Below are 144179 nucleotides of genomic sequence, written 5' to 3' on the forward strand. Positions count from 1 at the left end.
ATTGCCACGCGCGTTGCGGAGCGGGCGCGTGCGTGGCCGAGTGGTTAGCGTGCTTGACTCTTGTGCGAAGGATCTGGGTTCGATTCCAGGGAGCGGAATCTTCTTTTACTAATTCTTTCTACGTGGCGTTCTCATAAGTTTGAGAACCTTCCGTCCGATCGAGTTACGAATGTTATACGAGCAGAACGTTTTAGGCCAAATGTTCCAGAAGCCCACACTTGAACAAAAGGAGCTCCCCTTGCAATGCCGGAGCCAGTCTCGCCCCCCAGCCCTCGATCCTGCGGTTTCGCCGGGTTCGACGCCCGCGACGCTCTGTTATTATAGTTTGTACCCTTTGATTCTTGGCACAAGTTCCATATTAAACATTTATTTCTTCCTGCTTTTTTATTGTTTTTTTTGTCACCACCTCTGACAATATTTGTTATACATATAATATATGGAACAAAAAACATTATTCAGCAGATAGCTAAACAATTTGCACTTCTTTCTTTTTTTGTCTACTGTTGAATTATTTATATAGTCTCCAAAGTTGGTTCAATTATAAGTTTCAAAATTGTAAGTAATTCAATAATGACACAAGCACACAAGCAATGCACTAATCTTGTTCGCGACTTCCATGCACTATTGGACTAGGTAATATTTTATATTCAATAAATAAATAATGAACAAGAAAATAACAAAAGCTTATGTTGTTGATTACTTTCGTTTAAAGTTGACATTGTAGCATTATGCTCCTTACAAAATATGAACATTTTAATTCTATTACTACAGCCGTTTTTGAGTGAACGATACACTTTGTCTTGTAAATATACCGTAATAGACCTAGCTCCACAATCTCAGAATAGTTTGCTTAAATTTAGATATAAAACAAGTTGTGTACCGCACATTTTTAGATACATTAAAGTAAGTTAGAACACCTCGATTGAGGCATCAATTTAATAAATCATTCTAGCACTCGAAGGTAAAACATATCAAAAGAATTGCGAATATACAGAATGTTTTCTTTTAAGGTTGACAGACATGTTTAGAAAAGTAAAAGCTACAATAATGCGGTTTGTTCATGTGAGTTTTACGGTCAGAGGGACATAATACGCAGGGCTAATCGTCAAGATAATTTTTATATTAAACTAAAGTTTATTAATTGACTTTTTAATTTTTCAAAATCAATCATAGTCTGCAAATTATAAATGTCCTGAGCGTCATCGAGAATCACCAAATGAGTATATTCAGATAGACTGAGCACGCGAGAAGCGCAGTAGTGTGATAAAGTTACCATTCGTGCAAGGGCACATGGCTGGAGTTATGATAAGAGAAGGAAAAACCGCGAGGGCGTGTTATCGTACCAGTAGCCTTGCTCCTGCTCCAAGAATGGTAACAGAAGTACTCCATCGTGCTTTCCACGTGCTCCAAGTCTTTTGATTATCGATTGATTTATTGGTTTTAGATGATACTGAGCAAGGTTCTGAATAAGCGATGTGTTTCCTTTTTATAATAAAGTGTAAATTACAATATTTTAGTTAATTAGCTGACTGTTTGTTACAATTAAACCCTATACTGTCCCCCGGCGGTATAACTCACTTGCACTAAAAGAATAAATAATAAAATAATAAGGAATCTATAAGAATGATTTCTTTTAAAGCTTAACAAACTTGTGCAAAAAGTGAAAGCTACAATAATGCGGTTTCGCAGCTGAGTTTTACAATCAGTGGGACGCAATATAGAGGGCTAACTGTCACAATATTTCGAGAGCGAAAACCGTTTGTTTTTAAATTAATATTTTAGTTAGTGAAAATCAACCATATACTGCGAATTATGTATTTCCTGCGCGTCATATAGAATCACTAATTGAGTATATTTAAATAGACTTGTGCGCGTGAGAATCTTAGTAGTGTGATAAAGTTACCATTCCTGCAAGGGGAACAAGGTTGGGGCAATGATAAGACGGAAAAAGCGCGCGGGAGTATTATCGCTCTGGTAAACTTGCTCCTGCTCCAGGATTGGTATCATTAGCGCTCCACCGTGCTTTCCACGTGTTCTAAGTCTTTCTAATACCAATTGATTTAGTGGTTGGCGACGACGCTGAGCACTTTTTTAATGAGAACCATGGGCTTGTTTTTAAAAAGTATGCATTAAAAACAATAGTTTAGTTAATTTCCCGACTGACTTTTACAGTTAGCCCCAATACTGTCCCGTTTCCGTATAACTCACCTGCACAACCCTCACTAGTGTAGCTTTCACTGCTTGTTTAAATATAATTAAGTTGCGCTTTATCCTGAGACAATTGTGCATGTATCACGACCTTGTTACGAAAGCATTCGACCGTTTACGCACCTTCTTCAGTTACACGGTTTGTGTCGCGATCTTCAACTTTTTCGTAAATCATTTTTCCAGAAAAAAAGTTTTTTGTGACTTAATTGAACTCTATTGATTCCTCTTACCTGCGAGCTATACTCACACCAGCAGTTTACAAATAAAGAAAACTCAACAACTGTATATCTATACATAAACAATTAACCAAATAAAAACCGAGCACTTCTTGCAGCCTTTTCTGAGCTCGAGATACTTGCAATAGACCCCCCAGCCCAATACAACGTTTATACTCGCATTTCAAGCAGATATGAAAACTCTGCTCAGTGACCTACGCAAAAGACACCACTAAAGTGGCAAGGCGTGGCACGTAGTCAGGATTTTGTTTCGGGCGGGGGGGGGGGGGGGGGGGGGGGGGGGAGGAAGGGCCCGCTCATGACAAAATGCTGTATTAGAGGAAGGGGGGAGAGGAGGTCCAAGTAAAATGAAAGATTTCGGGGGGGGGGGGGGGCGGAGCTCGGTACTTGTCCCCCCTTCCTCCAGGCTGTCGCTGCACTCAAGCGGAAGGTCACGTAGTGCGCTCTCGGTGCTCGATTGGCTAAATGGCTCCTCGACTGCAACTGCGGTCCATCCTGAGGTTAAACATTCGCGGTCGCAATCCGCTCCGACACTTGGACATTTCTTAGCCAAGCGGCCAAGCGGTGCTTTGAAATCGCCGCCGCTGCTACCACGCCTCCAGGGTCGATCCAAGAAACAAAGGAAAGTTGGAGCTCTCCCGACGATGATGTATTTTTTTATTACGTATGCAATAAAAACAAAATGTAAAAATATCTCACAGTATGTAGGATTAGTCTTGGCAACATAAGAAAAAATATACGCCTGCAACTTTTACCATTTAGACCAATTATTGACACAATTGGCCCTGAACCGTTTTCGTTGAACCGGTAACCGCCACATCAAATTATGGTTTCGTTCCGGTTCGGGTTCAATATGAAGCGTTCGATTTCGGTTTCGGGTTTGTTCCGGTACGGTCAAAAATAACGATTTTGATCCCATTTTCGGTTTGGATTCGGATTCGGGTTCGGTTTCGGGTTCGGTTCGACACCCTGATAAAAAGTATCTCACATCAGACCATCTCTGATATAGGTTACGCTAAAAATGTAGTTTAGAATTAAGGAATTGTTCAAAATATGCGCCTTGCTGCTTTGTAACGGTGAGGTGCAAAAATGTTTTGTTGAAATAACACTGCATCAAGTTAATATCACAACAAAAAGTGATTCAAACTTAGTTACTCATTTATTTTGTTGCAAAAATACATGCCCGAAGGCGCACTAGTCTACAGTGTCATTTGTAACTAGCCGAGTCCACCGGGAACAATGCCGGCGACCTTGTTGATTATAACAGCCTTGGCGACCTTCTTCACTGCACCGGTAATCTTGTTCCTCCACTTTGCCCAGCCGTAAGCAGCTGCTTCGTCGTCGTATTCATCAACACTTCCTGTTTCTCGGGCAACTTCGTCGGCCACGCCGACCGCCAGTTCTTTCAGCTCAGCATTCAGCAATGCAAACTCCTTCTCTTCTTCCTCAGTGACAGCCGAGTATTTGCCTTGTAGCCATCTTCCTACTTTCTCAAGCGTTTTTCCCACTTTTACTCTCCACGCATATTCATCATCTAAAAACAAGGGTTAAAATCAAATATTACTTCTAATAAGTACCTTAAAAACATATTCCACATAAGCAGCTCTAAACGGAATACATATTTCTCCTAAAATTTTTTCAGCTAGTAGGTAGACCACTAAAATCAAGCTAAATTAAATTCAACAATTCAGAAAACTGGGCGAGCTTGTTTAACATCATTTAAGGTGGGAATATCACAATTTGGAGAAGGACAAGATACAAGAAGTGAACAAACACTGCGCTGTGACTGTACGCTTCTTTTTGTCCTTTGTCGAAATAGGTTGTTCCCATGCTGCTAGCTATAAATGAACGAGAATAATAATTGACTTTCTTTGCGTGCAAGTCCATATCCATTCCTTCTACCTACGTTATGAAACCTAAGGTAGGGGAATTCACTAGGCAAGAAGATGCGGTCTCGCTATGTTTTGGTAGGCGTACAGTAAATACATTAATTTGCTCGGCATTTTATTCCGGCTCCGCAACAGTGCGAAGCAGTCTTCAAGGCTGTACAAATAAGAATGTATAAACATGTGGATCCGAACACGGTTATTTTTTCTGTATATATGCCAGTCTTTTTAATAAAATTGTTAACGACAATGTGCGTATCGTTCAAGAAGTGAGACGGATCATTTTGCTCTTAAAACTGATAGAAAGGAAGTTGCCGAAACTAGCATTAGATCGCTCCTGTCCAAGTTATAACGCCGAATTATTTTGCTCATATGTACGAGATGTTTTATATATCAATTAAACAGATGAGGGATTAGGAAAATGTAAATGTGTGTCTTGTTGAAAAAAAAAGAAGAAAGAAGTGTTGATTAAAGTAATTGCGCGTTACCAAGCAACTTCCGTTCGGCAATTATCCCGAATGTTTACATTCACAGATAGCCTTGCCTAACTCAGTTTTTTGATAAATGACTCGTTAGGTGCTCCTTACTTATACCGACTAGTATACGTGCCGCTCAGTAACGTATTCACATAGGTAAAGCATATGTGCGTTAATCTTCGCTACAATGGTATAATAGTTATAAATACCTGGTGATTCCTTCATGACACATATGTCAGATTATTTACACCTAAATACTGTAAAATAACTACCACCACTTTCAATGTTATCTTAATCTACAATTGATTAAAACGCAATGTACAAATAAAGAACTCTGCCCCGTGCTTCATTTCGCACATGCAGAGGTGGGTTCTTACCTTCTTCAGTGACAGAGTTCTTGTCGGTTTCTTTCACCTTTTCGCTGAAAAAGGAATATAATCACATGGAATTCCCCGTTTTGCCAAATTTAATTTAGTTGCACTTCCGAATTGTGCGTAAGACGTTCTGATATATAATTTCGCCATACTTACACACAGGCAGCATCTGCAACAACAAAAAGAAGAAACAAATTGTAATAATCTTAATGATTGTTATGTTGGAACTTCGACGGTATTATTTTATTTCAAATCAAAGGAGTTAGCAAGGTTTTCCAAACAATGCGCCTGTTAGTTTTAAATGAAACGGTAAGCATGTAAATTAAAATTAAGAGAGGAAGCAAAAACGTGAAATATTGTACTAAGTAAAAAGTTCACCTGCGTTGAGCGTACAGCTGTTTTCAAGAGCCTTAATATTATATCACTATACAAACTAAAGATTCACACTTATGTCGATATTCGGAGTTCTTGAGACGTTGTTGGTTAGTATAGTGACCGGAGTCGGAAGCATATTAAGTTAAATGGAGGAAGGAAAAGAAACGAATAAGTTTAGATTATTTCAATAATGTATTTGGTATTTCTTCTGGTAACGAATATTCACTGATAAGAGGTCTACCGCAAAGAATTTTATTAAACATAAATATTTAAACTACAAGATAGTAGTTTACAGAAGAAAGTGAGTGTAGGTAGATCGATATGTTGTTATTTAAGAAACAGGTGTTGATAATAGCACAAATCTCTTAGAGTAGCAAAATCTGATTCCATGAGAGAGAGAGCTGTAGTTCCCGTATCTGCGCAGATGATTTAAATAATGTTTGTAAATCCTAGGGCGCGCTAAAGCAAATACTTTATTTGATTTTGTTAGAAACCATTGTTAAGAAGCGTTCTGTGAGGTGTGCTTTGTGATCATTGTGAAAAAGGGTTAAAAAGTTGAGTGTTAGCATTATTACTCACATGCCAAAGTTGAAAAAGCAAGTAACAGGAGTGGGGTAGAGTACCTTATTTTGATGCCGCTGCCAAAAAAAAGTGGGTTCTTATGAGCAAAAGGTGGTGATTCTTAAGATAAACGCGGTGTTTACGCAAAGGCAGATATTAGTAGAAATGCGCGCTTCGGTCTCACCTGTGGGGGGAGAAGCCCATCAATCTATTATCTTTACAAAATACAGTGTTCCAGGTATATCAGATAAAAAGGGAGGTTGAGCTCAACACTGAAGAAGGTAATTTAAAATATGACATCTCGCTCTGTCTATTCGACTCCATCTTAACAAAAATAGATATATATATTTACTGCTGTTAGTTTGAGCGTTGGAGGAGAAAAATGTGAGCATTCATTTACATATTTCAAAACATAGTTGGAAAGTTTTTGATTCTTAAGTCAATAAAATCCTATGCTGCACTTTTAAATCAACAGTTGCAGGTTCAACCGTTTAAAGAGAAAATAGTCTTGCATGTGAAACGACTTTCCTCGGGATTGTTGGAGATGGCACTGATCTTGTACAACTTTTCTTTCCCCATATATACATGCGGTCGCACCGCTTAAGGACCAGTAGAAACAATCCGTCGGATATCTCTATAGATCATGGGTACGTTATCTTTAGAATGAAGACCTTTCGGAGGATGCGGCATTCGCCAACTTCCTATCACAACAACTCCGATACACGTATCAATTCGGTTACTTCTTGGGACAATACCCGGTCTAGTAAAGTTGGAAAAACCGCGCACATGCTCACTACTTCTATCAGTTCGATAAGTAATAGGGAAGTGAGTGCATAAATAATAAGGTGAATAAACTACGTGATACTGTCTAAACAGCATTGAGATTATATATATACACATATATATATATATATATATATATATATCTGAACTGGCCTTCTTATCTAAAATTTTGTTGATTGTTCCGCTATACCAAAATACAAAGGATCGAATCTGGAATTTGGAAAATGTTATTTTAATTATGTCCTGCCTCTAACTAAAATGAAGTGCCTAGATTATGCCGGCAACAAGAGGCTCGCAATACTCATGCCTGTGCTTCACAGACAGGAAATAATCGTTAGACCCGAAGGTTAAGCGCCTTGTTTATTGAATATTTATTAGTCACATTGCCCTTTATCAACGGTACATTTGAAGATTACTCACAATTATTAACGTTTTAACTGAATTTTCTATTTTTATTATAATAAGTGTATAAGAAATAAGCGGTCTAATAAAACAAGAAAAAAGAACAAGCAACTCTACACAGGGTCGTGCTCGCTCGTCTCCTCACTGAACATGAACTTGAAATATTCATGTTTTAGGGAGGATAGACATTATGACCCACCCATGCTTCCGACTGGTATCTTCACTACTGGCAACGCTTAGCGGGACAACACTATATACTCTGTCCCTTCGCCGCCCCCCCCCCCCCCCCCGGCCCTTCCGGCAAGAAAAAAACAAACTCTACAAGATTTTTAGTTATTTTGTTTTCAAATTTAAGCAACTCATTTATAGTCGCAATAACCAATTTTTTATTTATTAGCACTAAGTGATTTTCTGAAAATTATTTTGAGAACATATCGGCAAATAGAATTCTCGATTACATGGAGCCCTATTTCGTGCCGGCAACCGAAAACAGAAAACAATGAACCCTATTTCACGTTGAAATTTTCGCAAAATGACTTGTATCTTTGGATGAAGACATATGTGCTCATGCCGAAAATTTTGCGTCTGGTTCGGACTGCCAGCGCTACATTTCGGCTGCGAATGAGCGTTCGGCCATGCATAGTTTCACTTCACGGTTAAAGAGAAAACTTCATTTTTTTTTTTTTTTTTTGGGGGGGGGGAGGTAGAGACACACCTTACATTAAAGCCGACCGAGGTTGATGCTACAATCCGATTGTTCCAATCAATCCGGCCCAAAAGTGCAACCTCATGGCGCTTGGTGTCTTTGTGGTGTTGCCATCACGGGCTAGACCAATCACGAACAAGGAAGCGCAGGATGACAGCGCATTCATTACGCTTCACCGGATTATTCCACGATGTCAAACGCACAAAGACGAGGAGCGCGGTGACTTCAAACATTTGGCGTTGCTCAGTTGGCTGCGCCAGCTTGTAGCGTCAGCTGCGATTGGAAACGAAATATGGTATGGAGCAAGCTTTGAGGTATACAGATTCACGTCTGTAGTAACGTTTGTACTAAAGAAAAAAACAATAAAACATAGATACATCATGGACGGCGTTGCGGACCTCCGCGCATTTTCGTAACTGACTTCTCGTTTATTCGTTTGGTTTACTACTCTATTCAGTACGCTATGCAGATAACGCGTTCCAAGGGGTGAAGTAACATCTAAACGAAAGGAACAACGGCAGCATATATTCTCGTTCAAAATTTTACATTTTGGACGAGAATTCTGTTGTATTAATTCTGTAGTATTATAAAAACGTTGAAACGTACATAAGGTATTGCTATACATTCCTATACCGAATGCATTACTAGTAATATTATTACACCTAGTATATGGCTAGCGTCTAGTACAAAATTTTGATGTATTGTTATTGATGCCTAATAAAAATACGAACCAACCAATTGAACATGCCTTTAATATTAGTTGTATCATTGGGACTATAAACAACACTTTTCTTAGATTGAGACAAATTGCCTAATTTCTTTAATTATGTGTTTTCCCTGCATTGCCCAGTAGGCCCTTGTTTTCATAGACCCATATCCAACGCAGGTTTGCTACATTTAAAGAGCCTGAAATGAGCACAGCGCACGAATAAAAATAATCTGCTTATTCGCAGTCATACAATATTGAAACATCTTGTTCCATAGATAGTGTATTCTTGAGTGGTAGAACAATATAAAGTGAATATTAGGAAAACAATTGCGAACACTTGTTATAAGAAAGGAAAGCTAACAACATTGGCTTAAGTTTGTTTTATGAAAGCCAATAAAGTATCCATTTCACTGCTGATAACGATCTAGTACATCTATAGGTACGCGAAGGACGTGTACACAAGCAATTTGAACATGGCGCATCTAAGAATATTTCAATGTTAATTCAGTGTTATTATATAACGTACATTTCAAACGTTTCAGTTTTATGTAAATTTTGTTGATTTCAGTTGTTAGTAAACTACTTACATTTTAGTTATATCTATGTCTTAAACATTTCAGTATTAAACCAATTCGAAAATACCTCTGTAATATATGCATTTATAAATATCTTCTGCGTGTATATATGCCAATGTAAAGGCAATTTAGTATTTAACCAGCGATATGGGCGGTTGACAGAAGCATTGATGCAACAGTTTTATCGTGCTCCGTCGTGTAAGCAATCTGGCATCAGACAAGAATTTCCATTACAGAATGATTTTATCGGTCTCGCCTGCAACTCCTGGGTACTCACGTGCATTTGTATGTCTGTAGTTCTATAGTTCATGCCCGGCCTTGGGTTTTCACAACAATTTGTCTCAGTTGCTGGTATTTCCGATACAAAAAGTGGAGAGACATACATGTCAAAGATAAGCAGAGTCATCTCCTGATATGCGGGCAGACGGAAAAACAAAACAAAAAAACTTTCAAGTAGCATTTGGTATCTGCCGAGTGATAACTTTGATAACTTATCTAGATGTTGGATTTTCCATTTACTTTTTTACTCGGATTTAAGGGTATAAAGGAAACTCACCAAGCGGAACGTAGATACAACAGGATCTAAGTTCTTATTTCAGGTGAGTCGAACTCTCGATTCCAATATACCGTTTTGAAACAACATTTCAAAGAAGCTGCATTATTTTCGTGCGTTCTCTTCAATTCTTTTCAATATACATAACAGTGAATTTAAGAATATTTTGGTGCGTTGCAGCCCCTTTTTTAAAATAAGAACATTCATGAAACTCTTCAGGGGTGACTTTATTGCGCAAAGAAGTTTGATAGAATTCTACATAATTTTGGTTATTGTTCGCCTGCGAAAAAAAGTTTTTTTAAATATTATTATCTACGCAATAAAACTTTTACCGGAGTCTGATAATAATATGTACGGTGTTTAAATATTGACTGTCTCGGTATAGATTTAAATATGTAGGTTCAAGAATAACTTTTGAGGACGAGTGTAATCTTTTATCTATTAAGTAAAAAGAGTACACGACAACAAATATCCCAGCTGCCAAAATATATTGAATCCAAAATTCTACTGAAGAGGGTCAACAAAAGAAGTCGGCAGAAATATCCTACATAGGCTCAACTACAACATCGCGTCGCCTAAGCAGCCGGTTAGAGTTAACTTGTTCATTATATAATGCGAGGTAATGCGCACTAGCACACCGTTATTTTCTAGACCTGAGCATTTCTATTTATCAAAACATTCATCTCCAGTCAAGAACGTTGCTCTCAATACACATTTTAGTCTCTGTGAATACGCCATCCTACAAACATCGACAGATGCATATGGCAAGTTTAGTTAGTACTCACCATTTGAGGATATCTTACCAATGACACGTAGCAGACGACATGTGCTGTTGAAGGTAATCATTTTAAAACGATTACATAGTTACATAACTCGGATGTAAAAGGTAATACTTGTGATGTTTCATTTGATGTTGAATTCATCGAGGACTTCCCAATACAGCCACCATGCAAATCTTCGTGCCCGTGCTTCTTCTGGCCATTGCGGCCGTCATCTGTGAGTAACACAGCAAGTCTCTCTAGTGCTAAAAGTTATTTATGCTTTTACATTACTTACGGATACTTTTTTGTGTTACTTTCGCAGATGGCCGGGTGGCGTGAGTAGACTTGCATTTCTTTTAATATTTGAATTGCTTAATATTTGTATATTTTACTGAGCCACGTAGTTTTCTTCCGCAAAAACTAATGAGCATTTTATAATTTCAGTGAGCCTGTGAACGCGCAGGAGGAAGGTGAGTTAACATTACACTTTAATACGCGTGAGATAGTTAAAGATAGGCTGTGGTTCTACAGCAAAGTAATTAGCAGATGCAAAATAGCCCTAGAATACCCCAGAATGTGAAATTGCGTGCGGTAAATGATTGTGCATGCACAAAGCATAATGTCTAAGGAGAAAATCAAATACCATATTTGGTATTTTCTAGTCGTAATACAAACTACTGAAGTATAAGAAAACAGATGTAATACATATTAGGTTGCCGTACATAAAAAATGAAATAAAGATATATGGTTGTATTATCTTATTTGTACCTAAAATATTGGTTTATATGCTTCGATTTTTAAGTTACGGGCTTGAATAGCTTCTATTTCATATTGAAAATTTACCAGATATATTAATAATTTGCGCAAAATGCAATCAATGCTTTTGGACTTACCTTTAAAATTCATGACGAACAGATTTCAGCAACCAAATTTAGAGAGAAAGCTACAAGAAAAGCAAGCGCTTTTACAACTAAGTTTTGCAAAAATTGTTCGTCACTTATATTATCAAATGTTAAAGTGTCATATTTAATATTTGTTAACGTTGACAAAAACGTTTTTATTCAACTATATTAAATGAAGTTCAAGAACGCTAGCTATTGGCGTGTATATCAAGTTGGCCTATATTTCCTAATGACATTGAAAAATTAATTTCATCACCGAAATGCCTTTCGAATGCCTTTAACTGAAACATGACTATTTCATTGATAAATAAAGTTTCTACTAAATTAAATGGGAGATCTATTATTAATAGTGATGTCGTGAACTGCATTCGATAGACAGCTGCCAATTCAATTACTGTGTAATTTCATCTCAAATTGTGCAAAAAAACTATGGGTCCTAAAAGAAAAACAAAAAAAATGTTGATGTAAAATGTAGGGCTAGAATCGAACTGCGAATTATAACTAAGATTCTTTTAGAAAAAATATTTTTGCAGTCTTGTGATCTTTGCAGTTTCAACGAGCGACACCACTTGGAGTGTCGAAATATTTCCACTTTTTTAACTTTATAACTTTTTTACTTCCTTAAGTCTTCCTATGGAAGGGTTAAAGTACTCTGGAATTCTGTTTTTCCTATTTTATTGTATAAAATAAAAAGTAGTGAATCTTGGATTTTTCATCATAATAGGCAACGTTTGAATCGATCTAGCTTTCCATCTACTATTAGTTAAATCATATAAATACATATGAAATGAAACCTTGGATCTAAGCCAATTCACGAATCTCTTGATTTAGGTGCAGTTTAAATGGGATAAACAACACTGTAAACATCAATTCAATGCTAAAAATACAAAATTTAATGTAATATTATTGTCATTTTTATATATAAAAAGCTTTTTATGTGTTTTATAGATGCATCAACATTTCTTTGACATATATGGTTTCGGCATATTAAGCAATGCGTTTAAAAAGTATATTTTACTTCCATTCAAAGATAAAACGATATGGGCCATGGCCAAGCCTGTTAAGTAATTTTATATATATATATATATATATATATATATATATATATATATATATATATATATACATATGTATATATATATATATATATATGCGTTTAACAATGACCACAGTATTAGTGATATACATTAAGTAACATTTAGTAAAACTGGGGCATATTGGTATGACATAATTAAAAAAAAAGAAATGCATACCCATGTCCAGTTTACATAAAATCTTAAGATTTTCAACTTTTATTTAAATAAACTTATTGAACGTCTTTTTTCTATTTAACTACATAAAAAATTAAGTTTCACAAAACTTTGTCATGCAATGAAGGGGCGAGGTAAATTATGTTCAGAAGCCTAGCGGGCCGAGTGCGAAATTCTGCGTCTTTCATCTGACCGCATTTCTACGTATGCTGGCGAGGCTTGAAAAAACTTCTTGAATTTTTGTTATTTGAGGCTGTCAGAGATTATAGAGATAAACGTGGGAAACGCATAACAATACATCGAAGTTTTAGTATGATAAGCTCACTGTAACATATATAGTGTTAAAAGAAAAAGTCATTTTAAATGTGGTTAACATTACTCTTGAGAATTCACTCTTTTATTTCTTATCACAACCCCGAAGGACCCGTCTCTATTTTGAGCCTCCATCCAGAAGCAGCCAAACTGAATGTTTCTCGCAAGACTTAAAAAAAAATCCCATTCTTTCTTAATGTGTCGCTGTATTAAGCGATGCCTGCTGCTTCGCTTTTGAGGAGTACAATTCTAGGCGCTTTCGGGGCCACTACACGAGAAAAATCATCGCCACTTCCAAATTTTTTCAGTTTTGATGACGTGAGGTTCTGGAAGGGGATTGGCACTTGAGGAGTGTCCCCACGCCATTACACGTACTTTTGCTGTGTCCCGTAGCTTAAGAAATTAATTGTGTCACCTCTTGTATTTTCGCCATTTAGTACATTAAAAACCTAGTTTTGAAATGACTAGCCTCTACGTAGGAGATGTGGATAATTTCTGTAAATATCAAAATGTTTTCTTCCAGCCACTCGTCAACTTTGCGCAGAGCGAACAATGCGTGTGCCGTATTCTGCGCGATGTCCTCTCTCATAACTTCTAAGCTGTGGATTTTGCGCTCGTTGTAGCGACGCAGGTGAAAATATACACGATAAAGTCCTCCTAATGAAAGCATTGCCCCGCTCGCGGAAGAGCTGCGCTACAGTTTTCCCCAAAATCAAAATAGCATGAGTCTTGGAATGTATTTTTTTGAGCTTAGAGCAAACCGCTGAGTATGTCGAATGAATTAATGGGGAAAGTGCTTTGTTTCACACTTTCTGAGCTCATTGCGAAATGCGTTACTACCAATCTGTTTCTTTATCAGTTCGCTAGATTCCCAAAAAGCTACTTCGATTTGTTCGTCTGCGTTTATTGGCAACAATTCTAGTATTAAACCATCTGTTTTGGACACACCTTACAGGTCAGCAGAACGCAGTCTTTAGTTATGTTAGCACACAGGCAAAATCTTTCAATGTGTTCAAGACTTAATTCTTGGTTGCAAACGTTTCAACTTGCTGTCAGGCAAAAAGTACTTGCTCCCTCTCTCAACTTTGATTAACTGTGTCTAACAAAGTGAGATTAAATGCCCGATATGCGGGCAGCATAGTACCTTCCAGCGAAGGAAAACGGTTAAGAAAGTCTGCCACTCTCGAAGGTTGCGAAGCATGAGGTTCTGCTGTGGTAGCACCTCCTGATGATAACAGGTTTTTTATAGCTTCGTCTTTTCTATCACGTGCACGACCCGTCACATGATAGTCGTTTCTAATGCTTCTAGTAAACAATCACAACAGCTATCTAAGAAGGGGATGAAGCACTCCAATAGGTAAAAAAGATGGCGGAATGTCTATGTGCCGCTCGGCTTGCTAATTTTCCTTCTGTTCCTACTTTCCGTCGAAGACAAATAGCCAAAACAAAAACTTTGAAGGTACTTCTATCTAAAAAAAATAAAAACAAAAAGGCTAAATTACGAAACACACACACATTGAAGAAACAAGAAAGCAAGCGCCGAAGTGGCGCGTTGCTCTCAGAACTAATGATTTAAGCTCATATCATTCTACAAGAGCTCTAACGGATATTTCGTTTCGCAAACATAAAAGTGGCAATAGTAACGACGGAGATCGGGAGGTTTCAACAACCCTAGGTTAGTTATGGTGTAAAGAAAGTTGTTTGAATAAAGAAAAAAAATGCAGGCACGCTTATTGACGTGCTCCGCGGGCCGTCGCTTTTAGATATTGTTTTTCTTCCCACGAGTGCTCTATTAACTCACGGAAACGCTTTAGAACGTCCTATATGTGTTTGTTAATCTTGTATGACAACGCTTAAACATTATTAAAAATTTCGACTTATGCAGTTTCTAAGCAACTTAACGTGCGGAGGAACCTCTTACCATATTATGCTATGAATGCTATTGATGTATAAGTTTCGTCGAACTGTGTGTGGACTGAAGAACCATTAAAGACTACGATCATGTTACAGAAATAATAAATATTTAAGTCAAAAACAAAAATAACAAAGATATGCGTCGCAGAAAAGAGGTCCAAATATCTTCTTCAAATGTCTTCTTTCCAAACGCACATCCTAATATGGCGATATCTTATATACAAAATACATGTTATAAGATTTATAAGAGCACATAGAATCATTTTCATATAAAAAAACTAAAAAAATAAAAATTACGTTTTTTCTTATATTGAAGTTGTATTTTGTACTTTTAGTTCTTCTTATCATGTTTAAAGTGGTATATTGATACAAACTATACTTAAGTTATCAATATTCTGATTTTTAAATCGGCTTAGATAAAACTTTCGTTTGATGTGTCTCTTAGCACTTAAATAAATGTGTATCGAAAGCAAGCTCGATTCAAAGTGGCTCATTATTGTCAAAAGTGCGAGATTCAATAATGTTTGCGTATAAGATAAAATAAAAATACACTGAGTATTAAAGCAGTAAAAAAGTTATAATTTCTGTTTAAAAGATAGTGTAAACGCTGTGAGACTCCAGAACGTGTACCTAGTGGAAACTGCAAAATTCAGAAGACCCAACTTCTGCCTTTTCGAAGCCCAAAACTCATCAACAAAATAATTTCTGCAGTTCTACTTTGACGTTTTGTTCTAGTCGCACATTTTCCACCAACATATATTTGTTCAAGAATTCTGGAGGACCTATCCAAATTTTTTGCACGATTTAAGATGAAATAACTTTGCTACGGTCTAATATGTGGGAGTTAATTTCGACTGCGTCATTCAGTTTCGCTGCATCAGTAAAACACCGTACAAATCGAGTCCACTTGGTAAGTCTTCTGTGTGGGGCGTAGCTGGAGTTTTGACTAATTATTCATAAACCTTTGGTCTGTACTTAACTGGCGGCCTGCCTAACAATATTACTTTCAGATGGCATTGATAGCTACCGCTGGAAAAAACCCGTTGGTATCGCACTCGAGAAGATCGGCAAGTGGCTACAGCGAAGGGGGCGCTTTTACACTGCCGAGGACGGTGACGGAGACGATGCTGAAGATTTAAGCCCCAAGGACCTGAAGGAGATTGGCGCTGTACTGGGGAAACTGGCCGTCGCACTCGAGGAGGGCAAGACACTAGACGTTGCACTCGACGGCGACGACGCTTCGGAGTATGGCATCGGAAGATGGGCCAAAAGGATTCGTGGGTGGGCCAAGCAAGTTCCGCCCGCCATCGGTGGATAAATTGAAATCATATTATGCACATTCAAGGACACCCGAACCATTGCATTCTCATGTCTTGAAATAAAGAGGAATCACTGTGTTTGTATGAACGGGCGTTTGTATTTTTGTTTCTATGTATTTCAGAAGATTACATGTTCTTGCTAATGAACTCACTCATAGTTAAAACTTCAATGTTAGTACTATGTTACGATGCAATTGGATAGAATAAAAATATAATAAGATATAGCAGTTTTATTTGCAATATAATTCTTAATATACAATAGAATAACGAGCTTGCGGAAGCCTTAAGGGCGTTTGTGCCTTCTTCCTCAGGTGGCGAAAATTCGGTAGATTGAAAATTATCACAAAAAGACAATGCAAAACTATAAAGAAAAACACAATACATTCGACCCAAATCAGTTAGTGAGGAGAATAAAAATAATGTACATAAAAAATACATCTTGCTGCTTTCAATTTTTTAACGATTTCCTGGGCTTCTGTCTAGATAGAAACAAAGTTTTCTGGGGAGGCATTGCAAACACATGGAACATAATATATGCGAGTACGTTCACCTTATTTGTTCTGATTTTCGGAACATCATATCGAATAGAAGGTTTAAGTGGCCGCTAACGATGTGCGGCGTTCTAAAATGAGAGTTCCAGAAAAGTTTACTTATGACCTTTCCTCTAAAAAGTACAAAACGTTATGGCATATTAAGTGCGTAAATATACATTACTTGACATTTCACGTCTACAAAACGCCATGCTTTTCAAAGTAACTTTTTAAGAGACAGAGTTGACTCTGGCACACAGAAACGAAGAACAACCAAAAAGATTGTTATATCGTAACGCAGGTAACTACACGCAAGAGCTTGTATCTTTAGTTTTTCAAATGACGAATGGCATAAGCAGATTTATATTGTAGAGAGGGCATGAAAGGTCCTTAATTCTTTTCATGAGGAGCTTTTCATATGTCATTCAGGCGTCCAGGTTAGAAGAAGAAGGTAAGGGCAGGAGGGAGAAACCAGACGTTAACCAAGGTGGCCTGCCTCGGTTGGCTGCACTGAGGTGGGGAAGGGGATGAGGGGATAAAAGGAGGAAAGAATCCAGGTTGGAGTGTATGAAGAGACGGCTTGTGAGAATTGTCTACGATCAGCAGACTGGACTGTCCTTTCTATAATTATAAGCTTCTTTTGGACACCCTTGGTCGATCGCCTCTTTCAGCCAGATGACTAGGTCGCGACACGGTGTTTTTATATAAGTCGCTCAATGCTGTCATTGATTCTCAGATGCTAGTGAGTTGCTGTGAGACAATTCATGTCCCACAGCAAAAAAAAAATATTATGAACGCCTTTTTTTTATTCTTCTTACTTGTAATTGACTCCTCTGCTGACACGGATCATGCTCATGCACGATGAGTTTTCTATCCCTGATGTTGACCTTTTTACTTCCTTTGAAAAGTTCAAGAACACTTTTAAGCTAAAAATTGCTGTGTAGAATGTAAATTTTAGTGCCGTCTCAGTTTGTGCAAGTGTAACCCTCATAAGGCCCTAAAGCTGTTTGAGACACAATAAAGTTCGGATTGGTTGATTCACTGATAAATTTGACATGTGGGTGCACCAAGAGAAATCCCCGTCGAAGTGCATACCTAGATATTTTACCGAATTGACATAGTCAATAAGGCTGCATTCATACTCTCAACAGCTCTAAGCGTGCGACACTATTGCATGGGGAAGTTCTACGTGTTTGATGATATCTACATCTTGCCTGCCATGAAATACCCCAACGGAACATAGCGGAGCAACAGAAATTAAGCATGAGAGGCTTTGTGCGATGCGACACGTTGGTTGGTGCGCTATGGATCATTCCAATAATCGCCATCTCCAGGCTACCATCTTTGGATGCTCGGCGGCGGAGCGCGTTCAGAGCAAGCGCAGCAGGGGGTAAGTATCAGACGCTGCGCATGCGTGAACGGCCCGGTACTCGACATTACTTGCCCGGGTGAGAAGCGCTACAAAACTGAATTCGAATTAGAGGGGAGAAGAAAACTCGAGATGATGTAAATTATTAATTCTTGATTTAAATAATGATTTACATAAATCTGGACACTCTGATTATAATAATTTAAATAAAAACTTCCCCAAAAAACGAGCACCAAATATATTTATTACCGTGAGTATATCATTTTATTTTCTTTTCAGCGCATTTGTTTTTTATTTAAATCAAAGATGAGCAAACAAGGCTTATATAAGACTGAACATGAACATGAAAAAGCATAGGTGCTTTTTCAACCAAATCGGAGCGTTGACCTTCATTTCACTTCATTCGGGAGTTAGGTAAACCTTTACCGAATGACGTTTTTGCGTCGAATAGAAAAATATACTTGTTAGTTAGCGCATTGGTAATGAAGTAAGTTTAGAAAAAGTTATATACATAAAGACAGGGGATGTGCTGTGTTGTGTTGTCCCATCCCCTGGTATTACGTATATAACCCTTTCTAAGAAATATACGTTTTATACAGTTGTTGAAAATAAAAATATAACTTAAAATATTAAACAAAAAAAATACAAACATGCGAGATTTTTTTAAAAATTAGGTTTGTTATATCTATGACACAGTGTAGCAGTATATGTAATTTTTATTGATACCACGAGAACATTTTATTCAACCTATTTTGACCATACTAATTGTGGCAATATATTAAATAATATTTATTGCTTACAAAAAACATTTATTAAATGATTTGTGTCAAAACAGAGATACAAATTTAAGACGTGTGAAACTTCAAGAAACAGTTCATCTATTTGTTCAAGCAGAGAAGAACATTACATTATTGGCACGACACGAAGGAGTTTGACTGGCAACTTGGAAACTTGCATCTTGCCCGTGTCTGCATCCAGAGGGGGAAAGTGGTCCGCCTTGTCGAGGCGATCGTCCTGCGAAGGTACTGCAGCTGCGGGGCAACGTCTCCTTTTCTTGATGAGTTGAGCCTTGACTTCCTTGCTCGATCGGCCTCGTTTCCTCTCGGCAGGCTTTCCAGCTTTGCAGAGACTTTCAGCTACAGACTTGAAGTCAGCGAGCGGCATTCCTTTTCCATTCCTTCGCCTTCGTTTGGGCCAAGAGTTTACTACTGCCAAATCAAGCACATAGGAAATTTCTTGAGACACCATTTCTTTTATCTCAATTGATTTCTGTAAAGCCCTTGCGTTAAGTTCAGAAGATCCTTACCCCACACGTTGCTGATGTATACTTTCACCGACTGCGGTCACGGGACCATCGGGTGTTTTCCTTTCTTCTGTCATACCTCTCAGCTTGAACCACTGGGTCACTTCCAACATAGGTAGAAAACGTGGTCATCGCCTTTTTGTCACACCACGCCACGACACACACATTGGAACTGTCGACTGTTGAAGCTCCTATATTCATGCTGCCACGTTCGTTGGCTTTCAGCTCTGCTTCTTTCGGTAGGTTGCACCCAGGTAATCTGTTTGCTCTCACTTCCTCAAGAAGGAAGCAAGGCCTTCTTGGTGATTTGGACAAAGTGGCACCCTGCTGAAGCAGTTGTCAAAAATAATTTGTGGTTTGTTTGTAGAGGAACTGTCTTGCACAATCTCAAGACTACGTTGCTGCTAGCGCCGAGGTCTGAACATCCAACCATTACGGTGTTGTTCTGAGTGCCAGAAAACACCTTAGTGTCATGGCTGAATCCGGGTATTCCACTCAGTACAAATGATTTACATCCCCACTTGTGCGGATTTTGGCGTTATACGGTTTAATTGATGATCTTGATTTCGTCGGCATTGTTTGCTAATATACCGTAAGATATCCCTCTTTTGGAATTAAGTACAGCCGCGCGTTCAGCATGACCAGAAGCGGTCTGATTTTTTGCAGCTTGTAGTGAGATGGGTCACCAATGGGGAAACATGTGGTATTGTCGTTGACATAGAGGAAACGCATGAGCTTCTCCCAACGGTTGCACGATAAAATATCCGAGATAGCGTGCTGTCCGACATTGACTGCTTCAATAAAGTCTCGTCCCTGAGAGCTTAACAATGGACATTCAGAGAATTATTCCAAGGAACTGTTCGAGTTCTGCTCCAGTTACACTGTCTTGTTTGACTCGCACTACACTGAGTACAGGTTTGTCTGACCGACCATGTGCTCCACAATCTCAGGTCTAATCAAACATCGGAAGTATTGAAGAGATGTCTCGGTTTCTGTAACTTCTCGTGGAGCGCCTCGTGGAAGTTTGGTATCACCAGAAAATTTCACGGCGTCAGGATCATAGAAGACGATTTTTTAGATGCGGAGCATCTCTTGCTCGGGTCTATGTCCCGCGGCGTCGTAGTCCGCACTCACACAACGCATGCGCAACTCTCCTCCTTCCCTCTCTCCAACAGCTGCGCGTTACTCTCTCCGCTCTCTCTCTCTACCAGCTGCGTGCACTTCGCGTGCTAACGGCGTTCGCGTGCTAACACGTTAATAACGATCCGCGATTGTCCGGATCACCCCATGGTTCCCTCGGGAAGATGGTGTAATTTTTTTTCCCAAGTTGGGGTGTTAGACTTCTGCTTTTTAATGCTTGAGGCTGGCAGGAGCTCAGGATCATCGACCGACGCTGCCTCAGATGATGAGAGGTCATGCAAGGGTACAGTCTATTTACCTGGTGGCACGTCGTCATCATCAGAGAGCTCACTTTCCTCGTTTTCACATCCATTTATAGGTGGTCCCTTGCCATACGATTTTCGATAATCCGTTGGTCTAAGAAGCGTAAACCACGTACATACTTCAATTACAATATTGACCGTCACTACAGCAGACTGCTTGTTGTGTCACATCTGGCACAAACCTAAAAGAATGTCTTCCCAACAAAATATGAGGTCCGTGAGTCTAGGGTATGCTAAACAGATTAGAAACAACTTCTGATTTACTCAATGAAGTCACATGTCAAGAACGTGCCGTATGTGCGATGACTTCGAAAGAAAAAACCAACCTGCATGGAAGGTTGAAAAGCCGAAACTATGCGGCTGTCAGTGCAAAACACCACCGATAGATGGCACTACTAGCTTAGCATACAAGGCGGAGGTATGTGCCGTATCTGGATCCACATGCACTTTGAGCACAAGCCATAGCTGCAATATATCATACAGGGTAAAAGAATAAGAAAATAGATGGTGCTATGGAGAATAGCGCAGCCTTGAAATAAAATGCCGTGAAGTTTGCGAAGACTTTCCAACATCTTAAGAATTGGGGCGTTGGAAAGAGAAAAAAAAACACTTCGGGAACAAACTACCAGCCACGTCGGACGTCAGGAATTTTCGAAAATATAATAATAAGCCAGCTAATTAATAAAAAAAAATTAATTAAATTTTTAATTACTGGAAATAGACATATGGTTCCAGTTAGAAAGTTGCTGAGTGTTATCGAAAATCACTAAATGTCTCATTTTCAGTAATACTTGGACCGCATGAGAAGAGTAGTAGCACACTAAAGTTACCACTCGTTTAGCAGGTACAAGGCTAGCGGTTGCGGTAAGGCGGCCGCGCGATTTTTCCGACTCTTATCTAGCCCCAGCCTTGTACCTGCTCCACGAGTGGTGACTTTAGAGTGCTACTACTCTTATAACGGGCTCAAACTGTTTCTGAAATTGGCTGATTTAGTGGTTTTCGATAACGCTCACCAAATTTCTAATTGAAACCTTATGTCTATTTCCACCAATTCAAAAGTTAATTAACACATGTTAAATAATTAGCTGGCTAATTAGTATGCTTTTGGCAATTTCTGACGTCTGCCGTGGCTGGTAGTTTGTTTCCGAAGACAGTTTCATTTTTTACCACCCTAATTTTTAGGATTTTAGAAAAATCTTCGCAAAAACACCCGGTATATTCTTAAACCTGTGTTCAAGACTCATGATGTGGTAAAGGGTTAAAGTCACATTGCCGCAAATACACAACGCAACAGAAAGAAAGAAGAAATAGAAAAGTAATATGTTGGCATGAATCAAAACTCGCAAAACGAATTAAATAAAAAATCTTATGTAAGGAGAAAAATAACGCTGCTCTGGTACTATTCTGGAAAAGGTTAAATTAATAAGAAATTGTGAATTAAAATGTACTTTAAAGTTACAGAAATTTTTTCTTCCGCATTGCTATCAGTGATCGGACAGATTTATCAACCTGCTATGATAAAAAAAAATATTTAGTGGTAAACAATTACTATATTGTAGCTACTGTAATTTAAATAGAATAAAAATATTCTCTTAATTTTTTCATAATCATAGTCTATTTATATTTTTTTAACGGACCAATTTCAATATTGCACCCTTGCCCACAGGGAAACAGAACGTATTCTATACTTTCAAAACATTGATACGCAGGATCACCAGTCAAAACCGCGTTTCTTGGGCTTTGGTTTAAAGGGTGGCTTGACTTATTACCGCCGTTTAAAACTAAAGATCCGCTGGCACGTGCCGCGCCCAGCTCCATTTCAGCGCCGTTAGACAGCGTTGTTATTACACCTGACCTCGCCATGAGACAGCGCTGACTTTGCGCTAGATCATTGAACACTGCCGATAAAACGCTAAGTTACCTTCAAGTAAGTGCTGCTCCATAGGAACGCTCGTAGTGTTGATTTGGCGGGGAGATATATACAGAGTGTTTCACGAAAGATTTACAAATTCTAGATTGCGAAAACTACGCGTCGCAACAAAAAAGGGATTGTGTCGTTTTGGTCCTGGGCCAGAGGCCTTTTTAAGAAAATGATTAAAGTCCGAGTTAATTAAGTCGTGAATTATTTTTGTGAAATTGCCCTCTTTAATATTGTGTTTTAGTGCATGGTTTAAATTAGAAAATCGCTCAGCATCATCGGAAAATACTAAACCAACAAATTGCAGAACGATAGAAGGCACGCGAAACATTTTAGGGCTTTCTGAAAAACAGCACAAATTCAACAGTTTTCAGGTTTTGGTTTGCTATCGGAGCGCATCTCGGCCCGACGGCACCGAGCCCCGTGGAGGAATAGTGCAACCTGCCGCTGCTCCGTCGAGCGAGGATAGCTCAGAAGAGGTTGGGTGCACTATATCTCCATCCCGTAGCACGCTTCGGCCGCCGAGTTTTGTGGAATCCAGATTTCGGTTCAGCATCTCTTTAAGTCATTAATATAATTGCGGCCTCGACTTCAGCCCCAACAAAACCTTTCCATGTTATTTTTTGTGAGACATGTATAAGATAAAGTTTTACTTGAATAGTAGCAAGTAAAATAAATGTTTCAGAATGTACTAATTACTTTGATATAAATAATATGATTTGATCTTGCTCAAACAAATTGGACATTTCGTTCAAACGTTGGTTCAAACTAAGACATTAAAAAAAAGCAATATCCTGAGAAATATTGAGTGCAAAATCTTCAGCAGTTTAAAGCGCTCATAATGCAGTTTTTTTTTTCCTTTAATATACCCTCGCAAAAATTCACAGTAAACCACTTTGAAACACTTTGAGAACCAAATAACCCTAGGCGACTGAGGTTATTTGAGCTAGAAAAAGAGGACCGACTACGTACTCAAAATACAACACATCTCAAGATAACATCCTTTTTGCCTACAACAGAACCCGCTATCATACAACAGGTATGTAGATGCTCACATGTTCACTTGAGCAAGCCGCGTTCAGGACATGAACTGCTAATTGCGATAATTACTACAAATGAAGCAATATGACTGCAATTATGTAAAAATCTATTACTCACATGCATTCAGTGCCAAAGCCAGGCACAGCGGGAGATCCCATACAAAAATGGTCTATGGTCGGCTATAGAAAATCCTTTGTATGGCCGGCTATAGAAAATTGGCCCAATTAGCTATAGCCGCTTCTATGGCTGTCTATAGCTTTTCCTATGGTCTACCCTATGGTTGTCTATAGCTTTTTCAATAGAAATTTGGATTCATAATGGAACAGCGCGAATTATTGCAAGGACAGGAGAAGGAACTGGACAGGACGAGCGCAGCGCTCGTCCTGTCCAGTTCCTTCTCCTGTCCTTGCAATAATTCGCGCTGTTCCATTATGAATCCATACCAACTCGCCCAGTTATCCTGTTTACTAGAAATTTGGCTATCGAATTTTGTATGGTTTAATCTATGGGTCTCTTTAGAAAAGATGCTATAGCCGCCTATGGCTTTTCTTTTGGTTCCTTTGGCCGTCTATAGCTTCTTGTAAGGTCTTCTATAGAGATCTCTATGGCTTACTTTATGGTTCGCTTTAGACACCGTGCTATAGCTGCCTATGGCTTTTCTTTTGGTTCCTTTGGCCGTCTATACCTTCTTGTAAGGTCTTCTATAGAGATCTCTATGGCTTACTTTATGGTTCGCTTTAGACACCGTGCTATAGCTGCCTATGGCTTTTCTTTTGGTTCCTTTGGCCGTCTATAGCTTCTTGTAAGGTCTTCTATAGAGACCTCTATGGCTTACTTTATGGTTCGCTTTAGACACCGTGCTATAGCTGCCTATGGCTTTTCTTTTGGTTCCTTTGGCCGTCTATAGCTTCTTGTAAGGTCTTCTATAGAGATCTCTATGGCTTACTTTATGGTTCGCTTTAGACACCGTGCTATAGCTGCGTATGGCTTTTCTTTTGGTTCCTTTGGCCGTCTATAGCTTCTTGTAAGGTCTTTTATAGAGATCTCTATGGCTTACTTTATGGTTCGCTTTAGACACCGTGCTATAGCTGCCTATGGCTTTTCTTTTGGTTCCTTTGGCCGTCTATAGCTTCTTGTAAGGTCTTCTATAGAGATCTCTATGGCTTACTTTATGGTTCGCTTTAGACACCGTGCTATAGCTGCCTATGGCTTTTCTTTTGGTTCTTTGGCCGTCTATAGCTTCTTGTAAGGTCTTCTATAGAGATCTCTATGGCTTACTTTATGGTTCGCTTTAGACACCGTGCTATAGCTGCCTATGGCTTTTCTTTTGGTTCCTTTGGCCGTCTATAGCTTCTTGTAAGGTCTCCTATAGAGATCTCTATGGCTTACTTTATGGTTCGCTTTAGACACCGTGCTATAGCTGCCTATGGCTTTTCTTTTGGTTCCTTTGGCCGTCTATAGCTTCTTGTAAGGTCTTCTATAGAGATCTCTATGGCTTACTTTATGGTTCGCCTTAGACACCGTGCTATAGCTGCCGATGGCTTTTCCTGTGCTTTCTTTAGCCGCCTATTGCTCTTTGTATGGTTCGCTATAGCTCATTCTATAGTTCGTCCTATGGTTCCTTCTACCCATCATGCTACGGCCGCCTATAGCTTCTTGTATGGTCTGCTATAGAGATCTCTATGGCTTACCTTATGGATCTTTTTAGACACCGTGCTATAGCTGCTTATGGCTTTTCCTATAGTTTTTTAGCCGCCTATGGCTCTTTGCATGGTCCGCTATAGCTCATTCTATAGCTCGTCTTATGAGTCTCTTTGCCATCGTGCCAAAGCTGCCTGTAGTTTTTCTTTTTACCGCAATCGTATCAAATGTGAAACAAATCATTTGTTGTCACTGGACATCTTTAAAAAAAAACCTTGTGAGGCGTGCCGAACTTCATAGCCCCATTTAAAACAAATAGCTAACATTTCAACAAAACAACAACAAAAAACAAATGCACTCACTTAGGTGTTTGCAAAAGCACAGGTAAACAGACACAAGGTATTGTTTTCAAATCTCCTAGAAGTTTATTACACACAGCCCATTCTGTAGACAAGCACACATTAAGCAATCTCTACTATGTGAAGAGGTACTACTGAGCTGTTATACAACTGAGAATATTGCAAAGCAAACAAGAACCAAAGGCAATTCCTGGGTAGTGTCTAGTCCCCCGGCAGCCGGCCGAATTCTCCCCCCCCCCCCCTTCCCCCCGAAATTCTAATGCCAGTCGCCACTCATTGGCGCTGCAATCAGTTTATCAAAAGACGTTTCATCGAGATCGTTTCATCAACACGTGACGTTTACAAACAAATCAAAATATGTTTTTTTTTTATAATTTGCCAAGAAGTGGCGTGAACAGGTGGGCTGAGTCGGTGAGCACGCGCTTCAGGAATACAGGCGCGACGAAATGTCCCTGCAGCGCGCAATTCGCGTAACGAGTGCCGACTAAACGTGTGTCCATGAAACGTCTTTCCACGCAAAGGTGTCCATGAAACGTCTTTTCACAAAACGCTGGGAGAATAAGAATGTCAGTATTCTAACTACAATTTTCACATGATTTCAGAGAGCTAATGGCAGGCGACTGCGTTAGAATTACGGGGAAATTATTCTCCCAGCTGTCAGAAGATAGGCACTGCCAGGAGATAGACACTACAGAACGGTCAATTGTCGCCGAGTAGGTTGCAGCGCACTTACGTTCAAAATACCGGACTTGAAAGATGTAATCCGAAATATACGTCGACACGGGCACTGCAGACCAACCACTCAAACACAAAACCGAGAAGGAAGGGATCCGTGAAGATTCACCACGATGTAGCACAAGCTGTCATTTGCCGAACCGAACACTGAAAGCATCACAAGAATGTCTTGGGCTTCTTTGAAGAAATCGCTTGTTGCCGACATACGGGTAGGACTTTTCGATCGGGATACCTTTTACCATAGAAGCGAAATCCACAGCAGCCCCGCGGGCCGCACGACACGCGAAACTAGGTCCGCAAGCAGCCTCATTCCGGGATTGGCAGTGGCTAATGCGTCATCCGTCAAACCACGTGATCACGCTCCTTCCGTTACATGCGCACAGAGAGCGGAGTGAAGCGATAAAAAGTCTACGGTTGATTGGTCCGCCGAGTCCGCACCTTCTACAATGCTTTTAGCTTAGGGAAAAAGAGAAAACAGAAAAATTGAAAAGCGGAGCTTCTTCAAGGCCAGAACGGGGGTGCGATCACAAAGACTAATCTTCAGGGGCATACCAACAATGAACACAGCGAGAGAATGTGTCACTTATATCCTGTTGACAGTTCGAGCCAAGGTTGATAGTGCAGTGGATGCTATAAGTGGCCTTGGGCTTAAGGCAGGTGCCGTGTCCATCGTTATCACCAGCTTCGAGACAGTTGTCACGGGACCCTAACCGGAGACGTGATTGGCCTCAAACACGCATAGCGCCTACTCTGCTGTCACTACCGAGTGAACAGGACAGCTCCATGAAGGCCCCCCAGCTTTTGGACTTTTTTCTAAAGCTGCACTTCCCAGAAGTGACCCAAAACGAGGGAGGTTTGAAGATATCATATTTTACGCCTTGTAGCCCACATTATAATTTAAAATGAATAATTAATGGCGAAAACTTTTTTTTTGCGCAGGATGTCCACAAGCAAACAAATAAATAAATAAATATATATATATATATATATATATATATATATATATATATATATATATATATATATATATATATATATATATATATATATATATATATATATATACATATGTCTTATTTTTTTACCAAGCACTTTTGAATTATGTGTACACTGTTAGGTTCGCATTTTTAAACTTAAATTTTGGGAATCTTTGCATCGTTGTGGCATCTATGATTGCGTGGTTTAAGAAATTTGTGTAATACGTTTTTCATCCGTGAGTTCAGTCTATATCACTGCCATCAATTACAATCCCTGAGCACCATGATGACACGTGGTGGGGATGTGTGGTCCAAGAAGCTCTAATGACTTTAATGTCTCATAATTTAAAGAAAAAGAAGAGAAATTAGCCACAGCGCTTGCTGATTTGTTGAATTCGCAGAACAGAGAGATAATAGGACGCACTTAGGGTAGCGCGTACATAATGATATTAATTTTTTTTCGGCTGTTATTTGTGTATATTTCGCCGTTCTCGACATGGGCGTTGACGGAGATTGCACCGCTGCTCACGCCCCTGCCGGGGTAAGCTTTTTTGTTGTCACGACACTCTATCGCGCTATAGACGCGTCGATTTAACGCTCATGAAGTCTCGAGAGAACTGTCAATTGTTTAGTCAGAGCAACGACGCAGCAATCGCGAAGTGAGAGACGACTGCGCCTCACTCTGATAAAATGTGAGCGTGGGACTCTCGAGCAGCGTTAACTTGCTGATGATGCAGGGCGCTGCTTTGTCGTTGAGAATCTTTGTCCTGCGAACGCCGGCGAAAACGTTCCGGTGCTCGGCGTACCCTAGGCAGCAGCGCCTGTCAGCGACCGCCCGGAGCCTACTGGCAGTCTGGGAGCGCCGACGATTTATCGTCGCGACTTCAATGGGAGCATTTTATGAACTCCTGCGCGGCGAACATGAAACACCGCGAACATGAACTTCCGCGAACATAATCCCCGCGACGGCGAACCGCCGGGGCTCGCAGACGGAGGGTTCCGCTGCTGTGCGAACGGTTGTTGGAGGACACTGCGTAGGGTATACGCCGGGCGCTGGAACGGCTTCGAAGCCATTCGATGGGCAAAGGATTCGCGACGACCAAGTAGTGTCTTGCATCTTCAGTAAGCTAACGGGGCTCGAGAGTCCCAAGCTTACATTTCCACAGAGCGAGCGCGGCCGGCCAGATCGAGGCGCAGTCAGCACTCGCGTCGCGATTGCTACGTCGTTGCTCTACCTACACCGATGACATGTGCACCGGCATTCGAAACCGCCCTCTCGAGACTTTATACGAGTCCAATGGACGGCTTTATAGCGCGATAAACCGTCGTGACAAGAGTAAAGCTCACCTCTGTAGTGGCGTAAGCAGCGTTCTTGACGCCGCGTCGAGAACGACGAAATATACACAAAAAACATTAAATATATTTAACACAGCAGGCAGAAAGAAATAAAAACATGGCAGGGACATGGACAAAGTAGAAGGCGCGCTATGAAATACATATACTTACAAAATACACTGGAAACGACAGATAATTAGAGCTAAAAAACGGAAGATTGAGATGACGTCAACGCCGAAATAAGGCAATGCGCAGGGAAAGCAGCCGGCAAAACTGCAATAGTCTTATAGGCAGCTAAGGAAGGTTTTCTGATCGCGGGCGTATAGCCGCGGCGACGTACGCCCCGTTAATTTGGCTGAAGAAAATTCTCGCCCCGATCGAGCGCATGAATGACTCTCTTCCACTTTCGTACATCTGCAGTAAAAAAAAAAAAAAAAAAAAAAAAAAAAAAAAAAAAGGTCGCGGACTTATAGTTTAAGCAAACCATTGAGCCGACTAAAAAAATTGGATGGTCGCGAGTCTATAGCTCGGGAAACATACACCCCTCTATAGCCGGCTAAAGCACATTGTAAGGTCGGAGGCTATAGCTTTGGTGACATAGAACACTATTGAGACGGCTAAAGAAAATTCAATGGTCGCGATTCTATAGATCTAGGGACATACACCACTCTATAGTCGGCTAAAGCACGTTGAATGGTCGGAGGCCTATAGCTTAGGTGACATAAAACACTATAGAGACGGCTAAGGAAAGTTCGATGGTCGCGAGTCTATAGGTTTAGGGACATACACCACTCTATAGCCGGCTAAAGAACATTGAAAGGTCAGAGGCCTATAGCTTCGGTGACATAAAATGCTATAGAGTCCGCTAAAGAAAATTCAATGGTCGCGATTTTATAGATTTAGGGACATACACCACTCTATAGCCGGCTAAAGCACATTCAATAGTCGCGAATCTATAGCATCAAGGACATACATATGTCTATAGCTTGCTAAAGAATATTGAATAGTCGCGAGTCTATAGCTGCGTAGTCATAAATTATTCTATAGCCAGGTATAGAAATCGGAATGGTCGAGATTCTAAAGCTTTGAAGACATACATTTTTCTATAGGTGGCTATAGCGTGTTTTATGGTTTCTTATGGCTGACCATAGAGGGCCATAGAAGGTGATAGCTCACCATAGGATTTTCCATAGACGTCCATAGACCATTTTTGTATGGGATATAGCTTCATTTCCATAATGCTGCGCTGTTGAGAAAATTTGCGCATTAAATCGAGTTTAAGAGAGTAAAATAAGATCGAAATATTCAGTTGTGGTTCCTTACTTCTTCATCATAGCAAACATCATTATATTTTCTCGTATTTCTTTCAAATCAATTATTGAAGGTTCATAAATAATAAAAACGTGCTATTACCTTTTTTTTCTTTTTATAGCTCAACATGTCTCCTTCGAGGAAATCACGACTGTATAGAAAACTCGAAATCATTCTTGATATATCATCCAAAGTACATATTTTTAAAGAATACCTTTGCAGCAGGCTTTTTATGCAGTATTGTTATGGCGGTTTTACTTACTTACACTTTAAGCTAAAAGAAGTGTTAATAATAATATTGAAACAGACACCATAAGATTAATATAGTGACAAATATGGCGGTTCTAAGAGACTTACCTAGAGTGAACCTCAGAAAAAGTGCTCATTGCCCGCATTGCCTTTCATTTTCTACATAATTGTTAGTCCGGAAAATAACAGCTTGATAAGTTTCTACGAAATTGATTTGTTATCTTTGATATAATATCCCGTGTCTAGCAGCGTATGCCTATATTACCTCGGGTACACGTGATAAGTATAACTCTTCTGCATGATGTAGGGAAAATCCTGCGGTGCCTAAGCTGAAAAAACACAGGCCTTTCAGATGCCTAGTTTTTGCATCTTTACATCTACACAAAATGTGTTTAATGTACTCTCGTAAGTCGATAAGGTTTTATATCCAATTCCTTCGGTGCTCATATAAGAGTAAAAACTCCCGAAGGTAATTTTAAAATTTCTTTTTAAATTATGCTGGTTACGTGCTTAATAAATGCCCCTCTAGAATTCTGTAAAAAAAAAAAAAGGAAAATGTCTACACTTGCGAATTTTCATTGCTGAGACTCGTTTTCAGTTTATGGTATGAGTACAGCTTTAAGACGATCGCAAGAAGAGACCTCGTTTCTACAATTCTAACGCAATTTATAATCTTTCAAGTCACTTAACTATTTCTATTTCCGAAACTTTACTTAAAATGCAATCACCAAAGTCGGGAAGTTTATTTTGTTTTGTTCTTTTTTTTATAGTCACTGATATTTTAAGAAACTCAAGGCATGGCGTTTTTCAAAACATCTTGCTATCACACTGTAGCTAATGGTGCAGCCGAATTTGCAAATAAGAACGCTGAGGAGGGAATCACAAGGCTAAACGCGGAAGCAGATTAAGCCACTTCCTGTATTTCTGAAGTTATTAGCAACAGTAGCCTTGTTATTCACTGAAGAAATAATTAAAATGCCGCCCCACTACCCGCAAAATACCCATGAGTCAGTGTTTGCATCGAATCAATTTATTTTTGACGCCGTCAAATCTTTTAGGGAAGCAAAAATGCCTGCCGTCCCACCATCTCAAACTTAGCCGATGGCACCGCCGACGGCACCGGCTACTTTGTTGATCACGACGGCCTGAGCGACCTTCTTGAAAGCTCCGGTGATCCTCCTCCTCCATTTGCCCCATCCATAAGCGGCAGCTTCTCCGTCGCCTTCGTGCCTGTCCTTTCCGTAGACTTCTTCGGCAACGTCTGCCGCCAGTTCCTTCAGACGAGCATTCAGCGTTTCGAGCTCTTCGCGCTCTTCTTCGGTCTTTGCTGCGTATCTTCCCTGTAGCCACTGACCGACTTTCTCGAGGTCTCTGCCCACGTCCTGCTTCCAGAGGTCTTCCTCACCTGCACGTCAAGGAGAAGCACGATCGCAAATAGTACGTTTTATATTCGCTTCTTGATAAAGCATGATTGTGCACGATAATTACCAACAGCTTAAGAAGAAGAGTTTTATTATTATTACGTATTAGTATTATTATGTTTACGCTACTTGTTTCGAATTTGTCCTACGGCACTCTTACCGGCTGTTCCGGAAATCTCTAGCAGCTGAACAAAAATTCAAATGTTCTGAACTCGCTATGCTCTGCATTTTTATAAGCTGTCAATGGCTACAACACAACACTTGTCACTGTTTAATATTCCGCCGCAAAACCTTTATTTAAATTCAGGGCAATGAGCGAGTCTAAAAACCATTGCTGCAACACACGAAAATTTTGTATTGAACAAATCTCAACGTAAAGCAGAAAAGTGTCATTTCGGTCGCAGCACAGATCTCGACTTGCAAAGGACACGTAAGCATCTAAGGACGTAGAATGTGGATTCTCAAATGAGACTTGCTGTTTTCGAATAAATTATATATGAATTTATATCTCAAACCCCTGCCTTAAACATAACCACTTTAGGTTTATGTTTATTACAGATTATAAAATCGTATGCATCGTTAGCCGTTCACAACTAAGCCAGCAATCACGCTATTTACCGTGATATAGTTCCTGTAATATTAATAGTAATACCTATATTATTGCCACGCGCGCTGCGGAGCGAGCGCGTGCGTGGCCGAGTGGTTAGCGTGCTTGACTCTTGCGCGAAGGATCTGGGTTCGATTCCAGGGAGCGGAATCTTCTTTTACTAATTCTTTCTACGTGGCGTTCTCATAAGTTTGAGAACCTTCCGTCCGATCTAGTTACTTATGTTCTGCGAGCAGAATGTTCTAGGCCAAATGTTCCAGAAGCCCACACGTGAACAAAAGGAGCTCCCCGTGGCATGCCGGAGCCAGTCTCGCCCCCCAGCCCTCGATCCTGCGGTTTCGCCGGGTTCGACGCCCGCGACGCTCTGTTATTATAGTTTGTACCCTTTGATTTTTGGCACAAGTTCCATATTAAACATTTATTTCTTCCTGCTTTTTTATTGTTTTTTTTTTGTCACCACCTCTGACAATATTTATTATACATATAATATATGGAACAAAAAACATTATTCAGCAGATAGCTAAACAATTTGCACTTCTTTCTTTTTTTGTCTACTGTTGAATTATTTATAAAGTCTCCAAAGTTGGTTCGATTGTAAGTTTCAAAACTGTAAGAAATTCAATAATGACGCAAGCACACAAGCAATGCACTAATCTTGTTCGCCACTTCCATACACGATTGGACTAGATAATATTTTATATTCAATAAATAAATAATGAACAAGAAAATAACAAAAGCGTATGTTGTTGATTACTTTCGTTTAAAGTTAACATTGTAGCATTATGCTCCTTACAAAATATGAACATTTTAATTCTATTACTACAGCCGTTTTTGAGTGAACGATACACTTTGCTTTGTAAATATACCGTAATAGACCTAGCTCCACAATCTCAGAATATTTTGTTTAAATTTAGATATAAAACAAGTTGTGTACCGCACATTTTTAGATACATTGAAGTAAGTTAGAACACCTCGATCGAGGCATAAATTTAATAAATCATTCTAGCACTCGAAGGTAAAACAAATCAAAAGAATTGCGAATATACGGAATGTTTTCTTTTAAGCTTGACAGACATGTTTAGAAAAGTAAAAGCTACAATAATGCGGTTTGTTCAGGTGAGTTTTACGGTCAGAGTGGCATAACACGCAGGGCTAATGTCAAGATAATTGTTATATTAAACTAAAGTTTATTAATTAACTTCTTAGTTTTTCAAGATCAATCATAGTCTGCAAATTATAAATGTCCTGAGCGTCATCAAGAATCACCAAATGAGTATATTTGAATAGACTGAGCACGCGAGAAGCGCAGTAGTGTGATAAAGTTACCATTCGGGCAAGGGCACATGGCTGGAGTTATGATAAGAGAAGGAAAAAGCGCGAGGGCGTGTTATCGTACCAGTAGCTTTGCTCCTGCTCCAAGAATGATAACAGAAGTACTCCACTGTGCTTTCCACGTGCTCCAAGTCTCTCCAATATCGATTGATTTATTGGTTTTAGATGATACTGAGCAAGGTTCTGAATAAGCCATGTGTTTCCTTTTTATAATAAAGTGTAAATTACAATATTTTAGTTAATTAGCCGACTGATTGTTACAATTAAACCCTATACTGTCTCCCGGCGGTATAACTCACTTGCACTAGAAGAATAAATAATAAAATAATAACGAATCTATCAGAATGATTTTTTTTAAAGCTTAACAAACTTGTGCAAAAAGTGAAAGCTACAATAATGCGGTTTCACAGCTGAGTTTCACAATCAGTGGGACGCAATATATAGGGGCTAACTGTCACAATAATTCGAGAGCGAAAACCGTTTGTTTTTAAATTAATATTTTAGTTAGTGAAAATCAACCATATACTGCGAATTATGTATTTCCTGCGCGTCATAGAGAATCACTAATTGAGTATATTTAAATAGACTTGTGCGCGTGAGAATCTTAGTAATGTGATAAAGTTACCATTCCTGCAAGGGAAAAGAGGTTGGTGCACTGATAAGACGGAAAAACCGCGCGGGCGTGTTATCGCTCTGGTAAACTTGCTCCTGCTCCAGGATTGGTATCATTAGCGCTCCACCGGGCTTTCCACGTGTTCCAAGTCTTTCTAATACCAATTGATTTAGTGGTTGGCGACGACGCTCAGCACGTTTTTAATGAGAACCCTGGGCTTGTTTTTAAAAAAAGTATGCATTAGTAACAATAGTTTAGTTAATTTCCCGACTGACTTTTACAGTTAGCCCCAATACTGTCCCGCTTCCGTATAACTGACCTGCACAAACCTCACTAGTGTAGCTTTCACTGCTTGTTTAAATATAATTCAGTTGCGCTTTATCCTGAGACAATTGTGCATGTATCACGACCTTGTTACGAAAGCATTCGACCGTTTACGCACCTTCTTCAGTTACACGGTTTGTGTCACGATCTTCAACTTTTTCGCTGTAACATAAATATAAAATGTATGTCAGAACAGCAAGGTTAATTTTGATATCAAAACAGCATTAAGTGATCAATACAGAAAACGCTTGGACTTACATTATGGCACCAACTGTTCGGCATAAAAGAGGAAGAAAAACATTGTAAGCGACACATACTCTCCATATGTATCTCGCATATGTAAACGGAAGTGTTACTTTGTGGGAGTTGAAAATAAAATATATGTCATGCATTAAAAATAAGAAATATAAATTTTGAAAACCGGAGGACGTAAACTTAGTTTAATTTTTAATTTTAAGCAAGTCTTTAGTGTTTCCAAATGTAATAGCTCTCAAGAATTTAAGGAGATTTAGTGTTGAATATACAATTAGTTTCTAACGCTTTAAGTTTGATTAGCATTTGTCAAAAACTAAGAACGGAATTTCGCGCTGAGGTCATGCGTATTTTATCAAATTAATATATCTGTGAAAATAACCTACAAGCCCTTGATCTGCCACATAGTGTACACGGTTGCCTTCTAGAAATTATAAAGTACATTTTAACACTATATTACATCGTACTTTATTTTTCAAAGCACACACTTCATACCGTCGCGTCTTTTACGTTCATGTGTGCTGTGAACGAGCAGAGGGATTAATAAATTAGAGGCCTTCAAAGTACCACTGAAATCATATTTCGGGGACCCTGTGATTAACCTAGTCTAGCGTTCTCCAATAATATTAGTATGATACCCTTTCACGAAGAGACGAATAAAAGACAAAATTAAAATGTGTATTTAAAGTTGCCTTAAAACAAAACACTCACATGCCAGTACCGAAAAAGCTAGCAGCAACAGTGGGAGAGACAGCTTCATCTTGGCGTGTCTGAATCAGTAAAGAATAAAATATGAGTGAACGTAAGATACTTCTACTAACAACTAATAGGAATGAAGTTAAACGTCCAAAGTTTTAAGGCTGTCAATATTTTGATTTTTTTTTAGTATATTTTGAGGCTTTCTATTAAAGCATGAGGGACAGGTTCAAAACAATATAAAGAACCAATAAAAGCATAAAAGCAACTGTATTTACTTCTGAAATTGAAAAATCCTATCATCGAGCTCTGAGTTTCTTCAGTCGTCATGTTTTGCTTCTCCTCCATGTTGCGTTTCTATAAGGATGTAACATTTTTTAAGATTTTAAAGCATTTCCTTTACTGTATAACGAAACAGCATAACTGCGCCAATATTATGAGCTTGTTTAGGTGAAGGCATACAAATTTTAATATATCAATAAAGCGCCGAAACATATTACAGTCTGTTCTGGCCACTAAGTCAATAATAATACTTTTAATAAAACTGTTGGTTTAGGTTAGATATTTAGCACAACCGCTCAATGCAGCACTCACCTGGAATATTTCCTGCACAAAAGTGGTTTGCTTGAAACAGGACGTCTCAAATTTATGCACAGTCGTTTATGCTGGAGAAAAGAAACAGGCGTCCGGACTTCCCCCGATAAAGTTTCATTATCTGCGTCACGAACGCTTGGTGTTGCCATACATTAAAGCGTTATCTTTATGCACATATATGACCAGCGAACAAAAGACTCGCGATATCTTAATGGAGAAAACCTTTTTTTTAGCTTGTCACAAAATACCCAACCGTCACCTTCTCAGTACTTCTGTTGAATAAACCATGGATTTTCCTATCATGCACAAAGGACTGTTTGATGGAAGGAGATACTTCTATTTTCCAATGTACATCCCGGCAGTACAAGCTTTTATTTAATTTTTACCCCTTTCAACCCCCTGTTTTTACAATATTTTTCGCTCAATGTGGTACCAGGACCTGAGAAGCAGCATACCACCATTCTTCCCTTCTTTTGCTCGCATGCGGAATATTTGTAAGACAACAACGGGTTTCTTTTAATTAACATTTTGGGAGTTTGGGGTATTACCGTAATCTCACAAAGAGGGGGGGGGGGGGGCATTTCTGTTGTCCCGATGTTTACGTCGTGATTCAAGCTGCATATACAAAATTAGCATAGAGATTGAACCTTTTAAAAAAGAGTTCATCGAAAGTGTCTGAAAGGTCCCATATTAACGACAAAAAGCTAGCGGAAAACATATACTGAATTGTTTAATATTAAACAAACTGCAACTTCATAAATGCAAAAGTAACATAGCCAACTCGTGCGACTCTGCGCGCATCGTGTGTTCAAACATTTACCCAATATTTCACAGCAGGGGTTCCTGCGAGACTTTTTGTGGCCAAAAATGAATTTTATTAAGTTGACTTTTTTATTATTTTCCACGAAATATTTACAAATGTGTGACAGGTCGCGACTAGCTTGTCCCTCTTCCGCTAAGAATAAGCCTTGCAAAAAAAATGTTGGGAGAACTTTTTTATTTTTACTAAATCATTTTTCCAAAAAAAAAGTTTTTTGTGACTTAATTGAACTCTATCGATTCCTCTTATCTGCGAGCTATACTCACACCAGCAGTTTACAAATAAAGAAAACTCAACAACTGTATATCTATACATAAACAATTAACCAAATAAAAACTTACAGATTTTATATTTTATAGTTCAGCATAATATAAAATAAATAAAAAGCAGGGTGTCGAACCGGTCATTATTTCGGTTCGGTTCGGGTTCGGGTTCAGTAGCATTGTATTTTGTTACGGTTCGGTTCCGGTTTAGGGTAGCGCACATAATATCACTCCGGTTACCGGTTTTGATAAGCGCGAACCGGTCGAACCGGTTCCTAACTCGGCCTTTGACCATTGACCGAGCACTTCCTGCAGCCTTTTCTGAGCTCGAGATGCTTGCAATAGACCCCCCAGCCCAATACAACGTTGATACTCGCTCTTCAAGCAGATATGAAAACTCTGCTCAGTGACCTGCGCAAAAGACACCACTAATGTGGCAAGGCCAGGCACGTAGTCAGGATTTTGTTTCGGGGGGGGGGGGGGGGGGGGAGAGGAGGTCCAAGTAAAATGAAAGATTTCGGGGGGGGGGGGGGGGGGCGAGCTCGGTACTTGTCCCCCCTTCCTCCAGGCTGTCGCTGCACTCAAGCGGAAGGTCACGTGGTGCGCTCTCGGTGCTCGATTGGCTAAATGGCTCCTCGACTGCAACTGCGGTCCATCCTGAGGTTAAACATTCGCGGTCGCATTCCGCTCCGACACTTGGACATTTCTTAGCCAAGCGGCCAAGCGGTGCTTTGAAATCGCCGCCGCTGCTACCACGCCTCCAGGGCCGATCCAAGAAACAAAGGAAAGTTGAAGCTCTCCCGACGATGATGTATTTTTTTATTACGTATGCAATAAAAACGAAATGTAGAAATATCTCACAGTATGTAGGGTTAGTCTTGGCAACATAAGAAAAATATACGCCTGCAACTCTTATTATTTAGACCAATTATTGACACAATTGGCCCTGAACCGTTTTCGTTGAACCGGTAACCGCCACATCAAATTATGGTTTCGTTCCGGTTCGGGTTCAATATGAAGCGTTCGATTTCGGTTTCGGGTTTGTTCCAGTTCGGTCAAAAATAAAGATTTTGATCCCGTTTTCGGTTTGGATTCGGATTCGGGTTCGGGTTCGGGTTCGGTTCGACACCCTGATAAAAAGTATCTCACAACAGACCATCTCTGATATAGGTTACGCTAAAAATGTAGTTTAGAATTCAGGAATTGTTCAAAATATGCGCCTAGCTGCTTTGTGAAGGTGACGTTAAAAAATGTTTTGTTGAAATAACACTGCATCAAGTTAATATCACAACAAAAAGTGATTCAAACTTTTTTACTAATTTATTTTGTTGCAAAAATACATGCCCGAAGGCGCACTAGTATACAGTGTCATGTGTAACTAGCCGAGTCCACCGGCGACAATGCCGCCGACCTTGTTGATTATAACAGCCTTGGCGACCTTCTTGGCTGCACCGGTAATCTTGTTCCTCCACTTCGCCCAGCCGTAAGCAGCTGCTTCGTCGTCGTATTCATCAACACTTCCTGTTTCTTGGGCAACTTCCTCGGCCACGCCGGCCGCCAGTTCTTTCAGCTCAGCATTCAGCAATGCGAACTCCTTCTCTTCTTCCTCAGTCACAGCCGAGTCTTTGCCTTGTAGCCATCTCCCTACTTTCTCAAGCGTTTTTCCCACTCTTACTCTCCACGCATATTCATCATCTAAAAACAAGGGTTAAAATCAAATATTATTTCAAATAAGTAGCTTAAAAACATATTCCACATAAGCAGCTCTAAACGGAATAATATTTGCCCTAATATTTTTTCAGCTAGTAGTTAGACTACTAAAATCAAGCTAAATTAAATTCAACAATGCAGAAAACTGGGCGAGCTTGTTTAACATCATTTAAGGTGGGAATATCACAACTTGGCGAAGGACAAGATACAATAAGTGAACAAACACTGCGCTGTGACTGTGCGCTTCTTTTTGTCCTTTGTCGAAATAGGGTTTTCCCATGCTGCTAGCTACAAATGAACGAGGATAATAATGGACTTTCATTGCGTGCAAGTCGATATCCATTCCTTCTACCTACGTTATGAAACCTAAGGTAGGGGAATTCACTAGGCAAGAAGATGCGGTCTCGCTATGTTTTGGTAGGCGTACAGTAAATACATTAATTTGCTCGGCATTTTATTCCGGCTCCGCAACAGTGCGAAGCAGTTTTCAAGACTGTACAAATAAGAATGAATAAACATGTGGATCCGAACACGGTTATTTTTTCTGTATATATGCCAGTCTTTTTAATAACATTGTTAACGACAATGTGCGTATCGTTTAAGAAATGAGACGGATCATTTTACTCTTAAACTGATAGAAAGGACGTTGCCGAAACTAGCATTAGATCGCTTCTGTCCAAGTTATAACGCCGAAGTTATTTTGCTCATATGTACGAGATGTTTCATATATCAATTAAACATATGAGGGATTAGGAAAATGTAAATGTGTGTCTTGTTGAAAAAAAAAGAAGAAAGAACTGTTGATTAAAGTAATTGCGCGTTACCAAACAACTTACGTTCGGCAATTATCCCGAATGTTTACATTCACAGATAGCCTTGCCTAACTCAGTTTTTTGATAAATGACTCGTTTAGTGTTCCTTACTTATACCGACTAGTATATGTGCCGCTCAGTAACGTATTCACATAGGTAAAGCATATGTGCGTTAATCTTCGCTACAATAGTATAATAGTTATAAATACCTGGTGATTCCTTCATGGCACATATATCAGATTATTTACACCATAATACTGTAAAATAACTACCACCACTTTCAATGTTATCTTAATCTACAATTGATTAAAACGCAATGTACAAATAAAGAACTCTGCCCGTGCTTCATTTCGGACAAGCAGAGATGGGTTCTTACCTTCTTCAGTGACAGAGTTCTTGTCGGTTTCTTTCACCTTTTCGCTGAAAAAGGAATATAATCACATAGAATTCCCCGTTTTGCCAAATTTAATTTAGTTGCACTTCCGAATTGTGCGTAAGACGTTCTGATATATAATTTCGCTATACTTACACAGAGGCAGCATCTGCAACAACAAAAAGAAGAAAGAAAATGCAATAATCTTAATGATTGTTATGTTGGCACTTCGACGGTATTATTTTATTTCAAATCAAAGGAGTTAGCAAGGTTTTCCAAACAATGCGCCTGTTAGTTTTAAATAAAACGGTAAGCATGTAAATTAAAATTAAGAAAGGAAGCAAAAACGTGAAATATTGTACTAAGTAAAAAGTTCACCTGCATTGAGCGTACAGCTGTTTTCAACAGCCTTAATATTATATATCACAATACAAACTAAAGATGCACACTTATGTTGATATACGGAGTTCTTGAGACGTTGTTGGTTAGTATAGTAACCGGAGTCGGAAGCATATTAAGTTAAATGAAGGAAGGAAAAGAAACGAATAAGTTTAGATTATTTCAATAATGTATTTGGTATTTCTTCTGGTAACGAATATTCACTGATAAGAGGTCTACCGCAAAGAATTTCATTAAACATAAATATTTAAGCTACAACATAGTAGTTTACAGAAAAAAGTGAGTGTAGGTAGATCGATATGTTGTTATTTAAGAAACAGGTGTTGATAATAGCGCAAATCTCTTAGAGTAGCAAAATCTGATTCCATGAGAGAGAGAGCTGTAGTTCCCGTATCTGCGCAGATGATTTAAATAATGTTTGTAAATCCTAGGGCGCGCTAAAGCAAATACTTTATTTGATTTTGTTAGAAACCATTCTTAAGAAGCGTTTTGTGAGGTGTGCTTTGTGATCATTGTGAAAAAGGGTTAAAAAGTTGAGTGTTAGCATTATTACTCACATGCCAAAGCTGAAAAAGCAAGTAACAGGAGTGGGGTAGAGTACCTCATTTTGATGCCGCTGCCAAAAAAGTGGGTTCTTATGAGCAAAAGGTGGTGATTCTTAAGTTAAACGCGGTGTTTACGCAAAGGCAGATATCAGTAGAAATGCGCGCTTCGGTCTCACCTGTGGTGGGAGAAGCCCATCAATCTATTATCTTTACAAAATACAGTGTTCCAGGTATATCAAATAAAAAGGGAGGTTGAGCTCAACATTGAAGAAGGTAATTTAAAATATGACATCTCGCTCTGTCTACTCGACTCCATCTTAACAAATATATATATATATATTTACAGCTGTTAGTTAGACCGTTGGAGGAGAAAAATTTGTGCATTCATTTACATATTTCAAAAGATAGTTGGAAAGTTTTTGATTCTTAAGTCAATAAAATCATATGCTGCACTTTTAAATCAACAGTTGCAGGTTCAACCTTTTAAAGAGAAAATAGTCTTGCATGTGAAACGACTTACCTCGGGATTGTTGGAGATGGCACTGATCATGTACAACTTTTCTTTCCTTATATATACATGCAGTCGCACCGCTTAAGGACCAGCAGAAACAATCCGTCGGATATCTCTATAGATCATGGGTACATTATCTTTAGAATGAAGACCTTTCGGAGGATGCAGCATTCGCCTACTTCCTATCACAAAAACTCCGATACACGTATCAATTCGGTTACTTCTTGGGACAATACCCGGTCTAATAAAGTCGGAAAAACCGCGCACATGCTCACTACTTCTATCAGTTCGATAAGTAATAGGGAAGTGAGTGCATAAATAATAAGGTGAATAAACTACGTGATACTGTCTATGCAGCATTGAGATTTTATATATACATATATATATATATATACTCAACAAAATATTAGCCCTTAATGTTTCTAACTAAAATGAAGTGCCTAGATTATGCCGGCAACAAGAGGCTCGCAATACTCATGCCTGTGCTTCACAGACAGCAAATAATCGTTAGACCCGAAGGTTAAGCGCCTTGTTTATTGAATATTTATTAGTCACATTGCCCTTTATCAACGGTACATTTGAGGATTACTCATAATTATTAAGGTTTTAACTGAATTTTCTATTTTTATTATAATACGTGTATAAGAAATAAGCGGTCTAATAAAACAAGAGAAAAGAGCAAGCAACTCTACATAGGTCGCGTGCTCGCTCGCCTCCTCACTGAACATGAGCTTGAAATATTCATGTTTTAGGGAGGATAGACATTAAGATACACCCCTGCTTCCGACTGGTATCTTCACTACAGGCAACGCTTAGCGGGACAACACTCTATACACTGTCCCTTCGCCGCCCCCCCCCCCCCGGCCCTTCCGGCAAGAAAAAAAATAAACTCTACAAGATTTTTAGTTATTTTGTTTGCAAATTTAAGCAACTCATTTATGATCGCAATAACCAATTCTTTATTTATTAGCACTAAGTGATTTTCTTAGAATTATTTTGAGAACATATCGGCAAATAGAATTCTCGATTACATGGAGCCCTATTTCGAGCCGGCAACCGAAAACAGAAAAAAATGGGCCCTATTTCACGTTGAAATTTTCGGAAAATGACTTGTATCCTTGGATGAAGATATATGTGCTCATGCTGAAAATTTGGCGTCTGGTTCGGACTGCCAGCGCTACATTTCGGCGGCGAATGAGCGTTCGGCCATGCATAGTTTCACTTCGCGGATAAAGAGAAAACTTCATTTTTTTTTTTTTGGGGGGGGGGGGGGGGAGGTAGAGACACACCTTACATTAAAGCCGACCGAGGTTGATGCTACAATCCGATTGTTCCAATCAATCCGGCCCAAAAGTGCAACGTCACGGCGCTTGGTGTCTTTGTGGTGTTGCCATCACGGGCTAGACCAATCACAAACAAGAAAGCGCAGGATGACAGCGCATTCATTACGCTTCACCGGATTATTCCACGATGTCAAACGCACAAAGACGAGGAGCGTGGTGACTGCAAACATTTGGCGTTGCTCAGTTGGCTGCGCCAGCTTGTAGCGTCAGCTGCGATTGGAAACGAAATATGGTATGGAGCCAGCTTTGAGGTATACAGATTCACGTCTGTAGTAACGTTTGTACTAAAGAAAAAACAATAAAACATAGATACATCATGGACGGCGTTGCAGACCTCCGCGCATTTTCGTAACTGAGTTCTCGTTTTTCGTTTGGTTTACTACTCTATTCAGTACGCTATGCAGATAACGCGTTCCAAGGGGTGAAGTAACATCTAAACGAAAGGAAGAACGGCAGCATATACTCTCGTTCAAAAGTTTACATTTTGGACGAGAATTCTGTTGTATTAATTCTGTAGTATTATAAAAACGTTGAAACGTACATAAGGTACTGCTATACATTCCTATACCGGATGCATTACTAGTATTATTACTACACCTAGTATATGGCTAGCGTCTAGTACAAAATTTTGATGTATTGTTATTGATGCCTAATAAAAATACGAACCAACCAATTGAACCTGCCTTTAATATTAGTTGTATCATTAGGAGTATAAAAACACTTTGCTTATATTGAGACAAATTGCCCAATTTGTTTAATTATGTTTTTGCCCTGCATTGCCTAGTAGGCCCTTGTTTTAATAGACCCATATCCAACGCAGGTTTGCTACATCTAAAGAGCCTGAAATGAGCACAGCGCACGAATAAAAATATTCTGCTTATTCGCAGTCATACAATATTGAAACATCTTGTTCCATAGATAGTGTATTCTTGAGTGGTAGAACAATATAGAGTGAATATTAGGAAAACAATTGCGAACACTTGTTATAAGAAAGGAAAGCTAGCAACATTGGCTTAAGTTAGAGTTTTATGAAAGCCAATAAAGTATCCAGTTCACTGCTGATAACGATCTAGTACATCTATAGCTACGCGAAGAACGTGTACACAAGCAATTTCAACATGGCGCATCTAAGAATATTTGAATGTTAATTCAGTGTTACTATATAACGTACATTTCAAACGTTTCAGTTTTATGTAAATTTTGTTGATTTCAGTTATTAGTAAACTACTTACATTTTAGTTATATCTATGTCTTAAACATTTCAGTATTAAACCAATTCGAAAATACCTCTGTAATATATGCATTTATAAATATCTTCTGCGTGTATATATGCCAATGTGAAGGCAATTTAGTATTTAACCAGCGATATGGGCGGTTGACAGAAGCATTGATACAACAGTTTATCGTGCTCCGTCGTGTAAGCAATCTGGCATCAGACAAGAATTTCCATTACAGAATGATTTTATCGGTCTCGCCTGCAACTCCTGGGTACTCACGTGCATTTGTACGTCTGTAGTTCTATAGTTCATGCCCGGCTTTGGGTTTTCACAACAAATTGTCTCAGTTGCTGGTATTTCCAATACAAAAAGTGGAGAGACATACATGTTAAAGATAAGAAGAGTCATCTCCTGATATGCGGGCAGACGGAAAAACAAACAAAAAAACTTTTAGGTAGCTATGGTATCTGCCGAGTGATAACTTATCTAGATGTTGGATTTTCCATTTACTATTTTACTCGGATTTAAGGGTATAAAGGAAACTCACCAAGCAGAACGTATACACAACAGTGTCTAAGTCCTTATTTCAGGTGAGTCGAAATCTCGATTTCAATATACCGTTTTGAAACAACATTTAAAGAAGCTGCATTATTTTCGTGCGTTCTCTTCAATTCTTTTCATTATACATAACAGTGAATTTAAGAATATTTTGGTGCGTTGCAGCCCCTTTTTTTAAAATAAGAACATTCATGAAAATCTTCACGGGTGACTTTATTGCGCAAAGAAGTTTGATAGAATTCTACATAATTTTGGTTATTGTTCACCTGCCAAAGAAGTGTTCTTAATATTATTATCTACGCAATAAATCTTTTACCGGAGTCTGATAATAATATGTACGGTGTTTAAATATTGACTGTCTCGGTATAGATTTAAATATGTAGGTTCAAGAATAATTTTTGAGAACGAGGGTAATCATTTATCTATTAAGTAAAAAGAGTACACGACAACAAATATCACAGCTGCCAAAATATATTGAATCCAAAATTCTACTGAAGAGGGTCAACAAAAGAAGTCGGTAGAAATATCCTACATAGGCTCAACTACAACATCGCGTCGCCTAAGCAGCCGGTTAGAGTTAACTTGTTCATTATATAATGCGAGGTAATGCGCACTAGCACACCGTTAGTTTTTAGACCTGAGCAGTTATATTTATCAAAACATTCATCTCCAGTCAAGAACGTTGCTCTCAATACACATTTTAGTCTCTGTGAATACGCCATCCTACAAACTTCGACAGATGCATAAGGCAGGTTTAGTTCGTACTCACCATTTAAGGATATCTTACCAATGATAAGTAGCACACGACATTTGCTGTTGTAGGTAATCATTTTAAAACGATTACATAGTTACATAACTCGGATGTAAAAGGCAATACTTGTGATGTTTCATTTGATGTTGAATTCATCGAGGACTTCCTAATACAGCCACCATGCAAATCTTCGTGCCCGTGCTTCTTCTGGCCATTGCGGCCGTCATCTGTGAATAACACAGCAAGTCTCTCTAATGCTAAAAGTAATTTATGCTTTTACATTACTTACGGATACTTTTTTGTGTTACTTTCGCAGATGGCCGGGTGGCGTGAGTAGACTTGCATTTCTTTTAATATTTGAATAGCTTAATATTTGTATATTTTAATGAGCCACGTAGTTTTCTTCCGCAAAAACTAATGAGCATTTTATAATTTCAGTGAGCCTGTGAACGCGCAGGAGGAAGGTGAGTTAGCATTACACTTTAATACGCGTGAGATAGTTAAAGATAGGCTGTGGTTCTACAGCAAAGTAATTAGCAGATGCAAAATAGCCCTAGAATACCCCAGAATGTGAAATTGTGTGTGGTAAATGATCGTACAAGCACAAGGCATAACGTCTAAGGTGAAAATCAAATACCTTATTTTGTATTTTCTAGTTGTAATACAAACTACTGAAGTACCAGAAAACAGATGTAATACATATTTAGTTGACGTACATAAAAAAATAAAATAAAAATATAGTGTTTTAATATCTCATTTGTACATAAAATATAGGTTTATATGCTTCGATTTTTAAGTTACGGGCTTGAATAGCTTCTTTTGCGTATTGAAAATTTACCAGATATATTACTAATTTGCGCAAAACGCAATAAATGCTTTTGGACTTACTTTTAAAATTCATGACGAACAGATTTCAGCAACCAAATTTAGAGAGAAAGCTACAAGAAAAGCAAGCGCTTTTACAACTAAGTTTTGCAAAAATTGTTCGTCGCTTATATTATCAAATGTTAAAGTGTCATATCTAACATTTGTTAACGTCGACAAAAACGTTTTTATTCAAATATTTTAAATGAAGTTCAAGAACTCTAGCAATTGGCGTGTATATCAAGTTGGCCTATATTTCCTAATGACATTGAAAAATTAATTTCATCACCGAAATGCCTTTCGAATGCCTTTAACTTAAACATGACTATTTCATTGATAAATAAAGTTTCTACTAAATTAAATGGGAGAGGTATTATTAATAGTGATGTCGTGAACTGCATTCGATAGACAGCTGCCAATTCAATTACTGGGTAATTTCATCTCAAATCGTGCAAAAAAATTATGGGTCCTAAAAAAACAAAAAAATGTTGATGTAAAATATAGGGCTAGAATCGAACTGCGAATTATAACTAAGATACTTTTAGAAAAAATATTTTTGCAGTCTTGTGATCTTTGCAGTTTCCACGAGCGACACCACTTGGAGTGTCGAAATATTTCCACTTTTTTAACTTGATACTTTTTTACTTCTTTATCTCTTCCTATAGAAGGTTTAAGTACTCTGGAAGTCTGTTTTTCCTATTTTATTGTATAAAATAAAAATTAGTGAATCTTGCACTTTTCATCATAATAGGCAGCGTTTGAATCGATCTAGCTTTCCATCTACTATTACTTAAATCATGTAAATACATATGAAATGAAACCTTGGATCTAAGCCAATTCACGAATCTGTTGATTTAGGTGTAGTTTAAATGGGATAAACAACACTGTAAACATCAATTGAATGCTAAAAATACAAAATGTAATGTAATATTATTTTTATTTTTATATATATAAAGCTTTTTATGTGTTTTATAGATGCATTAACATTTCTTTGACATATATGGTTTCGGCATATTAAGCAATGCGTTTAAAAAGTATATTTTTACTTCCATTCAAAAATAAAACGATATTGGCCATGGCCAAGCCTGTTACGTAATTATATATATATATATATATATTTATATGCGTTTAACGGTGGCCATAGTATTAGCGATATACATTAAGTAACATTTAGTAAAACTGGGGAATACTGGTATGACATAATTAAAAAAAAGAAATGCATACACATGTCCAGTTTACATCAAATCTTAAGATCCACAACTTTTATTTAAATAAACTTATTGAAACGTCTTTTTTTCTATTTAACAACATAAAAATTAAGTTTCACAAAACTTTGTCATGCAATGAAGGGGCGAGGTAAATTATTTTCAGAAGCCTAGCGGGCCGAGTGCGAAATTTTGCTTCTTTCATCTGACCGCATTTCTATGTATGCTGGCGAGGCTTGAAAAAACTTCTTGACTTTTTGTTATTTGAGGCTGTCAGAGATTATAGAGATAAACGTGGGAAATTCATAAATATACATCGAAGTTTTAGTATGATAAGCTCACAGTAACATTTATAGTGTTAAAAGAAAATGTCATTTTAAATGTGGCTAACCTTACTCTTGTGGATTCACTTTTTTATTTCTTATCACAACGCCGAAAGACCCGTCTCTATTTTGAGCCTCCATCCAGAAGTAGCCAAACTCCATCCAGAAGTAGCCAATCCCATTCTTTCTTAATGTGTCGCCGTATTAAGCGATGCCTGCTGCTTCGCTTTTGAGGAGTACAATTCTAGGCGCTTTCGGGGCCACTACACGAGAAAAATCATCACCACTTCCAAATTTTTCCAGTTTTGATGACGTGATGTTCTGGAAGGGGATTGGCACTTGAGGACTGTCCCCACGCCATTACACGTACTTTTGCTGTGTCCCGTAGCTTAAGAAATTAATTGTGTCACCTCTTGTATTTTCGCCATTTAGTACATTAAAAACCTAGTTTTGAAATGACTAGCCTCTACGTAGGAGTTGTGGATAATTTCTGTAAATATCGAAATGTTTTCTTCCAGCCACTCGTCAACTTTGCGCAGAGCGAACAATGCGTGTGCCGTATTCTGCGCGATGTCGTCTCTCACAACTTCTAAGCTGTGGATTTTGCGCTCGTTGTAGCGACGCAGGTGAAAATATACACAATAAATCCCTCCTAATGAAAGTATTGCCCCGCTCGCGGAAGAACTACGCTACAGTTTTCCCCAAAATCAAAATAGCATGAGTCTTGAAATGCATTTTTTTGAGCTTAGAGCAAACCGCTGAGTATGTCGAATGAAAGAATGGGGGAAGTGTTTTGTTTCACACTTTCTGAGCTCATTGCGAAATGCGTTACTACCAATCTGTTTCTTTATCAGTTCGCTAGATTCCCAAAGAGCTACTTCGATTTGTTCGTCTGCGTTTATTGGCGACAATTCTAGTGTTAAACCATATGTTTTGGACACACCTTACAGGTCAGCAGAACGCAGTCTTTAGTTACGTTAGCACACAGGCAAAATCTTTCAATGTGTTCAAGACTGAATTCTTGGTTGCCAACGTTTAAACTTGCTGTCAGGCAAAAAGTACTTGCTCCCTCTCTCAACTTTGGTTGACTGTGTCTAACAAAGTGAGATTAAATGCCCGATATGCGGGAAGCATAGTACCTGCCAGCGAAGGAAAACGGTTCAGAAAGTCTGCCACTCTCGAAGGTTGCGGAGCATGAGCTTCTGCTGTCGTAGCACCTCCTGATGATAACAGGTTTTCTATAGCTTCGTCTTTTCTATCACGTGTACGACCCGTCACATGATAGTCGTTTCTAATGTTTCTAGTAAACAATCACAACAGCTATCTAAGAAGGGGATCAAAACACTCCAAGAGGTAAAAAAGATGGCGGAATGTCTATGTGCCGCTCGGCTTGCTAATTTTCCTTCTGTTCCTACTTTCCGTCGAAGACAAATAGCCAAAACAAAAACTTTGAAGGTACTTCTATCTAAAAACAAATAAAAACAAAAAGGCTAAATTACGAAACACACACATATTGAAGAAACAAGAAAGCAAGCGGCGAAGCGGCGCGTTGCTTTCAGAACTAATGGTTTAAGCTCATATCATTCTACAAGAGCTCTAACGGATATTTCGTTTTGCAAACATAAAAGTGGCAATAGTAACGACGGAGATCGGGATGTTTCAACAAGCCTATATTAGTTATCGTATAAAGAAAGTTGTTTGAATAAAGAAAAAAAATGCAGGCACGGTTATTGACGCTCCGCGGGCCGTCGCTTTTAGATATTGTTTTTGTTCCCACGAGTGCTCTATTAACTCACGGATACCCTTTAAAAGCGTCCTATATGTGCTTGTTATTCTTGCATGACAACGCTTAAACATTATTAAAAATTTCGACTTATGCAGTTTCTAAGCAACTTAACGTGAGGGGGAACCTCTTACCATATTATGCTATGAGTGGTATTGATGTAAAAGTTTTGTCGAACTGTGTGTGGACTGAAGAACCATTACAGACTACGATCATGTTACAGAAATAATAAATATTTAAGTCAAAAACAAAAATAACAAAGATATGCGTCGCAGAAAAGAGGTACAAATATCTTCTTCAAAGGTCTTCTTTTCAAACGCACATCCTGATATGACGATACCTTATATACAAAATACATGTTATAAGATTTATAAGAGCACATAGAATCATTTTCATATAAAAAAACTGAAAAAATAAAAATTGCGTTTTTTCTTATATTGAAGTTGTAATTTGTACTTTTAGTTGTTCTTATCATGTTTAAAGTGGTATATTTATACAAACTATACTTAAGTTATCAATATTCTGATTTTTAAATCGGCTTAGATAAAACTTTCATTTGATGTGTCTCTTAGCACTTAAATAAATGTGTATCGAAAGCAAGCTCGATTCAAAGTGGCTCATTATTGTCAAAAGTGCGAGATTCAATAATGTTTGTGTATAAGATAAAATAAAAATGCACTGAGTATTAAACCAGTAAAAAAGTTATAATTTTTGTTTAAAAGATAGTGTAAACGCTGTGGGACTCCAGAATGTGTACCTAGTGGAAACTGCATAATTCAGAAGACCCAACTTCTGCCTTTTCGAAGGCCAAAACTTATCAACAAAATAATTTCTGCAGTTCTACTTTGACGTTTTGTTCTAGTCGCACATTTTCCACCAACATATATTTGTTCAAGAATTCTTGAGGACCTATCAAAATTTCCTGCACGATTTAAAATGAAATCACCCTGCTACGGTCTAATATGTGTGAGTTAATTTCGACTGCGTCATTCAGTTTCGCTGCATCAGTAAAACACCGTACAGATCGAGTCCACTTGGTAACTCTTCTGTGTAGGGCGTAGCTGGAGTTTTGACTAATTATTCATAAACCTTTGGTCTGTACTTAACTGGCGGCCTGCCGAACAATATTACTTTCAGATGGCATTGATAGCTACCGCTGGAAAAAACCCGTTGGTATCGCACTCGAGAAGATCGGCAAGTGGCTACAGCGAAGGGGGCGCTTTTACACTGCCGAGGACGGTGACGGAGACGATGCTGAAGATTTAAGCCCCAAGGACCTGAAGGAGATTGGCGCTGTACTGGGGAAACTGGCCGTCGCACTCGAGGAGGGCAAGACACTAGACGTGGCACTCGACGGCGACGACGCTTCGGAGTACGGCATCGGAAAATGGGCCAAAAGGATTCGTGGGTGGGCCAAGCAAGTTCCGCCCGCCATCGGTGGATAAATTGAAATCATATTATGTACATTCAAGGACACCCAGACCATTGCATTCTCATGTCTTGAAATAAAGAGGAATCACTGTGTTTGTATGAACGGGCGTTTGTATTTTTGTTTCTATGTATTTCAGAAGATTACATGTTCTTGCTAATGAACTCACTCATAGTTAAAACTTCAATGTTAGTACTATGTTACGATGCAATTGGATACAATAAAAATATAATAAGATATAGCAGTCTTATTTGCAATATAATTCTTAATATACAATAGAATAACGAGCTTGCGGAAGCCTTAAGGGCGTTTGTGCCTCCTTCCTCAGGTGGCGAAAATTCGGTAGATTGAAAATTACCACAAAAAGACTATGCAAAACTATAAAAAAAAAACACAATACATTCGATGCAAATCAGTTAGTGAGGAGAATAAAAATAATGTACTTAAAAAATACATCTTGCTGCTTTCAATTTTTTAACGATTTCCTGGGCTTCTGTCTAGATAGAAACAAAGTTGACTGGGGAGGCATTGCAAACACGTGGAACATAATACATGCGAGTACGTTCGCCTTATTTGTTCTGATTTGCGGAACATCATATCGAATAGAAGGTTTCAGTGGCCGCTAGCGATGTGCGGCGTTTTAAAATGAGAGTTACAGCAAAGTTTAGTTATGACCTTTCCTCTAAAAAGTACAAAACGTTATGGCAGATTAAGTGCGTAAATATACATTACTTGACATTTCACGTCTACAAAACGCCATGCTTTTCAAAGTAACTTTTTAAGAGAGAGAGTTGACCCTGGCACACAGAAACGAAGAACAACCACAAAAGATCGTTATATCGTTACGCAGGTAACTACACGCAAGAGCTGGTATCTTTAGTTTTTCAAACGACGAATGGCATAAGCAGATTTATATTGTAGAGAGGGCATGAAAGGTCCTTAATTCTTTACATGAGGAGCTTTGCATATGTCATTCAGGTTGGAAGAAGAAGGTAAGGGCAGGAGGAGAAAACAGACGTTAACCAAGGTGGTCTGCCTCGGTTGGCTGCTCTGAGGTGGGGAAGGGGATGCGGGGATAAAAGGAGGAAAGAATCCAGGTTGGAGTGTATGAAGAGACGACTTGTGATAATTGTCTACGATCGGCAGATTGGACTGTCTTTTCTATAATTATGAGCTTCTTTTGGACACCCTTGGTCGATCGCCTCTTTCGGCCAGATGACTAGGTCGCGACTTGGTGTTTTTATGGTCGCTTAATGCTGTCGTTGATTCTCAGATGCTAGTGAGTTGCTGTGAGACAATTCATGTCCCACAGCAAAAAAAAAATATTATGAACGCCTTTTTTTATTCTTCTTACTTAGAATTGACTCCTCCGCTGACACGGATCATGCTCACGCACGATAAGTTTTCTATCCCTGATGTTGACCTTTTTACTTCCTTTGGAAAGTTCAAGAACACTTTTATGCTAAGAATTGCTGTGTAGAATGTAAATTTTAGTGCCGTCTCAGTTTGTGCAAGTGTAACCCTCATAAGGCCCTAAAGCTGTTTGAGACACAATAAAGTTCGGATTGGTTGATTCACTGATAAATTTGACATGTGGGTGCACCAAGAGAAATCCCCGTCGAAGTGCATACCTAGATATTTTACCGAATTGACATAGTCAATAAGGCTGCATTCATACTCTCAACAGCTCTAAGCCTGCGACACTATTGCATGGGGACGTTCTACGTGCTTGATGATATCTACATCTTGCGTGCCATGAAATACCCCAACGGAACATAGCGGAGCAACAGAAATTAAGCATGAGAGGCTTTGTGCGATGCAACACGTTGGTTGGTGCGCTATGGATCATTCCAATAATCGCCATCTCCAGGCTACCATCTTTGGACGCTCGGTGGCGGAGCGCGTTCAGAGCAAGCGCAGCTGGGGGTAAGTATCAGACGCTGCGCATGCGTGAACAGCCCGGTACTCGACATTACTTGCCCGGGTGAGAAGCGCTACAAAACTGAATTCGAATTAGAGGGGAGCAGAAAACTCGAGATGATGTAAATTGAGAATTAATTATTGATTTAAATAATGATTTACATTAATCGGGACACTCTGATTATAATAATTTAAATAAAACCTTCCCCAAAAAACGATCACCAAATATATTCATTACCGTGAGTATATCATTTTATTCTCTTTTCAGCGCATTTGTTTTTTTATTTAAATCAAAGATGAGCAAACAAGGCTTATATAAGACTGAACATGAACATGAAAAAGCATAGGTGCTTTTTCAACCAAATCGGAGCGTTGACCTTCATTTCACTTCGTTCGGGAGTTAGGTAAACCTTTACCGAATGACTTTTTTGCGTCGAATAGAAAAATATACTTGTTGGTTAGCGCATTGGTAATGAAGTAAGTTTAGAAAGAGTTATATACATAAAGACAGGGGATGTGCTGTGTTGTGTTGTCCCATCCCCTGTCTTTACGTATATAACCCTTTCTAAGAAATATACGTTTCATACAGTTGGTGAAAGTAAAAATATAACTTAAAATATTAAACAAAAAATACAAACACGCGAGATTTTTTTTTTAAATTAGGTTTGTTATATCTATGGCACAGTGTGCAGTAGATGTAATTTTTATTGATACCACGATTACATTTTATTCAACCTATTTCGACCATACTAATTGTGGCAATATATTAAATATTATTTATTGCTTACAAAAAAAAACATTTATTAAATGATTTGTGTCAAAACATAGATACAAATTTAAGACGTGTGAAACTTCAAGAAACAGTTCATCTATTTGTTCAAGCAGAGAAGAACATTACATTATTGGCATGACACGAAGGAGTTTGACTGGCAACTTGGAAACTTGCATCTTGCCCGCGTCTGCATCCAGAGGGGGAAAGTGGTCCGCCTTGTCGAGGCGATCGTCCTGCGAAGGTACTGCAGCTGCAGGGCAACGTCTCCTTTTCTTGATGAGTTGAGCCTTGACTTCCTTGCTCGATCGGCCTCGTTTCCTCTCGGCAGGCTTTCCAGCTTTGCAGAGACTTTCAGCTACAGACTTGAAGTCAGCGAGCGGCATTCCTTTTCCATTCCTTCGCCTTCGTTTGGGCCAAGAGATTACTACTGCCAAATCAAGCACATCGGAAATATCTTGAGATACCATTTCTTTTATCTCAATTGATTTCTGTAAAGCCCTTGCGTTAGGTCCAGAAGATCCTTACCCCACACGTTGCTGATGAATACTTTCACCGACTGCGGTCACGGGACCATAGGGTGTTTTCCTTTCTTCTGTCATACCTCTCAGCTTTAACCACTGGGTCACTTCCAACATAGGTAGAAAACGTGGTCATCGCCTTTTTGTCACACCACGCCACGACACACACATTGGAATTGTCGACTGTTGAAACTCCTATATTCATGCTGCCGCGTTCGTTGGCTTTCAGCTCTGCTTCTTTCGGTAGGTTGCACCCAGGTAATCTGTTTGCCCTCACTTCCTCAAGAAGGAAGCAAGGCCTTCTTGGTGATTTGGACAAAGTGGCACCCTCCTGAAGCAGTTGTCAAAAATAATTTGTGGTTTGTTTGTAGAGGAACTGTGTGGTGCACAATCTCAAGACTACGTTGCTGCTAGCGCCGAGGTCTGAACATCCAACCATTACGGTGTTGTTCTGAGTGCCAGAAAACACCTTAGTGTCATGGCTGAATCCGGGTATTCCACTCAGTACAAATGCTTTACATCCCCACTTTTGCGGATTTTGGCGTTATACTGTTTAATTGATGATCTTGATTTCGTCGGCATTGTTTGCTAATATAATAATAAGATATCCCTCTTTTGGAATTAAGTACAGCCGCGCGTTCAGCATGACCAGAAGTGGTCTGATTTTTTGCAGCTTGTAGTGAGATGGGTCACCAATGGGGAAACTTGTGGTATTGTCGTTGACATAGAGGAAACGCATGAGCTTCTCCCAACGGTTGCACGATAAAATATCCGAGATAGCGTGCTGTCCGATATTGACTGCTTCAATCAAGTCTCGTCCCTGAGAGCTTAACAATGGACATTAAGAGAATTATTCCAAGGAACTGTTCGAGTTCTGCTCCAGTTACACTGTCTTGTTTAGCTCATACTACACTGAGTACAGGTTTGTCTGACCGACCACGTGCTCCACAATCTCAGGTCTAATCAAATATCGGAAGTATTGAAGAGATGTCTCGGTTTCTGTAACTTCTCGTGGAGCGCCTCGTGGAAGTTTGGTATCACCAGAAAATTTCTCGGCGTCAGGATCATAGAAGACGATTTTTTAGATGCGGAGCATCTCTTGCTCGGGTCTATGTCCCGCGGTGTCGTAGTCCGCACTCACACAACGCATGCTCAACTCTCCTTCTTCCCTCTCTCCAACAGCTGCTCGTTACTCTCTCTGCTTACTCTCTCTACCAGCTGCGCGCACTTCGCGTGCTAACGGCGTTCGCGTGCTAACACCATTAATAACGATCCGCGATGGTCCGCATCACCCCATGGTTCCCCTCGGGAAGATGGTGTAATTTTTTTCCCCAAGTTGGGGTGTTAGACTTCTGCTTTTTAATGCTTGAGGCTGGCAGGAGCTCAGGATCATCGACAGACTCTGCCTCAGATGATGAGAGGTCATGCAAGGGTACAGTCTATTTTCCTGGTGGCACGTCGTCATCATCAGAGAGCTCTCTTTCCTCGTTTTCACATCCATTTCCAGGTAGTCCTTTGCCATACGCTTTGCGATAATCCATTGGTCTAAGAAGCGTAAACCACGTACATACTTCAATTACAATATTGACCGTCACTACAGCAGACTGCTTGTTGTGTCACATCTGGCACAAACCTAAAAGAATGTCTTCCCAACAAAATATGAGGTCCGTGAGTCTAGGGTATGCTAAACAGATTAGAAACAACTTCTGAATTACTCAATGAAGTCGCATGTCAAGAACGTACCGTATGTGCGATGACTTCGAAAGAACAAACCAACCTGCACGGAAGGTTGAAAAGCCGAAACTATGCGGCTCTCAGTGCAAAACACCACCGATAGATGGCACTACTAGCTTAGCATACAAGGCGGAGGTATGTGCCGTATATGGATCCGCATGCACTTTGAGCACAAGCCATAGCTGCAATATATCATACAGGGTAAAAGAAGAAAATAGATGGTGCTATGGAGAATAGGGCAGCCTTGAAATGAAAATCTGTGAAATTTGCGAAGACTTTCGAACATCCTAAGAATTGGGGCGTTGGAAAGAGAAAAAAAAAACACTTCGGGAACAAACTACCAGCCACGAAGGATGTCAGGAATTTTTGAAAATATAATAATTAGCCAGCTAATTAATAAAAAAAATAATTAAATTTTTAATTACTGGAAATAGACATATGGTTCCAGCTAGAAAGTTGCTGAGTGTTATCGAAAACCACTAAATGTGTCATTTTTAGTAATACTTTGACCGGATGAGAAGAGTAGTATCACACTAAAGTTACCACTCGTTTAGCAGGTCCCTATTGAAAAAGGCCAATATGAACTCGGCTTATTGGAAATATTGTATTCCAATGAAGATGATGGAAACCAATAAAAACTTATTGTTATCCGATTAACCCAATACGCACGATGGGAATTCTTATCGGAGCACAATATCCCGATATAGTATGCGGTTATTGGTATACAACAGGATATTGGAGCACAATATCCCGATATAACTTGCGGTTATTGGTATACAACACGATATCGGAGCACAATACCCCGATATACTACACGGTTATTGGAATAGAATACGACATCGCGTGCATATTGGTGACCGACATGGACATACTGTACGGCCACGCGATATACAAATATTGGTCGTCGATCACGGGACCAAAGGAGAATACAATATGATATCGCGTGCATATATCTCAGAACGGGGGTACCAAGTTACCAACATGCATTACGTTGGCATATCCACACGGCAATACGCGAAAAATATATTGGGTGTGGATACACACATAACATAAACGTTCTGCGTTGCGAACACATTAACATTGATCGACAGTGCAAGTATGTACAGCTGTTAGTACGGCACACAGTACACACAGCCTCGCGCGCTTGAAACTAGACAACCACCAAACCATTCAGAATAACTAGCCGGAACACCCGCCGCGACCTACCTTTTAATGAGAAAGCCCAATAACGACGTGCTCATTGGAGTGATTGTTTTCCAACAAATGTTTATTGCAGTTGTAATGCAACAAAAGTTGATCGCCAAACGATAAACCAAACGTACCGGGATACAATTCGATGTTGCAACACACCATCGCAATACAACAAGAAACTGTCGGTGTTGGGACACGACCACCACATCGAATACGATATCAATACGAAGTTACCGACGGTGAGAAATACATCATGACACGATATACCAGTTACCGGTGTTGGGACCGAAATCGAACGCGATACGTGACAATGTCGGTTCGCACGATAAAATAATGAGGGTGAATAGGTTTGACAGGTCACGTGCATGTAGTTGCTTCTTACGCGCACATTTATCGATATTGACCCACCTTTCTGGGTAATCCTACGTGGTACACAAAATCCACGACGACATGCGAGCACATTTCACCCACCACTTTTCGTCGCCTGTTTCGCGAGATTCACACACTGTCCAAAAAACGACGTGAAAAATACGTGCACTTGCGCCATCAAACGATACGTTACAGCCTCGTTTCTCGAGAAGACAGTTTCCATCGCCAACACGCGCGCGCGCGCGCGCGCAAGCAATTTGGACCACAGTTTGGACTTCGAACTGTTCGAACTTCGAAGGGAGCGAGCCCGGCTGGCCCGGCGCGATGCCGGCATCGCCGGCGTGCTGGCGAGCCGCCAAGACGAGCATGCGCAGTGCGCAGCGCGCAGCGGGCGGGCGTCGGTTTCGCCACTGTCACCACTGTGTCTGTGTCAACGACTGTGTGTTGCGCGACCCGGCCAGCCTTGCCAGCCGGCGTGATTGGCGTTCGTCGCACTCTGTACTCGTGGGCATCGAGCGAAACCTACACACTTTCAATTGCTTCGAAAGGTACGTATACACGACTCTATTACTTGCAGCATTGAGTGCTTTGGCGTACGCGGATCAAAGTAAACACCGAAGGACAGAAAGGAGACGTGAAGTTTTTAAATCGAGGCCTTTTTGAACGCCTGTGTCCCCTGTTGAAAGCACCTAGCTGTGCTCTGTTGCAGGCGTCATTTCGACTGCGTGCGCTCCAATGTAACGTCAGTCACTGTTCACACTCGGCTAGCTTTGCCAGTTTGTTATCTCATGTGCGAAATAGACATAGAAACCAGCGCCGCGTCTCTTTCGGATACTCAGCCTCCAGCCCCCTTCCTTCCGGCGTGCTTTCTGCCGCGCCCGTTCGGCGCATTGGATTCGCGGGCGCGTCAGGCTCGTTCGAAGAGGCGTCTGAAGCTGACGAGTCGCCGAAGTGTACCGGAGCTTCTCTTTAGGAAAGTCGCAATCGACGCTCGGCGGCTCGGCTCTGAGCTCGTACTTTTCTCCTCCCGGGTATACCATGAGTGCCGATGAACGAATTTGAAAAAGCGCTAGCGAGTGACTTTGTGACGCCGCCCAACTGTCCTTCTATCAACGGCGCAGAGCAAATGATGTACAAAAAAAAAAAAAAAAACGCGTTTTTTTATATTTTGTTGGTCATGTTTCACCTCAACACAAAGTGAATCGCGGCTGTACGTCGGTTGACTCATTATTGTGCCTAGATTGTAACGGAACCTTTTTGGTGTGATCTTATTCTGATATCGTTATATCTCGCCTTTTCATCTTGGCTGCACACCTCTAGACGACATTCTACACATTGCACTCTTTGTCGACATGTCGCTGGTGCTTGAGACTAATTGGAAGTCACTGTTTGCTCACTCCTTGGTGCACTCATTTTATGTTCAACATCAGTTATCTGAAGGAGGCTCCATGAAACCCTGGAATTTGTTTAGAGGTACCTCTACATACTGTGTTAGAGTGCTGTTTAGTGCGTTGTAGGTTCGCACAAAACCAAATTGCACCTTGTAATATACCCTTTGACTGTTTACTACAATTAAAGTTGCAATGAAACATTGGCCACGAGAGGTGACTCGGCCAAAGTGGCCAACAAATTCCTCACATAGTTTTCTCCATGGGTCATTTTGGATGTTGACAAATTTTCTTGTGAATAATGAGTGTTATGCACATATGTTTCTTCTACTTTTCAGACAGGTACTTCAGTTAGATAAACCCCAGCAAAAGCAGCAAGAGAGTCTCGTAGGGTCACACCAAGGATAACGGCATTCCTGCTCGAGTCCCGGGTCTTCTCACCGAACTTCACTGAGCATAATGGTACATTCCCTTTCCTTAACTTTGTGGGAGCCAAGCGTGAAAGACGACGCAGAGGGCACGTGACAGGCGGTCGGCGGAGAAAGAAGTCACGAGCTGGCGCGAGACAGTGCGTGCTGAGCGAGGCTGGAGCTGGGCAGGAACATCGGAGCCGGGCTGCCTGGCTTGGAGCGGTCCACCAGCGAGGTTCAAACCGGACCGGTAGAAGCGGCGAGTCCTGGCCATCTAGCCTAGGCCACGACGATCCCGGGGTGGTTCCGCAGCGAGACTCGGGCAGTGATAGCCCGGGACAGCCAGCCTACGCAGCGCTGGCATGGGAAGGACGATCCGCAGGCCTGGACACTGACTCTGACTGTGAGCTCTGATCGACGGACGACAGCAAGGGTCGGCGTGCCTGGACTGCTGGATCTGAACGACGGGCAACCGTGAGGTAGTAAACTTATTCGCTGTCTTCTCGGTGCTGTATGTCACTCCCTGGGTGACGGGCGGAGCGCATACCGATTGGGCGGTGATTATTAGTAGCTAAGCGAACTCCATAAAGAAACCAGTATTAACATGGCACATCCAACGTGAGGCTCATTCGGTATGCCCCTGCTTCTAGTCGTCCCCAGGGAGTCATACGGATTCGTTGAGCGGGTTGTTCACTGACGCTAACAATGCTTGTTGAGACAAATATGTTGGAATTTTGGCAACTTGTCTCACGGCAGACCTCAGCAGGTGTCTCCTCGAATCAAGTACCTAAAGGGCTCGAAGAACGAGGTTGAATACACGCTTTCTCGGGTACCCTAGAATAGTGGTTGGCAGGAGACGGGGAGCGCGGTTAAGATGTAAGAATGTCGTCTCGAGAGGCAGAGGAGAGTCACGGCATGTTCGCTGGAAGGCAGGATAACGAGTGGCAGGAGGGGAAACAGCCAGGACTCATTGCAGATTTAGGATTTAGGCTTGGGGTGATGCGGTAGGCAAGTAAGCGCTTGTCGAGGCCTGGAGTGCAGATGGGTTTTTGACAGTGGGTGTTGGAAAGATTGCGGAAATGGCAGTTGACACCGGGAACACTGGCAGACGAGATTGTCAGCGGGTGTCGGGTAAACTGGCGGAAATGGCGGTTGGCACCTGGAACGCTGGCAGGCGAGTTAATGAGCACTATGATTTGTAACTGCTGGGACAAGACGGCTAGTTTCTTCGCGTCAGTCCAACAGTCGACAAAAGGCGGAGGGACGACTCTCCCTTGAGGGGGGTCGTTCCAAGAAAGCTATGAATTGATTTAGATGATTCTTTCTTGACTTCACTCTGGCCGGTCGTGGCACTGACAGCAAGACTTTTAATAAGTTATGTCGCGTCACGGCCTGGCCGGGGATGTGGCGGTAGACCTTTAGGTGGCTTGTAGCTGTCCAGCTTGCCTTGAGGTGTGAACGGTTGAAGCGGGCTTGCTCGCTGAGCGTGAACGGTGGAAGCAAGCCTAAGGCCCACTTCAGACGGGGCAATTTCCCCCAGCAACTTAACGTCGCAACACCAGCAACACAGGCCGCCTGCGTTCAGACGCTGCAACCAAATTGCTACGACTTGCCATCATCATCATGAAATTTGATTTTTCTTGCACTATATAGACGCACAACTACGTGCTAAAAACATGTTTTTATATCTTTGACTGGCATTAATACTCACTCATGTTTGTGAAAAAGTTTATTTCCAAAAACGATCCATTTGAAACCAGGACCAAGTCTTCAGCTGTCATCCTCACCACCACAGGGGTGTCACGTGAAAATATTGCGTCTCTGATTGGCTGCTGCCGCTTCAAACTTTTCCAGTTTGTTCGAGTTGCGTGTCAGTGTTAAGCCGAACCTGATCTCAGAAATTCGTGCTGATCTGGGAAAACCTAGGGAATTACCCGCCAGCAACCTCAAAATTGCTAAAAAAGTTGCCCCATCTGAAGCGGGTTTTAGGGAACTGAAATCAAGGGCAGTGGAGCTCTGGGTTCAAACCCACCTGGAGACGTTTCTTTTCTTTTTGCCTTTTTTTTAGTGTACAGTATATATATATATATATATATATATATATATATATATATATATATATATATATATATATATATATATATTATAAATAATACTTTTTTTAAGTTTTAACGTATAGACGCATAATTTACACACTAATTCACATTCAGAAGTGCTTTTATTCACACACTGTGGCTCCCTAGTGCTTGCAATAGCTTCTTGCTAAGCTATTGCAAGCTCTGCAAAGGGAGGGGCATCTTCCCACCCTTTGCAGGCTGTAAAGCTGTGGCTTGCACAGCTCTAGCAGGTCGCACCTCGCACACTGGCTCCATCATCAAGCATAGGGGCTGCATGAGTCGCGCCACACCGTAAGGCTATATACGGTCGGGTCACAGCACCTGGGACCATTCGTCGCTGCATTCAGCTGTGGTATGGTGGCATGGCCAGGCCATGAAGCAGGGGTACAACTTGGAAATGCTCATCTTCATCACATTTGAAGCACATTTTTTTATTACTTTTGTGTCGAGTTGTCAGCATTTTAAGGGTGAGGAAGCAAGCAGCAGCGAGAGCAAGAAAAAAAAATTGAAAGCCGCTCTTATTGAGAATTTATTACAAGCACTAGGAAGCCGTGGAGTATTCTTAAAACGCTTCTAAACCTGAATTAGCGTATAAATTATGTGCTGGTGCCTCAAAAATAAAAAAACAAAACAATTTAAGTATAATTAATAAGGATAAACATATACACCAGGAGGACTTCAACCAGAACAACACAGTCTGTAAATTTGAAATTTGACACCATAAACCGCTTGGCCACCACCCAATTTTATTTTTAGGTCGTTTATCGAGGTATATGAATTTCGTTTGCAGCTGTGGGCTCCAACAGACATAGCCTTATTTTCATTTACTTTACTATTCCCACCAAATATGGCAAGTGACCAAGAATAGAACGTCATTTGTCGGCCGAGGCACTGTGCTTGCATCAAGGCAAACTAGCCTGGCTTGGTAGGCTTATATTTTGTTTCATCACCCGTTTAGGATTCTGTTGTCGCTCATCAAAAGAAAAAAAAAACTAAGTCTGACTTATTCTGGTGTGCAGGTACCCTTGGCAGTAAACTCTGCTAAATGGGGCAAAATATATATTATACATTTTTTAGCAAATATGCATTGTTTTAGCAAAATGAGCTACACTATATGGCTAAGGTGAAACAGAACGAGCCTTTCCACCTGGGTCTGTTTCCACCTTTCGCAGACACTATTTCCTGGTTTTTGTGGTTTGTATCAGACTTTTGTGTCTCTGACCGGCCAAAGCATCTGTGTTAGACTCAGACTGGTTTCTTTAGGATATGTGCAGGTATTCTTCGCAGCAAATGGCTGCCAATCATGAACACGAGTTTGTTCTCGGCCACCAAGAGCAAGTATTTTCAAGGTGAGCTATTGGCTGCCTATATTTTATTTATTTATTTATTTGGTGATACTGCCAGCATTCTGTGGAACGCCCAGGCAGGAGGTGTACAAAAACAATATTCAAAGACAAGCGGAAGTAATACAAACAAGCAGACAGCGCCACTACTCAACAAAGTGCGAGAGTAGTGCTTCAATAAAAGCATCTAAGGATCTCAAATCAAAACACTTTCAAGAAGCTTATTCTACTCACACGTGGTTCTAGGAAAAAAGGATGCTTTGAACTAAGTGGTTCCACACAATGGTTCGACAAGTGTTAATTGGTGTTTGCCTCTCATGGGCCTTGTTTCGTTAAATGAAGTGTAATCACAGAGACGCAGTCGCAAATTACCCTGTATCATATTATAAAGAAACTTCAGCCGTCCTGTTTTTCTGTGGGTTGCTAAATCACTCAATCCCGATCTTGGGTACAAATCTGAAACTGATGACATAAAACCATAATGGTTGTACACAAACTGCAATGTTTTTTTTTTTTGCACAGTCTCTAACATATCGATTGACAGCTTTGTATGAGGGCCCCATACAATACATGCATATTCTAGCATTGGTCTTGTGATGGTTTTATAAGCAGTCAGTTTAGTTTCAGGTGAACACAGGTTAATATTTCGTCTTAAAAACCAGAGCTTCCGCATTGCTTTACGAGCTATAAACTCAATATGTGCAATCCATGACAAATCAGAGGTAATTAAAGCTCCGAGGTATTGATATTGGTTAAGAGTATCGAGTGGTACTCATTTGATAGAATATGTAAAAAAAACAAAGGGTTGTTCTTCCGCGTCAAGGCCATTTGAACACACTTTTTACAGTTTAGAACCATATTCCATTTTATGCACAATGCATGAACCAAAGATAGACATTAATTTAATTCTTCTTGATCAGACGGGTTGTTTACCTTAGCAAATAAAACACAATCGTCAGCAAAAAGTCGGCTTTGTACATTGGGGTGGTGTATCTTTAAATCGTTAATAAAAATTAAAAACAAAAGTGGCCCAAGGACCGAGCCCAGGGGCTCGCCCGAGAAAACGGGTGACTCGGGGGGAAAAAACAGTCAACACTAACACACTGCGTTTAGTGTTTCATTCCCCTTGGATGCCATTCCCTATGTGTAGTGGTCTTGCATTAGTATTTTTTGTCTCCCTTCTGCAAAAACACCCAAGTTTAATTAAGACCGAGTTCTTTCTTATACATGCAGGTCTTGGTGGCAAGCACCAGCCAATTAAGGCCAGAAGTTTGCTCTTTGCCGCTCATCGCAAGTGTTTTCAAGGTGAGTGATTGATGCCTCTCTGAGTTGTGTGTTTTATTCCTCACAGACACTCTATTTCCGGTCTTTATAGTGGTCTTGTGTCAGGCTTTTGTGTCTCTGTCTGGCCAAAGCATCTGTATTAGACTAAGACTGGGTTCTTTAGGATATGTGCAGGTATCCTTCGCAGCAAATGGCTGCCAATCAGAAACACGAGTTTGTTCTCGGCCACCAAGAGTAAGTATTTTCAAGGCGAGCTATGGCCCGCCTATATCAGTGATGTGATGGCTGCGTCAATTGCACCAAACTGCACCAAGGGGCTAACCCTGCTACATTTTGTCAAAATATGGGTAATCTGCGCCGAGCCTGCGCGCCAAAGGGCCTATTTTGGTCGCCTTTCAAAACCGAAACTAAACTAAGTACCGTAACTGAGCATGCATGAGCTAGGCGGCACAAACGGCCGCCCGACACAAAATATCCTGCATCAATCGTCCATGGTTTTTTTTAATGGTCTTTTCCCGCCATGCCGTCTCTTCTTTCACGCTCTCATCGTCTCGTAAGCAATAATCTCGTCTCGCGATTTTTTTTTTTAACGATAGATGTTGGCGTGTGTGTGTGCTGCAACGCTAGCGTGCTGGGTACCAGCCATGACGTGGCGCTGTGAAACGAAACTATGTTTTGGCGCGGCGGGAGTTGCTTTTTGAGCTGAAGCTCTCGCTCCTGAAATCAACGGCCACACGACATTGCAGATATGGAGCTTCCTAAACTGAAACATAAGGACCGCCGCATGTTCATCAACATTCATGTTCTTGTTTAAAACATACGCTGCTACAAAAATCCCTCTCTAACTCAAAGACTGCTGTGTCGAAGTGTTGATTACCTAGGTTTCTCTTGGTGGGCTTTCTTTCGAGAGGGACCCCGGTACGTGCAAAATGTGTTCTGAAGAAAAGTTGAAGTGAGCTAAAGCAAAGAAGGGAATGTCCGCACGCTGAACCCGCAGAGAACGCTTGTTTGTCTCGAGTTCAGTCGTTGCACAAAGCGACCCTGGCTCGCAATGTCTTGCATCAATGCGCTCAGGTTCTTTTTTTCTGTGTTTAGCTCGTACCTCGCCTGCCGGCCTTGCAAGCACGCAGCGCTGGACTCTTTTTTGTCGCATGCTGGGCAGTTACATTTTGCATAGATTTTTGGCAACCAGTTGGGACGGAGCGGAGAGGCATGCTTTCGGTTTCGATTAAACAGCCGTTTCTTTGGGCGACAAAGCACATGCACCTGCAAGCCTGCCGGAGTTGCCCTCACGTGCATGCGAACCAACGATGCGAACATAATTGCACGACAGAGGCACCAGCCGGGACGCTTGCAATTTAGTGTTTTACATTTAATTACTTTTGACGAAAATCTGGCACGTCGGCAATCAGTAAAATGGTGGCAAGCGGTTTTTCGGAATTGCTTGGCAATGCCTGCAGCAATGTACACTTGTGGGATGTCGCAATGTCTCTTTGGAGACATTAAAATTGGACAATCAATACTACCCTAAGCTAAAGCAAAGCTTGCTCCAGCTTTGCAGAATGTTTCGAAAACCAAAAAGAAATGTGTCATGTCATTGGCATTTCAGTTACATCTTGAAAGACTCCCAGGTGGCCAAACTTGACCATAATTGGTTTATTTCGGCGAGCAAGATTCCCTTCGCGTGTCCAGCTTTTAAAACAAATATTTTTATTTTTATTAGAATATCTGCTTTAAAAGCTACTTTTGCTGCTCCAAAACACTGTTTTGGCTGCTCCGAAAGGTGCTCCAAATTGGCTTAGGCCAATTGCATCACTGCTATATGAGTTTCAGCATTTGTCAAGGAGCGCAAAAATCACAGCCCGGGGGTTGGCCATTGCAAAAATGTTGACTCGGAAGCGCATAGGGAGGAAGCCTTACAAAAGTATCCACCTGCCTCTACAAGTGAAACCGAAACTAAGAATGTGGGTTCTATTTGAAAAAAAAATTGTCAGCCCGAATTAACTCAAGGCGGCACGGAGCAAACAAGCCACGGTACGAGTAGGCTTGGTTCCGGCTTTTGTAGGGGTGGTCGATGACTCGGTGTTTTCTAAAAAGTTATCTTTTTCTAAAAGTGTGGTGGTCAAATATTCGGGGATGGGCATTGAGTCAGGATCTTAAGGTAAAAATTTCATCCACATGCCGGGATTCATGTGCCTTGTCCCCCTAGCGAGGGGGACAAGGCCTTCAAAATTTTAGGTTCGCAAAATTGGTGCGTCAGTATTGACGTCTCATTTTACATCAGGCCTCTCATTTTAAAACTCACTATAAATGACATGTCTAAAATTCGTTTGGGTGTACTTCCTTCCAGCAAGTATATGGTTCTGTCTCAAAAGGTCTAATCTGATGTTGACTGCACCTCAGGTCTCCACCGACAATTCATCAGGACGAGACCCAACCGGGATATTAGGGATGAGTAGCTTAAGCAAGGAAGGCTACATATACGACAGCTTCTTGCGGACAAGAACCGAAAATAGATAGACGGTGGATGTTTCATTTGCTATGCCTTTTGGCATGCACATTCTGTTTGTTATGATTGAAAATTCCTGCAGAGTTCAATTTCAACTATTGTAAAAAACCGAGCATGCGCTCAGATCGCAGAAGCGCCTACCCTCTGATTCGAAACGATCCGCAAATAAGCAAAGGGCATACCAGACACCCATACACCTGTTTTGAGCCATGCTCAAAATATTAAAAGAGCTCGTAAGCGCCAGGTGCTTTGGCGTCTTTGCCACAATGGCGCCGGTTGCAGAGCTGACAGACCTGTGACTGGCACAAGCCATGGCATGGCCTTTGGGAACCAGGGAATCGAGATTTAAAAAGTAGCACAGAAATTGGAGGCGGGTGGTGAAGGTGGGCAGAGTTAACAGAAAACAAGGATGAAGGAAGTTCGTCGCATGAGGCATCTATGTCCCGTGCATATAATTTTGAGTGTGCTGTAGTTGGCTACTCAAAAAAATTGTTACTTAAACATAACTAATCGCAAATCTCTTGCAGTTTCCACGGCCCACAAGCCAGCAGGCGCCAGTTCATTCTTGTTCAAAGGTGAGGATTCTAGATTTTCTAGATTGCTCTGAAGCAGCAATACTGAAGCCAGACAAGCGGTACGGCATATTTAATTGACGGAGCCCAGAACGACTGGGGACGCTTTCACTGAAGCTTGTTTTGCTGCAATACACGCTTGTATTGCAGCAAAACAAGCTTCAGTGAAAGCGTCCCCAGTCGTTCTGAGCTCCGTCAATTAAATATGCCGTATCGCTTGTCTGTCTGGCTTCAGTTTTGCTGTATGCGACAAAACATGTGCCAAGTTTTGTCACAAGAGGCATATTATGTCACGCACATGTAATTTTGATTTTATCCGGCTTAGTGTGCTGTAGGTGGCTGGTCAAAGAAATTGGTACTTGGACGCAACTAATCGCAAATCTTTCTGGCAGTTTCCAAGGCCTAAGAGTCAGCAGGTCCCAGTTTGCTTTTCCTCAGAGGTGAGAATCCCAGATTCCCGAAGCAGGAATACTGAAGCCAGACGACCGGTACAGCATTTTAATTGACGAAGCTCAGAACGACTGGGGGCTCCTTCATTGAAGCTTATTTTTCTGTAATACACGCGAGCGCAATTGACGTATGCCTAGTTACGTCGCAAGAGGTTATCTATGTCCCGCGCATGTAATTTTTTTTTAATCTTTCCGACTTAGTGTACTTGAAGGTGACAGCGCAGGAAAAATCGAACTCACACCAGACACTCAGGAAGACAAGCACACGCGCTGAACTTACAACTCTTGTGTATTCGACTGCTTCATTTTTCTCTTCAGCGTCTGGGTTGACTTTTCAGAACGTGATAAGTAGAAGAAGTAGCACGAAATACAAAGGAAAATTCTAAAGAGAAGGCAAAAGAACAGTAAAAGAGAAGACAAATAAAGAAACGGAAAAAATATCTATACGAAACACATTTACAAATCGTCCCTCTCCCTCATCGCTATCATTTAGATAGAAATCGCAGCTCTTTGGTCGACAGCGCTATAGAAGGACTACTTACACACTTGTCCTTCAGCTGTGCTATCCTTTCCGCTTCCATTATTTCTCTAGTCAATGCGTCTCTACTCCTACCTATTACAGAACAATTTTCGAAATGTGCTATACAGCCACAATCGCGACAATGGATTCCCAAGCGAGCTACGACTCGGTGGGTGTTATAAAAATGCTCTCTTAAACGATCAGTCAAACACGTTCCAGTCTGGCCTACATACTCTCTATCTCTAACACATGAGAGTGGGACAAAATATACAACTCTTTCAGTACAATTTACAAAGCTCTTTTGGTGCTTTTTCGAACTACCAACTTCCCGGTGTGCCGATCCGTTTACCTTCCGGCACAGGCTTAGAAGCTTATTTGGTGCTGAAAAAGCAACATTAATGTTAATGCAGTTACCTATCTTTTTTGGACCGTGCGAAACTTTATGTATATATGGAACAACGGCCGTCCTTTTCTTTTCTGTATTGCGTTTAAGTCGTTCACCCCATCTTATTCTCTTTAATAAATCCTCTGCCACGGCTGTAAGTAATGCACTAGGATATCCTGTTGACTTTAACCTGGCGATTTGAGCATCAAAGCTAACCTAAATTGAATGAATACATGACTTATTGCTTTTCAGACCACGTCAGGATTTTTGCAAGGTGGTTTCCTTGAACTGCTCACCGTATATTTTAAATCTATGTTTGCATGTTGGGAGGGTAACACCTTTCTCCATAAAGCAGGGGTATGCATTGGTTCATGCATAGTACCAGTTTTGAGTAACCTTTACCTCGCGCATCGGGGCCGGATCCTTTCATGTAGCTTAGATGCTTCTTCTGTTGTGAAGGTGTTTCGCTTTGTAGATGATTTTTTGATTGTGCTAGATTGTGCAGCTAAGGACTTTCAAATATTAGTCTCTAATGTTCTTTCCTGTTGTAAATCCTGTATAGATCCACCAGAAATCACTCATGAGCTCTCCACAGAAGGTTCCTTACGGTTCTTGGACCTCAGATTTATTTTTTCGGAGCATCATGTATGTTGGTCATACAAACCGAGAGGGAAGAAACCTCTTAATTTTCAGTCAGCACACTCCAAGCTTGTTAAGCGAGGCATTGTTAAATTATGTCTCACCAGTTTGCTTAATAAGCATTGTATTCATTCACTTAAGGTTAGCTTTGATGCTCAAATCGCCAGGTTAAAGTCAACAGGATATCCTAGTGCATTACTTACAGCCGTGGCAGAGGATTTAATAAAGAGAATAAGATCGGGTGAACGACCTAAACGCAATACAGAAAAGAAAAGGATGGCCATTGTTCCATATATACACAAAGTTTCGCACGGTCTAAAAAAGATAGGTAACTGCATTAACATTAATGTTGCTTTTTCAGCACCAAATAAGCTTCTAAGCCTGTGCAGGAAGCTAAATGACGGCACACCGGGAAGTTGGTTGTTTGAAAAAGCACCAAAAGAGCTTTGTAAATTGTACTGAAGGAGTCGTATATTCTGTCCCACTCTCATGTGGTAGAGAGTATGTACGCAAGACTGGAAGGTGTTTGAATGATCGTTTAAGAGAGCATTTTTATAACACCCACCGAGTCGTAGCTGGACACTTGGGAATCCATTGTCGCGATTGTGGCTGTATAGCACATTTTGAAAATTGTTCTGTAATAGGTAGGAGTAGAGACGCATTGACTAGAGAAATAATGGAAGCGGAAAGGATGACACAGCTGAAGGACAAGTCTGTAAGTAGTCCTTCTATAGCGCTGTCTACCAAAGAGCTCCAATTTCTATCTAAATGATAGCGATGAGGGAGAGGGACAATTTGGAAAAGCGTTTCGTTTAGATATTTTTTCCGTTTCTTCATTTGTCTTCTCTTTTACTGTTCTTTTGCCTTCTCTTTAGAATTTTCCTTTGTATTTCGTGCTACTTCTTCTACTTATCACGTTCTGAAAAGTCAACCCAGATGTTGAAGAGAAAAATGAAGCAGTCGAATACACAAGAGTTGTAAGTTCAGCGCGTGTGCTTGTCTTCCTGAGTGTCTGGTGTGAGATTAATTTTGCTGCGCTGTCACCGCCAAGTATGGTTCACCAACTCGCCCAAGCTTCCATCCTATCGACTTAGGGCCGGTTGCACCAACGCCGCTTAGCGCTAAGCGGAGCTTAGCCGGGAACTTAAGCTAAGTTTCGGTTTCGTTCGGTTGCACCAAACTCGCTTATCGCTAAACCTAGCACTAAACTACGCTTAACTTAAGCGCTCAACATTGGGCGCTTTGCTTTTGGTTGTTTCTTAATCCTGGATTAAAAACATGGCGGCTGGTTTGTCGCGGTCGACGCGGTGGACGAAATTGGTTGTGCAAAGTGTTTTAGGCTACATCAGCGTGAAAGTCTCGACAAAATGACCTTCGATTGTGACAAGGATGCAAAATATTGTCGCGTGAAGTGTTTATCGACCCCTGTTTTCAAGTTGGCTCTCCACTCTCAGGGCGTGTTAGCCCTAACCGAGATACGTACGGAGTTGTGTGTCTGTGGGGCTCACGGGGCTCACGTCTGTCTTCCCGTTGGTTCTTCTGTCAACGAGCTTATTCGTATGTACTTACTAATTTTCGCATAACCGTAACGTATTGTTATTTACCACCTTGTTTATTTACACTTGCAGCGCGTATCCTTCAATTTGATCAGCGCGTTGAAACATGACCTCGGCGATCAGCTGATTGTCGACACCTCTGCCGTTCGCATTAGATTCCGGCGCTTTTAAGTAATAAAACAACGAAAATTCAATTTCTTTCGTTTTCTGAGTTTTGAGACAATCTTCAGTGAATTTTCCTAACCTCGCGAGTAGAATCTTGGCTTCAGAAAACTGTATCGTTCCATAACCATAACTTTTTTGGTGATCGCGATTTTTTAGGAATATTTTGCTTTATATCTTTCATTCGTTGCGACGACAAATCGTAACGACTACTACGCTAGATTCGTTCATTGCTGTATCGGGGCAGGCTGGGGCAGGCGATGCGAAGAGACGACTGTTCTTATCGGCATGATGTGATGTACCAGTGGCAGTTTTTTTTTTTTTTTTTTTCTGAACTCGACAGTGTGAAACTGAAGTCCGTTTGAGGCTACAGCGGATGTTCAACGACGGTACAGTGCAGTTCTGTCACCTTGCTGATAGCAACGAGTACCGTCGATGCAAGGTCTCGTGACCTGACCTCTCGACGACTTCTATTCGACGATTTCCGGGCATTTTCGCAGCTGCCGTGGCGAGTCCGTCACTGTTTTGAACTTCATCGGTCTCAGGTTTGAGTTGATTTTAGTAGTCATCTTACCTGCCTACTTATATACATGATGTTTTGTCTTCAGCGATGTAGCGAGTAGAGTGTCCTTCTCGCGTTCGGTGAGATTTGGGGCCCCCGATGGCTCCTTCGCTTCAAAATGTGAGCACGAAAACTACTACCACTGTCAAAATAACCTGTTATCAACCGATATTAAACACACAATCACAGATGTAAAGAGCATTCGTGTTTATTTGAAGCTTTGACTTCTCTTATTGAAAGTTAAACGAAAAAATGATTGAATTTGGTGACCTTTAATTTGTTACTCACCGAAGAAATACAGCGAAAAGCAGACGCCGACGACGACTACTACGGCAGTTTTTTTTTTTTTTGTTTACATCACGTGATTCCTCTCCACCAATCGTATTCGTCCCTCTGAGCGTTCCCTAGTTCGCTCTTTTTGTCCCTAGATTCCCTACGCAAATCCAGCGTTTAGCTAGGGGCGCGTCTGTAAAGCCGGCTTAACGTTGGTGCAACCGGAATTTAAACCCGTGCTTACCTAAGCTCGGTTTAGGGCGCTAAGCCGGCTTAGGAAAGCGCCGCTTTAGGTTAAGATAAGCGGCGTTGGTGCAACCGGCCCTTAGTGTACTTTACGGGGCTACTCAATGTAATTGCTACTTGAACGCAACTAATCGCAAATCTCTCTCCCAGTTTGTCCCAGTTTCCACGGCCTACAAGCAAGCAAGCACCAGTTTGTTTTTCCTCAAAAGTGAGCATTCCAGATACTTTAATTAGGTGCACGGTGTAAGATAATACTCTTCAGGTGAGGAAAGCGCGCTCTTGGCCACGACCCGATGAAGTTCGCTCTTCACACTCTCTCACTTTGGTTTCAAGCAACGCCAGCAGGTGACTCGTCGACCCGTGGGCACGTTCAAGACGGCTCGTGCCGCCTAATGTACCACACGCGCAGAGCTCCAGCGAGGTTCTCACACGTGCAGAAAGACCACGGTGTACCGGGGTGTCATGACAACGAGATAATGTTTTTTTGCTGTCACACAGTTCCGCCGTTTGGCCGCCGGTGACACGGTCAGTCGCGGGCACGCTGGCAGCGGAATGATGCAGTCTTTCGGATGCCCGTCGAACGAACACTATTTGATTCCTCGCGCCGCGCGTTCAGCCCCGGCGTGTCCTCACCTAAAGAGTGTATCTTTCACCGTGGTTAGGTGCAAGGCAGGAACTGTAAAGCCAGACGAGCCGATAGGTTTATTTAATTGACGGAGCTCAGAATGATCCGTGGCAGTGGAATGGAAGCTTATTTTTCCACAATCAAACGCAGACATAATTTTGAATCTATCCGGCTTAGTGAAGGATTGCTACTTGTTGCGAACAAATCACAAATTTTTATTTTGCAGTTTCTACATGGCTACAGCTAGCAGGTGCTGCTTTCATTAAAAGGTGAGGATTTCACATTCTGTTTTCAAACAGCAAACAGCACCTAAACAAATAACTTTCTTTTGCAGTAAATGCCAGATCCTCCAGTTCAGGAATATGTTAAATATATTTGGTATGGATAAGCCCAGTGTTTTGCTTCTTTATTCATAATTTGACAACAACAACACTTTTTATTTTATCACTCAGAAATACACACAAGAAGAGACTGCGTTGCAAAGAAATGTCGTGCTGAACGTGATATTCCAACTCGCATATAGTTTTATCGGTAGCCGATATAATATATTGGATTCCAATATCCATAATACGCTGAGTATATTGGAATCCTAAACCCTTATTGGATCCCCATACGACACATGGGGATCCAATAAGGGTTTATACGGTATTGGATTCCAATATTTTCAGCGTATTATGGATATTGTAATCCCATAACAAATCCTTATTGTAATACAATACAATAAATGTAATGTTTTCCAATACACTGTTTATATTGTATTGCAATACAATAAGAAGATATTGTTTACCAATATCCATAATACGCTGTTTATATTGGGGTTTTCCAATAGGGGTACAAGGCAAGCGGTTGCGGTAAGGCGGCCGCGCGATTTTTCCGACTCTTATCTAGCCCCAGCCTTTTACCTGCTCCACGAGTGGTAACTTTAGAGTGCTACTACTCTTCTCATGGGCTCAAAGTGTTTCTGAAATTGGCTGAATTAGTGGTTTTCGATAACGCTCACCACGACCCCAGACCCCGTCAAGCTGCTCACATAGCAGCTTTTTGTCTGGAGGCCCCTCCAGTGTATATCTGGAAAATAAAGCTTGAATTGAATTGAAAATTTCTAATTGAAACCTTATGTCTATTTCCACCAATTCAAAAGTTAATTAACACATGTTAAATAATTAGCTGGCTAATTAGTATGCTTTTGCCAATTTCTGACGTCTGCCGTGGCTGGTAGTTTGTTTCCGAAGACAGTTTCATTTTTTACCAGCCTAATTTTTAGGATTTTTGAAAATCTTCGCAAAAACACCCGGTATATTCTTAAAGCTGTCTTTAAGACCCAAGATGCGGTAAGGGGTTAAAGTCGCATTGCCGCAAAAAAACAACGCAACAGAAAGAAAAAAGAAATAGAAAAGTAATGTTGGCATGAATCAAAACTCGCAAAACGAATTAAATATAAAATCTTATGTAAGGAAAAAAATAACGGTGCTCTGGTACTATTCTGGCAAAGGTTAAATTAATAAGAAATTGTGAATTAAAATGTACTTTACATTTACAGAAATTTTTTCTTCCGCATTGCTATCAGTGATCGGACGGATTTATCAACCTGCTATGATAAAAAAAATTAGTGGTAAACAATCACTATATTGTAGCTACTGTAATTTAAATAAAATAAAAATATTCTCTTAATTTTTTGATAATCATAGTCTATTTGTATTTTTTAACGGACCAATTTCAATATTGCACCCTTGCCACAGGGAAACAGAACGCATTCTATACTTTCAAAACATTGATACGCAGGATCACCAGTCAAAACCGCGTTTCTTGGGCTTTGGTTTAAGTGTGGCTTGTATTATTACCGCCGTTTAAAACTAAAGATCCGCTGACACGTGCCGCGCCCAGCTCCATTTCAGCGCCATTAGACCGCGTTATTATTACAGCTGACCTCGCCATGAGACGGCGCTGACTTTGCGCTAGATCATTGAACACTGCCGATAAAACGCTAAGTTACCTTCAAGTAAGTGCTGCTCCATAGGAAGGCTCGTAGTGTTGATTTGGCGGGGAGATATATACAGGGTGTTTCACGAAACGTTTACGCATTCTAGATTGCGAAAACTACGCGTCGCAACAAAAAAGGGCTTGTGTCGTTTTGGTCCTGGGCCAGAGGCCTATTAAAGAAAATGATTAAAGTCCGAGTTAATTAAGTCGTTAACTATTTTTGTGAAATTACCCTCTTTAATATTGTGTTTTAGGGCATGGTTTCAATTAGAAAATCGCTCAGCATCATCGGAAAATACTAAACCAGTAAATTGCAGAACGATAGAAGGCACGCGAAACATTTTAGGGCTTTCTGAAAAACAGCACAAATTCGACAGTTTTCAGGTTTTGGTTTGCTATCGGAGCGCATCTCGGCCAGACGGCACCGCGCCCCGTGGAGGAATAGTGCAACCACCCTCTCCTCCGTCGAGCGAGGATAGCTCAGAAGAGGTTGGGTGCACTATATCTCCATCCCGTAGCACGCTTCTGCTGCCGCGTTTTGTGGAATCCAGATTTCGGTTCAGCATCTCTTTAAGTCATTAATATAATTGCGGCCTCAACTTCAGCCCCAACAAAACCTTTCCATGTTATTTTTTGTGAGACATGTACAAGATAAAGTTTTACTTGAATAGTAGCAAGTAAAATAAATGCTTACGAATGTGCTAATTACTTTCATATAAAGAATATGATTTGATTTTGCTCAAACAAATTTGACATTTTGTTCAAACATTGGTTCAAACTAAGACATTAAAAAAAATGAAAGCAGCTTACAACTCCCTGTAACACTGAATTAGAGCGCAGCTCTTGAGGAGGAGGAGGGAAGGGCACTGGGGGGGGGGGGTTAAACTAACCAGTGGGGGTCACGTGACCTTGGGGGTCACGTGACCCCCAGTGCCGATGATGTCATCACTGACGTCACTGATGACGTCATCACTGACGATGACGATGCGGGTACCGATGACGTCATTAGTGACGTCACTGATGACTTCACCAGTGATGATGACGATGACGATGCGAATGTCGGTGACGTCATCAGTGACGTCGCTGATGACGTCATCAGTGATGATGACGTCATCAGCGAGTGATGAGTGATGATGACGATGCGGATGCCGGTGACGACATCAGTGACGTCACTGATGTCATCAGTGATGATGACGATGACGATGCGGATGTCGGTAACGTCATCAGTGATGATGACAATGACGACGCGGATGCCGGTGACGTCATCAATGATGATGACGATGTGCATGCCGGTGGCGTCATCAGTGATGATGACGATGACGATGTGGATGCCGGTGACGTCATCAGTGATGATGACGATGACGATGCGGATGCCGGTGACGTCATCAGTGATGATGACGATGTGGAGGCCGGTGACGTCATCAGTGATGATGACGATGACGATGTGGATGCCGGTGACGTCATCAGTGATGATGACGATGATGATGTGGATGCCGGTGACGTCATCAGTGATGATGACGATGACGATGTGGATGCCGGTGACGTCATCAGTGATGATGACGATGACGATGCGGATACCGGTGACGTCATCAGTGATGATGACGATGACGATGTGGATGCCGGTGACGTCATCAGTGATGATGACGATGACGATGTGGATGCCGGTGACGTCATCAGTGATGATGACGATGACGATGTGGATGCCGGTGACGTCATCAGTAATGATGACGATGTGGATGCCGGTGACGTCATCAGTGAGGATGACGTCATCGGGGGGTCACGCGACATCGGCGGGGGTCACGTGACCTCGGGGGGTCACGTGACCTCGAGGAGGGGGTCACGTGACCTCAGGGGAGTCACGTGACTTCGGGGGGTCACGTGACCTCGGGGGGTCACGTGCCCCCCACGAGGTCACGTGACCCCGGTGGGGGGCTCGCGCGGTGCATTATGGGACATTTCCCATGATGCACCGCGCGGTTACGCCGACGCCGACGGCGACGGCGACGGCGACGGCGACGGCGACGGCGACGCCGACGGCGACGCCGCTCAAGCCGGAAACGGGCCCCTAAGAGCTGCGCTCTAAAAACAATACCTTGAGAAGTATTGAGTGCAAAAACTTCAACAATTTAAAGCGCTCATAATGTAGTTTTTTTTCTTTTAATATACCCTCGCAAAAATTCACAGTAAACCAGTTTGAAACACTTTGAGAACCAAATAACCCAAGGCTACTGAGGTTATTCGAGCTAGAAAGAGAGAATCAACTACGTATCTCAAAATACAACACATCTCAAGATAACATCCTTTCTGCCTACATTAGAACTCGTTATCATACAACATGTATGTCGATGCTCTCTTGCTCACTTGAGCATACCGCATTCAGGGCATGAATTGCTGATTGTGCAAATTACTACAAATGAAGCAATGGGTCTGCAATTATATAAAAATCTATTACTCACATGCATTCGCTGCCAAAGCCAGGCCCAGCAAAAGATATAGCTTCATTTTCATAATGCTGCACTGTTGAGAAAATTTGCGCTTTAGATCGAGTTTAAGTGAATAAAAATAAGACCGAAATATTGAGTTGTGGTTCCTTACTTCTTCACTATAGCAAATATCATTATATTCTCTCGTATTTCGTTCAAATCAGACATTGAATGTTCATAATAATAAAAACATGCTATTCTCTTTTTTTATAGCTCAACATCGTCTCCTTCGAAGCAATCATGACTGTATAGGAAACTCAAAATCATTCTTGAGATATCGTCCAAAGTACATAGTTTTTACGGAATACCTTTGCAGCAGGCTTATAATGCAGTATTGTTATGGGGGGTTTTACTTGCTTACATTTTAAACTCAAAGAAGTGTAAATAAAAATATTAAAACAGACACCATATTAATAATATAGTGACAAAGATGGCGGTTCTAAGAGACTTACGTAGAGTCAGTCTTAGAAAAAGTGCTCATTGCCCGCATTGCCTTTCATTTTATACATAATTGTTAGTGCGGAAAAAAACAGCTTGATAAGTTTCCACGTAATTGATTTGTTATCTTTGATATAAAGTCGCGTGTCTAGCTGCGTATGCCTCTATTACCTCGGGTCCACGTGATAAGTATAACTCTGCTGCATGATGTAGGGAAAATCCTGCGGTGCCTAAGCTGAAAAAAACACATGCCTTTCAAATGCCTAGTTTTTGCATCTTTAAATCTACACAAAATGTGTTTAATTTACTCTCGTAAGTCGATAAGGTTTTATATCAGATTCTTTCGGTGCTTGTATAAGCGTGAAAACTCCAGAAGTTAATTTTAAATTTTCTTTTCAAATTATGCTCGTTACCTGCTTAATAAATGCCCGTCTAGAAATCTGTAAAAAAAAGGAAAATGTCTAAACTTGCGAAGTTGCATTGGTGAGACTCGTTTTCAGTTTATGGTATGAGTACAACTATAAAACAATCGCAAGAAGAGACCTCGTCTCCACAATTCGTACGCAATGCGGCGCAATTTATAATCTTTCAAGTCACTTAACTCTTTCTATTTCCGAAACTTTACTTAAAATGCAATCACCAAAGTTGGGAAGTTTATTTTTTTTTTGTTCTTTTTTTTATAGTCACTGATATTTTAAGAAACTCAAGGCATGGCGTTTTTGAAACATCTTGCTATCACACTGTAGCTAATGGTGCAGCCGTATTTGCAAATAAGAACGCTGAGGAGCGAATCACAAGGCTAAACGCGCAAGCAGATTAAGCCACTTCCTGCATTTCTTAAGTTATTAGCAACAGTAGCCTTGTTATTCACTGGAGAAATAATTAAAATGCCGCCTCACTACCCGCAAAATACCCATGAGTCAGTGTTTGCATCGAATCAATTTATTTTTGACGCCGTCAAATCTTTTAGGGAAGCAAAAATGCTTGCCGTCCCTCCATCTTAAAGTTAGCCGATGGCACCGCCGACGGCACCGGCGACTTTGTAGACCACGACGGCCTGAGCGACCTTCTTGAAAGCTCCGGTGATCCTCCTCCTCCATTTGCCCCATCCATAAGCGGCAGCTTCTCCGTCGCCTTCGTGCCTGTCCTCTCCGTAGACTTCTTCGGCAACGTCTGCCGCCAGTTCCTTCAGACGAGCATTCAGCGTTTCGAGCTCTTCGCGCTCTTCTTCCGTCTTGGCTGCATATCTTCCCTGTAGCCACTGGCCGACTTTCTCGAGGTCTCTGCCCACGTCCTGCTTCCAGAGGTCTTCGTCACCTGCACGTCAAGGAGGAGCACGATCGCAAATAGTACGGTTTATATTCGCTTCTTGATAAAGCATGACTGTGCACGATAATCACCAACAGCTTAAGAAGAAGAGTTTTTTTAGTATTACATATTAGTATTATTATGTTTACGCTACTTGCTTCGTAATTTGTCCTACGGCCTTCTCACCGGCTGTTCCGGAAATCTCTGGCAGCTGAACATAAATTCAAATGTTCTGAACTCGCCATGCTCTGCATTTTTATAAGCTGCCAAGGGCTACAACACAACACTTGTGACTGCTTAATATTCCGCCGCAAGACCTTTATTTAAATTCAGGGCAATGAGCGAGTCTAAAAATTATTGCTGCAACACGCGAAATTCTTGTATTGAACAAATCGCTACGTAAAGCAGAAAACAGTATTTTCGGTCGTATCACTGATCTCGACTTGCAAAGGACACGAAAGCGTCTAAGGACGTAGAAAGTCGATTCTCGATTAAGATTTGCTGTTTTCGAATCAATTATACATGAATTTATATCTCAAACTCCTGCCTTAAACATAACCATTTTAGGTTTATATTTACAACAGATTATAAAATCGTATGCCTCGTTAGCCGTTCACAACTATGCCAGCAATCATGCTATTTACCGTGATGTCGGTGGCTCCAAGGCGAGAGCGCCGGCCTACGGATCCGGCGGTTTCGAATCCCGACTGAGGTGCCCACAATATGACAAAGGCTTATTGCGGAGAAGGCGCCGTGTAACCGAGCTCTCGGTTGCATGTCAAAAGATCCCCAGGTGGTCGAAATTAATCCTCAGTCCTCCGCTGGGGCGTGCCAGATGCCCGTCGTAGGTTTGGCACGTAAAACCCCCAAATTTGACTTTTTGACTTTTTATTTACCGTGATATAATTCCTGTAATATTAATATTAATACCTATGATATTGCCACGCGCGTTGCCGAGCAAGCGCGTGCGTAGCCGAGCAGTTAGCGTGCTTGACTCTTGCGCGAAGGGTCTCAGTTCTAATTCTTTCTACGTGACGTTCTCGTAAGTTTGAGAACCTTCTCGTCCGATCCAGTTACGAATGTTCTACGAGTGGAACGTTCTAGACCAAATCTTCCAGAAGCCCACACGTGAACGAAAGCAGCTCCCCGTGGCATGCCGGAGCCAGTCTCGCCCCCAGCGCTCGATCCTGCGGATTCACCGGGTTCGACGCCCGCGACGCTCTGTTATTATAGTTTGTACACAAATAAATGTATTAAACATTTATTTCTTCCCGTTTTTTTCTTGTTTTTTTTTTTTTTGTCACCGCCCCTTACAATATCTATAATACATATAATATACGGAACCAAAACATTTTTCAGCAGATAGCTAAACAATTTGCACTTCTTTCTTTTTTTTGCCTACTGTTGAATTATTTATATAGTATTCAAAGTTGGCTCGATTGTAAGTTTCAAAATTGTAAGAAATGCAATAATGACACAAGCACACAAGCAATCTTGTTCGCGACTTCCACACACGATTGGGCTAGATAATATTTTATATTAAATAAATAAATAATAAACAAGGAGAATAACAAAAGGGTATGTTGTTGATTAGTTTCGTATAAAGTTAATATTGTAGCATTATGCTCCTTACAAATATGAACAATTTAATTTATATTACTACAGCCCTTTTCGAGTGAACGATACACTTTGCCTTGTAAATATACCGTAATAGTCCTAGCTCCACAATCTCAGATCATTTTGTTTAAATTTAGATATAAAACAAGTTGGGTACCGCACATTTTTAGATACATTAAAGTAAATAATAACACCTTGATCGAGTCATAACTTTAATAAATCATTCTAGCACTCGAAGGTAAAACGAATAAAAAGAATTGCGTATATACCGAATGTTTCCTTTTTAAGATGACAGACATGTTTAGAAAAGTAAAAGCTACCATAATGCGGTTTGTTCAGGTGAGTTTTACGGTCAGAGGGACATAATACGCAGGACTAATCGTCAAGATAATTTTTATTATAAACTAAAGTTTATGAATTAACTTTTTAATTATTCAAAATCAGTCATAGTCTGCAAATTATTAATGTCCTGAGCGTCATCGAGATTCACTAAATAAGTATATTCGAATAGACTGAGCACGCGAGAAGCGCAGTAGTGTGATAAATTTACCATTCGGGCAAGGGCACGTGGCTGGAGTTGTGATAAGAGAAGGAAAAACCGCGAGGGCGTGTTATCGCACCAGTAGCCTTGCTCCTGCTTCACGGGTGATAATAGAAGTACTCCACCGTGCTTTCCACGTGCTCCAAGTCTTTCCAATATCGATTGATTTATTAATTTTAGATGATACTGAGCAAGGTTCTGAATAAACCATGCGTTTTCTTTTTATAATAAAGTGTAAATTACAATATTTTAGTTAATTAGCCGACTGACTGTTACAATTAAGCCCTATACTGTACCCCGGCGGTATAAGTCACTTGCGCAAACAGAATAAATAATAAAATATTCAAGAATCTATAAGAATGATTTTTTAAAGCTTAGCAAACTTGTGCAAAAAGGGAAAGCTACAATAATGCGATTTTGCAGCTCAGTTTCACAATCAGTGGGACGCAATATACAGGGCTAACTGTCACCAAAATTCGAGAGCGAAAACCATTTTTTTTAATTTAACGTTTTAGTTAGTGAAAATCAACCATATACTGGCAATTACGTATTTCCTGTGCGTCATCGAGAATCACTAATTGAGTACATTTAAATAGACTTGTGCGTGTGAGAATCTTAGTAGTGTGATAAAGTTACCATTCCTGCAAGGGGAACAAGGTTGGGGCAATGATAAGACGGAAAAACCGTACGGGAGTGTTATCGCTCTGGTAAACTCGCACCTGCTCCAGGAGTGGTAACATTATCGCTCCACCGTGCTTTCCACATGTTCCAAGTCTTTCTAATATCAACTGATTTAGTGGTTTGCGACGACGCTCAGCACGTTTTTAATGAGAACCCTGGGCTTGTTTTTACAAAAAGTATGCGTTAGTAACCATAGTTTAGTTAATTTCCCGACTGACTTTTACAGTTAGCGCCAATACCGTCCCGTTTCCGTAAAACTCACCTGCAAAACCCTCAGTAGTGTAGCTTTCACTGCTTGTTTAAATATATTTCAGTTGCGCTTTATCCTGAGACAATTGTGCATGTATCACGACCTTGTTGCGAAAGCATTCGACCGTTTACGCACCTTCTTCAGTTACACGGTTTGTGTCACGATCTTCAACTTTTTCGCTGTAACATAAATAGAAAATGTATGTCAGAACAGCAAGGTTAATTTCGATATCAAAACAACGTTACGTGATCAATACATAAAACGATTGGACTTACAATATGGCACCAACTGTTCGACATAAAAAAAGAAGAATAAGATATTGTAAGCGACACATACTCTCCATATGTATATCGCATATGTAAACGGAAGTGTTGCTTTGTGGGAGTTGAAAATAAAACATATGTCATGCATTAAAAAAATAAGAAATAAAATTTTGAAAACCGGAGGACGTAAACTTAGTTTAATTTTTGATTTTAAGCATTTTTTTAGTGTTTCCAAATGTAATAGCTCTCGAGAGTTTAATTAGATTTGGTGTCAAATATACAATTAGTCTATAACGCTTTAAGTTTGATTTGCATTTGTCAAAAATTAAGAACGGAATTTTGCGCTGACGTTATGCGTAAGGTATCAAATTAATATATCTGTGAAAATAACCTACAAGCCCTTGATGTGCCACATAGTGTACACGGCTTGTCTTCTAGAAATCATAAAGTACATTTGAACACTGTATTACATCGTACTTTATTTTTCAAAGCACACACTTCATCGCGTCGTGTCCTTTACGTTCATACGCGCTGTGAACGAGCAGAGGGATTATTAAATTACAGGCCTTCAAAGTACCACTAAATTCATATTTCAGGGATCCTGTGATTAACCTAGTCTAGCGTTCTCCAATAATATTAGTATATTACACTTTCACGAAGAGACGAATGAAAGACAAAATGAAAACGTTTAATTAAAGTTGCCTGAAAACAAACCACTCACTTGCCAGTACCGAAAGAGCTTGCAGCAACAGTGGGAGAGACAGCTTCATCTTGGCGGGACTGCATCAGTGAAGAATAAAATATGAGCGAACGTAAGATACTTCTACAAACAACTAATAGGAATGAAGTAAAACATTCAAACTTTTAAGGGTGTCAATATTTTAATTTTTTTATTATATTTTGAGGCTTTCTTTTAAAAAATTAGGGACAGGTTCAAAACAATATAAAGAACCAATAAAAGCAACCGTATTTACTCCTGAAATTGAAAATTCCTATCATCGAGTTCTGAGTTTCTTCAGTCATGTTTTGCTTCTCCTCCATGTTGCGTGTTGCTATAAGGATGTAACATTTTTAAGATTTTAAAGCATTTTCTTTACTGTATAACGAAACAGCATAACTGCGCCAATATTATGAGCTTGTTTAGGTGAAGGCATACAAATTTTAATATATCAATAAAGCGGCGAAACATATTACAGTGTGTTCTGGCCACTAAGTCAATAATAATACTTTTAATAAAACTGTTGGTTTAGGTTAGATATTTAGCACAACCGCTCAATGCAGCACTCACCTGGAATATTTCCTGCACAAAAGTGGTTTGCTTGAAACAGGACGTCTCATATTTATGCACAGTCGTTTATGCTGGAGAAAAGAAACAGGCGTCCGGACTTCCCCCGATAAAGTTTCATTATCTGCGTCACGAACGCTTGGTGTTGCCATAGATTAACGTGTTATCTTTATGCACATATATGACTAGCGAGCAAAAGACTCGCAATATCTTAATGGAGAAAACCTTCTTTCTTTTAGCTTGTCACAAAATACCCAACCGTCACCTTCTCAGCACTTTTGTTGAATAAACCATGGATTTTCCTATTATGCACAAAGGACTGTTTGATGGAAGTAGATATTTCTATTTTCCAATGTACATCCCGGCAGTACAAACTTTTTTTTTAATTTTTACCCCTTTCAACCCCCTGTTTTTACAATATTTTTTGCTCAATGTGGTACCAGGACCTGAGAAGCAGCATACCACCATTCTTCCTTTTTTTTTGGTCGCATACGGAGCATTTGTAAGACAACAACGGGTTTCTTTTAATTAACATTTTTCCAGTTTGGGGTATTACCATAATATCACAAAAAAAGGGAGGGGGGGGGGGGGGCATTGCTGTTGTCCCGGTGTTTACGTTGTGATTCCAGCTGCATATAAAAATTAGCAGAGAGATTGAACTTTTTAAAAAATGAGTTCACCGAAAGTGTCTTGCAGGTTCTATATTAACTACAAAAAGGTAGCGAAAAGCATCATACTGAATTTTTTAATATTAAATAAACTGCAACTTCATAGATGCAAAAGTAACACAGCCAAATTGCGCGGCTCTGCGCGCATCGTGTGTTCCAGCCGATAGGTCACAGCAGGGGTTCCTACCAGACTTTTTGTGATCAAAAATGGATTTTTTTAATTTTATTTTTTTATTATTTTCTATGAAATATTTCTAAATGTGTGACAGGTTGCGACTAGCTTGACTCACTTTCACTAAAAATAAGCCTTGTGAAAAAAAAAATGTTGGGAGAACTTTTTTCTTTTTTACTAAATCAATTTATCCAGAAATAACTTTTTTGTAACTCAATTGAACTCTATTGATTCGTCTAATCTGTGAGCTATACTCACACCAGCAGTTTACAAATAAAGAAAACTTAACAACTGTATACTCATAGATAATCTAATAACCAAATAAAAACCTAGATATTTTATATCTTAGAGTTAAACATAATATAATATAAATAAAAATTAGCTCACATCAGAGCATCTCTGAAATCCGTTACGCTAGAAATGTAGTTTAGAATTCAGGAATTGTTCGAAATATCCGCCCAGCTGGTTTGCAGAGGCGACGTGTAAAATTTCTTTTGAAATAACACTGCATCAAATTAATATCACAACAAAAAGTGACGCAATATTTTATACTCATTTATTTTGTTGCAAAAATCTATACTCGAGGGCTGCGTTCGATTACTGTGTCAATTGTTATTAGCCAAGTCCACCAGCGACAATGCCAGCAACCTTGTTGATTATAACAGCCTTGGCGACCTTCTTGGCTGCACCGGTAATCTTGTTCCTCCACTTCGCCCAGCCGTAAGCAGCTGCTTCGTCGTCGTATTCATCAAAACTTCCTGTTTCTTGGGCAACTTCCTCGGCCACGCCGGCATCCAATTCTTTCAGCTCAGCATTCAGCAACGCAAACTCCTTCTCTTCTTCCTCAGTGACAGCCGAGTATTTTCCTTGTAGCCATCTTCCTACTTTCTCAAGCGTTCTTCCAACTTTTACTCTCCACCCATATTCATCATCTAAAAACAAGCGTTGAAATAAAATTTTACTTCTAATAAGTACCTTAAAAGCATATTCCATATAAGCTGCTCTAAACGGAATACATATTTGTTCTAATATTTGTTTTCAGCTAGTGGTTATAGTACTAAAATCAAGCTAAATAAAATTCAACAAGGCAGAAAACTGGGCGTGCTTGTTTAACATCATACAAGGTGGGAATATCACAATTTGGCAAAGGACAAGATACAAGAAGCGAACAGACACTGCGCTGTGACTGTGCACTTGTTTTTATCCTTTGTCAAACCAGGCTGTTCCCATGCTCCTAGATATAAATGAACAAGCATGGTAATTGACTTTCAATGTGTGTAAGTCCATTTCCATTCCTTCTACCTACGTTATGAAACCTAAGGACCCCCTCCTTAGGTTTCATAACGTAGGTAGAAGGAATGGAAATGGACTTACACACATTGAAAATCACTAGGCAAGAAGATGCGGTCTCGATATGTTTTGGTAGGCGTACAGTAAATATAATAATTTTCTTAGTATTTTATTCTGGCTCCGCAAATGTGCGAAGCAGTCTTCAATGCTGTACAAATAAGAATGAATGAACATGAGGATCCAAACACGATTATTTTTTCTTTAAATATGCCAGTCTTTTTAATAAAATTGGTAACGACAATGTGCGTATCGTTCAACAAATGAGACGGATCATTTTACTCTTAAAACTGATATGAAGCACGTTGCCGAAACTAGCATTAGATCGCGTCTGTCCAAGTCATAACGGCGAAGTTATTTTGCTCACATGTACGAGATGTTTTATATACCATTTAAACAGATGTGGGATTAGGAAACTGTAAATGTGTGTCTTGTTGAAAAAAATAAATAAATGTTGATTGGAGTAATTGCGCGTGACCAAACAGCTTACCTTCGGCAATTATCCCGAATGCTTACACTCACAGATATCCTTGCCTGAGTCAGTTATTTGATAAATGACTTGTTCAGTGCTTCGTACTTATACCGACTGGCATTTGTGCCGCTCACTAACGTATTCACATAAGTATAAAATATGTGCGTTAATATTAGCTACAATTGTATAATGGTTATAAATACCTGGTGCTTCTTTTATAGCACATAGATTATTTACTCCTAAATAGTGTAAAACAACTACCACCACTTTAAATGTTATCTTAATATACAATTGATTAAAACACAAGGTAGAAATATAGAACTCTGCCCAACGCTTCATTTCGGAAAAAGCAGATGTGGTATCTTACCTTCTTCAGTGACAGAATTCTTGTCGATTTCTTTTACCTTTTCGCTGAAAAAGGAATATAATCATATTGAATTCCACCTTTTGCCAAATTTAATATAGTTGCACTTTCGAATTGTTCGTAGGACGTTCTGATATATAATTTCGCCGTACTTACACAGAGGCAGCATCTGCAACAACAAAAAGAAGAAACGAAATGTAATAATCTTATTGATTGTTATGTTGGCACTTCGACGACATTATTTTATTTCTAATCAGAGGATTTGGCAAGGTTTTTCAGACAATGCGCCTATTAGTTTTAAATAAAACGGTAAGCATGTAAATTAAAATTAAGACGGAAAGCAAAAACGTGAAATATTGTACTAAGTAAAAAGTTCGCCAGCATTAAGCGTGCAGCTAGTTTCAACAGCTTTAATACTATATCACACTACAAACTAAAGATGCACACTTATGCTGATATGCGGAGTTCTTGAAAGGTTGTTGGTTAGTGTAGTAACCGGAATCAGAACCATATTAAGTTAAATGAAGAAAGGAAAACAAACGAATAAGTTTAGATTATTTTAGTAATGCATTTATTATTTCTTCTGGTAACGAATATTCAATGACAACAGGTCTACCGCAAAGAATTTTATTAAACATAAATATTTAAACTACAAGATAGTAGTTTACAGAAGAAAATGAGTGTAGGTAGATCGACATGTTGTTATATAAGAAACAGGCGTTGATAATAGCACAAATCTCGTAGAGCAGCAAAAGCTGATTACATGAGAGAGAGAGCTGTAGTTCCCGTATCTGCGAAGATGATTTTAAATAATGTTTGTAAATCCTAGGGCGCGGTAAAGCAAATACTTTATTTGATTTTGTTAGAAACCATTGTTAAGAAGCGTTCTGTGAGGTGTGCTTTGTGATCACTGCGAAAAAGGATTAAAAAGTTGAGTGTTAGCATTATTACTCACATGCCAAAGCTGAAAAGGCAAGTAACAGGAGTGGGGTAGAGAACCTCATTTTGATGCCGCTGCGAGAAAAAAGTGGGTTCTTATGAGCAAAAGGCGGTGATTCTTAAGATAAAATCGGTGTTTACGCAAAGGCAGATACTAGTAGGAATGCGCGCTTCAGTTTCACCTGTTGTGGGTGAAGCCCATCAATCTATTATCTTTACAAAATACAGTGTTCCAGGTATATCAAATAAAAAGGGAGGGTGAGCTCAAAATCGAAGAAGGTCCGACATCTCGCTCTGTCTACTTGATACCATCTTAACATATATATATATATATATATATATATACAGCTGTTATTTTGAGCGTTCGAGGAGAATAATTGGAGCACTCATTTACATATTTCAAAACATAGCTGGAAAGGTTTCGATTTTTAAGTCAATAAAATCATATGCTGCACTTTTAAATCAACAGTTGCAGCTTCAATCTTTTAAATAGAAAATAGTCTTGCTTGTGAAACGACTTACCTCGGGATTGTTGGAGATGGCACTGATCATGTACGACTTTTGTTTCCTTATATATACATGCAGTCGTACCGCTTAAGGACCAGTAGAAACAGTCAGTCGGATATCTCTATAGATCATGGGTACATTATCTTTAGAATGGGGACCTTTCTGAGGATGCAGCATTCGCCTACTTCATATCACAACAACTCCGATACACGTATCATTTCGATTACCTCTTGGGAAAATACAAGGTCTAGTATAGTCGGAAAATCCGGGCACGTGCTCATCACTTCTTTCAGTTCGATAAGTAATAGGGAAGTGAGTGTATAGATATTAAGGTGAATAAACTACGTGATACTGTCCATGGCGCATTGAGATTATATATATCTATATATATATATATTTATATATATATATATATATATATATATATATATATATATATATATATATATATATATATATATATATGGACTGGCGCTCTTATCTAGAATTTTGTTGATTGTTGCGCTGTACCAAAATACAAAGGATGGAATCCGGAATTTGGAAAATGTTATTTTAGTTATGTCCTGTTTCTAACTAAAATGGAGTACTTAGATTATGCCGGCAACAAGAGGCTCGCAATACTGATGCCTGTGCTTTACTGATAGGAAATAATCGTTTGACCCGATGGTTAAGCGACTTGTTTATTGAATATTTATTTGTCACATTGCCCTTTATCAACGGTACATTTGAGGATGATTCAAAATTATTTATTTTCTAACGGAATTTTCTAGATTTATTATTATACCCCTATTGAAAATTCCATCAAGCTACGTAATTTGGGACACTGACTGCCAGTCAGCAGCGTTGGTGGAACGTGATGAACCATCAGACGTCATCTGATGGTCTATCAGATGACGTCTGACTGCTACTGCCAAGGGAATTTCATCAACAAGGGCAGCATTTATATAAGAGTAAAGCTATACGCACTCATAAATATCGCCAAATGCCTCGATAAAACAAAATGTTCGAGAAAAAAAAAACAAAAAAAAAAAACGCAGCACTACCGCACATCGAACCCGCGACCGCATGCGTACAAATCGGACATCTTAACCGCTATGCTACGCAACCGTTAGAGGAATTCGATTTGACTATTCGTTTTACACGAAATGCTTTGGCTGCAAATGCAGTTATGTCGTCAGCATGTTATGCAAAGCACTCGTACATCACTCGCCGTACTTCAGTTCTACTCACCTGCCATGTAGAGTACTTTCGCGTCGTAGAACGATCCTTTTGTTCGCGCATCACCGGCCCAGTAGACCTGGTACACCCTGTCCTCTTCAACTACACCGCTAAAGTCCCTTACATCGTCGGAACTCACAACAGGCTGGGTCTTGTCGAGTAGAAATTCTACTAAAACATAAGACATTGTAGAGCCCGGGCAGGATCGACAGGTTAAAGCGAGCGGGCAAACAAAACGAGTCGAGAGCGATCGTTCATGAAAGCTCGGCGAAGCCTCTATGGGCGAAGCGAAGTGCGGGGTGTCGTGTTCGGCGCTTCGGCGGGCTTCTGATCAAGGTTGTCGGTAGGTTGCGTGTCATATCTCTAACGTCAGCGGTTTTATGGGCTCACGTCCCAAAATCGTTTTCTCGTGCATAGATTACTTTTCGTATTCATAGATTTGACGAAATAGTGGTATCCGAACGAACTTTACGTCCTTTGACCGTACGCATGTCTGCACGTCAAAGCTTTCTGTCGTACAGTCAAAGACAATCGATGTACAGTCAGAATCACCACCAAGACATCCTGATGGCATTTCGCGGCGGCCGACTGCCACCAGGAAACCATCAGAAAGCCGACAAGCGGGATCTGACTGGAGTTTGACTGTCGGTCAGAGTAACTTGTTGGCCAATCAGACATGCTTGACGTACAGTCAGGCACAGTCAGCGGTCCACTAGAAAACATTGACTGCCAAACAGGGTTACATTGATGGATTTTTCCTTCGGGACGTGTATAAGAAATAAGCGGTCTAATAAAAAAAGAGAAAAGAACAAGCAACTTTAGATAGGTCGCATGCCCGCGCGTTTCCTCACTGAACATGAGCTTAAAATGTTAACGTTTTGAGGAGGATAGACATTAAGACGCTCCCATGCTTCCGACTGGTATCTGCACTACTGGCAACGCTTAGCGGGACGACACTATATACTTAGTGTCCCTTCGCCGCCCCCCCCCCCTCCCGCCCTTCCGGCAAGACAAAAGTCTGCAAGGTTTTTACTTATTTTGTTTGCAAATTTAAGAAACACACTTATGATCGCAATAACCATTTCTTTATTTAATAGGAACAAGTGTTTTTTTGAAAATTATTTTGGGAAAATGTCGGCCGATAGAGTTCTCGATTACATGGAGCCTTAATTCGCGCCGGAAACCCAAAACAGGCAAAATGGGCCCTATTTTCACGTTGAAATTTGTATCTTTGGATGAAGACATATATGTTCGTGCGGAAACTTTGGCGTCTGGTTCGGACCTCTAGCGCTACCTTTCGGCGGCGAATGAGCGTTCGGCCATCCATAGTTTCACTTAGCAAGTAAAAAAAAAAAAATCTTTTTTGGGAGGAAGGAGGGAGGGGGGTGGGAGGGGGGGGGGGGGTAGAGACATACTTTACACTAAAGCCGACCAAGCTCTATGCTACAATCCGATGGTTCCAATCAATCCGCCCCAAAAGTGCAACGTCACGGCGCTTGGTTTCTTTAGGGTGTTGCCATCACGGGCTAGACCAATCATGAACAAGAAAGCGCAGGATCACAGCGCATTCATTGCGCTTCGCCGGATTATTCCACGATGTCAAACGCACAAAGACGAGGAGCGCGGTGACTACAGACATTTGGCGCTGCTCAGTTGGCTCCGCCAGGTTCTAGCGTCAGCTGCGATGGGAAGCAATATTTGGTATGGAGGCAGCTTTAAGGTGTACATTTACTCATCTGGAGTGACGTTTGTAATCTTAAAGGAAATCAAGGATACACCATGGACGGCGTTGCAGAACTCCGTGCATTTTCGTAACTGACTTCTCGTTTATTCGTTTGATTTACTACTCTATGCAGTACGCTCTGCAGATAACGCGTTTAAGGGGTCGAGTAACATCTAAACGAAAGGAAGAACGGCAGCATATATTCTGGGAGACCGAATGGATCTGAAGGGTGCGGCCTGAACGACGGCTCACGGGCGAAGCTGGAAAATTCCGTTCCGGTCACTTCGCACCGAAATATTTTTGCTTTAAAGTACCGTACGCTCACATAGAAACAAAACGGAATTTTTGGTTCTGCCTGTACACAGCGGGATTACCGGCACAACATTAATTGTTGTGACATTCATTTGCGTTTTAATCAAAGCTTTTTTTAAAACTGAAGATCGGGCTGCCGAACAAAATTTACTTGAGTAAATCAGGTCGACGTTAATGCACATTTTGACTCCTCAACTCTACAAAAATAGTAGGCCCAGAAGGAAACATATTTTTAAGCAACGGCCGCCAACTTGCTTGCACTTTGTGCTCCTAGAAAAAAAAAGAACTGAGGGAACAAGGCTGTTTACAGCCTACATTGTTTTAATGATTAGTTTTTTACCGCAGTCAGGGCGGCAAAACATTCACTCATCAAAAGCGCAAAAGTTTGGTGGCACAGTATTTCAGTCTTTCCCTCGGTAGCATTGCCAGTCGATTAAATGAAAAAAGCTGGTGTACTAAAGATGGAGCATAACGTTTTTCCGTCAAAAATGTCGTTCTCGTAGTCGCCATGAATACCCCCAACTGTCAACTTTATTAGTGCTGGCGCGGCGATTGTGATCTCTATGTACGTTATATATAACGAGCGGCCGTGCTGTGTACACACACAGGTGACAACACTTGACGGGCATGCACGATGACGAAAGTGTTGGGACAATTTTCAAATTTTGAATTAAAACAAAAGTGCTTAATTAAATATTCTGCGGCTTTTTGTGTTTCCTTTCGACACCTATATTCGGACTGTTTAAAAATTGCGAAGTTAACAAAATTATTACCGCTCTGTAATATTTGTTTTTTCATAATGTTTTGTTCAAATTTTTACAGAGTGAAATTCACTTTCAGAGGAGGTAATCTCGGATTCTGACTTTTTGTTCTACGAGATCAGAATTTTTTTTTAATTTCATTTAGATCAGGAATTTTATGATTTAGTTCAATGTAGCAATAAAATAGCGTTTTTATTGCTCTACGTGTAATTTTAAACATAAGAGATTAATTAATCAATCAGGCCAATGACTGAAAAAAAAAACGGAGCAAGAATTATTGGAAATATTATTTGTTGATGTTTTCCCCGCCGTACTAGATCAAAGCTAGGTAGATACCTAGCTTATTTACTGGAAGGTCTTTATTTGCTTTTTATTTACATTTTTAACTTAATCGCTATAGGACGTTACGTGACTGACAAGAAAATTGAAAGGTAAAAATTAAGCTTAACATTCTCACAAAGAAGCACTCGTTTTTCTTCGGGTTTAGCCTGGTATAAATCTTTCTTGCTCGATAAATATTTGACGTAAATTAAAAAGATAAAAAAAAAATTGCATAGAAAGTACCCGATGCTAGACAAACGATGTAAAAAAAATTTCGATGACATTTTTGTAGGAAAAATATAATCTAAATCGGCATGGTGAAAGGGGTCTGATCTAAATACCATTTTATCTCGCGAATTACATCATTATTTTAAACTATTTGATTTTTGTTCTAAACCCGGTATAACACCAATCAAATTGAGATGGACCTCGTTTTGTCACTCAGCTCTCGACCGTAGCAGAACGAGACCACTTTGTCTCTCTGTTCCTATCCAAACGCTCTTCTCTGGTTTCCGGCGTCTCTTTGGGTGGTGAGCGCGCTGAGCCTACGCAGGCCGCCACTTATCTTCAGAGAACCTCATTCAGTTTTGTTTTTTTTTCTTGAAAGTCGAAATTCGCTCGTGTATGGGTGAGCAAGATGGGTTAATATTTATTTAATGTACCATCCGCAGAGACTGTCGCCGCGAAACGGCGTACAGTCTATTATTATTATTATAAAAAGTGTGTGTGTCAGTGTGTATGTGTGTGTGTGGGGGGGGAGGAAAAGCCAACTTACAGCTCGGTTTTCACTGAAATCTTCATAGCTCTCACCTCTCCTAAGCTTCAGTGGAAGCCAATGTGGGGAAGGTAGAAAGTAGAGAGAAGATAGGAAAGGGGGAGGCGAGCGAAAGTGGCAAGTGGGAAGTCTACGTCGGCCTTTAAACCTCGCCACAGTGAAGCGCCCGCTCTCCCCCACTGCTGCTCCGAAAAGTGCGACCCTTGAGAGGCAGTGCGAAGACGACCAGAGCACTTTCAGCAAGCGTAGGTCTTCCGTCAGAGTTTAAATTATAGGATTGATGATATTAATTATAACTTTTCTATCTTGCGATATCTGGCGCCACCTAGCCTAGACACATTTACACCCATTCGCTTTAAATCTTGACATAAATTCTGCGTCCTGTTAAATCACCTACCCCAACAATTTTGTTTATTATCTCACTTTTCCGCCCCGTTTTTACATCGATCTGGAAACCTCAATATCATGCTCGTAGTCCTCCATTCTTTCATAATCGCCAGCGAAACCTAGTACTCCCGCCGAATCCGTTTCCCCTTCACGGAGAGCAGGACGAAGCCCCGTGCACTTCAATACCACACGTTCTAGCCTTTCAATATTATGGCATACGGAACACAGGAACATAGGGTAAAGCACTGCTTTAAAAATCAAATGCATACGGGGTGCGAAGGGTAGCTTCAACGATGATACAGAGCCTTTTTTTTTTAACATCGGCACCAGTGTGTCGTAATTGATAGTCAGCGCTCTAGCTTAAAAAAAACTGACGTCAGGGGTGCCACAGGGGATCATCCTTGGACCCCTTCTGTTTAACTTATGCATTAATGATATTGTCAATATAGACGACAATGCAGATGTTATGATCTAAGCAGACGACACCAGTTTATTCTTTTCGGGAAATGTTGTCCACCGGGTTTATAGTGCGGCAAATAGCGTTTTGCAGAAGATAAGTGACTGGAGAATCTCTAGCTATTTAGTAATTAATGCAGATAAGACGAAAGAAATACTTTTTCGATACAAAAATACAGTGCTTTCACCTACTCAAGGGCTCTCTCTCCGGGGACGAAATATTGACTTTGTACAAAATGGGAAGGTTCTTGGTGTGATTTGTAATGTGTACATGAGCTGGGACGAAGAAGTACAATGAATTGCTGGCAGATTTTGGAAACTTGTGGGTATTATTTATAAATCCCGCGACATATTACTCCTTCCGGTCTTAATCCTTCTTTATAACCCCCTCTTTTACTGTTTCTATAATTACTGCTTCCTTGTTTGTGGTAGCACAACGGTTACAAATATGCATCACTTTCACGTTCTCCACAAAAGAATAATTCAAATTCTGCGCAATGCGGAGTTCAACGCTCACACATTACAACTTTTCTAAAACCTTCATATAGTTTCAATTAGAGATCATTATAATTATAAACTTCTTCTAACATATCAAACGTCTGTAAGGCAAAATACACTTGTTTTTCTATCGATCGCCAATTTTAAGCGGAGGGTGCCTGCATGTGCAGGCTGTTGTGTTGACGCATGGTCAACGCCTCGCTCCAGAACCGGCTACGGCCTCCAGATTTTGAGGTACTCGTTGCCTAATGTTATAAACAAAACACATAGATTGGGCATGGATGTGATGAGTTTGAGGAGAAAGTATATTCGGTCATTGTTTCTCTAGTGTTATTTGTGCCTATTTTCGATGGGACGTCCGACCTGCAAGAAATGTTGGTGATGTATGTCAGATATTGTTTTCTTCTGTTTAATGTTGTGTGCTTTGCTCCTATGTAAACCTTGTTCTGCGGGTCACTAGTATGTAAAATAGTTTCACTCGTTGCTGGTGGGAGGAGAAACTCTGTCAAGTGACAATAGTCTGCTTTATTTTCTTCCTACCCCTCTCCTCTGGAGAGAAACAATAAAGTTGAAAAGTTGGAATATCTTTTGAAATTTATCACTACGTGTCTTTGCTCTTATAACTTTCTCGACTGAAACAGTGTACAGCTTCCTTGTGGATTATCATACACCTGCTCCTTTTTTACCTCCTGCTTTTGGGACTTGCACATTGCAGAATGTTCTTGCATTATTACCTAACAAATTTTATTTTCCGCGTCTTGTTTCTATATTTTTCACAGAACAAATCTGTTCAACTTATCAATAGTTAGTAAGTATTTAAAAGGGCGGGTTTCAAGTTCGGTTGGTTTATTATGTGTTTGAATGCTTTCATGCATTATTACTTAATTTACTAAGTGACTTTCTGCTTTCAAAGAACATCCAGGTCATTAAAACCTCGTAAGTCGAAGCGGTTTATACTACTCCAGTTAAATATTACATTGCAAATAATTTTAGTGTGAGGGTAGCTTCGAATAATAAATATTCACCCCAGAATATGTTCTGTGTACAGTGAAATGCTGACCTTGAGGATATTCGCTAGCACCACTTTACTCTGTAGTATTACAAAAAATTTGAAACGTTCATTAGGTACTGCTATACATTCCTATGTCTGATGTATTACTAGTATTATTATTGCACCTAATATATGGCTAGCGTCTAATACGAAATGTTTATTCTTGGTATTGATGCCCTATAAAAATAAGAACCAACCAATTGAACATGCCTTAAATATTAGTTGTATCATCGTGACTATAAACAACAGAGTCCATATATTTAGACAAATTGAAGAATAACCTGGGAAAATCTATTGCCCAATTTTTTGTAATTATGTGTTTGCCCTGCATTTGCCTAGTAGGCTATTGTTGCAATAGACCCATATCGTGCACAGGTTTGCTACGTTTAAACAGCCTGAAATGAGCACAGCGAACAAATAAAAATATTGTGTTTATTCGCAGCCAGACAATATTTAAACATCTTGTTCCAAAGATAGTGTATTCTTGAGTAGTATAACAATATAAAGTGAATATCAGGAAAACAATTGTGAACACTTGTTATCAGAAAGGGAAGCTAGCAACATTGGCTTAAGTTAGAGTTTTATGAAAGGCAGTATTGCATTCATTTCACAGCTGACAACGATCTAGTACATCTATAGTTACGCGAAGGACGTGTACACAGCAAGTTTGAAAACAGCGCATCTAAGAATATTTGAATGTCAATTCAGTGTTACTATAATATAAATAATAATAAAAATAATATACTTTATTTTCTCGTAGTGTCCGAAAACGGCCACGAAGGCCTACTTATTGGTACACTATAAACAAAATCAGAATCACATTAAGGATGCATTTCTCTGTTGAGGCACAAATAAATCAATACTAACTACAAAATTAACAAACGTAATACACGCATATACCATGACACTAAAGATAACACAAACAGCTAAAATCAAAACACAATGCTAGAAACGCAAAAAAAAATTTCACACTATAAATTCTTCACCATTTTTAAAAACGTATCTGCATAGATAATGTACATTTCAAACGTTTCAGTTTTATGTACATTTTTTTATTTCAGTTATGCGTATGTAAACTACTTACATTTCACTTATATCTATGTCTTAAACATTTCAGCATTAAACCAATTCAAAAATACCTCTGTAATGTATGCATGTATATCTTCTCTGTGTATATATGCGAATATAAAGGCAATCTAGTATTCAACCAGCGATATGGCGCGTTGACAGAAGCATTCATGCCACTGTTTTATCGTGCTCCGTCGTGTAAGCAATCTGGCACCAGACAAGAATTTCCCATTACAGAATAGTTTTATCGCTCTTACCTGCAACTCTTGGGTACTCGCGTGCATTTGTACGTCTGTAGTTCTATAGTTCCTCCCAGGCCCTGGGTTTTCACAACAATTTGTCTCAGTTGCTGGTATTTCCGATACAGAAAGTGGAGAGACATACATGTCACCGATAAGCAGAGACATCTCCTGATTTGCGGGTAGACGGAAAAACAAACAGAAAAACTTCCAAGTAGCTTTGGTATCTGCCGAGTGATAACTTATCTAGATGTGGTATTTTCCGTTTAATGTTCTACTCAGATTTAAGGTATAAAGGCAACTCACCAAGCGGAACGTAGACACAACAGTATCTAAGTTCTCATTTCAGGTGAGTCGAACTCTCGATTTCAATTAACCGTTTTGAAACAACGTTTCAAAGGAGCTGTATTATTTTCGTGCGTTCTCTTCAATTCTCTTCATTATATATAACAGTGAATTTAAGAATATTTTCGTGTGTAGCAGCCCTTTTTTTAAATAAGAACATTCATGCACACTCTTCACGGGTGATTTTGTTGCGCAAAGAAGTTTGATAGAATTCTACATAATTTTGGTTATTGTTCGCCTGCAAAAAAAGCTTTTTTTTATATTATTATCTACACAATAAAACTTTTACCGGAGTCTGATAATAATATATATAGTGTTTAAATATTGACTGTCTCGGAATAAATTTAAATATGTAGGTTCAAGAATAACTTTTGAGAACCAGGGTAATCATTTATCTATTAAGCAAAAAGAGTGCACGACAACAAATATCACAGCTGCCAAAATATATTGAATCCATAATTGTACTGAAAAGGGTCAACAAAAGAAGTTGGTAGAAATAACCTACATAGGCTCAACCACAACATCGCTTCGCCTAAGCAGCCAGGTAGAGTTAACTTGTTCATTATATAATGCGAGGTAATGCGCACTAGCACACCATTATTTTTTTAGACCTGAGCAGTTATATTTATCAAAACATTCATCTCCAGTCAAGAACGTTGCTCTAAATACACATTTTAGTCTCTGTGAATACGCCATCTCACAAACATCGACAGATGCATATGGAAGGTTTAGTTCGTACTCACCATTTAAGGATATCTTACCAATGATAAGTAGCAGACGACATTTACTGTTGTAGGTAATCATTGTAAAACGATTACATAGTTACATAACTCGGATGTACAGGGCAATACTTGTGATGTTTCATTTGATGTTGAATTCATCGAGTATTTCTCAATACAGCCACCATGCAAATCTTTGTGACCGTGCTTCTTCTGGCCATTGCGGCCGTCACGTGTGAGTAACACAGCAAAGTTTCTCAAATGCTAAAAGTAAATTATGCTTTTACATTACTTACGGATACTTTTATTCATGTTCCTTTCGCAGATGGCCGGGTGGCGTGAGTAGACTTGCATTTCTTTTAATATTTGAATTGCTTAATATTTGTATATTTTAATGAGCCACGTAGTTTTCTTCCGCAAAAATTAATCAGAATTTTATATTTTCAGCGAGCCTGTGAATGTGCCGGAGGAAGGTGAGTTAACATTACACTTTAATACGCGTGAGATAGTTAAAGATAGGCTGTGGTACTACAGTAGAGTAATTAGCAAATGCCAAATTGCCCTACAATACCCCAGAATGTGAAATTGTGTGCGGTAAATGATTGTGCATGCACAAGGCATAATGTCTAAGGTGAAAATCAAATACCATATTTGGTATTTTCTAGTCGTAATACAAACTACTGAAGTACCAGAAAACAGATGTTACATATTTGATTGACGTACGTAGAAAAATAAAATAAAAATGTATTGTTTTAATATCTCATTTGTACATAAAATATAGGTTTATATGCTTCGATTTTTACGTTATGAGTTTGAATAGCTTCTATTGCATATTGCAAATTTACCAAATATACTACTAATTTACGCAAAACGCAGGCAATGCTTTCGGACTTACCTTTAAAAGTCATGACGAACAGACTTCAGCAACCAAATTTAGAGAGAAAGATACTAGAAAAGCAAGCGCTTATACAACTATGTTTTGCAAAAATTGTTCGTCGCTTATATTATCAAATGTTAAAGTGTCATATTTAACATTTGTTAACGTTAACAAAAACCTTTTTATTCAAATATTTTATATGAAGTTCAAGAACGCTAGCAATTGGCGTGTATATCAAGTATGACCTATATTTCCTAATGACATTGAAACAGTAATTTTTTCCCCGAAATGCCTTTCGAATGCCTTTAACTTAAACATAACTATTTCGTTGATAAATAAAGTTACTACTAAATTAAATGGGATATGTACTATTAATAGTGATGTCGTGAACTGCATTCGATAGACAGCTGCTAATATAATTACTGCGTAATTTCATCTCAAATCGTGCAAAAAAAAACCTATGGGTCCTAAAAAAACAAAAAGAAACATGTTGATAAAAAATGCAGGACTAGAATCGAACTGCGAATTATAACTACGATACTTTTAGTAAAAAATATCTTTGCAGTCTTGTGATCTTTGCAGTTTCCACGAGCGACACAACTTGGAGTGTCGAAATATGTCCACTTTTTTTTTACTTTATAACTTTATAACATTTTACTCCTTTAAGGCTTCCTATAGAAGGGTTAAAGTTCTCTGAAAGTCTGTTTTTCCTATTTTATTTTATAATGTAAAAATTAGTGAATCTTGTACTTTGCACAATAATAGGCAACGTTTGTATCGATCCAGCTTTCCATCTACAAATATTTAAATCATATAAATACATTTGAAATCAAAGCTTGTATCTAAGCCAATTCAAGAATCTGTTGATATAGATGTAGTTTATACAGGATAAACAACACCGTAAACATCAATTCAATGCTAAAAATAGAAAATTTAACCTAATATTATTTTCATTTTTATATATAAAATCTTTCTTTGTGTTTTATAGATGCATTAAAATTTCTTTGACATGTATGATTTCGGCATATTAAGCAATCCGTTTCAAAAAAGATATTTTACCTCCATTCAAAGATGAAATGATATTGGCCATTGCCACGCTGTTGCGTAATTATATATATATATATATATATATGCGTGTAACGGTGACCATAGTATTAGCGATATACATCATGTAACATTTAGTAAAACTGGGGCATGACTGGTATGTCATAATTTAAAAACAAATGCATGCACATGTCCAGTTTACATAAAATCTTAAGATCGACAGCTTTTATTTAAATAAACTTATTGAAACGTCTTTTTTCAATTTAACAACATAAAAATTAAGTTTCACAAAACTTTGTCATGCAATGAAATGGTGAGGTAAATTATTTTCAGAAGCCTAGCGGGCCGAGTGCGAAATTTTGCTTCTTTCATGTGGCCGCATTCCTACGTATGCTGGCGAGGCTTGAAAAAAAAACTTCTTGACTTTTTTGTTATTTGAAGCTATCAGAGGTCAGAGAGATAAGCGTGGGAAATGCATAACAATATATCGAAGTTTTAGTATAATAACCTCACAGTAACATTTATAGTGTTAAAAGAAAAAGTAATTTTAAGTGTGGTTAACATTACTCTTGAGGATTCACTTTTTTTATTTGTTATCACAACCCCGAAAGACCCGTCTCTATTTTGAGCCTCCATCCAGAAGTGGCCAAACTGAATGTTTCTCACAAGACTTAAAAAAAAACTTCATTCTTTCTTAAAGTGTCGCTGTATTAAGCGATGCGTGCTGCTTCGCTTTCTAGGAGTACAATTCTAGGCGCTTTCGGGGCCACTACACGACAAAAATCATCAGCACTTCCAAAGTTTTCCAGTTTTGACGACATGAGGTTCTGCAAGAGGATTGGTGCTTGAGGACTGTCCCCACGCCATTACACGTGCTTTTGCCGTGGCCCGTAGCTTAAAAAATTAATTTGGTCACCTCATGTCTTTTCGCCATCTCGTACAGTAGAAACCTAGTTTTGAAAGGACTAGCCTCTGTGTAGGAGATGTGGATAGTTTTTGTAAATATCGAAATGTTTTCTTCCAGCCACTCTTCAACTTCTCAGCTGTAGACTTCGAGCTCGTTGTAGCGACGTAGGTGAAAATACACACGATACTGTCCTCCCAATGAAAGCATTGTTCCGCTCGCAGAACAACTACGCTCCAGCTTTCCCAAAAAATTAAAATAGCATGAGTCTTGAAACGCAAAATTTTCGAGCTTATAGCAAACCGCTGAGTAAGTCGAATGAATTAATGGGGGAAGTATTTTGTTTCACACTTTCTCAGCTCTATGCGAAATGCGTTACTTCCAATTTTTTTCTTTATCAGTTCGCTAGATTCCCAAAAAACTACTTCGATTTGTTCGTCTGCCTTTATTGGCAAAATTCTAGTGTTAAACCATCAGTTTCGCACAGACCTTACAGGTCAGCAGAACGCACTCTTTAGTTAGGTTAGCGCACAGGAAAAATCATTCAATGTCTTCAAGACTGAATTCTTGGTTGCCAACGTCTAAACTTGCTGTCAGGCAAAAAGTACTTGATCCCTCTCTCAATATTGGTTAACTGTGTCTAACAAAGTGAGATTAAATGCCCGATATGCGGGCAGCATAGTACCTGCCAGCGAAGCAAAACGGTTATGAAAGTCTGCCATCTCGAAGGTGGCGGAACATGAGCTTTAGCTCTGGTAGCACCTCCTGGTGATAACAGGTTTTCTATAGCTTCGTCTTTTCTATCACGTGCATGAACCGTCACATGATAGTCGTTTCTAATGCTTCTAGTAGCCCTGTCTTTACTGAATAAACAATCACAACAGCTATCTAAGAAGGGGATGAAACACTCTAAGAGGTAAAAAAGATGGCGGAATGTTTGTCCTGCTCGGCTTGATAATTTTCTTTCTGTTCCTACTTTCCGTCAAAAAAATAGCCAAAACAAGAACTCTGAAGGTACTTCTATCTAAAAAAAAAGGAAATACAAAAAGGCTAAATTAGGGAACATGCGCACATTGAAGAAACAAGAAAGCAAGCGCCGAAGCAGCGCGTTGCTTTCAGAACTATTGGTTTAAGCTCATATCATTCTACGAGAGTTCTAACGCAGATTTGGATTCGCAAACATAAAAGTGGCAATAGTAACGACGGAGATTCGGAGGTTTCAACAAGCCTGTATTAGTTATCGTGTAAAGAAAGTCGTTTGAATAAAGAAAAAAATGCACGCACGCTTATTGACGTGCTTCGCGGGCCGTCGCTTTTAGATTTTTTTTTCCCACGAGTGCACTATTAACTCACAGAAACCCTTTAAAACGTCCTATATCTGTTTGTTAATCTTGTATGACAACGCTTAAACATTATTGAAAATTTCAATTTATGCAGTTTCAAAGCAACTGAACGTGCGGAAGAACCCCCTATACATATTATTCTATAAATGCTATTGATCTATAAGTTTTGTCGAACTGTGTGTGGACTTAAGAACCATTAAAGACTATGATCATGTTACAGAAATAATAAATATTTAAGTCAGAAACAAAATTACAAAGATGTGCATCGCAGAAAAGAGGTCCAAATATCTTCTTTGTCTTCATTAAATGTCTTCTTTTCAAACGCACTGCCTAATATGTCGATACCCCATATACAAAATACAATTTGTAGGATTTATAAAAGCACATAGAATTATTTTCATATAAAAAAACTGAAGAAATAAAAAATACTTTTTTCTCATATTGAAGTTGTATTTTGTACTTTTAACACTTTTTATCATGTTTAAATTGGTTTATTTTTATAAACTATAATATAAATTAACAATATTCTGATTTTAAATAGGCTTAGTTAAAAGCTGTCATTTGATGTGTCTCTTAGGCATTAAATAAATGTATATCGAAAACAAGCTGGATTCAAAGTGGCTCATTATTGTGAAAAGTGTTAGATTCAATATTTTTTTTGTGTATACGATAAAATTAAAATACACTGAGTGTTAAACCAGTAGAAAAGTCATAATTATTGTGAAAAAGATAGTCTAAACGCTGCGAGACTCCAGAATGTACCCCTAGTGAAAACTGCGAAAATTCAAAAGACCCAACTTCTGCCTTTTCGAAGCCCAAGACTCATCAACGAAATAATTTCTGCAGTTCTACTTCAACGTTTTGTTCTAGTCGCACATTTTCCACCAACATATATTTGTTCAAGAATTCTTGAGGACCTATCAAAATTTCCTGCACGATTTAAAATGAAATCACCCTGCTACGGTCTAATATGTGTGAGTTAATTTCGACTGCGTCATTCAGTTTCGCTGCATCAGTAAAACACCGTACAGATCGAGTCCACTTGGTAACTCTTCTGTGTAGGGCGTAGCTGGAGTTTTGACTAATTATTCATAAACCTTTGGTCTGTACTTAACTGGCGGCCTGCCTAACAATATTACTTTCAGATGGCATTGATAGCTACCGCTGGAAAAAACCCGTTGGTGTCGCACTCGAGAAGATCGGCAAGTGGCTACAGCGAAGGGGGCGGTTTTACACTGCCGAGGACGGTGACGGAAATGATGCTGAAGATTTCAGCCCCAAGGACCTGAAGGAAATTGGCGCTGTATTGGGGAAACTGGCCTTCGCACTTGAGGAGGGCAATACGCTGGATGCCGCACTCGACGGCGACGAAGCTTCGGAGTACGGCATCGGAAAATGGGCCAAAAGGATTCGTGGGTGGGCCAAGCAAGTTCCGCCCGCCATCGGTGGATAAATTGAAAATTGCAATATTACCATTTAAGCATACCCAAACCATTGCATTCTCATGCCTTGAAATAAAGAATCGGTGTGTTTCTATTTACGGGAATTTGTATTTCTGTTTTTATGTACTTTAGAAGGTTACATGTTCTTGCTAATGAACTCACTCATTGTTAAAACTTCAATGTTAGTATTATGTTACGATGCATTCAGATAGAATAAAATATAGCAGTTTTGTTTACAATATAAGTGTTAATGTACAGTAGAATAACGAGCTTGTGGAAGCCTTAAGGGCGTTTTTACCTTCTTCCACAGGTGGAAAAAATTCGGTAGATTGAAAATTGCCACAAAAAGACTATGCAAAACTATCAAAAACAAACAATACATTTGATCCAAAGCAGTTAGTGAGGAGAATAAAAAATCTTTACATAAAAAAAATTAATCGTCCTGCTTTCAATTTCCTAACGATTTCCTGGGCTTCTGTCTATATAGAAACAAAGTTGTCTGGTGAGGCATTGCAAACACATTGAATATAATACATGCGAGTGCGTTCGCATTATTTGTTCTGATTTGCGGAACATCATATCGAATGGAAGGTTTCAATGGCCGCTAACTATGTGCGGCGTTTTAAAATCAGAGTTCCAGAAAAGGTTAACTATGACCTTTCCTCTAAAAAGTCCAATACGTTTTGGCAGATTATGCGCGCTAAATATACATTACTTTACATTTCAACTCTACGAAACGCCATGCTTTTCAAAGTAACTTTTTAAGAGAAAGAGTTGACTCTGGTACACCGAAACAAAGAGCAACCAAAAAAGATTGTTATATCGTAACGCATGTAAGTACACGCAAGAGCTTGTATCTTCTGTTTTCCAAACGACGAATTTCATAAGCATATTTATATCTTAGAGAGAGCATAAAAGCTCCTTAATTCTTTACATGAGGAGCTTTTCATATGCCAGTCAGGCGTCCAGGTTGGAAGAAGAAGGTAAGGGCAGGAGGAGAAAACAGAGACGTTAACCAAGATGGAGTGCCTCGGTTGGCTACACTGAGTTGGGGAAGGGGATAAAGGAATAAAAGAAGGAGGAAGGAATTCAGGTTGGAGTGTATGCAGAGACGACTTTTGAGAATTGTCTACTATCGGCAGATTGGACTGAGTGTCTTTTTTATAATTATGAGCTTCTTTTGGACACCCTTGGTCGATCGGCTCTTTCGGCCAGATGACTAGGTCGCGACTTGGTGTTTTTATGGTCGCTTAATGCTGTCGTTGATTCTCAGATGCTATTGAGTAGAATCTCAATTCATTTCCCACAACAAAAAAAAAACTTATCAACGCCTGTTTTTATTCTTGTTAGAATTTAGTCCTCCGCTGACATGGATCATGCTCATGTACGAAAAATTTTCTATTCCTGACGTGGACCTTTTCACTTCCTTTGGAAAGTTATACAACACTCTTATATTAAGAATTGCTGTGTAGCATGTAAATTTTAGTGCCGTCTCATTTCGTGCAAGTGTAACCCTCATAAGGCCCTAAAGCTGTTTGAGACACAATAAAGCTCAGACTGGTTGATTGACTGATAAATGTGTCATGTGGGTGCGCGAAGAGAAATCCCAGTCGAAGTGCATACCTAGGTATTTTACCGAAGCGACATACTCAATAGGGCTGCATTCACACTTTCTATAGCTGTAGGCGTGCGACACTATTGGATGGGGAAGTTCAACATGTTTGATGATATCTACATCTTGCCTGCTATGAAACACCCCAACGGAACACATTACCGGAGCAAGAGAAATTCAGCATGAGAGGTTTCGAGCGCTGCCACACATTGGTAGGTGGGCTATGGATCATTCCAATAATCGCCATCTCCAAGCTACCATCTTTGTATGCTCAGCAGCGGTGCGCGCTCTGAGCTAGCGCAGCAGGGGGTAAGTATCAGACGCCGCGCATGCGTGAACTGCGCGGTACTCGACATTACTTGCCCGGGTGAGAAGTGCTACAAAGCTGTATTGGAACTAGAGTAGAGAATAAAACTCAAGATAATATAAATCGGGAATTAATTCCTGATTGAAGTCATGATTTACATAAATTGGGGCACTTTCATTTGAGTAGTTTATATAAAACATTTCCCTTAAAAGCGATCACCCAAATGTATTTATTACCATGTGTATATCATTTCATTCTTTTTTCTGCGCATTTGTTTTTTTTTATTTTAATCAAAGAATCAGCAAACAAGGCTTATATGAGACTGAACGTGAACAAACAGAGGTGCTCTTTCAAGCAAATTGGAGCGTCGACCTTGATTCCACTTCGTTCATGAGCTGCAGAACCCTTTACCCAATTACTTTTTACGTTGACAAGAAAATTATGTTTCATGCAGCTGGTGAATACAAAAACATTACTTAAAATATTTTTTTCAAAAATTAAAAAAAAACGTGAGGTTTTTCATAAAAATAGTTTTTTTATATCTATGGCACAGTATACGCAGTATGTGTAATCTTATTGATACCACGAGACATTTTATTCAGCTTATTTTGACCATATCATTTGTAGCAATACATTAAGAATTTAATTGTTTACAAAAACACATATAATGACAGATCTGTTTGAACAACATGCATACAAATTTAGGACATGTGAAACTTCGAGAAACAGTTATTCTCTTTGTTGAAGCAGAAAGGAACATTACATTTCTGGCATGACACGAAGGATTTCGCCTGGCAACTTGGAATCTTGCATCTTGCCCGTGTCTCCTTCCTGAGGGGGTAAATTGTTTGCCTTCTTGTCCAGGCAATCGTCCTGTGAGGGTACTGCAGCTGCAGGATCACGTGTCCTTTTCTCGATGAGTTGAGCCTCGACTTCCTTGCTCGTGCGCCCCCGTTTCTTCTCGGCAGGTTTTCCAGCTTTGCAGAGACCTTCAGCTACAGACGACTTGAAGTCAGCAAGCGGCATTCCTTTTCCGTTCCTTCGCCTCCAGTGAAGTCAAGAGTTTACTACTGCGAAATCAAGGATACAAAAAATATCTTGAGATACTATTTCTTTGATCTGAATTGAATTTTGTAAAGCTTTTGCATCAAGTCCAGGAGATTCTTACATGTAGCTGTTGTACACTTTCACTCACTGCGGGCGCGGAAGCATCAGGGTGCTGTCTTTTCTTCCGTCCTACCTCTCAGTTTGAGCCACTGGGTCACTTCCAACATAGGTATAAAAAGTGGTCGCCACCTTGTTGTCACACCACGCCATGACCCACACATTGACACCGTCGACGGTTACGGCTCCTTCATTCATGCTGCCGCGTCCGTTGGCTTTCAGCTGGGTTTTTATTTTGGTAGCTTGTACCCAGGCAATTAGTGTGCTCTCACTTTTGCTCTCACTTGCTCAAGAAGGAAGCAAGCCCTTCTTGGCGTGTTGAACTGCGAGTGGCACACTGATGAACTAGTTGTCAAAAATATCTTGTGCTTCTTTTGTAAAGGAACAGTCTTGCACACTCGCAAGACTACGTTGCTGCTATACTTCGTTTCAGCTTCGGTCCGAGCGCGGCCGATATTATGAGTGGAAGGGCCAATCAGATAGCGGAAGAGGAACAACGTCATGGCGTGCTCTCTGCAGTTGATAGGACCAGCCGGTATTCGCCGTCTCTCTGTGCGTGCCCCTCCGCCGGCTAGTCCTATCAAGCGCACAGAGCCCGCCATGACGCTGCGCTTTTTGCGCTGTTTGATTGGCCTTTCGGCTCATAACATCGGCCGCGCTCGGACCGAAGCTGAAACGAAGTATAGTGTCAAGGTCTGGACATCCAACCGGTACGCTGTTCTCCTGAGCGCCAGCAAACACCTCAAACTCATAAGTGAATCCCGGTATTCCACTCAGTACAAATGCCTTATTTCCCTACTTGTGAGGATTTTGGCGGTTGACATGATGATATTGATTTCGTCGGGATCGTTTGCTCATCTACTGAGACATACTCCTTTTTTGGAATCAAGTACAGCCGCGCGTTCAGCATATCCAAACGCGATCTGATTTTTTGCTGCTTGTAGTGTGATATGTCAGCAATTCGGACAAATGTGGTATTGCCGTTGATATGAAGGAACCCTATAAGCTCCTTCCAATGGTTGCACGATCAAATGTCTGAAATAGAGTGCTGGCCGTTGTGACTGCTTCAATAAAGTCTCGTCGCTGGGAGCTTCACAATGGACAAAAAGAAAATGGACCTTTTCCGAGAAGCGTTCTGCACACGCGCGAGCGCCCGATGCCAAGCGGTGGAAGTTGGCACGAAAAATCAAGGAAATTCGGAATGAGGCTGTAGATCGACGAGTAGAACACGTAATCGCAGCATATATATAATTGTGTTACACAAAAAAGGAACGTGGACGGAAAGAAAAACACGACGTTTGGGTGGACGCTACGGATTTCCCTCTTTAAAGTCGCGTTGGGCCGTTGGGCACGCGACGCAGCTCAGAAAGCGAAGCAACTGGTAGCGTAGCTCCCATTATCGATTGGTAGCGCAGGTAGGTCACTTCCTCGATTTTCGGTTCGCACAGACACCACCTGGTGCCGTCGGTATTTGGAAAAGGTCCATCGTTCTAAAGAACTGTTCAAGCTCTGCTCCAGTTAGACTGCCTTGTCTGGCTCACACTACACTCTAAGAAAAAAGGGAGCGCGACTTAGTCCCTCGGGGGACTAAATGCGCTGCCACCACCATTAGTCCCCTAGGGGAGCAACTGTAACGGGAGCAACTGTTGCGCCCCGTCAGTTAGTCCCTCGCACTAGCACCGTTGGGACTAACTGTTGCACCCTTTCAGTTACACCTCGAGGACCAACTGTTAGGCCCTTGCACTTGGTCCTTTGGGACCAACTGTTACACCGTTTCAATTGAACCTCGAAGACGAACTGTTAGACCCTTGCGCTTGGACCCCTGGGACTAACTGCTACACCGGTTCAAATGAACCCCGAGGACTAACTGTTAGGCCCTTGCACTTGGACCCCTGGGTCTAAACGTTGCGCCCTTGGATTTAGGCTTCTGGGACTAAAGGTTTATTTTTTTCATTTGGTCCCGTGCCACAAATCTCCCGAAACGAAATTGTGGAGTTCAGGTTAAAAGTAGCTTTATTGCCTCGTAGATACACATCGCATTCAAGGATGACTGAAGTCAAAGTTCCAGGGCGGTAGAATCCACGATAAGGCCAGATTCCGAAGAGCGCACTTGCGTCGACGATGGCTTGGACACTGGGACGTCTGCCCAAGTCGGTCGTGGTCCCAGCACCGCTTATTGGGGCTCCGGCAGCTTCTTTCCTGTTTGCGAGGAATTTGGATTATTAGTAACAGGGCAGCATTAATACCGAATCGCTTGACAAATATATGAGATATAAGTTATTACACACGCATAATAAATTAACAAATAGGCTGCATAAGTGATACAATGGTTCACATCCAACACGCAGTCTGTTGACAGCAGACCAGCGCAATATTGATTTTAGTAGACCGTTCGCTGCGAATTGCAGACCCAGCGCGTTCGTGCTCAAACTATGCTTCAAAGTGACGGCATGATCTCCCGCCATCAACGCGAAAGTCTAGTGTACAATCGAATAAATGTCTCCATTAATGCCGGTTCTCACACGCAGCGAAGCGCTGATGTAGCGCTGCTCACGTGTCATGAGCTACTTTTCGTCTGCCGTGAGCATGAGTTTTGTCGGTGCGATACAAAGCTTTTGACCGATCCCGTCAGCACGCGCTTAGCGCAAGGTCAGCGTTATGCCTGTAGCGCTCCGCTGCATGTGGACAGGCGTTTATGGTCAAGCGATCCTGCCAGGGTCTGCGAAACACACACACACACACACAAAAATAAGCCATCGGTAGAACTGGCGTTTCGCCCGATACGATAGAATATGAGGTCTCTGTGCCGCATAACAAAATCAGCAACCGGGGTGCCAAAAAGAATAGCGCATGGCGCGCGCTTTGCAAGCTAGAGAACGCGCTCAAAAGAAAACACTTTCTGAAGCCACAGTTAATAAATACACCATAAACAGAAGCACTTCGACATACCTTAATCGAGTTCCCTTGGCTTGCGACGTCAGAACAGATCAAGTGCAGTGCTTCAGTACCGCGAATCCAAACCCGATCCCGGCATGCGGAGACGACACAAGGCGACCAGCCTCCGACGAAGGCTGTATTTCGACTTTCAACTTACTAAAAACAGGTTCTTTTCAAACAAAGACACTTCCCGTTTTCCCGACGGACCCCATCTGACCAACGCCCAACCCTCCGCGTGTACAAGGAGCAAAGAATGCGGGGTAGGGGATTGGGGGGAGGGGGCAGTGCGCGCAGAAGATAATCTCTTTTCCCACTCCCACTGCACACGACACAAGGACACCGAAGAGCTCCAAGGACGGGAGACGGTCGCCACTTTCAACACGCCGGTCGAGTGACCTCAAGCAGACACTTTTTTTTCTTTCTTTTCTCTTTCTCTCTTAAGCATTTTCAACTTTCTCAAGTGGCTTTTTTTTTTTTTTTTTAGTTTGCATTTGTTTTGTATTAGTAGGGTGCTGCCAGGTGTGACGTTCCGGGCGTGGTTCGTTCTTCGTAGTTCATCTGGATTGTTTTGGAAACAGCGACGACGATGGCATGAAGGCGTCTGGATACTGCCCCTGAATGTGCTCTTTAAGTGGAACGTGCCGTGCATCAAGTGTGTCGTTGCGGATTTTAGTTCGACATTGGACTACCCAGAAAGGTTTGTCACACAGAGACGGAGGCGCGTTCCCACCGGCGATGCGATCTAGCCGCGCGATAACTTCCATCGCAAAAGCGACCATCGCGGGCAAAAACCGACGCGATTGGAGCAGTCGCTTCTCGACTCAACTTTTTTGCGATGCGATCTAGTCGCGGAGCGGCTGAGCAAATCAACGGCGTTCGGAGCGAGAGTTTTCGACAAACGACTCGCCAACGAAGGCGTTGGACTCGCTTATCGCACACGCCGGTGTGACCATCTAATTTTTTTTGCGATGCGATCTAGTGGCATCGCGCGACTGCTTATATCGCCGGTGGGAATGCTCAGTTTTAGGGATTGAAATGACCATTTATTCTGACTGCGAGACTCCGGTGTTAAAAGCGTGGCTTCTACAAACTGTTAAGTTTCATTTTTAAAAGAAAAAAAGTGTTAGTATTTGGAGGTGTTGCGTTTGGATGAATGCACATTTTTTGCGCGAAGGCAAATTACGTAAATGGGACTTCTGGAATGTCAACAGATCGTTTTTGAGGAGATAGTTGGAAGAAGTCGAGTCAACACATTCGTTCACTCGCTTTCACACAACGCGTGAAGCTCTACCATGCAATGTCTTAACGTTCCTGGCACATTAAACAAATTCGCCAGTTTCGTCCGAGTTTCGTCAACACTTTCAGCCGTGCTGGGCTGAGTCTCGCCGATCCCCAAGACAAGCGAAATAGCATCCGTCCTCCTGGCGAACATTCCGTTTGCATTCGGGGACTAAATCATACAGATGCACCCTGTCTGAGGGGGACTAATGGATGCTTTTGCTCGCGCACGCCTATCGGTTGGTCCCAGTCGAGCGCAGTTAGTCCCCAGCTTTTGCGCACGGTACCTAGCTTGAGCCAGATGGTCCTTTCGAGGAGCAACTGGGAGTTCAGAGGACCAAATGCTGCCGTTAGTCCCTTGAGGTCAACTTTTTTCTTAGAGTGTACACTGAATACAGGTTTGTTTGATCGTCTATGTGCTCCACAATGTCAGGCCTAATAAAATATCTCAAGCATTGAACAGATGTTCCGAGTTCAGCAGCTTCTCGTGGAACTTCTCGTGGAAGTTTGGTATCACCAAAAAATTTCACGGCGTCAGGATCATGGACGACTTTTTGATTCAGGAGGCCGGCGGGAGCTCAGGATCATCGACCGAGTCTGTGTCAGATGATGAGAGGTCATGCAGGCGTACAGTTTATTCTCCTGGTGGCACGTAAAGGTCGTCGTCATCATCAGACAACATTCTGTCCTCACTTTCACATCAATTTCCAGGTTATCCATTGCCATAGAATTTCCGAGAATCCATAGGTGTAAGTAGTGTAAAACACGTAGATAATTTAATTACAATATTCATCGTCACTACAGCAGACAGCATGTTGTGTCACATCTGGCACAAACCTAAAAGAATGCGTTGCAAACAAAATATGACGTCCGTGCCTCTAGTGTATCTTAAACCAATTAGAAACAAGTTTTGAATTACTCAAGGAAGTCACATGTCAAGAACTTACTGTATGTGCGACGAACGCCCAAAGAACAAACCCACGTGCTCGGAAGGTTGAGAAACTGATACAATGCGGCTGCCAGTTCAAAATTCCACCAATAGATGGCACCACTAGCTTGTCACACAAAGCGGCGGTATTTGCCGTATGTAGATTCTCATTTAGTTGGAGCACAAGCCGTAGTTGCAATATCTTATATATTGTTAACCGGTGTGTTTCATATATGACCCATGATGATGTAAAGGGTTAAAGTCACATTGCCACAAAATCAGAACGCAACAGAACCAGAAAAGTAATATAATTGCATCGAATCAGAACTTGGAAAAGTATCAAATAAAAAATCATATATAAGAAAAAAATATAACGCTGCTCTGGTTCTACTATTGCAAGGGCTAAATTAATAGAAAGTGGTTCATTAAACTGTACTTTACAATTATAGAAATTCTTTCTTCGGCATTGCTATCAGTGATCAGACGGATTTATCAATCTGCTTTGATATAAAAATTAATTTAGAGGTAAAGTATCACCATTTTGTGGCTACTGCAATTTAAATCATATAAATATAATTTCCTAAATTTTGCATTAGTCATAATCCGTTTATATCTTTTAACCGACTCATTTTAATATTGCACGGTTGCCCGCAGGGAAACAGGAGGCATTCTGTATTTTCAAAGTATATATGCAGGACGACCAATCAAAACCACATTTCTTGGCCTTTGGTTTAATGGGTGTCTTATATTATTACCGCTGTTTAAAAGTAAAGATCTGCTGACACGGGCCGCACCCAGCTCAATTTCAGCGCCTTTGGACAGTTCTGTTAATATCGCTGACCTCGCTACGAGGCGGCGCTGACTTCGCGCTAGGTCATTGCAGAGTGCCAATACAACGCTAAGTTGTATTCAAGCAAGCGGTGCTCTATAGAAACGCTCATAGTGTTGATTTGGCGGGGAGCTATATGTATAAGTTGTTTGAAGTCACCAGGCTCGATCAAAAATGGACAGTAAAACTCGGCGCCTGCACGTAACAATCTACACTTTGCGTCAAAGTACTACTTTACAGGTCGGTTTTTGCTTGTAAAATTACAAAACGTCAAGCCCTCTTTGTAAATAAAAACACAAAAAATGGCCAAGAAACTTGCCAGGGTGAACGGCGGACGGCGATGCAGAAGAACGAGTTGAATGGTGGGGTGGGTTTGGGCGCACGTATTGATAGGTGGCATTGGGACCAGCGTCGAAAGGTGTAGCCGGCCAGCAAAAGAAAGCGGACGACACGGAGACGAAATTTCCGGTAGCAAAAACGCAGTCGTTATAAAACCGCGTTATTTTTTTTTATTATTTTATTTTTTTTATTTTAAGGTTTGGTACATTAATAAAAAAAAAATGTTCATTTTAGGTCGTCGGGACCAGTTTCGTTCAGAGCCGTAAATGGGGAGAGTTTGGCAAGTGGGTGTGGTGACGAAGGCGCCGGAGAATAGAAAAGGGAAGGAAATGGAGGAGAGCGCCGAAGGAGCGATAGAGAAAGAAGGAAGCAAAGAGGAGACGATTGGCATTCTGACGCAACGCTGCCGGTGCCGAGCACTGTTGAGGCTACGCGCACGGTCTGCAACGGGCTTATTTCTTTTTCGCCTGAATAAACGTATATCCGTTCAAGCGTGGATGAGCTTCAGTAGTTACATATTTAAGCCACCGAGGAAATAACACTATATCATTTTCTTTTCAGAGCCTGCCAATTAAAAGGAAAAAACCGAAATTCGATTGTCGATTCCATTCATTCCGCCGGGCAAATGAGTGAAAATGGCGGCCCTCCCCCATCAGCTCGGAGCAGCCGGGAGTTCACGCGCATGCGCTCACACCTCTCGCTCTGCGCCGCGGGCTGATTGGCTCATTCGGCACGTAGATTGAAACTTTTAGCTGCACAATCCATGGACCGCTGCGGGTTGAATCCGCACCCGTTTCCTTCTTGAGCTCGATGACCTTCGTACCGGAGTGCGCTTGTGTATCGTCACTACTGCGTGATGCACGTTAAGAACTTGAAGTGGCCAAATTGGCCCCTTCGTTTATTTACACGCCTGGGCGGAGTAGTAGCTGGTCCGAGAGATTTGCCGTTGATTAAAGGGGCCGGCTGGTATCGATGTTCCATCTCGGGCTGGCCGGCTTCGAGTGCCGAGTGCCCACGCGGCGCTCGCTGCTAACGTGGCTCTTGTCACGAGCCACATTGTTATTGTCGTCGCCGCTTAGCCGCAATAAGTCTTCCCCCCCTAGTGGAACAGAGGTTTGTTTGCTCCGCGTAACTGTTTTGAGGGGTGAGGTTGTTGAACAAGATGAGTGTGTGACGATTGCAGTGTCACAGATGGCTCCTTCCATGAATGCAGGCTTCACCTGGTCGATGGTAATAACGTCCCTTCGTCCATTGATCAGGATGGTCAAAGTCTTCTGATTTCTTGAGATGACTTCAAATGGACCATCGTAGGGTGGTGTTAATGAAGGACGAACAGCGTCATGTCGGACGAAGACATGCGTGCATTTGTCCAGTTCGGTCGGTGTGAACACTTGCAGTGGCGTTTGACGTCGAGGCAGTGTCGGGCGCAATGATGTGAAAAGGTCTCGAACGACTTGAAAATAGCTAGGGAGGTCCGGTAGTGGAGTGGGCAGATGAGTAAGAAATTCGCCCGGAAGTCGGAGCTTTGTGCCGTATACAAGTTCTGCGGCCGTACATCCGACGTCTTCCTTAAAAGCGGATCGGATGCCTAGGAGCACCAAGGGTAGATGGTTGACCCAGTTGCTCTTGTCGTCTCTAGCGATGAGTGAGGCCTTCAATTGCCGATGTAGTCGCTCGACCATGCCATTGGCAGACGGATGGTAGGCGGTCGTGTGTATATGGCGCGCTCCCAGCATTTTAGCGAGTGATGCGAATAATCTGCTTTGGAACTGCCTGCCACGATCTGTGGTGATGATGGATGGGCAGCCGTAGAGTGCAATTCAGCTGGTGACGAATGCTTGTGCGACGGTTTCCGCGGTGATGTCGGGTATTGGTGTGACTTCTGGCCATCTAGTAAAACGATCCACGCATGTGAGTATATATCGGAACCCCTGGGATGGCGGGAGGGGCCCGACTATATCTACACGGACGTGGTCGAAGCGGGCGTCTGGAGGGCGGAAAGGATGCAGCGGGCTCTTGGTATGTCGCTGCACCTTGGCTCGTTGGCAAGCAGCACAGGTCCGCGTCCAGAGGGTAATGTCATTGTTCATTTGGGGCCACACATATCGTGCGGAAATGAGCCGACGGGTCGCTCGAGTACCGGGATGGCTGATGTCAAGGAGCAAGTAGAAGATGGCACGCCGAAAATCGGGGGGAATGTATGGCCTTGGTGTCCCCGTCGAGGTGTCGCATATTACGTCACAGTTTGAGAGCGGCAGCGGAACTGGCCGAAGTCATTGCTACAGACGACAGGAGCAACTGGGTCAACCATCTACCCTTGGTGCTCCTAGGCATCCGATCCACTTTTAAGGAAGACGTCGGATGTACGGCCACAGAACTTGTATACGGCACAACGCTCCGACTCCCGGGCGAATTTCTTACTCATCTGCCCACTCCACTACCGGACCATAACAATGTGGCTCGTGACAAGAGCCACGTTAGCAGCGGGCGCCGCGTGGGCACTCAGCACTCGAAGCCGGCCAGCCCGAGAGGGAACATCGATACCACCCGGCCCCTTTGATCAACGGCAAATCTCTCGGACCAGCTACTACTCCGCCCAGGCGTGTAAATAAACGAAGGGGCCAATTTGGCCACTTGAAGTGGCGAGTGCCCACGCGGCGCGCGCTGCTAACGTGGCTCTTGTCACGAGCCACATTGTTATTGTCGTCGCCACTTAGCCGGAATAAACCCTATGCTAGCAGTCGTACTGCACTGGTAAACGCTCTCCTCTACAGCCTCCATCTGTGTTGACACACCTCAAAGGCTGACTTACATTACGTTGTCTATGCACAAACGACAATTTTGTGTACAAACTGACTGGAAGTGATACATGTAAGAAGTGGACGTTAATCCGGTTAACGATAATTGCTTAATTTTCGAACTTGTGCAAATATGCAAAACGATTTTAGTTTATAAGTATAGTTTACGTTAAAATTATAGTTTATAAGTAATATGTGTTAAATAAAAATATAAAATCCACGACAATAAAAGCATTCCTCATACCTCAGAAATACAAATATTTCATAGTCAAAAGAACAATGAGAAATATCCTTTGAAATTTTAAGGAACATCGTGAGGTGTTGAAATAAAACGCGCTTGGATGCGATAAACGATGTTCTCCTCACTCTCCACCCCCCTCAAAGAAATATAGCCATAGTCATAATTTCAAAATTCCGACCTGCCTCGTGAAGCATCACAGTCAGCCGCTATATATTTTGACTGAACTCTAAAAAGAAAAAGTCATATATCATAGACTAATGACATTTAACACTCTTACAGAGTCTACCTGAAAACTATATAAGGGTTTTTGTTAGTCAGCCATTGTCACCAGGAGTAATATGAATAGTTAACAGTGCAATTTATACAGGGTGCCATTTGTATCCTGCACGTGATGTCGGTTTCCATGCGGAATCGTAATTGCTTAGAAGTCTTAGTTACAACCACCTAAATATTGAATTTTTAAGTAGACTGCTTTCATCCGTTTCAATTGAAACACTGCCGCATATGACTCAACGTTTTGCTACATACCTTAAACCTTTTCGTTCATGATGCAAAATTAGGCTTGGATCTTCATCTGTTTTTTGGCATTAAGGTTGTATCCGGTTTATCTCAATGAAAGTTGAATTTGCGTGTTGAAAATAATGGTTGAACGGTTTCATCCCATTTTATATTCGAACCCCAGATGTAACATTTCAACAAAATATACAATATAAATTCTTCTCGGTGGCGACAATAAGATTACCCAATCATTTTGGATGCTATAAACCGTGCTTCAAATGCACTCCAAATTTCTCTAATGTGGTTGGGTTGCCATGATACGTCAGCTCTCTTTAATTATAATTACGGTGAAGTAACTAGCCCAACAGATCATTTTTGCTACAATTTTTTATGCTTTCATCTGGTACTATGAAAAACAGGCTTGTACGTAGTGGAATCTCAAATCATCAAATAAAAAATAATACTAGCGTACCACAACCCCGCAAAGCTCTCATTCGCAGGTAAAAGTTTTCTGTATAAACAGTCACAATATCATTAATGCGAGTTTGTGGCCAAAATGCACTGCTTTAGAAAGACACAAAGAGCGATGGTTTTAAAACAAGTAAACAGATTTTGGCAGCTCTGATTCGTCTCTAGGTTTTGTTTTAGTAAGCACCAAGATATGACATTTCAACTGGCTTTTTAACGAATTAATACTTTTGGCAATTCTCTACCCTAACTGTTACATTTTAATAATGCAGCTAGGCTTATATAAAGAATTAAAAAAACTTGTGTTACCCTCCACTGAAGTTTTAATGACCGTAAGAGACATAGCACACCACACTCCTTGTACATAAAACTAAAACACAATGCTTCAGGTTTTCACCAAAGCTTCAGTTCGCGTCACTATTTCTCGTTGATTATTTAGGGTCTACATCATGCAGCTCTTTTTCTGTGGTACCCTGCGCAATGTTTCGATACTATGCTACTTGAAAAAAACAAGAACACGTATGAATTCAGCTTTCTACGTATTTGAAGGTCTTTAGAACAATAGCCCTACATTTTCATGCTCTTAATGGTAACACGGACTTGCTAAATGGGGTAGTAACATATTTTGTTCTTCTACTGAATATTTTTACTCTGTCCCGTTTCTAGATATTCAAAATAAATATACTTCTATTCAAATGAAAGCAAAATTTGCACAAAAAATCAGCGCTCCATTATATTTTCTAAAACTCTTGCCTTTGTACGGACCGACAATGGACTCGTTCACTGCATAGTATTGTCCTAAAAAATGCGCGTTCTAAGGTGGTATGTAAAAAATTGGGCGAGGATGAATACTCACGTGTTCACACAACCTAAATAATGCCAGTAAAAATGTAGAATTCAGGCATTTTGGAAATGCGATATATTTGATTGAAGATGGCATTTACATCTTCAATAAAATTATATTAAAAAAGATTCCTCATTGATTCCCGGTGCAGCACATAAGTTGTTGATGGTAATAAAAAGCTTTAGCTCGTAACGCTTAGAGTTTAGATCGTTATAATAAAGCTCATTCAATGTACACGAAATACAACATGTGATAATACAACTATTACATAATTTCAACGCAACAACGTTCAACATATATTTTAATCGCGATGCTTGTGTCACCAGAACTATTATTAGACTGGAGATCTGGCGATAATTCAGTGAATTATATTAGTGCCATTCTGCGTTTTCGAACAAATCCCGAAAACGAATCACGGTGGTAAATATTTCGGTACTTCCAGTTTATCCGGAAGTATCTAATATTGAGATCGTTACAAAACTACAAATCGTGAAATCTCACATTAATCTCGGCAGACCAAAAACTCCTTTGCCTTGGGCACATTCTAATCTTTGTCAAATAACAATAGGGGTTTTTATAAGCTAAGTTTGTTTGTGAGGATGATCAACTTTGCTTTACTTTTCGCTTATGGTGGAAGTCATTGATGCAATAGTGCTAAGCAGTACTGCAGTGTAGAACTTATACTGTATTGTTTTGTCCTCTTAGAGGTTAAAAGAATCAGTTGTCATATAAATCTCCCAGCCACATGCTACATTTCACTGCTGCAATTGTTCTCTGTGTCTTTTGAGGTCTATGTATACAGATATTTTAATTTTACTATACATACACATTATCTCAAGTGGCAGGCGACTTGCAATCTTACCTGATATAATGTTACTGATGAAACTAAGTGAAATCATATATCTATGACGCCTAATCACTCCTAAGGTTCAAAGTTTTAAATTGGCACCTAAGTGTTTTCGGATACGTACCAACACTCGTCGCCACCTTGCTTCCGAGATGAGCTCAAAACCACCATCACCTGTGCTTTTCGTTATCAGTTCTGTCTTCTGATATATATTGCATTCAGGAAATGCAACCATCTGGTCATAGCTCGAGCGGCCGGTATCAAACCTATCCGAGTGAGCGGCTGTATTTTTTTTTTTTAATTACATTTTCTTTCGCTCTAGCAATCTAATCAGATCCACAGTCAAGCAGTTCTGGGCGTAGGAACACGCAAACACGGACACGGCGTACATCATTCACAGACGTCGCACTGTCTGACTCAATGCACTCCTAAATAAAAAACTACCGTGTGTTTTAGTATTTTCACGGTTTTTAATATCTGCCTTTGTTGTTTCACTAGAAGATGCCTCTAATATACAGTGATTGGAACGAAGGGACAGCGATAATTCCAATAGGTGAACGGAGTAAGATACCTGGTGAAGAACAAAGTATTAAAAATACAAACAAGCTAAAAACTTGAGAAACATGTTATCCGTTCAATAATTTTAGTATCTTCCAAGTAACTTCCCATAATCTCTTATAATTAAAATGCACATATATTGTTACTTTTGACCTAGATGTACAAGCGGCTCCGTTATTTTCTTGTTTAAGGCGCAGAAAAAATAGTGAGCACCAGCAGAGGCTTTATTATTGAAGTTTCGAGCAGATCCTGTTCTTTTTCAAGTGAAGCGATAATACAAGTTGCAAAATGTTTCGGATATCAAGAGAGAAGGAGAGAGAGAGGGAAAGCAATAACATAGAATGTGGTTAATGCGCGAATCGCTTGTACCTTCACAATGGTATGTCAATTAAAATAAAATAAAAATGAGATGATAATAGTGTACGTGTTCACAATGCACTTGTTTTTTCTCGATTTGAAAATTATTAGGGCAGATATACCGGGCACTTGATGCAAACTCACACAGATTTTGAAGTAAATTAGCATGAGAATTAGGAAAATGCTGTCTTCTCCGTGTATTTATCGTGTTTAGCAAACATTATATAAGGGACTAATCGTGATGGTAAGTTGGATAATTCGCTGAAATCAGCTAATCCAACTCTTAACACTATGCTTAGGGGTCATGTTAAAATATCAGTATTGAAGGCGTTATCTATTACAGGCCAGACCAATTTAAAGGACTGCAAAAAGGTGATTGTTTTTTAGGTATTAATTGATCAATATTTGCCAATCTTTGCTCTCTTAAACAATTGCGCTCCAAAATAGTGCCGCTAGCACTTCCCGCAATGACGCCTGAAAGAGCGACGTAGTTATTTCAATCATGTCATTATTAATCGGTGCAGTGTGGGCAGCGCTTGCGGCACATTCTTGAAGCGAAATTATTAAATTGCACGGGAAAATTAAAAAAAAAGATTGAATAATAGCCGTAAAATCATTACCTTTTTCAAATGTTTTTAAAAAAAGATTGAATAATAGCCGTAAAATCATTACCTTTTTCAAATGTTTTAAATTGGTGTAGTTTCTAATAAATATTTCCGCGAATACGGCTATTCCGAAATGGTCCCAAAATAAATAATAACATGGTCACTAAGATTTTAGTTAATTAGCGCGAATTCACAATGAAAACCATATTTTTTTTCACTAATAAAAGAGGTAATTACCAATTTTAGTTCATTATTTTACTTATCGCGATGATTAGGCCAATACATTATGTCCCCTTGTCGTATAACTCACCTACGCCGACAGCATTAGTGTAACTTCCTCTGCATTTTGAAAATATGTTCGTTAAGTCTACGAAACACCCTATGTATTAAAACTTTTTTGTATACTTTCTAGATATCTTTTTATATTTCTATCGGGGACCTTAATGCTGCTCTGTCACAATCTGTTTAGCTGCAAGCGAATGACTCTTTTTATCTGAAGATGTTTTGGGGAAGTTCGGAACGTTCAAAACACCCTAGTGTAGTCTTGCGTACGCTTACTAAGCTTGCTCCCATTTAATGAGACTTCTCTGTTGGCTGTCTGAACTGGGCGCAACTTCGTTGAATACCAAGCGAATGTTGCTGCTCTAAATTTGAGGCGTGATGCAAATTCCATGTCATCTATCTGCCTCACTTATCAACATTCGTTTTAGTGCTTATATCATGCATATCTGCAGAAGTAACGTTGCCAATTTAATGCGACTGGTACAAGTATGCTGTAGTTTATTATTTATGCATACTGTGGAGTGGGTTGCAAATCCGCAACACCAGGAGAGACTGTGCACTTACAAAAACAACGCTCTGATCAATGCCTCATGCATTTAGGCATCCTCACCAATGAACGTATACTTATTCTTGTGGGGCGCAATTTTAAACATCGAACGGCTTTGTTTTACGATCCATCTTTTGGTGACGTAAAAAATTTTATAGACCGACACGCGGAGCGGCTCTGTTTACCAACACGGCCGGAAGGCCGCGCATGCGCGGTAGCTATGTGGGCAAAAGGAGCCCGGCTCTCCGTGTTTTCGCCATTGCGTTGTGTGGCGTGCGCTCGTTGTTGACGTTGTAGGGACGCTTCTAGCTTTATTTGTGAGTCGTATTCCCTGACAGCGTATGTCGTATGCTATGCCCGACTATTTGAGCTAGCTACCCGAGCCTGAACGGCGGCGGTATCGAAACAAACTGTGCGTGAACGGCGTTGCTTACGAGGATCCGTACGCCGTAAACAAGGCCTGCTGGACTTCCGACGTGAAGTTGCTGCCACCGAAGTCGACGGCACACGTCGTCGTTTATTTAGTTTTTTCGCCAAGCCAGTTCACGGCCGACACGGAGCACGCGTACAAGTCTCTCGAGGCCTACGATTACTTCGAGTCGGTTTCCGCACTGCCGGCGGGATCAGCAGACTCTGGGTCTGCGGAAGTGTATTTATTAATTAAATAAATACACACAGCGTTTTCAAGTCAAGGTATGCTATTTTTACTACTCTCGTGACCAGAAGGGTGACAGGTAGTAACGCTTTGTCCGTTCTGAAGTCTTGGCAGTAACGCGTTACTACGATTACACTTCAAGTTTTTCCGTGTTTTTAGGCGTCAAGCCATGTTTTTCTTTGCGTTTTTTCTCGTCCGTATTTAGCTGAAACCGTAAAAAGAGAAAAGTAATTATGTTCTGTTTCTGCATGAACATAATGTTTCTTGATATATGAGCTTATGTATACCTGTATCGTCAAAACCGTAAAACGTGTTTAATCATAATTTAAAAAGTAACGCAGAAGTAACGTGCGTTAACTTTTATAGGTAGCGCGTTCCTTTTATTTTTAGAAAACGTAGCTCAGTAACGCGTACCTTTGATTTGCAAGTAACGAGTAACGTATTTCGTTACTTTTTTTTTTTTTGGTAACGCTTACAACATTGCCGTTCTGTCGCCGATCCCCTTCTGCTGGGTAGCACGGGCGTAGCGAGCTTCCGACGAGCGCTTGGCCGGTGCTTTGTGCGCGAACACCGTGGGAAGAAAATCCGGGTGGTCTCGATCAGAGGACCGTTTCCCTGTACATAAGCAAGCCTCGGGACGGAGGTTGAAATGGAAGCCGCACTTGCCTCCAAGAAAGTGCTTGCCGCACAAACGCGCGAGGCGACCATAATTCTCGATCCACAGATATTATCCACCTTCTATGCCTTTCAGAGTCTGCCGGGGACTTGTAGAAGGTCACTCCACTACTTTTCTTGTACATTTCGGTGAGGTTAACGGCAACATAGCTTCGCGGCATGCTGAAATACTATGACGCCCATGCGAAACGTGCGCCCTTTTGCCCACACCCCTCGGCTCCGGCGCGATCGCAGCGCCGCCGCAGCGCCGTGACGTCAAGCCCGCGTGTCGGTCTATATATCTTCACCGAGTGGTCTAGTGATGCCATTTTTCACTGAGAATGTGAACGCAAGACATGGCTTTTTTGATGCAACCACCTGCTTCGTTATTCTTCCTGTGGCTCTCTTATAATCTAATGGGGGATTGCGTCGCCTATGCTGTCATTTACAATAAAAATAACAAAATTAACTTTAGAGTTTATTCACACATAATCTATGCTTTTAATAAAGGGAGAATGAGGGGCTTGCTGGTTTGCACAATAGTAGTGCTGTGGCTGGAATACCAAACACAAAAAATTATTCTTCCGTTGCATATCCCTACCACTCGTTACACGTATTTGACTTGCAGCAATTACATACACTCATTTAAGGCACCAAATACATAATAAAGTTTGTTCATACAAGACGTCAACATTGAATATTTTAACCCTCAAAATAACACAGATCAAATTCGTGTTTTAGTACACGAGCTAATAATTTGCTTCTATAAATAATAGCCCTTCGGACTTTTTTTTTTTTCTTTTTGTTAATACCTAGTAGGCTTAGAGGAACGAGTCGAAGTTATATTCCAGTTTAGCTTCAGGTGGGTAGTTAGTGATAGTATCCAGTGTCACAGTCTTTACTACTCTCGTAGAAAATTGCTGAAAGCTGTGTTATGTTCTTTATACCCGTGCAGTCAAGGTAACAGAAATTACTTTTTTACCTAACCAAACAAAATGTATACTATACAGATTACAGATTTGTTTTTCGCAAAACAAGACTTACAAATCTAACAATTTGGAATGTGATATTGAAGTATCGTTTTATATAAAGTTTTATTATATGATCTAAACTTTTTTTCAACTTTGCATAGCAAGCACACGTGTCTTAAGAAAACGAAAGGGCTGTGCGAAGAATTAAACTGTTTCTTAGAGAATAATTATTCAAACTAGGTTATAGTCGCGAAGTTTTAAAGGGGAGCCCGCATACATTTTGACTAACAATATCGCTTCCAAGTGGCCCCATTATAAGATGTGACCTTGTTTCCGAGCAATGCCTCTAGGTCGATATACAAAAAGTGAAACAGGAGCAACCAACAAAATTACGTTTAGAAAAAAAAAGATCGACAAATTAATTAGCTCAAATGTCTGAGAAAAAGGATACGCCCAGAAGAAGAATTCACTATACTTCGCCTCACCCTACCATTAACTACAACCAAAACTACGGGACGCGACGTCCAACTAGGATTCCGTCCGAAACCATATAGCATATGCCATATAGCTTCAACATGGTTATGATCGCATCTATATACCCCACGGTTGTTTCTGTCCTGTGATTAGACTTTGTGTTCTGTTGTTTTGACTACAATTTCTCGCGAGGTAATAACTGCTTGCCTTGGGGGTTATATAGCAGAGGTCTCAAGCAGATTAGAGTGTGGGGGACAGATAGCCCACTCCCGAAAAGTAGAGGTCCAACGCTTGCGGGGGCAATATTTTGATATTTTGGGAAAAACAAATAGACAACCAAAGAGCATTGGTGTATCACGTTGCAAAGCAGCTGAAAACTCATTGTGACGACGCGGAGGGCAGATCCCGTCGTAACAACCTTCTATTTTTTGGTGTCACTGACACCGATAGGGAAACTTGGGCCCAGTCCGAGGGCTTGGTAACCGGCCTGTGTTCCAGAAACCTAGGCGTGAATATCGAATCAAGCAAAATTGAAAGAGCGCATCGCTTGGGAGCGTTCAATGCACAGAAATGTCGACCTATAATTGTGAAGTTTTCATAATTTAAGGATGAAGAGGGCATTCTTTCGTCGGCATTTAAGCTCAAAGGGACACTTGTAGCCATCAGTAAAGATTCTCCCATTTCTGTCCGACTTGCGCGCCGTCACGTTCTTGATTTTGCCAAGCCTAAAGGCACGACTTACAAGCTGCTTCACGATAAGCTGTTTTTAGATAGTAAGTGTTATGTATATGACGCCGCTCTTGGTGCCGTGAAGGAAAAAAGTGCATAGCAATGCCAGCGTTCATTTCGTTTTTCGTCACCCAATCAACCTGCAAAACGCCGTGTTATCTGTAACAAACCTTCTTATCATTCTATTTTATTTACTAAGTTTAGAAGCTTGATACCATAAAGAAATGATGTGATTTCCTTGGTTGAGGCATGCAACGCAGATTTCTTTATGCTTACCGAGACGTGGCTAAGCCCCGATATATCCGATACTGAACTTTTTCCTTTGTGTCCAAACTTTCTTGTGTGTAGGTGTGGTAGATCCGCTAGGAGGGGGGAGGTGTGCTTTTAGCTATAAAAAATCAAATTTCGTCCCGGGTTATACCGATTCTTACAGACTTGGAAGTTGTATGTGTGTACGTTGCTACGACGCCCCCCGTAATAGTGGCTGTGTGCTATAGACCGCCAGATAGTGATAAAAAATTTGTTAACAAGCTCTGTAAGTGTCTTTCTGAAATCTCAACTAAATACCCTAACGCCTTTTTTACTCTCTTTGGTGATTTCAATTACCCGAACATTGACTAGTCTGCCCTCTCTTCTAGTTGCGCATTGTCTCAAGAATTTATAGACTTTTGTTTAGATTTCAACTTTTCAAATGATATCACTCAGCCTACTAGGATTACTAATCACTGTAGCAATATACTCGACTTATGTTTAAGCCAAGACACCTCACTGTTCAGTAACATCACATACTTACCCGGCATTAGTGACCATCTCGTCATCGGTTTAACTCTATCTCTCTCTGCTCCTCGTAGATCACATTACTGCAAATTCATTCGCAATTACGCGAGAGCTGATTACGCATCAATCAACTTTAACCTCGAAGATTTTTATCATACTTTCTCAGTTAACTTTTGGGAAAGAACGGTTAATGAAAACTGAACTCTATTCAAAGATAAAATGATCTACCTAATCGAACGCTTTTTTCCACTGACCCGTATAATATATGATAACACTAACCCTTGGTACAATAAAACAATTAATAATCAATCCCATAGGAAAAAAAGACTCTATAAGCGGACTAAGGCTGTCAACACCACCGGTTCTTGGAACGCCTACTACGAATGCGCTAGGGCTTATAAATCAGCAATAAATCACGCCAAAACCTAATTCTATACTATCGCGACCTCCCGAAAATACTAACCACGAAACCAAAGAAATTTTGGAAAATAATCAATCCGGCACTTTCACTTCCTTTGCAATTTGTAGATGACGACGGACTTCCGCTTTCTGATAAACACGGCGCTCTTGCTATTAACAATTTCTTCTGCTCCATCTTTACTAAGGAGGACACACTAAATATTCCCGACTCGTGCCAATCTACTCACCCTCTCATGGATCCTATCGTAATTGACCGTACTGGAGTACTTAAGGCTATAGATCAACTAAAGGTGTCCTCCAGCTCCGGAGATGACCAAATTAACTCTAAGGTATTGATAAACACTAAACACATTTCTTCCACTTTCCTCTGCGACATATTCTCTCAATCTCTTAAACTCTCTGAAGTACCATCAGATTGGAAAGTTGCTAACGTCATACCCGTTCATAAAACAGGCGATCGCCAACAAGTCAGCAACTATCGTCCCATCTCGCTCACCAGCGTTTCATGCAAACTCTTGGAGCACATTCTCTATTCTAACATAATAATATTTCTAGACTCTCATAACTTCCTTTTCAAGCACCAGTACGGATTTCGCAAGTCCTACTCCTGCGAAACTCAGCTAACAGCATTTCTAACTTACGTTTACTCAAATTTCGATTCCATTGTTCAAACGGACGCCATTTTCATTGACTTCTCCAAAGCATTTGACATGGTCCCTCATCAACGACTTTTAATGAAACTAAGAAATATTAATCTTCACCCTTCAGTAGTTAATTGGATTTCTGAATTCCTTACTAATCGCACACAGTACACTTCTATTAACAATATAAAATCTACCACAATCACAGTAACGTCTGGCGTTCCTCAGGGAAGCGTTCTTGGCCCCCTTCTTTTTTTAATCTACATTAGTGATCTCCACCATGGCATCACTTTTGAAGTACGCTTGTTCGCCGATGACTGTGTCATGTATAGACCCATTCATTCACGCCACGATCAGCTAACCTTGCAAAACGATCTCCAACTTATAATTTAGTGGTGTCATAAATGGCAAATGGCTTTAAACTATAATAAATGTAAACCGCTATCTTTTTCCCGCAGTTCACATGTTCTATCCTCCTCTTACCACCTTTCTGGCATCCCAGTAACTGCTTGTTCATCGTATAAATATCTAGGAATTCATTTGACATCTGACCTATCATGGACCACTCATATAACAACTGTCATCGCCGATGCTAACCGCACTCTCGGATTTCTTCGCCGCGACCTCAGACAAGCTATATCCCCCGTAAAACAACTAGCTTATGCAACCTTGGTCAGAACTAAACTAGAATTCGCTTCTTCCATATGGTCACCGTGGCAGGCATACCTAACTAACAATCTGGAATCCGTTAAAAGCAGGGCCCTCCGTTTTATTTATTCCGACTATTCCCCCTACGCAAGCATATCAGGACTTCGCCAATCAGCTAACCTTGACACTCTTTCTCACCGCCGCAGGGTGTCTCGTCTTCCTCTTCTTCATCGGGTCTTTTATTACAACAGTAATCTCAGAAAAGTTTGTCGTCACCTCCTTACCGCATTTTCCGTCGTCTTGACCATTCTTGTAAACTCCGTCCGATTTTATCGTCAAACGTCACGCACTAAATGTCTACTTTACCATTGGCCATTGACGGCTGGAACTCACTGCCTGACGTAATTGTTTCCTTATCTGATACTAAGAAAGTTTCTGCAGCCATTAGCTTATTTTTTCTAACCCGTAGCTACATTACAGCGTGTTTTTGTAGATAAATTGTTTTGTTACTTGTTTTTTTTAAGTGTTCACTCCCTTGTATAATGCCCCCTGGGCCTTCAAAGAATAATAAATGATGATGATGATGATGACTTTCCCAGCGACACCCCAGATTTTTTTTAGACAAGGAACCTTATACTTTTTGTAAGCCCATCGTTTTGCCCTCTTTGGCTTTTATTTGCATATACGACTACTTTGGGCACACGCCTCACGTTATAAAAAGATTTGAAACACCACCATGCTACAGTATACTGGTGATCTTTAATATAACTTAGTAAGCACACCATCCTTGCCCTGTCGCACAATTCATTATGCTCAAGAGGCATAGCAAAACATATCTTTTCACGTGACGGTTTTTGGTTTTCTGAAAATTTTATAGCAGCATTATAACAAGATACATTTATTGTAGAGGTATCGTCTGACAGCTAAAAACCCGGACTAAGAGCTTCCTTTATCTTTGTCATTTGCTCCTGCTGTAAAAAATGTTCACGCAGCCGAGGTGCGCTCTTGAGCAAATTGCTCGTACATGTATACACTTCTACTGGTACTATCATTCCGGTTAATTTGCATGAAAAAAGATCGAGAATAAAATATTTGAACGAACCAATGTTTGGTTTAAAAAAAACACAGTAGTGAAACATTCATGAACACATTTTAGCTCTTTTTCCAGCGAAAATGACTTGACAATATAAAACTATTAACATTGGCGCATCTGGCGCTCTAGGCATGGGAAGGGGCTCACAGCCGCGGGATATCTGTGGGTCGCATCCGAAAGAGTCGCTGGCCGCATCTGCTCCACGGGCCGCGTGTTTGAGGCCCTGGTATGGGCACCCTGCGTCCGCTTGAAGCCGCTACCGATGGCCCAGCGAACCACGCCGTGCCCGGCCACTTTTGAGTCAGCGTAGGGAGAACGGTAGAGCCCCGCCGCTACCTCCGGTGCTCCCTCGCTTCTGCCAGTGTGGTAGTCCAAGCAGGCATGTCGACCTCGCAACACCTTCCGGTTTACCACTGCAGTCGAGCTGCGACTGCCGAATTCGCTTCCCCATGATTACGCGCGACGACGCCACGAGAGGCGCGCGTATAGGCACCGAGTTAGAACTGCAGGGTGCCCATATAGAGTGAACGATTCTAGTACTCGGATAGTCAGATTTAGACACCAATACAGATTTACACTGATCAATAATTAATAGTAAAGTTTGATTTTATTATTAAATATAATTCCCTTGTAAATCTCGCATAATGGTTTCAATGGAGCTTCGATATATTTAGGTCAATTCGAACAATTGTAATCTTTATGCAATGATAAGCAACTGATTACACCACTCCACAAGAAGCGTTTTAGCTATTTGAGGAGAGAACACTTTTGTGTGATTTTGAAATGGTGTTAGGCACTTTCAGCTCCCAATAAATAATGTCGGTTAGTACAGTTACTGACAACTTAAAAGAAACGCCAGGAATCGTTTAATATTTTTAAGCGTGTTGCCTCTAAATAGATTCCTCGCCGCTGTTATTAACTCATGCCGCACCCTCACTGACTCAAAAGCGATAACAGCATGCTCGGTGTTCACTAGTGATGGCCCGAATCTGCAGAACTCCAGATTCGGTAAAGTTCGGAAGACGCCGAAATTTTGAAGAAACTTTCTTTAAAGGCTCGGCAAACGCCTGGGCACGCGGGAGAACGCGACGGGGCTAACTGCGCCGCGGGGCCATCGATTGAAAATGGACGCCGTGTGGTCGTGCAGTATCCATTGTACAGCGTACACACTAAACATCGTAACACCCTTGTGGGTGTAAATGGCTTGTCCTATAACTAACACCCATTTAGGTGTAGCAAACGCCCTAAAAAGGGCGTTATTCCTAACACCCCTAAAATAGGGTGTTTCCCCTAACAGCCTTAAAGGACGGCGTTATTCCGAACGCCCATAAATTAGGGTGTGATTCCACTGTACACCTTTTTATTAGGGTGTTATGACTGCGCAGTACGCCTTCTAAATTGGGTGTATCACCGCCAGAAAGGGAAATAAACAACGCGCGATTACGAACACCCATAAAGTTGGGAGTAAAAACCCAAAAGAGTGCACGAAAAAATGACTGCAAATGCCTGGTTCACTTCTTATTTCTTAATCAAGGTTCTAACAGGTTCTACCAAATTCTCTATAGGCGATTGCAAGCAGGTTATTTGGCCGCAGCCATGTCTTTGCTTATGCGGGCAAGTGTGTGCAATTACAAGCGTGCCAAAGGGCAAAGCTACGTTCACGCGCACGTCATGAAACTTGGCGAAGGGAAGACTGAAGGAAATAGTTCTCTTTTATCCTCGCAATTCCACCACGACCAAGACGCTTCTAAACCAGTGGCGGTCCGTGCGTGTAGGGTCATGAATATCTCAACCGGATATTGTTTCATAACCCCATCAAATTGTACAACCGAAGGCCCTAGTTGAATCTCCAATTGTACTTCTCATGTTACGTTTATGCTTTCTTGCACTGTTTACGTGGACAAAACTGGCAGGCTTGCAAAGACGGTACGACCGGGAGTTGCTTGGGACGTAAGCGGCAGTTCATGTTTGTAAACCGTAATGTGATCTATTGGAACGGAAGCAGGGAGGCTATGTTCGCCAAATGTTCCGTTACTCCTAAAAATAAACGGAAGTGACGGAAGTGACGGAAGTGACGATATCGCGTTTGCTTGCTTAGAGGTTCAAATGACGAAAGTTACCTATTTTCGCCATTTGACCTTCTAACGAATCGAACGCGATATTGTCGCTTCCGTCACTTCCGTTTCTTTTTAAGAGAAACGAAACATTTGTGGAACATAGCCCCCTTGGACTACTATCAAAAGCATGCTAGCAGAGTACTTACAAATAAAACAGCGATCTCCTGTAATCCGTGATAGATGCATAATCCGATTCGGGCAGCACATAATTATCCACAAATACAATGTCGAGGATGAAGGCGGTCGCTCAGATTCAGCGGAAGTTTCGCGGTCACCGATGAGCACGTCTCTGTTGTGATAGATGTGTAATCCGATTCGGGCAGCACAAAATAACGCAAACACAATGCGGAGGTTGAAGGCGGTCGATCACATTCAACGGAAGTCTCGCGGCCGACGATGAGCAGCTCTTTGTCGAAACGCGTCCAACAAATACAGCACAATAATTCCATGGACTCAGACGAAATAAACGACCATTTCCGAAAAGTTGGTATGAATGTATTCTGGCTGTTCACGACGAAAAATCACGGCCGCGACTGAAACGCACGAAAAACAGGAATACACTGACGGGCGCCCCCCTTTTTGTAAACCAGACCTACGTGGCCCCTACAACTCACCATAACTTGGCATACGGCAAAGACTACGGCCCCAGTAGCCAATCATCGCGTCAGAGCGAGTCACGTGACAAATTTTCGTCCAAGCGTCCTTGTCCTACGGAGAGCGGTCACGTGTTTCGCGCCACCCCTCTGATTTGCTAGAAACGGCACTCGCTCACAGCAAAACGAAGACACAAAAGAAGGTTTGGAGGCTTATCAGAAGACGAGGTCAAAGGGGGTTGGACAAAGCAGCTAATCTACCTCTGCTGCTTTGTATTGCCACCTGCCCTGTCCAGGAAAGGTAGCTAAATCGGACTCGTCAGGACATGCTTTGCGTAGTACAACCTTGAGCGTCTCAAACTGCCACTCATGTAGACGCGCATCTTCTGGTGCGGACCGCGAGATCACAAAATTAATACGAAAAATAATTTTGAACGCCGTCGAAGACGCGGTTTCACGTGTACCGAAGAAAAACAGGAAAAAAAGCGTCGGGAAGCTAGATATTTTGGTGTCATTACGCAGACATAAGAGTCGCGTCCTGGGGGTGTCATTAATCCGGCACTTTCCATTGTCTTGCGGCATTGTTTCTTCAGAGCTACACTCCAAAATAAAGTCTCAGTGAAGGTGCTATAAGTAGTGCGAAACCCAGTCAGGTGAGTTTGTAATATCCGAAATGAAGGCGCCACAGTTTGTTCAAGTCTTCAACTTAAGACGTCTTTCTTATGTGAAAAGTAAGCAGATTCTATTTCGCTTAATCTTGCTTTGTTTCGTTTTGTAACGTCGAATTTTAGGCAGTCAAGAAATAAAAATACATTCGCCGGCATAGCCAATTCACGCAGGACACTCTTGACAGTCAACCAAAAACGGCGCCACGTACGGTATGTCAGGATAGCGTCGGCGCGACCCATCCCATTGTTCACAGATATTGGCTGGACCAAAATAATATTGGCACAATCTTTCCGATTTAATTCCATAACAGCGCAATACTATGTGCTGCCTAGGTTGTATATTTACACGTCTTCGTTCATTTTTTTTTTGTCAGCGAAAAATCAAGGCTGAACCGATAAAACTGATGCACGCGCGAAACGTAATTTTAGGCTCGTGTCGGACGAAGAGTTCAATAGGAGTTGCAAAAACTATTCTCTAGCACTTCCTAATCATACGCGACTCCGTGTGGCGATTAATTATACTCGATATTTGTACCGTCGAACATCAGCAACAGTTTCACCAAAGCAATAAATATGAACGGCTATGAAATCATGGGTGTATTTGACAGCATCACCATTACGCCCTTTTCACACCGTGTGGATGAAGGGTGTAAAATTCGCCCATACACCCTTTTTACGCGATTTCAGACACCATCGCTGCAAGTGGGGAGTAAAGAGGGCGTGTAAATGGTGTAAACCGTCAGCACACCCTTTTTACACCCACCGATATTCAGAAATCGTGTAAAAAGCGTGTAAAAAGGGTGTTTTTCCTAACCTACACCCTTCTAACACCCTTTTTACACGATTATGGGTGTTACAATGTTGAGTGTGTACGACCAGGGGCTAAGACAAGGAGAGGCGAATATAGTTACTGTTTGTTTGTTAGCCTTTTACCAGTTCTTTTCTTCAATATATTCTTTCTCAAGCATAGAAGATCGACCAGGAATTGACGTAGTCTACTGCGCAATGATGCGGCACATTCTGAATAATGGTTCTAACGCGCAACAGGACAACGGACAGCAAGGAAGTCACAGACACACGGCTCGGCTCTCGCCCCTCATCAGATTCTGGATAACGTGATTTTCATTTCATATTTCCAATGATGCACGAGGTAGTTGCAACATCTAGTGACAAGTGCTTTAAAGCATTCCTCGGCATTATAGCAATCCTATTCTCGGCTCACGAGTGGCTTGTGCCAAAAGAAAAGCATTAATGGTATTTAATTAGCGTTATTTTGCGGTTTTCATATGTCGGAACAAAATTAAACACAGAACTACCTTGCTCAACGTTGTACATCCGACATTACTAGCTCCTAAACGTCCATGTGTGCCATATCGTAAACCGGAATAGTAAAGGTTAAGAATAAGACGTTGCAAATATGAGACGCACACCTGTATGCAAGCTAAAGTGGATAAAATTTGCAAAAAAAAAAAGAAACCCAAACAAAAAAGCATATTTACAATCTCTTTTGGCGAAGCTCAACAGCCGTTGAATTCATTTTCTCCCACAAAACGGTGACTGGCAGAAAAAGTGCAATCACAGTGTTCCCCTCTTTATTTAAACAAGGTACACTTGCAGGCTTGAGGCTGATGAGGCCTGAACCGAAACTTGGATTTTGCAAAGTAAGGCTGCAGAAGTGTTGGACGGGACGCTACAAAGCCAAAACATCCCTCGTACATCCATATCTCCAACGGATGGCCGTAATTTTGGAAAAGAAGGGCAAGATCAAGCGAGTTCTTTGACGTAACTGTCCTCCGGGAGAATTTGAGAATGAGGAGAAGCGGTCTCGCTTCTCTCCTCCTCACTTCGATTCACCAGCTTGACGGGACGTACGGTACGGTAAGATGGGCCCTCCGGTACGAACTGCACATGTGCTACCGCAGAAGACTCCCACATCAGCAGCCAACTGCACAATGCCACAATGTCGAATGTGATTCATGTTCAGCGTGTTTAAATATTCAGTCGAGATTCAGTTTGACGCATATAACATCAAGGGTTTTTGAACCCTGCAATGTTTTCTCCGAAATAATATCCAAACATGATTATACACGAAGGAGGAAGTTTACCTAATTGATGCGCATTTTTAAACCCGAATATTATTGCCCTTTAGCAGTCGGTGTACCAACAATTTAAAAAAGCGCTTACGGATTTCTGTGGTTTATACCTCAACGCATACCTTTGCATAAGCTGTCATAGTCAATGGTTAGAAATTATCAGCTGCAAATTGTTGCTTAGGAGGCTCTTAAGATCACACTAAAATAACTTAATATCTTTTTTATTGTTTTATTTTTAGAACTATACACGGTTGTAGATTTTTTCCAACGTAGTTGTACAGCATAATCTCTACGCAAGAGGGACTTGATGCTCATAATGTGGAACGCTGAGATGTATTTCCATTTCTCTTTTGTGCAGCAAACAACCTGTGAGTGATGAGTGCTCTACTAAATGAAAACTTCTAAAGAGAAAGATATTATCGCTCTCTTTGATATGTGAATACAAAATAATCTTTGTAAGGAAACTTTCAAAACACATCTCACACCAAATGCGTGGTCAGGTGAGACAAAACTATTAATCTCAATCAACCGTTATCTAAAGAGTTTCCTTAAGAAACTTCATAAAACATATGTTGTTGATATAGATGCAGTAGATTTAATTTTATTTGATTTTTATATAACGTGATTAGTTAATTTTAGGCTACAAATTTTGAGAGACGTCGCCTCAATAAATAGTATACCGCAATACGAATTACTTTGTGTTTTGCTTCTTTCGTTTTTATTTTAGTACCTTGTCTAAAACACAACTTCAGAAGTATATAAAAAAACAAATATTGATCACATCACGCGCTAAATTTACGACGCATTTAATTTCCGATTGTCGTTATTTATATTGACACTATTTACACTTTAAACTTTGTTATCTTCACTGATACAACGCACAAACCCATGAACCACCAAGAACAAAGTCACCGCCGAATGGAAGCTCCTAAAGACTTTAATTTCAGCCAAAAAAATTTATATTTTCAATAGTTTAGTGAAGCAAGTATTTGGTAGACCACCATATAACTTGCGCTCTTTACGAAAGCCACAGCAGACTTGAAAGACTTGCAAGGCATTGCCTTTTGAAGTACCGAAATCATGAAATTATTGGAGCTTCCGAGTCGCAGCTGCCCCGTTTATTAAGTTGAGTACAATTTAGAATGGCTCCCCCTTGCTAACTAATCTACTAAGTATTGTCGTACTCCATCTGGTGCGTGATGAGATCATAGCTACCGGCAGTGGAGATTGCGGATATCATTTTTGTTTTCTGATAATATCATAGGCTGTAGGCGTGTGACTTATCACTGTGCACTGCTGCATTTGCATTTTTGTGTAAGATATTTGCGGAGACAATCTAATCAATCGTCAGGTGGGAGGTCTAGGAATATTTCATTGGCGTCAGTGTGGCCATTTTATTTGATATTTTCCGCCTCCGTCGGCGTCACAAGATAATCTCTCGCAGTCTGAAGCGTTCACGGAAAATATGTTATTTCAGATTTTACGCTTTCCTAATCATGCCTTTCGAGCATATTACCAGTACGAATTTGGCACAAGAGAAAAACTCAAGTTTTAGATCAAAACCTCATTCCTTCCCTGTACGCGCGAGGTCTATTACGAACACGTTAAGCTTATTCGCTTTGAACAGTGCTCACGACAAGATAAATTGAGAGTGAACGAAGAAGATGATGCAACCTTTGTCTCATCCAATAAATAAATAAAAAACTGTATTCACAAAAATACATTCTTTCAAAAGGCTGAGGTTGAATATAAATAATAGATAAATAAATAAAACAAATATTAAATATTTGGCCCTCATTGAGTCGCCCCGTGCGCACATATTCAGTTTTAATTTTCTTGCCCAAGTTGTCGTTACGTGTTACTTATCAAAAACTGCGACTTTTTCCTGTCATTTTATTACTTTTGGAGTCAAATATACAAAATTACAAAAGAGGGAAAGATTGAAACTAAATCAGAAAGCCTGACATAAAACTGGAAATTCGGACGATCTTAATAAAACAACGTGGTAGAGCAACCACAAGTTAATGAAGAAGTGTGAAAACTAGAGACAGAAACAAACAACAATTATAGGGGATAGTTTGGGCCATCACCGATTATGTTCCGCAATATTTTAAATATAAACATACCCAGCAACAATTTTTCACTTGTTATTTGTCATACTCCGCTTGTACATATGCAGCAGTTTACTTCTTTGCTGCGATTGAACACTTCACGAACTTGGTGTGCCATTACGACATATAGATTCTTATTTGTTTCAGGAAGTATTGCCGCACTAAAGTGGTGCATTTAAATCGACATCCACGTTTTCGCGTTCCTGATATCTAACTTAGACCCTTGCTTGATGTCTAGGTTAACTTAAACTGACTTATATGTGTAGCCATGTTGAAATTTACTGTAATCCTTGGTTCGAGGTATTTTCTTCTAGTACCCACGAGATCGCCTAAGCAGTAAAACTTTTTAAAATAAAAATATTGCATTTTTCTGATCACGTAACTTTCGTTACGGGAAAAAGGACAAAGGATTACAATATAAATATTACAGAAATAAAGTATGTTTAATTTCAGTTATTGTTACAGAAACTACTTTGTTTGTATTAAAATAGTTCAACAAAACGAAAGTTAACATCATTAAAAGAGCTCTATTAGGCAACGCGGTAGCGAAACCTAACTTGGTCACGTTTGGCAATCCAAGGGACCCAATTTGGACCTCTTTCGTCTTGCTACAAATCGGTTTAAGCGGCTTAACCTAACTAGTACTTAGTTTAAAAGTATTGCGGCATGTCAAAATTTGGCTTTCCGCCGATTCACCACAGAAGTGCCAACGAGCCATAAGGGAGCCAAAGATATAAGGTGACATCCGAGTAATCAAAAAGAGTGAAGACTAACTCCTGTCAAATCTGCCGGCTTACACCCAAACCGACAACTACGATGATTTTTATGTCTGATAAAAGATAGTTCTTATGATAACTAGAATCTTTAACATAAATGTTTTAAATAAATATTTATTATATAACCGCGCTTAGAGACAATTTCAGCATCAGCTAGTCATAGAGTGTTCCGTTTTGTATACAAAAGCGCGGCTTTACACATTATCATCGACAAGTTTCACTTGTTTTTGGTTGCGGTTATTTGAGAGCCCCGACCACACGCATTGTTGAATGTGACCATGGCTATTGAACTTGAAAGTACCTCAAGAGGTTTTCCCGTTTTTTTTCTTTTCTCGAATATCACCAGCAACCAACGCCCAAAAGTATTCTATATGGCCAGAATTAGCTTCACAGCAGAGCCTGTGAATTTTTTAAGAACACCTGTTAATTATGATCGTTGCGATCATAATTAACAGGTGTTTAAAAAATACATAAATTAAGACGCTTTTAGTGCAAATTTAGCTTTGATAATAAACTATTACCCTGCCATAAAGGTATAGTTTTCGCGCTTTGTGCCCTTCATAAAGCATGCATTCGAGAAGGTAGCGTTGTTCCACAAAAGACTTTACCGGCTGCAGAGAGTATGTTATAATGCACGAGTAAATACAGTCCAAGACACTTAAAAAAAAACTTTAGACCTTTAGAGAGAGCTTTTATTTTGCTTCATGTACTATTTTAGGACAACCGTCCAGGTTGCAGTTGAATCGATGTCTATCCCATGGCACCCACAATAATGCCAGCTATCTTGTTGATCACGACTTGTGTGACGATGGTCTTCGCAGCGCTAGTGATCACTTCACGCCAGCCATAGGCGGCAGCTTCGTCGTCGAGCTCGTCAAGGATGTCTTCTTTGGCAGCGTTAGCGATCAGAGCTTCAAGCTCGGAGTTCAGCAGTTCAAGCTTCTTGCGTTCGTCTTCCGTCTCGGGGGTATAATTTCCCTGCAGCCACTGGCCCGCTTTCTCAAAAGCTTTGCCAAGGTCTTGCTTCAATCGGTATTCCTCGCCTGAAGTAAAAAGTACCATATATGCATTTCCGAATCATGCCGTTATAACTACTTTATAAAGAACCCGTACTCGCCGTTGATTTAATAATGTCCGAAATGTGCCCTGCGAAAATTCACATAAGTTGTACTGTGCTACAAAACTAGTAGTTTTTGCTTTTTTTACATGGGTTATGTTGTGCATTATTATTACACCCTTCGGCCTCATGACTTCCTGAATAACAAAACGTATCCAATAATAAGGATATCCTGTTTCTAATAATCAAGTATATTTGAGAAAAATAAACACATGAATGGGCTAAAATATAAATATAAAATTGAGCAACCCAGGCAAATATATAAATATATACATATGGAATGTTGTACTTTGTAAATCGACTACTGTTCTTTTGACCTTATCAACACCATCTGAATTTCCTAATTATTCTAAAACTATGTTGAGCCATTTTACGTGGATCGAAATTTGCCACCGACGAAAAAGAGTGCCCCAATAATGTCTCTGTGAACTAGATCTTGTATTCAGCTGAATAAATAACGTAATCATTGAGAGATATATTTTTTATGGGTATATGTTAGTAAGTGCTCTACATTTTTAGAATAATTATTAGCTTAGCAGTTTCATACCTTCATCAGCTACACCCTGTAGGACGGGGTCGGTTGCTCTCTCGCTAAGAGAAAAAAATAATAATGAGGGTATTTAAAGATCTATTTTGAGAAAATGTAGACTGATTTAAAATTTAGATACATACTGGAATCAAAGGATGTACTTACACTGCCGCGCCATCTGCAGAGAACAAAAAGAAAAACACGTAATTATTCACTTAAGTCAGTAATATCATTGTCGTCGGACACGTAAAAGATAAAGTAATGGTTGAATAGTTAAAAAGGGAAACTCCTGCTCCTGAATTGACTCATTACTTTGACATAATATATATGATTTTATCTCGCTCACACAAATTGAACATTGTGTTCGAAAGTTGGTCCAGTCACCTTAGAAAAACACTATTCTGAGATGTTTATTATAAAAAACTTCAACATTTTAAAGCGGACATAATGTCAGTGTTTCCTTGATTAAAACAGAAGTTTTTTTTGTTTTTTTTACTTAAGCAGATTGTGCTGTGCCGCGTTTGGTCCTCTCGGCGCCTGGAACGCTTTCGCATTCATGACTTATACGAACTGCTTAGTTGTCCTCGGAATGTTTAGATTGTACATACTACCACAAATGATGCAAGGGAGATTGCAATTTTATAAAAAAATTGTATTACTCACATGCATTCGTTGCCAACGCCAATGCGAGCAGGAGATAGAGCTTCATTTTCAAAATGCTGCGTTGTGGAAAACATTTTCGCAATTAAATGAATGTTTTGTCAATGGAAATAAAACCGAATATTCAATTTTTTGTACCTTATTTCGTCTACATCATAGCAAACCTTATTATAGATTTTCGTATCTCTTTCAAATAGGTCGTTGAGGGTTCATAAATATATGTAGCACCCTATTATCCTTAATTTTTATATCTAAAGATTGTCTCCTGCGAAGCAATCATGCCCGTAAAGAAGACAAAAAAAACCTTTCGAAGTATCTTCTTGAGTACATTGTTTTAACAAAATACCTTTGCAGTGAACTTAATATGCAGCGTTTTTATACTTGGTTTCAATTAATGATCCACTAACCTGAACGAAGTTGTTAATAATATTATTAACACCAACACAATAAGATTTGGATAGTGAACAAGATGTCGGTTCTAAGAGACTTACCCAAGCTCAACCCTAGAAAAAGTGCTCATTGCCCACTTTGCGTTTCATTTTATAGACAATTGCAAGTCCGGAAAAGAATAGCTTGATTAGTTTCCCTGAAATTGATTTGTTATCTTTGATATAATATCGCGGGTCGAGCTGCGCATACTTTCATTACCTTGGGTTCGTCTGATAAGTGTTACTATGTGGCATGATGTAGGAAAACCTAGAGTTTCTTAAGCTTGAAAAGCGCCTGCCTTAAAAATGTCTGGTTTTGTGCATTTCCACAAGTACACAATATTTTTTTTAGTTTAATCTCAACCCCAAGATTCTCGGACAGGCGAGCGCCGTTACTACTTGCGCCATCTATCGGCCGCCGCTGCGCCGGCGCCCGTAACTCAATGGACCAAAGCGATCTTTTTTTATACAAAGAAAACTAATCACTCAATCCCTTTGCACTTTTGTGTCACGTTTTAATCCGTTGCCCTCAACCTCCACGAGAAGTTTCGTGGTCCTGGGTTTATATTAAGTCTGGCCAAAATGCAACCAAACTTTTACTCATTGGTTCCTATGGCGAACCGCAGAAAAATCATAATCTTTTCAACATTCGATGCAAACCCTAAGAAACCCACACGATTAATTTAGTTGCATTTTGCTATATATATAGCCAATGTCTCTAGCTCCATGGGAACAGTTTTTATTTTCAAATTACTTAAATGTAAAGTGGTTCCCCAGGGCTTTAGATACCAAAAGGAATCCGCAGTTGGTGAGGAGACTCGAGGATTCAGTGACCTTGTTGCGTTCCTAAATACATATTTTAGCAACATATGTAATGTATAACAAAACGGCAACTACACTGAATATTTTCTTAATTGATAAACACAAAACCTAAATGCAGGTTGTTTTTTTTGTTGTTGTTGTTTTATTTTTTTTTTTGTTCTTATCGCGTAATTATCTCAAATACATTATACTTAAAGCGCTGAATAATTAAGGAGTCAAAGCGTTTTTTGATCCGAACTATCTTTTACAAAGTGTCCAAATTTCATTTCACCAGCTATTCCACTTCCAAGAATGGTATTAAAAATAAAAATGCCAAAATGAGTGGGCGTGGTTCAGACACTTTGGCAAACGGGACATGAAGAGTACCATTTATGGCGACATTTAGCACGCTGTTACTGCTAATTAATCAATCTTATGTAGGTTTGCTTCGCGTGCGCCCAAGAGCTTTTGAAACGGCCCAGTATCTCTTAAGTCATCACAACCTCAGACGTCAAAATCAGGCAAAAAAGGGGTGTGTCCCAGAAATTTGGGCATACGCGCCGCCAGTTGTACCATCAATGGCGACACTCAGTACTCTATAAGCCATAATAATGCATCTCCTCCAGTTCTGCGACGCATATGCCTGAGAGCTTTTGAAGCAGCCCAGAATTTATTTAGTTATCACTCTCCAAAGCTTGCCTCAACCGTCAAAATCGGCCAAAAAAGGGGCGTTTCCCCCAAATTTGGGCATACGCGCCGTCCATTGTACCATCAATGGCGACACTCAGCAGTCTGTAATTCATTATAAGGAATCTCCTCTAGGTGTATGACGCGTATGCCCGAGTGCTTTTGAAGCGGCCCAGAATTTATTCAGTTATCGCTCTCCAAAGGTTGCCTCAGACGTCAAAATTGGCCAAAAAGGGGGTGTTCCCCACAAATTCGGGCATACGCGCCGTCAATTGTACCATCAATGGCGACACTCAGCAGTCTGTAATTCATTATAAGGAATCTCCTCTAGGTCTATGACGCGTATGCCCGAGTGCTTTTGAAGCGGCCAAGAATTTATTTAGTTATCGCTCTCCAAAGGTTGCCTCAGACGTCAAAATCGGCCAAAAAGGGGGCGTTTCCCACAAATTCGGGCATACGCGCCGTCAATTGTACCATCAATGGCGACACTCAGCAGTCTGTAATTCATTATAAGGAATCTCCTCTGGGTCTATGACGCATATGCCCGAGTGCTTTCGATGCGGCCCAGAATTTATTTAGTTATCGCTCTCCAAAGGTTGCCTCAGACGCCAAAATCGGCCAAAAAGGGGGCGTTTCCCACAAATTCGGGCATACGCGCCGTCAATTGTACCATCAATGGCGACACTCAGCAGTCTGTAATTCATTATAAAGAATCTCCTCTGGGTCTATGACGCATATGCCCGAGTGCTTTCGATGCGGCCCTGAATTTATTTAGTTATCGCTCTCCAAATGTTGCCTCAGACGCCAAAATCGGCCAAAAAGGGGGCGTTTCCCACAAATTCGGGCATACGCTCCGTCAATTATACCATCAATGGCGACACTCGGCAGTCTGTAATTCATTATAAGGAATCTCCTCTAGGTCTATGACGCGTATGCCCGAGTGCTTTCGATGCGGCCCTGAATTTATTTAGTTATCGCTCTCCAAATGTTGCCTCAGACGCCAAAATCGGCCAAAAAGGGGGCGTTTCCCACAAATTCGGGCATACGCGCCGTCAATTGTACCATCAATGGCGACACTCAGCAGTCTGTAATTCATTATAAGGAATCTCCTCTGGGTCTATGACGCATATGCCCGAGTGCTTTGGATGCGGCCCAGAATTTATTTAGTTATCGCTCTCCAAAGGTTGCCTCAGACGTCAAAATCGGCCAAAAAGGGGGCGTTTCCCACAAATTCGGGCATACGCGCCGTCAATTGTACCATCAATGGCGACACTCAGCAGTCTGTAATTCATTATAAAGAATCTCCTCTAGGTCTATGACGCGTATGCCCGAGTGCTTTCGATGCGGCCCTGAATTTATTTAGTTATCGCTCTCCAAATGTTGCCTCAGACGCCAAAATTGGCCAAAAAGGGGGCGTTTCCCACAAATTCGGGCATACGCGCCGTCAATTGTACCATCAATGGCGACACTCAGCAGTCTGTAATTCATTATAAGGAATCTCCTCTGGGTCTATGACGCATATGCCCGAGTGCTTTCGATGCGGCCCAGAATTTATTTAGTTATCGCTCTCCAAAGGTTGCCTCAGACGCCAAAATCGGCCAAAAAGGGGGCGTTTCCCACAAATTCGGGCATACGCGCCGTCAATTGTACCATCAATGGCGACACTCAGCAGTCTGTAATTCATTATAAGGAATCTCCTCTAGGTCTATGACGCGTATGCCCGAGTGCTTTCGATGCGGCCCTGAATTTATTTAGTTATCGCTCTCCAAATGTTGCCTCAGACGCCAAAATCGGCCAAAAAGGGGGCGTTTCCCACAAATTCGGGCATACGCGCCGTCAATTGTACCATCAATGGCGACACTCAGCAGTCTGTAATTCATTATAAAGAATCTCCTCTGGGTCTATGACGCATATGCCCGAGTGCTTTCGATGCGGCCCAGAATTTATTTAGTTATCGCTCTCCAAAGGTTGCCTCAGACGTCAAAATCGGCCAAAAAAGGGGCGTTTCCCACAAATTCGGGCATACGCGCCGTCAATTGTACCATCAATGGCGACACTCAGCAGTCTGTAATTTATTATAAGGAATCTCCTCTAGGTCTATGACGCGTATGCCCGAGTGCTTTTGAAGCGGCCCAGAATTTATTTAGATATCGCTCTCCAAATGTTGCCTCAGACGTCAAAATCGGCCAAAAAGGGGGCGTTTCCCACAAATTCGGGCATACGCGCCGTCAATTGTACCATCAATGGCGACACTCAGCAGTCTGTAATTTATTATAAGGAATCTCCTCTAGGTGTGTGACGTGTATGCCCGAGTGCTTTTGAAGCGGCCCAGAATTTATTTAGTTATCGCTCTCCAAAGGTTGCCTCAGACGTCAAAATCGGCCAAAAAGGGGGCGTTTCCCACAAATTCGGGCATACGCGCCGTCAATTGTACCATCAATGGCGACACTCAGCAGTCTGTAATTCATTATAAAGAATTTCCTCTAGGTCTATGACGCATATGCCCGAGTGCTTTCGATGCGGCCCAGAATTTATTTAGTTATCGCTCTCCAAAGGTTGCCTCAGACGTCAAAATCGGCCAAAAAGGGGGCGTTTCCCACAAATTCGGGCATACGCGCCGTCAATTGTACCATCAATGGCGACACTCAGCAGTCTGTAATTTATTATAAGGAATCTCCTCTAGGTGTGTGACGTGTATGCCCGAGTGCTTTTGAAGCGGCCCAGAATTTATTTAGTTATCGCTCTCCAAAGGTTGCCTCAGACGTCAAAATCGGCCAAAAAGGGGGCGTTTCCCACAAATTCGGGCATACGCGCCGTCAATTGTACCATCAATGGCGACACTCAGCAGTCTGTAATTCATTATAAAGAATTTCCTCTAGGTCTATGACGCATATGCCCGAGTGCTTTCGATGCGGCCCAGAATTTATTTAGTTATCGCTCTCCAAAGGTTGCCTCAGTCGTCAAAATCGGCCAAAAAGGGGGCGTTTCCCACAAATTCGGGCATACGCGCCGTCAATTGTACCATCAATGGCGACACTCAGCAGTCTGTAATTTATTATAAGTAATCTCCTCTAGGTGTATGACGTGTATGCCCGAGTGCTTTTGAAGCGGCCCAGAATTTATTTAGTTATCACTCTCCAAAGGTTGCCTCAGACGTCAAAATCGGCCAAAAAGGGGGCGTTTCCCACAAATTCGGGCATACGCGCCGTCAATTGTACCATCAATGGCGACACTCAGCAGTCTGTAATTTATTATAAGTAATCTCCTCTAGGTGTATGACGTGTATGCCCGAGTGCTTTTGAAGCGGCCCAGAATTTATTTAGTTATCGCTCTCCAAATGTTGCCTCAGACGTCAAAATCGGTCAAAAAGGGGGCGTTTCCCACAAATTCGGGCATACGCGCCTCAATTGTACCATCAATTGCGGCACTCAGCAGTCTGTAATTTATTATAAGGAATCTCCTCTAGGTGTGTGACGTGTATGCCCGAGTGCTTTTGAAG

The 144179-nt window shown here is 40.7% G+C and overlaps 8 protein-coding genes across 9 annotated transcripts in view; 1 reads left to right on the forward strand and 7 right to left on the reverse strand.

Moving 5' to 3' along the window:
• LOC115327946 overlaps positions 1 to 2383 on the reverse strand; it is a 3369-nt gene extending 986 nt beyond the window's left edge. The window contains exon 1 of the mRNA XM_040222545.1: positions 2332 to 2383. Coding sequence (XP_040078479.1) covers positions 2332 to 2383 — 52 coding nt within the window. The remainder of the gene's footprint in view (positions 1 to 2331) is intronic.
• A 1263-nt stretch (positions 2384 to 3646) lies between these two features.
• Positions 3647 to 5691, reverse strand: LOC115328020. Its single transcript, XM_040498484.1, has 3 exons — positions 5615 to 5691; positions 5184 to 5227; positions 3647 to 3978 (listed from the first exon to the last, which is right to left on the reverse strand). The coding sequence occupies exons 1-3, from the start codon at positions 5689 to 5691 to the stop codon at positions 3662 to 3664; spliced, it is 438 nt and encodes a 145-aa protein (XP_040354418.1). The 3' UTR covers positions 3647 to 3661.
• Positions 5692 to 31526: 25835 nt separating this feature from the next.
• LOC115327964 lies at positions 31527 to 35836 on the reverse strand. Its single transcript, XM_040222532.1, has 4 exons — positions 35773 to 35836; positions 35068 to 35080; positions 34928 to 34971; positions 31527 to 31917 (listed from the first exon to the last, which is right to left on the reverse strand). Exons 1-4 carry the CDS (start codon positions 35819 to 35821, stop codon positions 31607 to 31609), a joined length of 417 nt encoding a protein of 138 aa, XP_040078466.1. The 5' UTR covers positions 35822 to 35836; the 3' UTR covers positions 31527 to 31606.
• A 2899-nt stretch (positions 35837 to 38735) lies between these two features.
• LOC120850137 lies at positions 38736 to 41849 on the reverse strand. The gene is made up of 5 exons (XM_040222530.2): positions 41794 to 41849; positions 41286 to 41344; positions 40486 to 40498; positions 40333 to 40376; positions 38736 to 39129 (listed from the first exon to the last, which is right to left on the reverse strand). The coding sequence occupies exons 2-5, from the start codon at positions 41332 to 41334 to the stop codon at positions 38813 to 38815; spliced, it is 423 nt and encodes a 140-aa protein (XP_040078464.1). The 5' UTR covers positions 41335 to 41344; positions 41794 to 41849; the 3' UTR covers positions 38736 to 38812.
• A 3054-nt stretch (positions 41850 to 44903) lies between these two features.
• Positions 44904 to 103697, forward strand: LOC115328019. Of its 2 annotated transcripts, XM_040498479.2 has the most exons (5): positions 44904 to 44934; positions 45829 to 45882; positions 45970 to 45982; positions 98437 to 98462; positions 103303 to 103697. In XM_040498479.2, exons 2-5 carry the CDS (start codon positions 45834 to 45836, stop codon positions 103608 to 103610), a joined length of 396 nt encoding a protein of 131 aa, XP_040354413.1. In that variant the 5' UTR covers positions 44904 to 44934; positions 45829 to 45833; the 3' UTR covers positions 103611 to 103697. The 2 variants fall into 2 exon arrangements, with proteins under 2 accessions (XP_040354413.1, XP_040078467.1); XM_040222533.2 differs by lacking the exons at positions 44904 to 44934; positions 45829 to 45882; positions 45970 to 45982 and adding exons at positions 98158 to 98224; positions 98315 to 98327.
• Positions 78629 to 83136, reverse strand: LOC115327962. Its single transcript, XM_029989035.2, has 4 exons — positions 83084 to 83136; positions 82375 to 82387; positions 82235 to 82278; positions 78629 to 79019 (listed from the first exon to the last, which is right to left on the reverse strand). Exons 1-4 carry the CDS (start codon positions 83130 to 83132, stop codon positions 78709 to 78711), a joined length of 417 nt encoding a protein of 138 aa, XP_029844895.2. The 5' UTR covers positions 83133 to 83136; the 3' UTR covers positions 78629 to 78708.
• On the reverse strand, positions 85027 to 88190 carry LOC115327949. The gene is made up of 5 exons (XM_040222531.1): positions 88132 to 88190; positions 87626 to 87684; positions 86827 to 86839; positions 86674 to 86717; positions 85027 to 85419 (listed from the first exon to the last, which is right to left on the reverse strand). The coding sequence occupies exons 2-5, from the start codon at positions 87672 to 87674 to the stop codon at positions 85103 to 85105; spliced, it is 423 nt and encodes a 140-aa protein (XP_040078465.1). The 5' UTR covers positions 87675 to 87684; positions 88132 to 88190; the 3' UTR covers positions 85027 to 85102.
• A 33431-nt stretch (positions 103698 to 137128) lies between the features above and the next one.
• LOC115328008 lies at positions 137129 to 139308 on the reverse strand. The gene is made up of 5 exons (XM_029989081.3): positions 139256 to 139308; positions 138768 to 138823; positions 138270 to 138282; positions 138123 to 138166; positions 137129 to 137501 (listed from the first exon to the last, which is right to left on the reverse strand). Exons 1-5 carry the CDS (start codon positions 139282 to 139284, stop codon positions 137209 to 137211), a joined length of 435 nt encoding a protein of 144 aa, XP_029844941.2. The 5' UTR covers positions 139285 to 139308; the 3' UTR covers positions 137129 to 137208.
• Positions 139309 to 144179: the final 4871 nt, after the last annotated feature.

The sequence above is a fragment of the Ixodes scapularis genome, unplaced genomic scaffold, assembly GCF_016920785.2.
Source record: "Ixodes scapularis isolate PalLabHiFi unplaced genomic scaffold, ASM1692078v2 PGA_scaffold5__190_contigs__length_132052651, whole genome shotgun sequence".
In the NCBI taxonomy this organism is placed as follows: domain Eukaryota; kingdom Metazoa; phylum Arthropoda; class Arachnida; order Ixodida; family Ixodidae; genus Ixodes; species Ixodes scapularis.

Bases quoted from the DNA above. Each gene is read 5' to 3' on its own strand.
- LOC115328020 (XM_040498484.1), bottom strand. From the start codon at position 5,691: ATGCTTCCGACTCCGGTCACTATACTAACCAACAACGTCTCAAGAACT. The intron at 5,228-5,614 runs GTTTGTATAGTG...TTCCTTTTTCAG, and splicing joins GACATAAGTGTGAATCTTTA to CGAAAAGGTGAAAGAAACCG. The intron at 3,979-5,183 runs GTAAGAACCCAC...CCTTGTTTTTAG, and splicing joins GAACTCTGTCACTGAAGAAG to ATGATGAATATGCGTGGAGA.
- LOC115327964 (XM_040222532.1), bottom strand. From the start codon at position 35,821: ATGAAGCTGTCTCTCCCACTGTTGCTGCTAGCTTTTTCGGTACTGGCA. The intron at 31,918-34,927 runs GTGCGTAAACGG...CTTGACGTGCAG, and splicing joins AAACCGTGTAACTGAAGAAG to GTGAGGAAGACCTCTGGAAG.
- LOC120850137 (XM_040222530.2), bottom strand. From the start codon at position 41,334: ATGAGGTACTCTACCCCACTCCTGTTACTTGCTTTTTCAGCTTTGGCA. The intron at 39,130-40,332 runs GTAAGAACCCAT...CCTTGTTTTTAG, and splicing joins GAACTCTGTCACTGAAGAAG to ATGATGAATATGCGTGGAGA.
- LOC115328019 (XM_040498479.2), top strand. From the start codon at position 45,834: ATGCAAATCTTCGTGCCCGTGCTTCTTCTGGCCATTGCGGCCGTCATC. The intron at 98,463-103,302 runs GTGAGTTAACAT...TATTACTTTCAG, and splicing joins TGTGAATGTGCCGGAGGAAG to ATGGCATTGATAGCTACCGC.
- LOC115327962 (XM_029989035.2), bottom strand. From the start codon at position 83,132: ATGAAGCTGTCTCTCCCACTGTTGCTGCAAGCTCTTTCGGTACTGGCA. The intron at 79,020-82,234 runs GTGCGTAAACGG...CTTGACGTGCAG, and splicing joins AAACCGTGTAACTGAAGAAG to GTGACGAAGACCTCTGGAAG.
- LOC115327949 (XM_040222531.1), bottom strand. From the start codon at position 87,674: ATGAGGTTCTCTACCCCACTCCTGTTACTTGCCTTTTCAGCTTTGGCA. The intron at 85,420-86,673 runs GTAAGATACCAC...GCTTGTTTTTAG, and splicing joins GAATTCTGTCACTGAAGAAG to ATGATGAATATGGGTGGAGA.
- LOC115328008 (XM_029989081.3), bottom strand. From the start codon at position 139,284: ATGAGCACTTTTTCTAGGGTTGAGCTTGG. The intron at 138,824-139,255 runs GTAAGTCTCTTA...TCCACAACGCAG, and splicing joins TTTTCTAGGGTTGAGCTTGG to CATTTTGAAAATGAAGCTCT. The intron at 137,502-138,122 runs GTATGAAACTGC...TTTTTACTTCAG, and splicing joins ACAGGGTGTAGCTGATGAAG to GCGAGGAATACCGATTGAAG.